Source organism: Diorhabda sublineata, chromosome 2 (genome assembly GCF_026230105.1).
Source record: "Diorhabda sublineata isolate icDioSubl1.1 chromosome 2, icDioSubl1.1, whole genome shotgun sequence".
Classification (NCBI taxonomy): Eukaryota; Metazoa; Arthropoda; class Insecta; order Coleoptera; family Chrysomelidae; genus Diorhabda; species Diorhabda sublineata.
Genome location: NC_079475.1, coordinates 26,297,067 through 26,441,245, shown reverse-complemented (window position 1 = coordinate 26,441,245; position 144,179 = coordinate 26,297,067). Strand labels below are relative to the sequence as shown.

Below are 144,179 nucleotides of genomic sequence, written 5' to 3'. Positions count from 1 at the left end.
TCAGCATCTTGAGGAAAATCTTCGTATGATATAAACTTTTGTTCGCAAAAGGCAAATGATGCCTAGAATGAAATTATTTTAAAATTCCCTACTTAGTTCCTAATTTATATGAATTTTTATCGTCATCTCTTGACAAAACAACGCAAATCAAATTTTTTTGGATCCGTTTACCATGTGCACTACATTACTAGCGCATGCGATTTCGTATTTTGTATGTTCACATTTACCATGCTCATTGTGGCATTGTGAATTCAATGTACCGGGTGTCCCAATAAGAATGGTTCTCGGAAAGCTTCGGGGAAAAAAACTTATAACAAAAGTGACCTCAAGAAAAACTTGGAAATTATTTACAGAGTTGTAGGTCCACCGCTAGAGGGTGTAATTAAATACCAAAAATTATAAAATGAATAATTTACAAATTTTGCCTGATTAAGATGCATTTAAATTATGATTATCGTATTCTTCAAGAAATTCAGCGTATATTTGATTTTACAAGTTTTAGTCTATTTCAAATAAGAGGTGGGGGAAAGCGGGAACTATTATGAAAAAATGCCTATAAGTCCAATTCTGCTTTACGTATCTATGCAAACTTAGTCTTTTTGAAGAGAGCTCCCTTCTACCGATGTAAGATTTATAATTTCGAAACAACCTAATGAGTAACATATACGCTAGAGGGCGCTATTTATTTCTTTAAATCTAGCTATCCTTGAAAAATGGAATGGAAACATGCAGTTTTAATTAGGTAATATAAAAGAAGACCAAATTAGCAACAGAATAGTGAAAACCGCATGTCGATATCTTTTCGTATTACGAGATATCTTAAGAAATGTTTAAATTTTAAGCATTTTCCTTCAAACATAAATCACTCCGGTTTAACTGAACGGATTTTAACATATTTTGACTCCTCAAAATTGTCTTCCCTTGTTCTATTAATAATAGTTCCAATTGACGATCTAAATGTTCAAATTGTCGCCCATCATTTTTGATACAAGCGTGTATACTTTGAAGAGTAGATTGAACAGCAGTCTCAATTTCTGCTCTCGAAATATTTTGAATGGCGTTTCGTATTCTCTTGATCATGTTATCTCTAGTAGTGGGTCTAATTGCAAAGTCTTCAATCCGGCCCCAGGGATAGAAATCTAAGACGGTTAAGGCTAGTGAACTGGTTGGCCAAAAAAGTAGGCCCCCACGTCCTATCAACCTATCAGGGTAAGCATTATCTAAAAATTCTCTAACTTGTCTGAAGAAATGCGCATGACACCCATCGTGCTGAAATAACATAACCTACGAGTTGCTAGTGATATATCTTCTAGAAGAAGTGGTAATTCATCCCTTATAAAATTTAGGTAGCGTTCGCCGTTAATTGCGTGGTCAAAAATAAAAGGTCCTATAATCGGACCATCTACAATACCACACCATACATTCACCGACCATCGCCCCTGATACTGAATTTCTTCCATCCAGCGTGGATTATTCTATGACCAATAGTGCACATTATGCCGGTTAACCGTACCAACACTACTAAATGTAGCTCCGTCTGACCACAAAATACGTGAAAGTAATTGAGGGTCGTCATATACCAAATGTAGTAACCAGTTGCAATAATCCAACCTTCCGTCGTAATCACGATCAACCAAGAGTTGTATTTCTCATACATTCAAAGTAAACTTTTAAGTCAATTTTATATCCAATTTAATGCACACAAATCACAATGATACGTAAATGAACAAATTACTAGGTTTATTAATTTGACACAACGCATATCTTTTTGTTTTTTTCATGGATTGTATTTATATATTCCCATTTTAACTTCCATAACGCAGTTTCTCGGTGACAGCATAAGTAATATTGATATAATAATTGGAACTATTATTAATAGAACAAGGAAAAACAATTTTGAGGAGTCAAAAAATGTTAAAATCCGTTCATTCAAACCGGAGTAATTTATATTTAAAGGAAAATGCTTAGAATTTACACATTTCTTAAGATATCTCGTAATACGAAAAATATATCGACATGTGGTTTTCGCTATTTTTTTGGTAATTTGGTCTACTTTATATTCCTCAATTAAAACTGCATGTTTCCGTTCAATTTTTTTCAAGGATAGCTAGATTTAAAAAAATAAATAAATAACGCCCTCTAGCGTATACGTTACTCATTATGTTGCTTCGTAATTATCACTCTCACATTGGTAGAAAGGAGCTCTCTTCGAAAAGACTAAGTTTGCATATATAGGTTAAGTAGAAGAGGACTTACAGGCGTTTTTTCATAATAAAGTCCGCTTCCCTCCACCTCTTATTTGAAGAGAGAGGCTAAAACTTGTAAAATCAAATATACGTTGAATTTCTTGAAGAATCATAGTTTAAATTCATCTTAATTAGGCAAAATTTGTAAATTATTTATTTTATAATTTTTGGTATTCAATTACACCCTCTAGCCGTGGACCTACATTTCTGTAAATAATTTCCAGGTTTTTATCGAGGTCACTTTTGTTATAAATGTTTTTTCTCGAATCTGTACTATAAACGGTTCCTGAGATATGGCCGAGAGCCATTCTTAATGGGACACCTGGTACATAGCAAATATGTGAATTCAAATATCGATACCGTTTACAGAAGAACTCAGCGCTTCAATGGTTTCTATATAAACTTGTTTGACTGTCAGAAATTGAGAGTACTAAGCTATTTATATTCATCTTTTCTACTCACTTTATCTATGTGCAGCTTCTGCACCCGCAATCTATTTTCCTAACTAAAAAATTATTATGATTCACCTGAGCCACATGTAGTAATACTAGATACTAATTCCTCAACATTACTTACATTTTACAAATGAAAAGTTTCATTGGCGAAAGCGTAGTGGATTTCTCAAGAGATTTTGTTTCTCAATAAATGATGAAGGCTACTGTTAAATTTCTAGTAAATTCAACCAAAGTCAGTATTAATTCCTTACAATAGCTTGTTTGTCATTGAATGATTCTCACTCCTTTTTGCTATGGTAGTATAAATGTCAATTTAAAACAGATAAATACCCAAAAGTCTTTAATAGAAAGAAGGGTTTACTGATACCTGGTTTAGGTAGTTTAGGTAGATCAATCACCTCGTCATAAATACAAGTGAACAAATTTTAGGTACCATAAATACTGATATGTTGATGAATTTTGAGGAGTGATTTTGAACTTACATAATAGTAAATTTTGAAAAGGTTTTTATTTCTGATAAAAGTTCGAATCCGAACAAACTCGGAGCGACACGATATATGGTTTTACAGAGTTTTAATCACTTGACAAAATGAATATAAAATACAAGTGAATCGGAATATGTGAAGTAAGCATATATCTAATACTCAAATAAGGACAGTTGGTATGAGAAAAAACGTCCCTACGTTACGGTGCCGACAACATTCACTTTCTCTCTCGTTCGATACACTTTATCTATACTGCGCATTCTTGAGAATGCGCAGTATAGAGCTGGAACCTGGGAGGATAGAAAAATCTATGCCATTCTGTCTTCCTTAGTCGGAACAGCATCCACTGTCCATATAGGAGTATTACGTGAGTCGACATGAGTACACTGCTAGTCACAAGCAGCGTTATCAACCACTCAGAACAAAAAAACCGCAATTTCCGCAGACAAATACTAGAAAAATAATCGTAAAGTCGAGATTATTCAACAAATATATCCCGATTCATTTTGATAAACCTTTTCTTTCATACATTTCTTTCATAGCTCTAATTTTGATAATAATCTAGTGTATTGCAAATATTTTCTCCGATAATCACACCGAAATGAGGGGAAACATCATCGTATTGAAACCATAGTGTTTTGGTGGATATATCTAGATTCAATTGGTTGGGTAACATAACAGCAAGTTAATTTAAGTCTAAAATGTCTATGTAGCTATCTATGTAACTGTCAAAATTGTCGTCATAAAACTTTTTTCTCAAGTTTTCACATCTCAAAAATATGTAGCAGCTATATATCAAATTATTCGTAGTTTCTTTGAAATGTATAAAACAGAACCATGAATTTTATGTATATGAAACATTTCTAAAAGCTCTCTTTTCTTATGCATGTTTTTTTATATTTCGTTGTTCGTTGATGCAGTTTTATTTTTTTTTATCGTATTAATGAAGTTTTAGTATAGTTTCTAGATATTGGGATATCCGCCCTATGTAGACAGCGTCACAATCAATACATAGTACTTGATGATATTGATAGAATGATGATAGGATGATATTGATTGAAATAGTTCGATAAATGTTGGGAAAGTCCTTGTACATATGGTAAGGAAAAATGTTTTATGTTTTGATGTTTAGTTTCTGTTTTGTTTCTTAATTGATTATAGTGTCTATTTATCCTTTTCTCGTAGTATTTATTATTTTCACCGGAGAATTATTTTTTCCAATCCATTTTTTGCCTTTTGAATAAAGAGGCATCTAAATGCAGGATCTGATAGTTGGATAGATCTATTAGCCTAACTTATTATCAATGATCTTTTTTTTTGTTTGTTTGTTTGTTTGAAAATGTATTTATTTTGTTATATGTGGTTTCTTTATTTACAAATATTCCTATTACCATTGTGAAAAATATATTATTGAAAAAATGAGACAAAATTAAAGAATATACAGAAATACCTCAAAACGAATTTATAAAAGCTACATAACCCACACTTACAACAACATTTCAAATATAAAAATGAAATATACAAACAAATTGATGGTTGTCTTATGGAGGCTTCCATTTCAAGTGTTAAAGCACAATTGGTAATTGAAGATCTTGAGGAAATTGTCCTAAGCAAACTTGATAGAAATATTTTATTCTTTTTCCGATATGTAGGTGATTGCATTACTGGAGTAACAAAGAATCAAATTGAAAATATAAATGAAAAATTCATCAAAACATAAAACATTTTTCCTTACCATATGTAAGAAGTAATATTATATATCATGTGCCTTGTACTAATTGTGACGCTATCTACATAGGGCAGTCATCTCAGTGTATAGAAAATAGACTAAGAGGTCATCAATACGATAAAAAAATAGAACAGCATTAACGAACCATGAAATATCAAAAAAACATGAGTTTAATTATAAAGATTCCAAAATTTTTGAAACCGAATCTAATACACAAAAAAGAGAATTTTTAGAAACGGTTCACATTCATGAAAAATGTATAAATCTATTTAATCTATTTATTACTGCTATATATTTGAGATGTAAGAAATGAGAAAAATTAATTTTTCTTATTTGCACAAAGTTCTAGTTTGATTTTATTTTTATTTTGATATTCATAACAAAGGTGATCTATAAATCAATAAAAATAAGCAAATTGTCAGTGTCAATATAATATTTTTATAAAGACAAAGAAAATTCGAAACGTCAATTTTTATCTTTCTTTGAAAAAATTATCAAAAAAAACTAATTTTGAAACAGAAGGGACCTAATATCAAGAATATATCGAAACATCGAGAATTGTGAAGAAGTTTTTGCCAGCTATATTATGAGTAGTTTTTTATTGGGAACACGGCAAGGAAACACCAAATGGGACTAAGTTCAATATATTTTCCGAGCTTTCGAATACTTAAATATTCATCGTCTGGAAAATAATTAAGTTTGCCGGTAATTTTTGATACTATTAAAGCTTGTAAAAATTTTTAAACTCATATAATTCAAAATTGAATATTCAAATTATATATATATATATATATATATATATATATATATATATATATATATATATATATACATAAATTGGTGGTAATATCATATTATTAAAATTTTCTTTGATTTTAAATGAGTCTTTTATATAATAATCATTGTGACATTTTCCTACCTGTCAACCGATATAAAAGTTGCGTCTCATAACGGCATCATATATTTACAAAATTGTTAACAAGGCTATTCGTGTGAAGTATTCCACTAGATATATCTATGCAGCTATGAATCGATTTTTAGTGAAATTTTTGTTACGTAATTCAATTTTAAACGATTGTTCTAGGATATTCTTCATATCAAATTCTCTTCTATTGTCGACTCTTTATCTTTATTGCATTGATCGATTTTTAATAACAATATTTGCTGCTTTTCTTTGCAGATCTATTGACTTGATTTTTGTTGAAATACGCTAGATATTGTGGCAACCCCTTCCTCAGTCTCTTTTCTTCACTATCTTTTCTTGTACAAACGGTGACACTGTAGTATTCAAAAACTAAAAATATTAGGTATGCTTCATCTAGAATTATCAACTGTATAAATTTTTTTGGTGCCTTTGAGCTTGGTCTATGTGGACGTGATAGTGCCTGCTTCCCGTGTGTCAGGCACATATCAAAATTGGCGATGAAAATTTTTGTCCATAATTAATAAACAAGTGATATTTCTCAAATGGTTATATTTAGGTAGTATAACCCAATTTTTTACGCAATTTTAGGTGAAAATAAATTTTAATACTTATGTAGATTATAAATAGATTTCAGTACAATACATTCTACTATAGATGTTGGTATTCTTGTTAATTGAGGCATTGCTTTAACTGCGGTAGTTATGTTCAACCTTTTTCAAAGTTTTATAAACATTTTACATAAACAATTTTTGCACAATTTTGCATCAGGCAGTTTTCATACAAAGTTGAAAGTCGAGAAGAACCGTACAAAATCAAATACAAAGTAACCTAACCTAACCATTTAAAACAAAATATAAAAATAACTGCAGTAGTTGTATAGGATTCACCACTTTCACAAAAGAATCTTGTTTCAAGAAAAAATTAGATTAGATTAGATTGAGAATTTCTACAAATGGACTTTTTTGCAAGAAAACTTATTGATTATAAACTGACATCATTATTTAAGTTTAACAAAATGATTATATTCACTGTTTTTCTGGACGGCAATTGAAAGGTCCGATTCTGCGTTCCACTCTCTAGTTTCCACCGCTATGGTCATTGACAGGTGAGGATCCTCCTACTGATTGATTGCCAAAGGGCACTACTGTCGACAGATTGGAGCTCTCCGATACACTTCCCGATGACCTACGGTTGAAGAGTTCTTTTCGGTAGATTATATTATTTGTTAAAAAAAAACTTACGAAGTTCGTACATGTTAAATTGTTAAACATTTTTGATAATTTACCCTTATATGAAGTTACTAGTGTGATAAGATAATACGGAGAATAGATTTTTATTGCTACAATCTATTTGAACTTGTACTATAGTCGATTTAGTGAGATCCTGTTTGCAGATACGGTCGTGCATAAGACATGTGAAATATGACTATGACTATGATTCTAAAGTTATCAAAGCTTAGATTATTTTTTTCATTAATAATATTTCTCGACTACTATCAATTATCAACTTTTGTCAAATATGAGAAATAGAACCATTCTTTATGCCTCAACAGTCATTTTAGCTACAACATTGTTTAGTTTAGATAGATTATCATTTCTTTTTATTCTAATTGTAATACGTAGTGACATTTTATAAAATACAATTACATCCTTTTCGGGATAGAAGTGTCATGTTTTCAACCATAGGCGAATACAATCAAAATATCCAGTGCTTTTAGGATTCTTAAGTACAAATACAATCCATATTATAATATTCAAAAAATTTTCAAATAGATGAATTGTAAGGAGAGGTCTGTGCATTTGGCCAGATACCCAGATCTGACTTTGACAGATTTTTTATTCTTGCAAGTGAAAAATATTGTATATAGTACCCTATCAACTAATTCAGAATCAGAGACAACAAGAGATTCAAATTAGGAATGTATTTGTTGCAGTTAATCTGACATTTTAAATGATGTTAGACTATCATTTGAGCTTAAAATTACACTCTGTATCACAATGATGTTAACTCGTGCAACTGTTGTAATTAATTTTCAGTTATTCATTCAACTGTTTTGCATTCATTAAATTTACTTTTTTCTTTGTCATCTCGAAGAAGTTAAATGAAATTCGGGACTTATTACACTAGTTATCTTGATTAATTAGGAATTGAAGTATACCTAATGTCCAACTTAATGTAACTATAATGAGAAAAATACATCATTTCTTGGTTAATTATTTACAACATCAAAATGGTTGAAGATAGGTATAAGCAACCTTTATGAACTATGATAGAAAACTGATAAAGCTATTCAGTGTATCATCAGTGTATATTCAGAAAATATACAGTAAAAACAAATATCACGCATATAAGTTCACGTTAATACAACTCTTTAATACGTACTACACTTGCCTAAATGAAATGGATTCGTCGGGATTAAACTTTTATGCCAACACTTCATTTCCTCAAAATCTGACACAGGATATAACACGCATATACATATAGCATTCGCAATATGTAAAGAATATACAGTATGTCTAATTTTTGTATGTGTTACCGGCCAAACACAATTTCAGGACAGACTTTTGCCTAGGCTATGGGTGATAGGATTAACTAATACACCCTAGTCCAAACTAATTTGTCCTAACCCTATAGGATAAACCAGCTCAACCTAGGCCAAACTAGTTGCTTCTATTTTAATAAGCATACTTCGGAATAAATTAATACGTCCTAGACTAATTTAGCAGAGTAGAAAGTAATTGAGCAAACATGACAAAACTTGTACATGGGGAAGTTAGATTTGTAGTTTTAAATGCATTTTACAGTTTTCTTCTTTTTCAATATGGATGAATCTATGTTAAGTCGACAAGCAGATGAAAACAATGGGGAGAAAAGTTTTTGACAGCATTTTACAAAGTAAAAGTAAAAATTCTTCTTATTATAATGTATTATTATCAGAGCAATATTAGGAATTTATTGAACTAGGTGAAGATTCAGAAAAATCTGAAAAAATGATACCATTACAACAAAGGATATTGAGAAGATTGGCTGGGTTAAGAATCGGGGACGTGAAAAAACTGATTGCATGTAGTGTAGGTAATATAATATATTAACTTCCATCCGATGACCTTTATGATGTGATTAACTCATGTGGCTGTCGGCCTCTCGTAACAGGATGTTAGCTGAAACATAAAAAAAAAGGCTAATATCACAAGAAATGATAAGCTTGTACTTATCTATGTGTAGTATCTGGTAATTTTATTTATTATGGTTTACCAATACCAGTTACGCTTTAAAATCTAAGAAAGCGAGAGCCCTACCGTTGTCAGCTTGACAAAGGTAGGGAATTTGTCAATAATGTCTTGAGTGAACTTACGAGCCTTTCACCAGAATTCAAAATTGTGCACAAAAACCCAGGCACAGTCAAAGCCGGGGCTCTATTGAACGTGCCAATCAAGATATTGAGAATATGATAGGTTCTTGGATGAAGGATTACGTTACACCTACCATTCAGAGATAAAACAATCGCCATGCAAGGCATTATGATCTTAGAATCATCATTAGAAAAATTTCAGGTTTTATTTTCTCTTACTTAATTACTTATCTATTTTTCTGGACCATTGATGATATTCTAAAGTAGCTAATATGTTTCTATTTCCGTTCTTTTTTTAAATCAGAATTAAAAATTTGCAAACAAAATTCTTTATAGGTAGCAGATGTAAATCAAGGTTCCACAATATCGTTGAGGACTTCAGGTATTAAAGATTCATTTGTGCCACCAAAGCACACCATGTAAAAATGAATAACTATCTTAAAAAGGAGATATGATTATTGATTTTATTAAAAAAGCATTCATTATTTGTTATAGTATGGTTGTTGGTATTACCAAATATCCTTACATTTCAAATATGTAGCAGTAATCAATTAAATTATTTGTAGTTTCATTGGAATTTACAAAATAGAGCTATAAATACTAATAAATACTAATTATTATTTAGGTCTCTTTTATCATTTATAGCTTTTTCGTTCTTATGAATGTATACCATTTCTAAAAATTCTCCTTTTCGTGTATTAGATTCCGTTTCGAGAATTTTCTAATCCTTATAAATGAATTTATGTTTTTTTTTGTTTTTTCACGGTTGGTTAATGCAGTTCTATTCACAAATAGTCGCCTATAGCATTAGAAAATTAGAAAATGATTTGAAATTTTGAAAAACATATCATATTTCACAAAAATTTGATGTAAAATGTTGAGAAAGAGCTGAATCACTCTTTAATAAATGCAAAGAAAAAAATATTGAGAAAATTGATATCTTAATATTAAAAAATTTAATAAATTTAAATTAATATCGCTATTGTCCAACATCTTTTCAATCCTTTTAACGCAATAATAAGAAATGTGTAGTAATTTTGAGTGATTTTTAATGAGTAAAAAATTAAAAATAAAAACATTGCAATAAAACCAAATTTCCTTAAAAATGAAACATGCATTCTAAACAATAATGTGCCTTTGTTTAAAACGTTAGTAGCGTGTATTTCCGCCTCTGGATATAATTATTGCTAACATTCTCCTGGGTATGCTTTCAATTAGGTGCTGTATTACTTCTTGAGGTATGTTCTCCCATTCCTTTGCTCAAGCTCATTTAAATTTTGAAAAGATGGATTTAAACGACGAATGCGGCGTTTTACAATTTCCTAGACATGCTCGATAGGATTCATATCTGGACTTCTTGGTAGCCAGTCCATGGTATGAATTCCTACTTTGTTTAGGTAATTCGGAACATCTGCCGCAACGTGTGGTCTAGCATTATCATGTATTAAACGAAAATAATTACCAATAAATAGCCCAAACGGAACGACGTGATTTTCAAGAATGTCAGTTATGTATCTTGCTGCGTTAAGGACAGGTCTAGGAAGAGACACTAATTCTGTGCGGGCATCTAAACAAATTCCTCCCCAAAACATGATAGACCCTCCTTGGAACGGCTCACTGGGAATGATACAAGACTGCGCAAATCTTTCTCCTCGCCGTCTTCGAATTTAATTACGTCCATTTGGACGTTTTAGACTGATTCTTGTCTCATCAATTAATAAAAATTGACACAAATTTTCTAAATTCCAATCTAAATGTTGCCTTGCAAATCTTAATCTAGCAACACGATGCTGCCTGGTTAGCAAAGGCACCTGGAGAGCTCTGCTGTATAGACCAGCATTCTGAAGGTATCGTCTTATTGATCTATCAGAGATATTTACATTTCAGACTTCTCGTAAAAAGCTGTTGAGCTCGACACTTGTCATTGACCAATTACTTAATGAGTTTAATTACAAAAAACGGCCATTTCGAGGAAACTGAAGGTCGTCCTAGAATGTGAACCGGTCTCTCGAAATCTTTGCATCAATCTGCCAATTGTTGTGTGGTGTGCGCCAAACAGATTTGCCACTACACGATAACTTTGTCCCTGTGTAACTAATTCGGCTATTCTTTCAGCTTCGCGTTCACTTAACTGCCTAACTATATTAGTTTTTCGTTTAACACACCTTGATTGCTGTCCACAAGTTGGTACAACAAGATTGGAAGAAACATTAAAATATGCATAAAATAAAAATTTTAAAAAACCACAATAACAGTTCTTTGCTTGTGAGTTTTTCATCTGTCTTTCGAAAATTATTAAAAAAAAACATTTTTGAACGAAAGAGACCTGAAATCAAGAACTTTTAGAAACATAAACATATCAAAAGTTCTAAGATATAAGAAATTAAGTATATATAGTATAAATACTATATTTTAATAAAGACTTAAAGAAAAGTTGAAATGTCATTCTTTATCTATCTTTTAAAAATTATTATTTTTAATTTTAAAACAAAAGAGACCTAAAATCAAGAACATTTAGATACATTTATATATCAAAAGGTCAAGGAAATGATAAATTGTATATAAATGAACAAAAGAACAGGTTCATAGCTTGTTGAGCCGAGTTTGAATTTTGAAAATTCTCGACGTTTCGGCTCCCACTTTGGAGCCATTATCAAGAGAAGGGAGGGGATAGGGTGGTTATTCGTTCATTAGTAAAAAGTGATACGATTCTGTGGTTACAATCTGCCTACTCCTTGGAATTTCATCGAGGGAATGAAAAGCTGAAACAAAAATATAAAATGTTAAAAATAGAAAATAATATGCTTACCATCAAGAACACCATCAACCTATCACATTCACTGCTGGTCTTGAGTTAACTTGGGAGCTAGTCGCCCGGACCTTGTAATTATTAAGGACCTTTTGGCGGTCTTCGGGAAGTGGGAAGTATATTATTGGCGGGAGGGGTAATAAATGTTTGTAGATCGGCCTCTCGGGGGGTTTTAGAGGTCATGTTGTTGTTGGCTGGAGTAGTATTGGAGTGAAGTGGATGAAGAAGGTATTTCCAATTTGCCGGCAATATCTGGCTATCGTACCTTGTGTTCAGACCGTATGGACGTTGATTCCTTCCTGCTCCATCTGAACGGCGTACATCCTTGTATACAGTTCACGATGGAGGTGGAGGGGAAGTCATCTCTGCCGTTCCTTGACGTCACAATTAGAAAACTTTTTCCACACGGTTTCGGTCACTATTTGTTGATTACCAAATGAATATTCCTAGTATATACCGAAATTCAATTAGAAAATAAATTCTTCCTGGTACATATCTGTGTGAGAGTGAGAAAATAAATCCATTCATGAATATCTATAGTAAGTACATAAATGTACAGCGAATGATAGATGGCGCTAGCTACGATGAGCTACTATGGTATGAGAAAAACAAAATGCAACCTTAGCAAATTTCTTTACAACAGGAATTAACTGAAGTTGATTTTGAAAAAAGACTAGCATTTTTTAGGTGGGCTTTACGAAAAGATAATAACCAGACTTTTTTGCCTATGTTCCATTTGGAGATGGGGCCACGTTTAATAAAAATCAACTAATTCATATCACCTAGTTATGTAACAAAGTCAAACTTGATGGTCGTTGAATGTATGAGGAGGTATTGCTGGTGAATATGTAGTAGGACCCTATTTTTTAAGAAACATTTAAACGGCAAGATGTATTTAGACTTTTTACTAAACTAATTACATATTTTATTGGAAGTAGTCCCACTTCGTACACATCAAACGTTGTGATTTTTGCATGATGGTGCTTCTGCTCACACTAATAAATTAATGGTGAACCTTTCCTGGAAGGTGGATCGGAAGAAATGGTCCAATATAGTGTCCACTAAGGTCTCCAGTTTCAATAAAATTGAGAATAAAGTATACTAAAATACCACCAACAACAAGAGATGTTATGATGAATAGAATACAGAATGAGTTTCGGATTGCTTCTATAGAAATGTTCTTTAATGTGAGTAACTCTTCCAATTATCACTTTCAAGCATACATTGATGTCTTTCGATGTTATTTCGAACACCTTGTGTGATAATCAAGACGTATACTGTGGTAAATAGGATATTTTCTCTTTCGTTCTTGTAATTTATTTTTACTATACTCGTTTTGTTTTTGTATTTGCAATTCAGCCTCACGTGGCAGTATATGGTAATACAATTATGAAAATAAAAGGCCATTCCGGTTGTTTCTACATAAATTATTTTTAAGAAATATTATTTATACAATTTTACTTTACATGACCTTTTTCTTTATGTTTTTGCCTTGACTTCTGCAGTGCTATAATAGTTGTATTTCTAGGTAAGAAAGTATTTTACAAAAAACCACTGATTTTGTTTTTGTTATATTTACGAAGTGTGATACATATTTTGTTGTAAGTGTGACAATCCAAAGTTTTCTTAAAAATGTTTATAGTTCTTTCTTTAAGCATCTACAGAAAACTTTCTAGCCTTGGCTCTAGCAAATGATGAAAGAATGTCTTTAAAGTCCAATTTTTTGGCAACCTCTATAGATATAATAGCCAAGGCATTTAACCTTTCCTGACTCATAGTGGAGCGAAGGTAAGTTTTAATAAGTTTTAGTTTGCTAAAACTTCGCTTAGCACTCGCCACAGTCAAGGGGATGGTCAGCATGATACGTAGAGCAATCCACAAATTAGTAAATAGGTCCTTTTGGTCATGTGATTTTATACTTTTTAATACCTTGATAGGAGACAAAACGAGACTACTCGATTTTTCTTTTTCATGGTTCACTATACTTTTAACATGAATAATTTCATTGTATAAGTCTTCTCCAATTGTAGCCAATAAAACTTTCTTCCATGCCTATATTGCATCATATTCTTCAGTGACATATCATATTGTCACGGATATTTGATCTTTGTGGCTTATATCTGGTGTGCTGTCCAAAATTACAGAAAAGTACTTAGATTTAATAATTATTTTTATTATAGCTTGCTTTACTTCGGACCCCAAAAGACAAATAAGATCATTTTGAATGTTATTTCCCAAAAGAGTCCACCATCAAATTGCTCAAACAACTCGATTAATCCTAAGTAATTGCCGTTATTCTTTGTGAACAACTTTGAGGATGAACCTCGAAAAGCGATATTATGTTCTGCGAAATACAAGGTTATAACTACAAGGCGTTTGAAAACCTCCTCCCATCTTTGGGTCTCACGCAAAATTTGTTCAATTAACTCTTGATTAATGGAAACATTTTTTTAGTCGTAGCTCTGCTTCAAGCCAGAAAGTTATATATTTAAAATGTTCAGGTGAAGTTTCAAGTAAACCTAATCGTTCAGAAAGGTGTTTCCAGTCATTAAAACCTGACTTTTACCCAAGTTGTGATTTTGAGTTAGGCTCAAAAAGTCGGCAACAAAAACAGCAGACTGAGTTGAAGCCTTCAGAATATACTAGCCATTTACGTTTAACTTTTTCTCCATTTTCTGCGTAGTGAAACTGGTAATCGTTAGAAAAATGTCTCTTTTGGGCATTTTTTGGATAATTATTTTCAGCCTTTAATGGCAAGGGACCTTTTAAAACTAGTTCATCTTTTTGGATTTTGTTTATAAATTCCGGTCAAGAGGATGGGTCTGAATTGATTTGGTCAACAGTTGTTTTAGGAGAAGAAATTGGTGTAATGTTTTGTCAGCTTCACTCACATTAATCTCATCAATAGGATTTGATTCTGGAATTGATGGTTGTTCATCAGTTCTACTCACGTTCATCACAAATGAAGAACTAGGAATGAAATATGATGTCTGCTTTGGCACTTTTTTAAGCAGCGCTCCTCGTAGCCTCCTCGTCCCTAGCTATCTTACGTCTTTGCGCCCCTGACAGCTTTTTAGACATTGTACTGTACAGCACTAATAACTGAATAATCAGCGGTAAATTACTTCACTATGGGTATTGTAACCCACACTGCTGAAAATTACCATAATGTGTCACTGTAAGAATCAGAAAAGAAATTATAATTCGAAAAAGACGAAAAAACAAGTCGAAAGACAACTGCAACAGGCACACACGATTAGAAATGGCGATTCCCATTAGTGTAGTGTGTGACGTATGTGTGTGTAGAGACGCGCGTGTGCGATGTCTTATGCGTAGTCGGCAGTGCGCAACTCTAGATCATGAGTGGACGGACACGAGTCCAATAATTTTCCCAGGGGAGTTAGCTTAAGAGTTCGGTTTGATACCTATTACTTGCGGAATAGGTCGGCACGACATAAAACATATTGTAGGTGAAGCATGTATTATAATGGCGACTCGCTTACTGCGTCGGGACGGAAATTATTCAGATACTTCCAAATTTTGCAATCAAACACCGGTATTTTTCTGCCCAGCTATATGCATATTATATTTTGATTTTGAATAATATTTTATACATAAACGAAGAAATAAAACAACATTGTAAGAAAAGTTAGTTAGCGGACACAAGAATATTTCCGCAGAATATATTTGTGCACCCACGATAAACAGGATTGCAGGACGTATTTCCTTTACACAGTGCCACTGCCGCGCCCCCCCCCCCCTTACCGCCCCGGTCACCCACGGGGCGGCCCTGGCAGGCCTCAACATCCTGGTATACAATGTAACTAATACAGCCCGATAGAATGGTAAAACAAAACATGTGTGGATGCCGCTGTAGCTTGGCAGGTGAAACTCAATCGGCGCTGGTGACGTAGCAGGCGATGGGCGTGTTGCAAAAATCAATAAGGGGGGGGGGTGAAAATATTACATTTTCAAAAATCTATATCTGCACTCATGATTGCTAGATACGTGCGGTAAATTGCAAAATTTATGATGCAGCTTACCCAATAATTCAAAAACATAGACCCGATATCGTTTTCAGACCTATTTAAAGTGAAAGGAAATAATAAATCTGTCAATTAGAACGTCAAGGCTATTTCCAAATATCCAAATCTTCACAACAAATTTACAGAATTTCAAATATGAAAAAGTAGTATTAGAAACCTAAATACAATTTGAACTTCATACGCAACACAGTTAAAATTTGACGATACCATTTATAGCCACAGTTAACGAGTTTTTTATATAAGTATATAGATTTTTTTAAATGTCGAAATCAAAAAAGGTTTTGTGCAGCAAAATTAATCTCAATTATTGAATCGAAAGTATCTGTATCTATTATCATCATGACGTTCCCAATTTGTAACTACTTCTTTAATACTTTGTCATAAATGCTAGCGTACTTAGTGAGTTTCGAACGAATTCAGTATTGAAATTTACACAATTACTTGTTAATAAATTCGGAATGGGATTCGCTAAAATAGGAAATGAATGGTTAATAACAGGTATATCATTATAATATCAAACAGTTAAACTGGGAATTCATTCCGACATTCTGCAGGTTTTTGATACATTATAAGACAACGTTGGAGACACTAGCGATTTTTGTTAATTTCAATTCGGCGAATCCTCAATAAATGGCAATGGAGACGTAGACAATGGTAAATACTGAGGCACTGAGAATTTCACAGAAAATATTCAGAAAATATTAGCGCTACTGAAACACATTACTTTTCAAAATTGATATGCCCAAATAATAGGAAGCGTTCAGTAAATGTTTAAGTCGTTCCAAAAACGTTTATATATGAAAACATTCCGCCAATACTATCCAGATATTTATCAAATGAGATACCATGCGATTATTGGAATTTAAAGAGAAGAAGGAAGAGATATAAGGGTAAATCTTTATGATTCATCTTCATGACGAATAAGTATAGGAGTATTGTACCGTTATTCTGAACTGAAGTTGCTTTCTCTTCCTCTCAGTCATTCCATATTATGCACAATGCTCAACACTACAAAGTAAGAATTTACCATCGAAGCCAACAGAAACATCAACTGTGCTATTCTACATTTTCTCTACATGGATAACATCAAGCTATACCCAGTAAATGACCGTCAAATCATTCAACTTCTCGATATAATCAATCAACTCTCCACTTATAAACATATGAAGTTTGGCGTGTCTAGGTGCAAGTCTTTACATCGAGAAAGGCTTTGTCATAATGTTGTAAATCTGTAAAACTTTCACAAGCAAGGAATGAGGTATACTGTCAAAAGCGGATTTCGTCTTTCAGCCACACCTGTATCTGATTTTGATGTAATGGTCCTTTTTATTTTTATTGCAATTTATCTGTGTATTGGTTTGTAGCTCATTTTCTCTGATTTTATTGTCTGTTTTATTTGTTGCCTTATTATTTTCTGTTCTATCAGCTCGTCTTCTTCGTGTTCAGTCAAATTCCTGTTATTTGACGAATCTTCCTTTAACGATATTGTAATTTTTTGGTTTGGGAAAACTTATATCTACTTGGTTTTATTTTATGATGTCAGTGTTATATCGGATCACAATGGATTTTACTTGACCTACAGTCTGAGAGGACGATAGTCAGACATAGTAATTGTGAGTGTTGTTGCAGTGGCGGTGTAAACGGTGTGCTCAGTATGTATTAATTGACTTTTCTTTGTACCTTTTATCCTAACACTTCTTATTTTAGTTGTTCGACTATCTTAGCATGTTCTTTGGCATTTTGTATTGCGTACTTCTAGTACTAGTCTAATACTTTTTTTGCTTCATTATTTTCTGACTGAATGTAGTCTATTCTAATTCTTTTAGAATTGATAGGCCTTTTCTGTGATCACCTATTAGGACCTAAGCCTTTTTATTTAGGGTGGATCTTGGTTTTGATTGCTTATCAGTTCCGTTGTTTATAGGGTATTACTATATCTTCTATTGTAGGTAGTAAGTTGTTTATATTTGTCTGGTGGCTAATTTATAGTTATTCTTTCTTAAGGGGTTTTATCTTCTTTTGTACTGATCAGTATTTCGTTAACCATGGCTGTTATTTCATTGATTTCGAATGTATTATCGATTCCGTGTACTGTATGTGCTTATTCCTCTGTGGAATCTTGGAATGTTTCTTTGTTTTCTTTGTTGGTTATTCTTGTCGTCGTCTCCAAAGATTCATATGTTTCTTGTTCACTGCATTCGTCATATTTCCGGTTTAGAACTGTTTTTGCTTATTTTATTATTTTCTTTAGTGCATTTAAGCTCAACTTACTGTTGTTCAGGATAAAGTACCTCGAGGTGGCCGCTTCCTTAATCCAGGGCGATGATTTCTATACTTTTGTCATATTTAATCTCATCTGGTAGAACTAGCTTCTCCAATATTTTTCTTCTGTTTGTCCAAGAGCCAGGTCATTTCAATGTCTTTTTATGTAGCTAACTGCTTCGATTTTCAATTGTAGGTATTTCTCTTGAGTGTTTTAAAGACATTAGAAGAAGGTTCTGAATAGACAATTCCCATTTCCGCTGATCGCCTGGTATATGGAATCTATTAGATGCAGTTGTGAGTAGGTATTGAGTACTGTGTGGATGTTGAGAAGGTTTAGCTAAATGAATCAGTTAAAACTGAATCAATACAGAAGTTGTTTTTGTTACAAAAAAAAAAGATTTAAAAAAGCCCTAATGCGTGCTGCTTGACTAAGCAGATCAACTGTGGCTGGCTGCGACTAAAAGGCGATTACAGTCCAGTTGATACTTTTGTATGGTGTAGAGGTGTGGGCCAATGCCTTAAAAATACAAATGTATCTAAAAAAACTAGCAGAGATGTTATCGGAATCAGATATAATAGTGATTGCAGGAATTAATCCGGTGAAACTTGTTTTGCAGAAGAACCAAATACTTGTAAAAAGCAGAGGTGGTAAAAGCGATTGATACCACTCGTGCAGCATTTGATAGAAATGGACCATAGCAAAGTTGGGTATTCACTTAGACAATTTTTGTTTCGAAATAAGTATTTTTCACGCTACTTGCACATGATGGTAGAAGAGATTTTCCAGATTACCAGTATCCACTCCTGGGAGCTGTAACACCTTGAAGTTGGTGGAGTGGCTCAATAACAACTTTCTCTCTTCTTGCGCCGTCTTGACGGACTGGTGGAAAGGAGTGAAGCTAAGAAACAGCTCAAAAATCCAAAGGATTAAGTGTTGTACGCTGATGCAATGACAATTTGTTGTCCTCCCGGCGTACGACACTCCCGAGGATTGAAGAGGGTGGTTTAGTGGGTGAGAGTCCCACACAAACTCACAGCATTTGCACCCGCCCGCTGTGAGGAAGGCATTAGCTTCCACCCTACTTCTGGGCAAAAAAAAAGATTACCAGTATAAACATTAAGTGTAGGATTAAGCTCTGCACACGTCTGTGAACAATAGATGGTGGACAGACAGAGAATTGGAGATTGTCAGCAGATACTATCGTGGTGTCGATATTAAAGAAAAGAACTCCTAAAATTTGGTTTCTCAATACATTCAAGGAGTTCTACACACCAAAATGGGTCACCCAGAACGAAGAGCGATTTAAGCGATCGAAATGAGCAGTTAGCCCGAAAAGTCAAAGAGAAATTGATAGCATAATTATACCACTGGTGATATAATACCTACCAAAACTAGAAGAATGATATTGTGAAGCCAAAATCCTCCAGATTCTCACAGTATATTGGCAAAAATACTTACTCTTCCGAAATAATCATTTTATTCCATTATGAAGCCATTCTCTGTATAATTTTAGACGAGTCGACACTGTGTGAGAAGTTAACTATGGGGGGTGCCTTCATTTCAAATGTATCAATTATCAGACAACATGCCGTATTCCATGATATGAAGTGACTTATTTATGCGAAAGATAGTCTAATTAGAGACGACATAGATGATTAGTGGAATACTGGTGACGACTATCGCACCGTCGATCACGAAAAACAAATTACGGTAATAGCTCGTTGTCTCTCTGTGAATACAGGAAAGTATTCAGGAAAAAATAGGTACTTTTGGAAACCATGTTTTTAATGTAAAAAAGCAATGATGTGCATACACTTATTTTACTTTATATAAAAATGTTGATGTTCATTCGTCGAAAGGTTATATGAACAGAGAGAGCTTTGAGAACCAAGAGTAAATAAATGGTGAAACATAACATACGTAGTGCAGGGTAGGAAATATTGGCCGCACATAGTAAATAGAGTGCGTTTGCTGCTTTTATCCGTTTTATAATAGTAGAACTCGAACGACCACTCAGCCAATTTGTTTTGACAAATGTCTCAAATTGAGGTTTGCGCTGACTAAATGAGATTTAACACCAACAAAAAACAGAAACAGAATGGAGGCTGCTTATGGTGATTTATGTCCATCAATTTCAACAATCAGAAACTCTCTAAATTGTTTCACTGGGGACGGGAATCATTGGATGATGACCTACATGCAGTAGATCCTGTAACGATTACTACTTCAGGAAACATTAAATTGATGCATTGATTTCTTACCTAGGGGTAATTACCTCGCGGAGGCGAACTTGTATTTCGGAGGGATAACAATCAGATGGTTGTTATCTCAAACGCCGATTTTAAAATGAGCGCTGACTAGTGCGCAAAGTGTACCTACGCGCTGCCATCGCCATCACCGCTCATGCGAGTAAGCGCCCCCTCTTCTCGCCGCCCGTTAACATCTAGGCAACGTGCGCATTTTTATTGTATCATTGAATTAGTGAAGTGATTTCATTTGTTTGCTTGTTTTATGCACGGTAGCCACTTAAATAATGCACTTCAATTTTATAATTTATTTTTCTGGTAAATATTTCTTTGTTATTGTGGATTTTGATGTGATAACATGAAATAAGTTTATTGTTAGGAACTTAGAAAATACAGTCGTGAGTGTGTTATGTTATGATAGGAACAATAGTATTGCAAACAAGTATGAATAAACTGAAATAAATTAGTTTTTTATTATTTCTTTTAAATATACATAAAAAAAATGTATTTGCACGTTTTTATTAGCGTGTATTTATTTTGTCATAATGTTTTACGATTGTTTTGGATGACATGGGCATTTCTACAATAGGGATTTACCAAGCTAGTTGACGGGAATCTAGAAAAGCCTCAGTGTGTTCTAGGTAGTAAAGTTCTCTCTGCAGCCACCATGAAACCAAGCAAATTGAAAGAACATCTTGCAAAAGTTCATAACGTAACAAAGGATATAGATTTTTTTAAAAGTAAAGAGCGTGCTCTGATAACTTCACTGGTGGACTCTTTGGAAACGAATCATATCTTCAAGCTTCCTATAAAATTTCTTCTCGCATTGCCGTGAACAAAAAACATTATACCATAGGAAAGGATCTCATCAAGCCTTGCTTATGTGATGCAGTCTCCCTTGAAATTGACAAGCAACATGTGTCTAAGATAAAGTAGATTTCAGTCGTCAATAGGCGTATTGCAGAGATGAGTAGTGACATTTTAGAAACTGTAATTTCTGAAATTGTTGCTGTTTACACATTACATAAAAAACGATAATGTAAAAGAGGAATACTTGTTCTGTAGTCAGATGTATTCTTAACTTTGAAACATTCTATTGTAGAAAAAAGAATTGATTGGTCAAAGCTGGTTGGTATCTGCACAGCAATGATCATACAAGTTACTCCTTAAGTTTTGTCATATCATTGCTTGATACATCGCTACGCTTTAGCTGCCAAACGCTTGCTATTGATTTATTGAAGACGTTAAATTATATTGTGAAAATTGTAAATAATATCTAATTCTAGACTGTTTAAAGGTGTTTTGCAATGAAATTGTCGCTAAATTCAAATCCCTCTTGTATCATACAGAGATTCTCTGGCCGACAAGGGGAAAAGTGTTAAACAGAGTTTTTGACCTTCGCGAAGAAATAAGATTATTTTTGAAAAATCGAAGATCTAAGTTTTACTGAAAAATTAGAGATAAAATATTTGTTCAAATACTGCCGTATCTTGCTGATTTTTTCTGTGCAATCAATAGCCTCAATATATCGTTACAGGGAAATATGACCAATATTTGATTATAGCAAGACAAAGTAGCAAGCTTTGTTCGCAAATTGGAACGATACGAACGTAGAATTCAGGTCGGCGACATAACTATGCTATCACCAGTTTGTTTGGAAAACGATAAAGCTGACAAGATTACATTTCAAGATTCCGTGGTACAGCATTTGTCAACTGTAACACTGCAACAATATTTCACGAACATGGATAACCGTCAGTCCAAATCTTTGGTATTGAGACCATTTTTGACTAATGATAATAATATTTTCAAGGATAAAGATGTGTCAGCTAAAGTAGAATTTCTTGGACTACTTGAGGGTTGCACTTTATTAGTCGAATTCCAAAATTATGTACATTTTGGAAAAAAGGAGGTGCTGACCATCCTATCAGACAGACAAAGCTTTGAAAATATTTGTACCTTTTGCTACTATTTACAGGTGATAGATGAGCTTCTCAGCTTTGGTGATACTAAAAGAAAAGGCCAGAAATCGTCTTAATGTGGACCACGATTTGAGATGCGCATCAAGTGAGACTAGGTTTGGTCTCACTTTACCAAACTTGTAAATGATAAGCTGTATCAATCCTCTCACTAAAATTAATAAACTTATTTTATGTTTTCTAAGTTTATGTCCTAGTTTATGTCTATAATTCAGAGTAAAAATGTTTAAAATTTTTATGTGCAATTGTTTTTCACGTGCAATTGTTTTTATGTGTATTAAAGCCTGCCTACGTATTTGTATATTGTTTGGTTTCAATGTTGGGAGCAAGGGTAAAATCAGTGACCCTAGTTAGGTCTTAAAGGTAACAGGTTGAGTACCACTGAATTAGTGGAAAAAATTGAAAGACTCGGAAATGACCGGCACTTAAAAATAGAAGAAACGGCAACACAGACATTTCCAGAACAAGTGTTCGAAGGATCCTACATGAGCATTTAACTATGTTAGTGCATACATTAGTGCAATGGAGTGGCATTGGAAACGAGAGTCGTGCCAAAAAAAAGATGACGGAAAGCAGCAGATTTTGAGACTTCGGCATACTATTCCATATATATATATATATGGAATATAAAAAATATTAAAAAGCCTTATATTCTACAAAAAAAAGTTACTCATCTTTGATTTGTGTAAGTCAATCGGTTATCCAGTTATTTCCTTCTAAAATGTTCAATAAATTTTAATTTTTCCATAAAAAAGTTTTATTATTCCTTAAATATGTAACAATAACAAATTTGTAAACAAAAATAAAAAACTTCAAAGTAAATGCTCAAAACGCCCACTATTCAATGGCGCCACTCAGTGTTCGTTGGAAAATGTTTAACTACAAGTACAAAGAGAGACGCTCTTTAACGTTGTTTTTAGTTTGGGTCTCAAGCTTGAACGAGGGTTGTTAAACTCTCTGACGAGACGTAATGATGCCGAAACTAGTCAGTAGTTACAGCATTTTCTTGCAATTCCAATGTTAGGCTCTAGATCAAATTATTAGTATGTAGTGGAACTTTTAAATCTCTGAGCATATGCTTATAGAATTGTGTTTGTATTATACTTTGGTGTAGCTTATTTGGATTTCTCCAAATATTGTAGCTTCTCAGCTACTTAAAAAGTTGATGGAGAGGTGGAAAATAAATAAATGGATATTGTGGAACACGTTCACACTATTCCTACTATTTCTAGCTCTAAAATACTTGGATGCAGCTTTTAAAGCTCAACTCAATATCAATTGGATGGGAGTTTCGGTTTTGAACTTAATCGAAAAAAGAGAAATAGTTGGATGGATTCCCAAATGTTTGAATGTTGACCAAAAGCGTGCAAGGATAGAAGCATAGCGTTCGAATTGTGCTCGATTTGAAAAGCAACAATCGATGGAATTGCGACACTCTGGTTCTCCAAGACCTCCAAGAAGATTCGTGTCCAAAAATCTACTGGAAAAGTTCTTGCTTCAGTTTTTTGGGATTGCCATGGAGTAATCATGATTGATTTTTTGGATAAGGGTAGAATAATAACTAGAATTTACTTTTCGATATTACTGACCATTCTACGGGAAAAAATTGAAGAGAAAAGATGCGGAAAGCTACTCAAAGGTGTTTTGTTTTTGCAGAACAACGCCCCTGTACACAACTCATATTGCCCAAAAAATTCGTGATTTAGGAATTGAATTACTAGAACACCCCCCTTATTCATCAGATGTGGTTGTGTCCGACTATCATCTCTTTCCTCAACTGGAAAAAAGTTTGAAACGTCGTAAAGTTTCTTCCAACGAGGAGGTAATAAAAGCTGTGGAGGTCGGGTTTACAGAGCAAGAAGAAACATTTTTTGAAAGTTCTAGAGACATTGAGGGTTCGCTGTAACAAATGTATCCAATTAAGAGGAGAATAGGTTGAGTATTATAATATTTTGACATTGAAATTTTGTTTGGTTCTTTAGTAGGCTAAGAATTTTTCAATATATCCTCGTATATGTAAGATCATTTATCTATTACTATCATATAATCTATAGATTTCTAAGAAAATATTGACAGGTAAAGATAGTTCTTACATTCGTCATTTCAATAATATTGATTATTATTCATTACGATCATTTTATTCAATCGTCACGTCTAAAACCACGCTATAGATAAACAAAGTGGTATGTTCCTAAAACTGAAAGATTCTAAACTTTACACATGTCTTCCATTTCGTCGATTATCGGCGGCGGCATTTTGTGTGAGCGGTGATGATGACTTACACCTATGAAAAAAGCAGGAGGATGGAAATCAACTGCAGTTATCGATGTAGTAATTATCAGTTTAGAGAATGAATAATCAACTGAACTATTTCTCAATTAACTTATTGATTATTTATTCGATTCGTTATTAATTCAAACTTAATGTGATGTAGTAATCATGGTAATAGCTTTCAGTAAGAGCAGTATTTGGAGGGTTATATATACAATCACTCTTCAGAGATAATGATGGAGAAATTCTGTTGAATAAATATGATTTATTTTGAATTCAAAATAGTATCTAAAAGTTATAAAATAATTTCTTCTTTTGTTTAGTATTCTCTTCGTTTAGCTTATTTTTTTGTCAATCAATCTATCAATTGTAATACTATTTCTCACTATATTAATTCTTCCACAATTGATTTGTAGACTCCTCACATTGACTATTCGGCATACGAGGGCTATTAAGAAATTAGGAAGGCATGTTTTTTCCATTAATCAAATTTAAAATATGCCCTTCAATAGCAAAAATAGCTAAATCATATGATAATTTATCGGTGTGTTTATAGGTACCTATTAAGAATAGTGAATGAATGTTCCATGCAGCAGACTGTAACATGCCATTTGGCTTGTTACGTTTTTCTTCAAACATTTTTGAATTTTAATTTAACTTTCGAGTTTTTGAAAAAATTAATTTGTTATCGACCTCACACTCCATTCGAGAAATGCAATATAACTTCGAAATTGATTTGAATTCTTCCTCTACCTGTATACACAAATGAAAATAAATTTTAATAAATCTGTGGTGATTTTATTCTATATATTTATATTTAAGGTTACAAAACTGGCGCCCAGTTGAACGTATTGTTTACTGATTACTTGGGTGGTGTGTCTGATCAGCAGAAAAAAATGCAAAATTTGCTTTGTTGTGGGTAGAGCAACTATATTTTTCACAGGTTCTAGGTCATTTTTTTTTGTTTGAAATTAATTTAGTTATTTCATTTTATTTTCTGTTTCCGACAAATTGTTGACTTATCAGTAGGTATTTATGTATTTTCGTATTTTCTTCCTTTCGTCGTAAAAATTTATCGATTTAGGAAATATTCGCCGATACTTTTAATAAATTGTTCTGCTCTTAAAACTGATATTTTTTATATACCGGGTTCTTCAAAATTTGTGCTTCTGTCTCAAATTTTTCAAATTGAATTTTTCTATAAATGTCAAGTTTCAAGTTTTTTTTTTAAATATTATATAAGATGCAAGCCAATCATATAATTAAGAGCGAGACGGCTGTAAGTAATGTTCACGCCAAACATAAGAGTACCACAAGTACAGGTACAAAAGAAGTTACACAATATGGAGTATAATAGTAAGGATTCATTGAATGAGCACTTTGCTGAATATCTCAGTTATTAGCTTCGATCACAGACTCATAGTACCAGAGTGCTGTTACGGATATTGATCTACTATTCTCACAATCATAGTGTAATATCACACTGGATTTGGTGAAAAGTAAACTATTTGCAGACACGGAGATGTAAAGCAGTAAGTGACAACTACGAAAGTAATAGAAGTGTATTTTTAGGCCAGATAAAATTTGGAAAGGAGTTTTAAGTGTTATAATGGTGGCATTAGAGGCCACAAAAATTCAGATTGCCACAAGAGTAAGGAATACACAAAAGCAAATGTGGCCGAAGAAAATAATGAAGTTGCTTGTATTATTCGCCTGTCAAGTGAAAAAATAGAAACGACAGAACACAATTTGCTTTCATTTGTAGTAGATTCAGGTTGCACAAATCACCTTGTCATAGAGGAAGTTGAGAAGCTTTTAGCAAGAGAGAAGCGGAATACTCAATGAAAATGTTGATAAAGGGGGAATTTGTGAAAGTATGCAATGAAGGAACTTTGCACTTTGAAACAGAAAGTGAAATCAAAGTTAAGCTAGAAAATGTGTTAGCTTGCAAAAGTTTGACATACAACCCATTATCTTTAAAAAAAGTGGAATTAAAGGCTATGAAAAGGTCAGATTAATATAAAAAGAGACAGACTGTAAAATGGTAACTGGAAAATTGGAAGGGAATTTATATGTATTAAATTTGATAATTTTTAGAAATTCTAAAGCAACTTTGATATCTATAAACAAAGATCTGTGGCACAGAAAAATAGGACATTCTTCGAAGTACCCACCTTCAAAAGTATGTGAAGTATGTCAGAAATCCATTCAAAAATCTGCCTGAAAAGAGAAAAGTGAGAAAACTGTTAGAATGTGAATCAAATAATATATGTGGCCCGATCAACCCAGTCACACACAATGGAAATAGGTATTTTATCTCTTTTATAGACAACACATATACAGAAAGAGAAGTAGAAGCAGTGCTAATGAAAATGTAGAAAAATAATGGTAAAGCAGAAAACATGAGATAGAATGATAATAAACAAAAACCAAGAAGGCAAGTTAACCTACTTTCTAGATTTAGAGACTATGATATGAACATGCATTATGATGAAGAGCTGATAGCTACTTTTTTGCTGATGATATTGAAATTAAAACACCACAGACATATCCTGAAACAATTTGTCTTGGAGATGGCTAGAATGAGGAAATTCAGAGAAAGCTTGGTGTGTTAAATAAGAATAAGACCTGGAAGTCATTGAAAGACCAGAACATGCTAAGATTATTGATTCAAAATGGATCTTTAGTTATCAACGTTATCAACAAGGATAGTGTGATAGTTATAATGTGTATTCGCCAGTGGCGCCTATGCCATCAATTCATGTGCTTCTATCTTTATGTGTTGAAGAAAACTTGTATATCAATCGATTAAATGTCAAGTGTGCATTTCAAAATGGAGATTTTCCAGAACCAGTATATTTAAAGATTCGAAAAGGCGTTGAGGTGTACTATGAATGTTAGTACATGTTGTAAATTGAAAAAGGAATTGTACGTTCTTCGGGGCTCCTATCTAAAACCACACATTTACTTGATTTAGACTTCTGATCCATGCTTATATTTGAATAATGATAGGCTCTCAATAGTACATGTAGATGACATAAAATTTTTTATGAATTTCAAGTTGAATTATTTTAAGCAGAAGTTAATGTCAAAAATCGATATGAGAGATTTGTCCCCTAGAAATCAAGATTTTTGGGTTTGGAAATAGGAAAAAAACATTATTTTAAAGTCAAAAGGATATAATTCGCAAAATTTTAGTTAAATTTAACATGCAAGAATGTAAAATATCTCAAGTGCTAATACAACTAAAATTAAATTTGAAAAACTGAACCCACTAATATAAAATTACCCTATAGAAGATGGGTAGGATCAATCATATTAGATACAAATAATTCAATAGGTTCATTACTAAGTTTCAACATAATCTTCTATCAAATATAAGATACGTTTAAGACCAGCCTGTCAACATTTTAAAAGTAAACATGATACGTGTCGATTGCAGTATAGCATCAGGATACTATTCAAATGGGCGCCCAGTACACACTATTCACTATTCACTCCTACAGCTATAAATTAGTTAAAACACAATATTCTGTATTACCCTGTAATCTTCAAAACTATCAATAACATAACAATGAAAATGATTCATCAAGGTGGGCAAATTGTGAATTTTAGAGAGGAAATTACAGTTACTCTACATATGAGAAAAGTTGCAATGGTGCTAAGATTGCATCCATATAAAAAAAAGTATGGAAAATTTGATAAAAATAGTGTAGATGTTATTTCTTCTGAAACACGGGTGCTCATCACACCAGAAAACAGGAGCTTCTTGGAATCACTTGGGTTCAAATTAGATTTCCAATACAGGGCATAGATGCTTTCACTTTACTTTCCTGTAGTTACTTATACATTGAGGATAAATCAAAATTTATAAATAATGCAATAGCTTTTTTGTTTCTTAAACTACGTTATGAATTGAATAGTGTTCGTTCGAGATGTGGGATTAGTTTCTACAATGAAAAATTATTTACCACTCAAAGAAAACGATTCTCTTCTATTCCAAAATGCATGGTGGTTCCCAAAAACTTAAAGTAAATTAACGGGTTATTTCGTACGTATCTATACCATTGCGATTACTTTCCGGATTTTTGGAAGATTTTGGAAAATTTATAATTAATATTAAACAGTTGATTCTAATTCGAGCAGGAGATGATAGATGCCGTAACAAGTACATATGAGACGGAGAAACCTAAAGTTACGATAAATAAAATTCATTGGTGTGTACTACACGGTGCCCCAAACATCAAACAAGAATTACGCTTGCATAAAATTATGCAATCTAATAAAGACCTCCCAATAAAATTTAAATCATGGCAGTTATTAAAATATCTAGCATCAGACCACCACACTTGGGCTGTTAAAACCAGTGGTAAAATAAAAACCCCCAGACAAATTATCGTAGGTTTTTTGATCGCTGCAATTTAAAAGCCATCATTAAATTCTGATAGATCTGATAGATCCTTACAATGATATTTTACTAATAATCGTTTAGCAACACTGTACGAAATGTATGGCAACTATCAAACATCATATTATAAACTTTGTATGAACCAATCGATTATAAATAAACAATTATTTTGTAAAAACTTTTTATTGAAAAAAAATACAACATAACAATATTTTCATAAATAAAAAACACATTTGAAATAACGCATTTACAAAAGGGTATTAAGTGGTGAAAACATTATGCTTCCAATATTCCTATTTTGAGGATTTCTTCTATCTCTTCTAACTACTGGTGCTGCACTAATTTTTTAATATAAATGGCTTTTACTTCTCCTTCGTCGTAGACAATTTCGGTATTTGCCGTTTACCATTAACATTTTCTCAAATTGATGTTCGAGATTGTTACCATCATCCCAGGGTTTACAATGGTGGCTTTCCATTAACCAAGTAGCTTGTTTATTAAGATCTGGAGAAATAAGTCTTAAAGAAAACGGCGGCTTGAAACTGTAGTGATTTATTCTAATTCATCGTAGGTAGCTAATTGTTTTGGACTAAATTTATTACCATCAAGTTTGAAGCACTGAATATCTGTAATGAGTTCTATATTTTAAAAAGTTCTAGTTTTTTTTGAACTTTAATCTTCTTCTCGAAATAATCAATATCAGCTTTCAGAGACTTCAAGTTAACAATATATTGCGTCAACCTTTGTAAATAATTATCAAGCATCATATAATGAAATGAAATAATCTTGGTTTAATTTATAGTTTTATAACAAATTCGAACTTGCGTATTACATCTGTTTAATGATTTTTGTCAAAAGATTATAAGAAAACTCTTTTTCATGCAATATGAGACAATATGCAGAAACGTCAGCTGAAGTGGGAGTACTCGTTTCAAATTCTCTCTTTAAGCAATATTCAATACAATAATATATAATATATAAATATATAATAGATATACATAAGATTCCAAAAATTTATTATGTTATTATAGCAAATTTCACATCTAAAAAGATATCTAACACCAATACGACTTCTTTCTGATCTTCAAGAGAGTATGGAGATAACTTCGGGATTTTTCAGGGCATTTCCATACTCAAACAAAACCAATTTATTGAAGAGGTAAGTGAAGTGAAGTCTTAATCCACGCATAAGCACCTTCTCTCAACCTCCTCTGGTATGTTTCCCTGTAAATACCTTCTCTTTTCATTGCAATGTTTATTATAAATAAATTATGATATAAACTTCTTGTAGATGTATGCTCATTCTTGCGAACAACGAGTACTAACTCAAAAAATACACTTTAAACCAGTTTAAATCTTATCTTTTAAACACTGTTTCAATCGAAATTCCTACACGCACAATTGCATCGGTAACACTATGGTTTACTATGTATGTATGTATGTAAACAATACAATGTGAATAATTTGAAGAAATACCCAATATTTGCTTATTTTTTTTTTGTTGGAATGGTCCACACCAGATAGCATTGAGAAATTATAGGATTTATCATATTTCAAATGATTATTTTGGTTATCCATAGATTGTAAGTGAGAAGATGGCTTTCAAAAATATTGAAATTACCAACATTTCTGTTGTCACAGGCACATTGTTGTCTAACCATCTTCAAATCTAGTATCTATTATGTACAGCTTTGATTTGTGTCGGTTTTTATCATTCAAACCACCAAGTTCCTTCTTTGGGTGGGAAAAACGTTATATACGGAGAAGTGATAATGACAAAACTCATATATAATGAAATTATGTGAAAAAACAGGTTTTACCCAGTTTTATTGGCCAATGTACCATCTGAATGCATGCGATATCGAATTTGGTTAAATATGAAGAAAAAACCATTCTCTTAACGAATTGATGGTTGATAAATATTGAAAAAACTTTTTCAGATTGTAGAATATGGAATACTAATTTTGATAAAAACTTCCAAGAAGATATTTGTGATTCAAAATTAGTTAATCACCCTGTATAAAACAAAAGCAAATAGTTTTTTGAGTTTCTCAAGTGAATACTTCCGTTTTTTCTTCAAAGTAAGTAATTAGTAACTGGGTTTTGATATAAAAAAGATAAAATTGTACCTACAATATTTCATTATTGAGGTCTCTTGTACGTTAATATGAAGACTGAGAAAGTTATTATCCCAAAAGCTAACGGTGGCTACTCTGGGATTCTCATTTTAAAAAAGAAATTGTTCGGATTAGTTATTCTGACACTGATATTTCCGATTTGGGGAAACCAGACTCCAAACTTATCAAGCAGTTATCCGTATCACCTGCACCTCATCACAAAATTTTGAAAGCGCATCATTCAACGCCGTCTGGGGGTTGTCTGCGGGGCATCTTCCTGATGTCAATCAAAGCTCTTCAGCACTATCTGTGGAGCGTGATATTTGTGGGGAGGAAATAATAAATGAAGCTAAGCGTCTCATATTGAAGATTCACGCTAACAAACCCCGAAAACAACCCACTGCTGAGGATATACACCAATCTTTGGATAAGGTTATTGGAGCAGAAAGACGACAAAGCAAGCGTGAACCGCCTACAATTGTTGGGGAAACGAAAGGATTGCACAGCATGATTAGTTCTCCCCAACAATTGGTTCCAATGCCTGCAAACAACCCATTTCTCTCTCTTCTTCAGATTTTATCGGGCCATATTCACTTCATGCTGTGGGTGGTAGGCCACTCACACAAGTGGAGCAGTATGAGTCAGAGCTTTTTTCTATTGGCGGACTATCAATCTTCAGCTTATCTGAGCAAATGATGGCCTCCAGAGAAAAAACTTCTGTCATACAAAAGCAGATAAGCGGGTCAATTCAGAATCACATCAATCTGTAGGATAGGTTGGTTTCAGTTTGTAAACAAGTAAAAGATTTTGCGTGCAGTAGTTGAGAAAATGTTTAAGAAACATGCAATTAAATAGTGCCAAAGAGCGGCTGGTTCAAATAGGTAAAACAATTTTCAAAATCTATGAATATCGCTGACATGCATTTTCTTGTTTTAATTATTCAAAAAAGGTACAGGATGTTAAAAAAGGATCACTAATATTCGAGTAGATTCGAATTACGTTACTAAACTTCGAGAAGGCGTTTTTATAAAACGAATTATACGTTGAGAAACATTTATTCAATACATTGACAAAACAGAATCTGCCACTATTACAAGTTTACAATATTTATATGTTTTACAAAGTGCCTCGTCGGCGTTATGCAATAAAGCTCAATAAACATTGTTCATTAACGTAACTCATCCGCACTAATAGAGAACTATGGGGGTGGACCAGAGTTCGGCATGAGAGGAAAATTTTTCAAAACGTCTTCTTCACTTGCTGTTTCCCGTTCGAGTTGATTCTTCTTTCTTCTTATTTCAATTATTAGGTAGATAACGCAGGCTGTAACTATAAGATATAATAAAATTAAATAAAAACTTATACTTAACGAACGTAACGAATTTATATTCTCAACTGACGTTTTATCTTCTTGAATAGCACTCATGAATGACATTGTTCATTTCGTTAAGATCGATTGATTCCAAATACACAAGTCTGCACACTATCTGAGGTAAAATTTTTTATATGAATATTCAATTTCGGGAAATCAATGTTTTTATATTTAGGCTCTCTAGATTCGAAAGTTTTTAGATCAAAATTCTCTATTATGATGACACATTCGTTATCAAGTTCGATTAGATAACTACCTTTCACAGGAAAGTTTGTTACAGTTTCATTTTACTAAAACACTATACGGGATAATCATAATCTAATGGTCAGTTTCCAATTTCTGAGTTTTGACTTCACTAATGGTCGGCGGGATTTCTCGGCAATTATAGGTATATTGAGAATATTTCAGTAGTTGGACTTCGCAAGGAGAGTTACTTGATATTGCTCTTGTTTGTAATCCGCGGCAGAGGATTATTGAATTATTTCTCAACATTTAAAGTTCGTAGAAGCATAGTTTTGCTCATTTAAAAGGAAAAATTTTGATTGAGGTAATATGAGTTTAAAATTCGAGTTTGATGGTTTGGGTATGCGATAAAGATGAAGAAAGAATCAAGAAATTCTACAATCGGTACTTCTAATATAAAAATAATACTATTATATCAACTATAACTTTTAACTCTGATAATTTTTTCATATAATAAAATATTATTCAACGATGTTTCGAAAGGAAACTTGTTTTTATCAATATTTTTCTTAACTGATATTAACTCTGAAAGTATTTCATTTGAATTTGCTATAGAATTGTGGAAATTATTAATTTTTGCGAAGTTTATAATATTTTGGAATTATTTTCAAATGATTTAATAGATAATTCGAGTAATGCAATGTCATATGTAAGCAATTATTTGTTTATATTTTGATTATTAGATAAGGCTTTGATAACTTCGTCATATCGTACTGCATCTTCTTGATCTAAATTACCTGTTAAAAATTTTATTGCTGAGCCAATTCCGTCAAAAAGAGATTCTATTTGTAAAGTGATTTTATTTTCTATCACTTGAATTATATGATAGGAGTTATAAAAGTATTCTGTAAAGTTAAATATGCTAGGATTATTTGGAAGAGATTCGTTTAGTGGTCGGTTTTATTTGTAATGACGTATACATGTATGAAAGTCCAAAAGTCTGTTTGTATGTGTGTTGTGCCTAGTTGTAAGGATAGGAGGCCAGGATTATTGTTTAGGTTATGGAATTTGGGGGCATCTAATCTTTCTTCGGTGGTCCAAAAGATGAAACTGAAATGAGTTTTTTTGTTCAATTATGTGAACAATTTCTTTATGTGCATTAAGTTTTTTTTTTAAGTTTAAGTGATTTTCCAGAAACTTTAACAATTTCTGTCAAGTAACTAAGTAATTTCGAAAGGACCTAGAAAACGTTTATCCTTTTTATTTCGTTTCTTGGGATTATGCTTGTATACAATTTGACCAATTTTGATTTCACTATTCGAGTCACCTTCGTTTTTGTAAAATGTTGTTGTTGTTTTCTTTCAGTTTTTCTTGTACGTCTTTATGAAGATGTTGTAATTTTGTTCGATGATTATCTACATAGTCATCATAGAAAGTTTGAGGTTTGGGTTTCTAGAATCTGTATGACCAAAGGTAAGTTCAAAAGGGGTGAAGCTTGTAGAACTGTGTATAGAATTATAGTAACCTACTATTGCTTAATCTATCAAATCATCTTCGTCGGGATAAAGTTTTCGTAGTATTTTAAGATGTTCAATCAAGGTTGAATGAACTCCTTTGGCTATAGAGTTGGATTCATGATAACTAGTTGTGGGGGAATTTATTTTAATTTGGATTTAATGTGATTAGTAATCTTTTTTTCATATTTTTACAATAGTAATTTACTTTTAATTTTTCGAAGGTTTCTTCAATTCCTCTGCGTGTGCTTTTGCTTTCGTGGTAATTTCTTAATAAAAGGATATGTTCTTCTTTATCTGATACAGTATTAACTAATTTAGTGCATTTGGTTAAGTTGACGAGAAATGTTCTAGATAAACTCTATTAAAATCATTATACAAGTTGTCTTTATTGAAATAAACATAGAATGTACTGCTAAGATCTATGTTTTCCACTAAAAAATTCGAATATAAAACGTTAGTTGTCATTATATGAAATTTTAACTTCTTTAATTTTGTGATTTTCGTATGTATCTAGTTTTTGATATAGATTTGGATAAACTAAAATTTGGTGAACTTTGTTATTAATAATTTCGTTTAATATAGGAATTCTTTGATTAATAGTTTCAAAAACTAAATGAATAGTTGAGGAATTGAATTTAGGGGTGAAAGTTTTTGTCCAGTCAGGTTCAGGTGTATTGAGTTCGTCTCGTAAATTTGTATGTATATTAGTGGTATTATTAGGAGACTACAATTGTACGTCTGAGGTAATATTTATTTTTGATTGATTTTACTGATCGGTAGAATTGTTTTCTTGTTCTAAAGAGTACGCTCGTAAGAATTCTATAATTTCGTCATTTGCGTCACCAATGTTATTAATAATTGAATCGGTTTTTGAACCGTTAATTGTCAGATACAACATTTGAAGATCCACGTTTGTAAAATACTTTATAGTCTTATTCTTCTAATTTCAAACGCCATCTCACTAATTTTGAGTTGGGTTCTTTTAAATTTAAAAGCCAGGTTAGGGGTTTATATGTGAAACTGTCGTCCATACAAATAGGGTCGGAAGTCTTTGCAAACCCATACGATTGCAATTAATTCCTTTTCTATCGTAGAGTAATTGATTTCTGAATTGTTCAGAGTTCGCGAACCATAAGCTATATATTTGTCATTTGGAACGGTACCTTGTGATAATAGTGCTCCAAGGGAATAGTTACTACTCTCGACTATTGAAATAATCAGATGGGAAAAGTTTGTTAGAATTTTTTACAATTTTAAAAATAGTTCATGATTTTCTTATCATGAATTACTCGCATTTCTATTTTCAAGCACTTCGTCATGGGTTTGGTCAGTTTGGCAAAATTGGGTATGAAAAGGCGGTAATATCCAAGTCCAAGGAAACTTTTGATTTCGGTTTGGATTTTTGGGATAAATCGGGAAGTTTTTGATTATATAAATTTTTTCGGGATCAGGTTTTCGGAGGTAATTATATGACCTAAGTATACTATAGATTTTTTAAGGAATTCAGATTTGTCAAGTTGTATCTTTAAGTTAAATTTTCTCAGTCTGTCAAATACTTGTATGTGTTCTTGAAGAGAAGTAGTGTAAATGAAGATATCGTCAAGGTAAACAATACAGGTTTCGTCAGTAAGTCCTCGTAATATATTGTCCATTACACTTTGAAATGTGAATGGGCCATTCTTGAGTTCAAAAGGCATTCAATTGAAAGTGACCTTGTGGGGTGCTAAAGGCAGTTTTGGGTAGGTTCGATTTGATGGAAGCCACTAGCTAAATCCAAGAATGTGGAATAGTTGGCTCTTCCTAGTCTGTCCAGGATCTTTTATAATTGGATAATGATTTTAATTTTTTTTCGTTTAGTTTGCGGTTATCTATTACCAGTCTCCATTTTTTTGTCGAAAGCATCTGATCGTTTTGGGACGATCCAAATAGGTGCAGAAAACGGTGAAATAGATTTTTCTATTATACCTTTTTTCAACATTCTACCCATTTGTCTTTTCACTTCCTCTCGATGAATTTCTGGGAACCGATAAGATTTAGTGTATATTGGACTTTGGACTATCGTCGGTTAACTATTATAGTATGTTTCATTTCGTTAGTAAGTTTTAAAGGATTCCCTTTACAATAAAAAATGTCTTTATATTAGTAACAAAGTTATCTTCATGCTTCCTTTTCTTCTCTATTGCAACGATCTAGCCTCATATTTTTTAAATTTTCTTTCAATTTATTATCATCGGAATCACCTAAGTTTATTGCTGATTCACCTTCCACTTTCTCTAAAAAACTTAATGCAACTAAATTCAAGGGTTCAACGTTAATAGGTTCATTAATATCCAGCTTGACGGGGTTCTCAATTGAATTTATTATTGTGGTTATCGCGAAATTATTAACTACTAATGCTTTTGGTGTTTCAAGACCATTACCTAACTTTTCGAAATCTAATATTCCAATGCCATTTTTATAATTAATTGGTAATTTTACAAATTCTTGAGTACGATCTGGTATTATTAAAAAATAAGTTTTTATATTTTTATCAGCAACTCTATCAAAATTAGAGGAATAATTATATTGGGAGTAATACTTTGCTTTTACTAAAGTTAACACTGGCATTTAATTTTACAAGTAAATCGATGCCTATAATTCCATAAAATTTTTTACTAAACTTAAAAAGCTAGAATTTGTGAGACTCTTGTAAATTAAAAATATTGAACAATGTATTGTCCGCTACCTCATCGTGATAAGTAATATTATGAGCAGTTGGAAAAGAAAGTTGTAATTTTGGTTTGAAAAATGGATGACGTATATATCTCGGTGGGTATGATGCTGAAGCATGAGTTATCAAATTAGGTGGAAATATTGGATGGGGTGATTGAAATGATTGTACATTTGTGGAATAATTATTGAAATTTTGCGTTCTAGTAGGTGTAACTCTTGAACTAGGTTTGAATGACACGTTACTTAATTTTTGAGTAGAGAACAAGAATTTTTTTTCTTCTACAACTAAGCTCATAGCCTTTTCTAGACTGTCAGGTGATCGTAAACGTATGTTAGTTTGTATAGGTAAAGGTAAGCCACGAACAAAAGCTAAACTATCGTAGTTATTATATTCATTCTTAAATGGTTTTAGGTTAAAAAGATCTTGTACTAAACAATCAATGTCTTTTACGTCTCCAAAACTTAAATTTAAGACTTGTTTGACATCGTCCCATGTTTTTAATTCTGAGTACGAACCAATTAATATTGGAGCTCTACGTGTTCATTTACCCATAATAGCTCTAAGTAAAAATGTGTTTAACGCATTATCTGAGTAACTAGCAAACGCAGAAATAAAACTTTCACAATTACTAGACTAGTCTAGACATAATCTAAGTAGTTGTTATTTTGTACCTGATGTGGTTTTATTTAAACCCATATTTTCCAAACTAACTTCACTTGAACTATTTTCAAAATTATTATCTTCGCTGGGTAATAATATACTTATATTTTCTACTTTAAATTCGCTCATCAAAATATATTAACTATTTCCATATATTCACACAACTACTAATTATTCAATGTGGAAAAAGGAAAGTTAGAACTGAAGTTAGCATATTCTAAGGTTCCTAAAGGTTGGAACGATGTGGTCTTCGTTTTCTAGCTCTTCTGAAGTTCTTCACTGGGTCATCCACTGGAACCGCTGGAATCGCTCGATGTTCACCCTAATTATCTGCAGTTCTTCGGTATGCACTCGAATTCAGTTTCCGAACACAAATTCGAATATTCCGGTTAATCAATGAAACGAAAAATTTTCCTTTCGATATGTTATATTTCAGAAATATCCTATTGACTGCGCCAATTACGTTACTGAACTTCGAGAAGGCGTTTTTAAAAAACGAAATACACGATGAGAAGCGTTAATTCAATACATTGAAAAAACAGAATTTACCACTATCACAAGTTTACAATATTTATGTTTCATAAAGTGCCTCGTCGGCTTTAGGCAATAAAGCTTAATAAACAATGTTCATTAACGTAACTAGCGCATTTTTTTAAGTGTCTGTTTTACTTTTTTTTACCGATTTCCGATTTCTTGAATTTGTCAAGTGATTATTTTTAACGAGCACAAAGTTTTACTTATAGTATTCCTCAGTAGCTGCAACTTTTTTGACTCGAGTGTACAGTTATTGGCTGTTTAGATGGGAGTTGAAGTATTTTGACGCAGCAGTTTAATAATGCTAAGGAGTAGCTAGTTAATATAGGTAGAACAGATTTTGAAATTTATAAATACAGTATTGCTGGCATGCATTTTGTTGTTTTAAATATTCAAAAAGTGGAGAGGATAAGAAAAGTTTACTGATATTAATGCTGATTTTTTGTGTTACTTTTTCACTCATTTATTACTGTTTTTATCACTGATTTCTTGTATTTGGCAAGTAATAATTTTTTACTAATACAATTTTTTTGCTATAGTATACTTTTTCCTATTCAGTCCAGATAAAGGAGAATGGGCCTGCCTGAGGATGATTGCAACATTCTTGCAGAAAAATAAATGCCGCTGAGGAAGCTTGCGAAAACTACTTAGATAGAGAATATGATAAGTACACTTTTATAAATAGTTTGGATAAATTTCTGATGGAAAGTTTCTTACATAAGTTAATAGATCACTTACTACCTTCTATTGTCCTTCGGTTAACATACCCCAATTGCTATGAAGACGTAAGTGGAAATAAGGCAATGAAGAGAAATAATAAATTAATTGAAGAATGTATTTTGTTGTGTTGTATTTGATGAAGAATTGTTACTATAAAGTCATTCTTCTAATTTGTCTTCTCTATCCAATCTTCGATTTGGTGGGGTATTATCGGTTTTGTATTGTGGGAGGTATCTTTGATTTTATATGTTGGTTTCTAACAGCTGAAAATGTTTAGCAATTATATTCGCTTTAATTACACCAGTGGCAGTCCTAGGAGAAGGATGTGTGTTTACGTTTCGTACTTTGTCTCTGTCTGGATTGATTGTTTGTTTTGTTTTGATTTGACTTTTTTTTAATTTTGTTTCAGTCGGACATCTTAAAGACTAGTTTTCGATATTATATGTGTCGTTTTACTAAACTTGACCATGTGTAGTTACCAGTGATATTTGTTTACTTTTCAGATTAACTTAACAATTTTATTCTGCTTTCATTGACATTCAATCAGGAGTATTGAATTTACCTTAATCTAGCTGTGTTTAAGTGTGATTCGTGTCACGTGACTGGACAAGACCATAACAAAGGTGCTGTATCATCAAAAGTACCCTCACTCTAAAATATCTTCACGATAAACGGTCACAGCTAGAAAAATCTCAGATTCCTCTAGAAAATGTCGAAACTCTAGATTTCTGCTTAAAAAAGAAAAGAAAATTGACGATATACTCAGTCTCCACAACACAAAGTATGAAAATTAACAACAATCCCCATTTCAATTGGTTAGGGAAATGGAATAAGACTTTTACAATTTAGAAACTACTTTTATGGACAATCATGATGGATCTGCTCAAGTCCAGTTTTACGACTCACCAATTGAAGTGTTATCAAAAGAAATAGCTGATCTGAGGCAGAGTAAAATACAATTGTTCTTTTATCTCCAAAAATTACATCAACCCTACCTCATATAAACCCTACAAAGAAGAATTGGAATTTCGTGGTAGTGTCCAACACTCCACCTCTATATAAAGCAAATCAGCTTGTTCACTACGTGAAATAAAAACTAAGAACTAGTAAACTTATACGATGCAGAAAAATAGGGACAAGAAAAATAATACAGTTCAATGATGCAATACCTTAGAAAGTATTCAAATATTCTATCGTCTACCAAAAGTCTGTCACAAACTATTGATCCCACTGGAGTCAGTATGTGTCCTGGTCAAGAATGTCTTGAGTCAATTTTTGATTCATTTTGTATGATCATGCACATAACGGCACCAACCAGAATAACTAAGACCAGTTCTGGTACTATAGACTATGTCGTGTCATCGTATGATTTCGAATCTATCGACTGTCTTTAATTCAGGTCCTTCCAATCAAGGAGCAGTGTTAACAAAATTTACTTCATCAGGCGTATTAAAAATAAGCAAAATAAACCCTGGTCCACTAAAGGTTTGTGTATATCTGCAAAGAACATGCGATCTTTAACTTATCTAAGGAAATCTTACCTAAGGAAATTCTCGGATAGTGTCTTATTCAAAAATTACGTGAAACTATACTATCATAAGACAATATAAGCTGTCAAAGATATTTAATATAATAGGAAATTCGTCAAGTCTCCTAATGATTCTGAAGAAACATGGTCTATTGTGAATAATCTGATGATGAATGATGAATGGCATCTACATCGAGCATAATCTCTACTTCGCCTGATAATCTTAATAATTGCATTGTAAATATAGCCAAAAATGTATCAAATTCTATCACTCCTTCTCCTGATCCGCTTTCATATCTCCCTGATGCTTATGCTAACTTACAGAGTTTCTTCTGAGGATTTTATCATTTCTGTTTAAATATAAAATACTCATCAATCAATTTGGGTTCATAAGTAACTAGTACCTAGTACTAGGCCCTATTCTGTTTATGAACAACATCGCCTATCTAAACATCAGTAGTAAAATGTCTTTTTGTAGACGATACTAGTTTCTTTTGGAGCAACCCTGATTTCATGGCACTTCATAGGACCATATCTAGTGAACTAATCACCCTCAAATCATGGTGCGATTCTAATCTTCTCTGTCTCAACGTTTCTAAAATTGAATTGTTATATGTTGCTGTCTTATCTACAAAATTAATGTCGTCATGTTGCAGAGACTTCCTTAAAACATTTAATATTCTGACTCTTCCTTCCTTATTCATCTTTGAATCCGTTTGCCTAATTCGTAAGCACGCTTCTCCCGTTTCATAATGTTCGTTGCTCGGCTATCCTCTTAGGAACGCGGAGCACGACCTTGACGTACCTCTTCTACGATCAGAATTGGTTGAGGGCTCAATATTTTACAATTCAAAAAAACTGCACAATCAATTGCCAATTAAAATCAAATTGATATCATTTTTTCCTGCATTTCGCAATAATTTGAAGATATGTTTCCTGGAAAGTGCCTTCTACTTTGAAAACGACTTCTATTCTAATAATAATATTTAATTCCAGGCATGTTGCATTCTGATTTAATTTTGCTATTACCTATAATTTCAATAATTTTAATCATTGTGGTTTCCTTCTGTATATTGGAATTTTATTGTATTTGTATCTTTATTTAGTTATTTTTACGTTTTTTTGAATTCTACAAACTTTTCTCTATAAATTGTCACAATTTTTTGACAATAAAGCATCTCTCTCTCTCTCTCTCTCTCTCTCTCTCTGTCAATACTTTTACGCAACAAGCCACCATCTCAATTGTGGCATTTAGAAAGTGTATTATCTGAAGAAACTATTGATCGAAAACTAACTCGATGTTATAGACACTGGCTGGTCTCAGCGGAATATTTAACACTATCCTCCACCAATGAGTGATTTTTTTATGTGTATATTGAATCTTTTTGAATTCAACCCTTAAAGCGAGCGGGTGATTACGATCATTTTTAAAAGAAAAAAATTTTCCACTTCTAACAGAGAAGATTCGCAGCGATTTGTCTTGTTGTACCTTGTAGTAACATATCGACGGGTTTGATTTGTTGGAAAAACTATGTGACTTGCCCACACACATTCGTCTAAATGAAGCAATTTTGTGGAAATTGCTATCGAATTGATAATTATTTTTTTACTAACTATGTGACGAAACCTACGGACTTAGTTGCTTTGTGCAAGTAGAAGCTGGATAGCTTATAGAACCTTAGAAAACACTCCTATACACATAAAAATAGTTCAATTTTTTCAGGGGTACAAACTTGCAAACTTTAAGTATAACTCTAAAGGAATATTTATAATATTATTAGTACAAGTACATCGAATCTGAAATTAGCAACTTATCTAATCTTTTTCGAAAGATAGAACTCATCTGTCTTAACTTTGGACTAATTTTCAATAAGAGCAATGAATCATAATAATAATGGTACAACTATTATTCCACTCAAATTAGACTTTTTGCACAGAATTTTCCCTCACAGCAACTAGACCAGTCAATTCCGATATATTTTGGTCGTCTGAAACCGAATTCAAGTTACCGCAGGCTCGATAATGGAGGAGGGGGAGAGATATTGACATATATATACTAAAAATCGATGTTTTTGCACTTATTTCCCTATTTTGTGAGAAGAATATGCGTCTCAGCGAAAACATAACCCAGACAAATTGTAGATTATCAATTTTTCTCCAGCTATGTCATTCAGCATTTTATGGTACGTTAAGCTGCTAGATTTCTCGCAATTTCTGGAAAACTATGCTTTTCCAGTGAAAATAGTAAATGACAAAGCTGTACCATACAAAATTCCCGACAACTCTTCTCGGAAATTTTTTTCTAAATATGCATATTTTTGCCGCTAGAGGGCCTGAAAAATCCTGTGAATGGGTATTGGAGTTTCTTCCGACCCCTTGGCAAATAAATTACGATTACGTATAGTACAGAATTCCTAACAACTTTGTCCGGAACGTTCTTTGATTAGAGGTCTCGCAAAATTTTCAAAACCTAGTTTTTCGAGAATGTTATCTGACAGGTAGAGTGTATTTGATGGGTTTAGGAGCTATGGAGAAAGCATAGATGAAAATATAACGGGGAGATAACATTGGAATACCAATATTATATGTGAACGTACTTTCAGAAACTCCTTCGCCATTTTTCTTTAAAATTGAATATTTCTCAATAAACATCAACTTTAAATTTGACACCTGTAATAGCAACTGTATTATTACAAATGCAACCAAACTTAGTCTTCTATTCCACTAAATAACAAACCCGTTTTCGAACCACAATGTGTATTTCCATAAGGAACCTCAATGTCACGAACCTGCCAGCTGTCTTCTGCTTGATAATGCAGTTGCTGGTTACCGGTATACAGGGTGCGCAGAAACAAGTCCCAGAAGCCTCTATATACAATGTTGCATACATAGCCGATTACAGGATCTTTCCAGTCCCTCCAACGGTGAAACTAAGCAGAATTGAAAAAAATGTTTTTGACAAAAGTTGTGCGGAATTTTGCGCTCCAAGAGACTGCAAATAAATTTTTTTCTCTAGGACGTATAGTTTTTTCGAAAAATTAAAAAATTGATTTTTAAAAAATTTTCGCGCCCCCCAGCGGCGAAAATATGCGAAAATTTCTTGCCACTATTTTCCCTGGAAAAGCATAGTTTTCCAGAAAATGCAAGAAATGAACTAAATGGTCGAATTTAAATTAGAAGATCTAAAATGTGTGCCAGATTTCGCTGACAGTGTCCGAATAATTTGAATAGCAATTGTGTGTTTGTAAATCATTAATTGATAAATTATACAAAATATATGCACCAAGTTGTTTCCAAAATGTATATTTATTGAATTGTTTGATATCTGAATTAGAGGAAAATGCACAATTAATACACAACAGATAAAATGCCTCTTCTTAGAATAACGAAACTTTAGTAATGATGAGACAGCATACAAAATGACCATAAGCATAGACCATAGCAATTCTATAATAGAGTTTTGGAGAGAATTTATCGTTTTTATAGCTATATAAACGTTCAATATATGAAAAATGAGTCTTGGAAACAAATTTATACGGTAATCTTGCTTTAACAAAATTTTCATCGGAACTATTAGATGCATAAAAATAAAAAATTTGGTTGAAGACTCCGATACGCGTGAAAATTTACTTATAGAACCATCGATTAATTAATCAATGATGAAGAAATTTCGAAAAAAAAATTAATGTTCATAACTCAACGAATAAACGGTTATGAATGTTTTGAGCATATTAAGACGGTATTTATCACAGTCACAATAGACCTGGAATTATCAATTCGGCATTTCAAATGATATTGGGCATTCGATGACTTTTCCAAAACTTCCAATGATGTATAATGAGAAATCTGATGTATTTTAAACATTAACGAATTTAGAATTATATAGAATATATATATATATATATATATATATATATATATATATATATATATACTGCGTTTTTTCAGAAGAATTTTTAATGAAAACAATATTTTCCTGATAAACAAAATATTTTTTATCTCAATATAAGAAAGATTTACCTTTTTCAAACCATTCTAAAACTAATCTTTCGAAAATTCCACAAAACACGCGTTTGCTTTGGCAATCACCTCTTCATTTCTCTGAAACCGCTTCTCACCAATCCATTTTCCAAGTTAGAGAATAGAAAGTAATTGGAGTATGGAGGGTAGAAAACTGTCTCTGGGTGTGAAAACTGTCCATACTATTGCGAAACTGTAAGATGGAGCTACTGTTTTAAAATTCGAAAGTTTGTAGCAAAGCGCCAACAGAATAGTACTAAATTAAAAAGCATCTCTCACAAATTTAAGTAATAAAATTGTTTTTCAACGATAGAGATCATTGCCGCCATGGAACAAAATTATTTTGATCAACAAATTCTTGGTCGCATATTCCTGCAATGAAGTTTATTGTTTTATTTCAGGATATAATTGGGACCCAAGTTTTATCTACAGCTTATTCACATGCAACCTTTTATGCAAAAACTGTGTATCCGTTCTGTGAAAATATTTCTTTATTCAGATTTATTGGTAATTTTGACGGCAACCACTAATGGCACCCTTACATCACTTTTTGAAGCGAAGTATCCCTTTCAGAGCACTCCATGGGATTAAAGCAATTCGGGATAATATTTATCCAGCTGTTCCCTTTTAATTGTTTGACCAAATGAAATATAGTCTTCAATTAAGATATTAATTCTTATTCTCCATATAAACTGAACCGACTGTTTGAATCGTTTAAAACAATCGAAGGTCTACGGCCATACTCGGCCCAAAGACTTTACAGCTCGTAAAGTATCATAACTCTGGATAAACAAGGCTTACAAAGATAATACAGAGAGAAATTATCATTCTTCAATACAATCAAATACCTTCAATGTTTTTTGTGAAGTGGGGATATTGGCACAATTGGACGAGTATAAACGCCGTCACTGTTATCGCGCCTGGAATTACCTCCCAAATATGGTCTCAAGGTCAGTTTAATTAAGGTCTCTTAGCTAAAACTCAAACTAAATTACCTACAGACAGTTTTTTTCCATTTAGTACGAAGTTGCAGTAAACATTTTGCTGACCAACGTTTCCAGAAATTCTGATTTTTCGAATATTGTGCCCAGAAAGTCAATCTATTAATAGTAGCTTCACTAACATCCTAGTCAAGATACGCAGCCATCGTAGTCTTGAGTCTAACATGAAAATTCAGAACCATGGGACCACAGAAGTAGATTAGCTGGGTTAAACTTACTCTTGATGTGGCGCCAAGAAGAATCACTACTATTCTCTTTTATGATGAGAGCCCGACTAGATACAATCGGAGAAAAATCACTAGCTCTATGTTTAACCCAACTAAGTGCAACAAGGGCCTCAGTCCAAAGATGGACTGGTTCAATGGATTCAAAACCAAAATTAGGAGAGGAAATCTTTGATTATAGTAGAGATAGGAGAGCCGTAGCACGAATCTCTAATTTAGTTTAATCTTGAGAGAACTTCAAGGATAAAATTCTAGAAGACATTGTGTTATCTGTGTAAACGACTACTAAAAATACAAAAGCGCCATAAACGACTTGGCTCACATCACAAAAACCATGGGGTGACACGCTGAAATTTGGCTTATTGTCTTATTACTAAAAGTCGAGAAATAGAAAGCTGTCATAACTCAGGAAGGATGGTGACGGAATTTTTCCATTTTTAGAATATTATTATTAGAAGTAAAAGAATCCCAGTCTATCTAGGATTGTCAAAGAGATGGCATAATAATTTTTTCTAACTACTATCAAGGAGTTTTATAGACCTAAACGATAAACGAACTAGCGATAATAGAATGTATAATTCTTTTTGTCAAACATGGTATATGGGGCCAAGGAGATGATCTAATTTGAAGTACATCAGTGGTATTATTCCATATAATTCCAAGAATTTTACAGGCTGCATTCTCTATATTCAGATCTAGTTTAACATCTTGAGTGAGGGAATGAGCTTTAACAAATTCCACTTATGTAAAGTGAGTCCGTGTTGGTTGAGAAGAGTGTTTATCTAACATAAAGAGTTTCTTATTGACTATATTCAGATGTCCATATAAGTATGTGAGAGAATTGCGGTTGTAGGGAGAGAGAGTGAAGTGGAGTCCTTCAACACTCTGGTGGCGAGAAAAGAAGTACTATATTGGGCAAAAAAAGTCGCGGAAGTAGTATACATCTATACTAAACTAAAAGACTGTCACCCTAAAGTTCCTTTTGCGAGTGGTGCTAAGTGGGATTTATTTCTTTCATACAGTACATCATAATAAAATCAAACAAATTATCTTAGATTATCATTTCAAGGTAACATCGTTAATTGAAAAACTAGTATCAGTGTGAGAGGAAAATCAAAAACTACACGATGTTTAGAAGAGACTAAAGAATCTGCTCTGTGGGGAACGATAGTTCATTCGATAAATTGCAAAATAAAGACAATTGTACCACTCTAGCGTGGTCAAGAGAGGGAGACAATGAAACAAAACTTGTCTATAAGTTTACAAAAGTTAAGTACTTTTTAAAATTTGTTTTCTAAGCAACTAAACCAGGTTTTTTCTATTGAGAAAGAGTGTCCTCACTTTTTGTTAGGATTTGCTATAATAGACATATCTACTTGATATCTGCCACTAAGTGAAATTCTAGTAGTTTCAAGAAATTTATTCTCAGCTGGATCATTGTTGTTTTATTGAACTTAAGAGTTAGGAATCTCTTCGATTTCCCAAAATTTCTCCATTAATTCATTAATGCAAGTATCAAAAAAGGTTCCATTATGTACAGTCTAAAAGGATAAACCCAAATTTTCTCTAGAAACAAAGGTTCCATTATGTACAGTCAAAAAGAAGAAAGCGAAATTTTCTGTAGAAAATTTGTCAATGCAATTTCCAGTGGCAAGACCTGCTATTACATAGCCTAAATAGGTATTGACAAAGGTGGGAAGGTGAGCTTCCTTTAATGACTTTGTTTTTCAAAATACTGAAGTAAAAAGCTGCGCCAATAACTATTTGGATATCTCCGGGTTGGTAAAACATTGGATCCGCTAACTCTAGCTTAACATGCTGGAAAATTTTAATTAGCTAAGAAATATGGACAATTGGTGTAGTTGACTAGTTATGTTGGCAATAACTGAACAGCTAATGTTTGAATATTACCAAAGATCTAAAAGATAAGTTCATAAATTTATTGCTAACACTGGATGTGTTATTACCTAAACCAAAAATGCTGATAAGGGATATTTAAACTATTTGCTAATTTCCACATGGAACATTAACCAACGTGGTAACAACCATTTCGTTGGTACAACTAATGACCGATAACAAAATTTACTGGTAGTAGAGCTAGAGGTAGTACTACTTGAAACATGGGTATTTGCAGAGGGTCCAGACGATGTATTTACATGGGGGGTGGACCCTGAATCTCCACTCAAATTTGGGTTACGCTGAGGATTATTTTCATTGAAGCGATTAAGATTAAGATTGCTTGAAACCAATCTAAGGATCACAGAAATTCAGATGCAGCAAGGATTGGTGAGGTTTAGATTAACTAAGACATCTATGTAAAGATTTTCAGTCGGATCAAGTGCTATGAGCAAAGACAATTAAGGCACAATTTATTAGACATTACGATTTGATATTGATCGACCGGAGACAGTTTAAAAAATTTACTACATTTACATAAAGAATGAGAATTTCCAGAACACCAAATGCAGCTTACATTTTTTAATTTTAAATCCACTATTGGCAACCATATCTTATTGCTTGCTGAAATAATTCTGAATTATCTAAAACTGTATATCGTTTCTTATAAAAGTCAAAAAAGTCCGTATATTTGGTAAATGATCAAGATCTCTTTCGAAAGCACGCATGGTATTAAAGTCTAATTTTTGTTCCAAACAAAGAGAATCAAAAGTTTCCTCAGTTTAATATTTTTTATCAAAACAATATTTTTTTGTCGAGATGCAAAAGTCGTTTAGAATTGCAGTGTTGCTCTTAACTAAAGTATTCTGATTTACAATATTTGCGAAAAAATTGCTTTATGCTTGCTATATGCTTTCTTAAGTATTTTGTAAGAATTGAAGAGCGACCTGTAAATTTTGATTAGTAACACTAAAACTATCTATCAGTTCTGATGGTTACACCTTTAATAGGCTTTTCAAATAAAAAAGTTTTTTGCTACCTAATTGTAACTTAGAATTGTTCAAAACTAAAGCTGAAAATGAATCAAAGAACGAAGACCAGTCAGAAATGTCTCCAGATAGAGGTTTAATACCGATTTTGGGAAGAAATACACCCAAGTTATCCGCGGATAATGCTGATTTATTAACTTCGTCCAATAAAAACTTAGCTGTACAGATTACAAATCTGTCTATTACACTATCTTCAGCAAAGAATAGGACAAATTACCATCAACATCTACTTCAGTTTAACCTATTATTCCAGACAGCAACATCCGATATTTTTGATAGTGACTGGATAAAGCTGAAATTCTAATGGAGAACGAGAAAGCTATTTAAGAAAAAGAAATCGTGGATGAGCAATTTGATGAATGGTTACAGAAGAGGACTATAAGATCTAGCTGATTTGATTATGCCTTATGCAAGTCAAATTGTGCTAGTTTTCAAGAAAGCCAGTCGAACAAGATTGTGTTGTGATTATCGAAATTTTAACAAAAATATGATGAAAGATAGACTCCCCCTACCGCTGATATAGGACATTCTTGATAAGCTACAAAACGCAAAATATTTTAGTACAATAGACTTGGGAAATAAATTGTCTCATATTAAGTTGAAGAAGATAGCAGCCTGAATGCTTGAAGTGCCCTTTGGACTATGTAATATCCCGACAGTATTTAAGTATTTTAAGGATGAACTGATAATACTTAGTAAAGATGATAACTAAAGAATTGAAATGTTGAAGATGGTTACAAGCTGCAAACAACTATGGACTTAAAATAGAACTCAAAAAGTATTGATTATAATAAAAGCGTGTCTAATTCCTAGTTTAAATCATAGAGGATGATACTATTCAATCAGGTGAAATTCTGGATGTACAAAAATTTCCAGAACCCAAAACTCATACGCGAATTCAATAATTTCTTGGACTTACAGGTTACAGGTTACATTTAGGGAAATTATTCCATCTCACGCATTAATCGCAAAACCGTTAAGTGATTTATTAAAGAAAAAACAATTATTGTATTTTGGTGATAGAGTGATAGGCTTTTATAAGTCGTTAAGAAATTACTAACCGAAGAACCAGTCTTGACTATTTATAAGCCAGGTAGAGGCTTGTCTGTCAGCAGAAATCTGAAGTTAATAACAAATAACATGTATAATACATTTGACATTGACATAAACATTGAATCATCATTTTCAAACGTAATTTCATAATTTCATTAAAACAAGATAAATGTTCTGTAAATGATAGACAAGATATAAAAAACCTCAGCCAAATTTACCATAATTTGATCAATTAGTTTATTTCAATCTGGTATACTTTCAATCTATACCTGGTATAATATCGTTTTATTCAAATATCGAGATAAATACACTGATGCTAATACTATGGTTATATATATATATATATATATATATATATATATATATATATATATATATATATATATATATATATATATATATATATATGAATAATGTGAATAATGCTCAAACTTACCGCACTAACCTGGAATTCTCTGTTATTCTATTTCTTCATGAAGTAAGATGTTATCCTTGATTATTATGGTACTTTCACCTCTCACTGCATTGTCAGGATAGTTAGTAGGATTAATCTTATAATTCCTAAATTCAATTGATTGATAAGTAACTTGGTAGTAAAGTTCAATTCCTTGAAGTATTATTCATTTTTATTCACAGTAGTCAACTTATCCACTAAGTGGGCTCCCATTCGGAAAATACCACTTTTTTTTGGGATCAGAGCTTCTCCACTTGTGCGCGGACCTCGACTCTTTCCACTGTGTATCAGTGGCTGAAGCCGAATCATTGAAGAAGCTGGCAGCTTCTCAATCACCTTTACAGCAAGAAAAGCTCCCGGTTGAAATTAATCAAGGAGGATAGCAAAATGAAGAACAGTCACATGAAACCGTCCTTGCCAAAAAATTTTTTTAAGAGAAAGAGTACTTAATTAGATGCTTCTCTACATTGCATCCAAATATACAAAAACAATTAATGAAAACTTACCAAAAGATTCTGTTATCGGATGGCAAAGAGAGTCAAGGCCCATACTATTGCAGAAATCCTCATAAAATCATGTGTTAGCGATCACTTCTTGTTTGTTAGACGAATAGATAGTGGAACTTATATTTTCAGTGCCACTATCAAATAATACTGTCCATAGACGAGTAGTTGGCACGACAAATGGTGTGTAAGAATCACCAATTTCTTCCATATTAAACAATAATTAATTATCTCTCAAAATCGATAAATTTACCAACATTGCGGGATTAGCGATTTTTTATCTTTCTTCATTATACATACTCATGATGTTTCTCCACACACATCCTTTGGGTCCGAAAAAATGCCTATATCCTTTAAAAAAGTTTTATATGCATCCAACTTATTAATTACATAAACTTACGGCCGTCAAGAATTCTCACAATACTGTAAGAAAATATGGAAAGCCTTCATCATTCTCTGCTTTTCCAAACAGAAGTAAGGTGGTTCTCACGTGATTATTGTACTCGACGTTTTGAAGTGCTAAAAACTCAACTTCAAAGGTTCAGTTACATTAATAGATACCAAGCTAAAATAAGCGTGTTAGAAGGAAGAAGCAATCGTGCCTGAATTACGACAATTGTGTGCAACGGGGGAAATATTTATAAAGGTTTGCGATAATGAATATAGTGACGATCTAAGCAATAGGTTCGATCTTCAGGTAGGATTGTAATTCAAAGTGAAGACACTTATTGAAAACATTGATTTATAATTACTATCCAACTATTTAAAAAGTACTCCATTTATATTTTCAAAGTTTTTCTGTTTTCTTGTAGAATAAGAACCTTTTAATAGATTCTGTATACAAAATCCCATAGGATGTAATTTAAAAGTTAATGCTATTTAGTATGCACAAATTATACCTTCCAACACAACGGCGGATTGAAATTGAGTTTCCAAAGTATTTTGGAAACTGGATTTGCTAATGATAAAATGATTTTATCGTAGTATTGAAGTTTCTTGCAAACTTGAAAGTTATTTTGTATTTTAAAACAATTCAATTGGAATATATACTAAGAACATTGAATGAATTTGGTTGATTAGTTTGAAATGTTTGAAGAAAAATTAAAGTGGACTGTATAAATTTTATTAACAAACTCCATTACAGAACAAATGATTTTCATGAAATTTTTTATTGAAATTTCCATTTCCTTATTAATTGAATTAAATTGTCTTTAGTAGTGAATGGTTTATCCTTCCAAGCATCATAAAAGTAGAGATCATGGAAATTATCTAGGGGGTGTGGTAAATTATCCAGTCCCCTACCGATTGTATCCCATGCCATGTTCATTGAGCGACATAGCAGACAATGCAAACTTATTTCAAAAAACGTATTGTCACTCTAACTGTAGGTACAAGGGGGTCCATTATTCTGTACTTAAAGATATAGAAGCGCAACTGACTTTAGCACATTGAAAACGCAACCAGCTACGCTTATATATTGTGCTATGGTGATCTGCTACCAAACAGATCGTCGTTCCGGAAGAAAAGTAACGTGATGAATGAAAAACTTCAATTCTACAGGAGAGCAAAGAAATGTTTGGGAGATTTATAAAATGTATAAATGAAAAGGGTATGAGTGACAAAAAATAATGGAATATTGAGAGCATGTCCTAGGTTAAATTTAAATTAAAGCAGGAATAGAGCTTTTGACAATTCAATTTAAAACGACTACACAAAAAAAATCAATGTCAAAAAAAAATAAATAGTTACAGAAATGTTTCCGTAAAATCCATATTCAAGCGGTGAGTCAATTATTGTTATCTTGGGTTTGACCAATTACGAGGTAGGTAGCTCCAACACCTTCTCCCAAACTCAAGACTCCGATAGATTTCCTATTAGCTGAGAGCACAAGAGCAGGAAGACTCTTCGTGAACATATCGGCAAAGTGATGATGACTTGAAATGTGTTCCAGCTTGATTTGCTCATTCATGACTTTTTCCCGTATGAAGTAGAAGCGCACCTATGTGCTTAATCCGACGATGAAACTCTGAGACTATACTAACAGCATATGATAAGTCTGGACGAGTAGTCATAGATAAAGCAGGCTTCCCACAGCTTGTATATAGGGTACACTATTCTCCAAAGGTGGTACATTCTTGTCACGAGTCCATTTTTCAATTAATTTCTCTACAGGAATTGGATCTATCATCAAATCGAGCAAAAGCGCTGAAGGTTTGCTCAACATCCACACTCTCCTCCTGGGTGTACCCTTTGGCAGCCAAACGGACTTTATAACTGTCGACATCGTTATTCGCTTTGCGTTTGCCTTTCAGCACCCATCGATTACCTACAACCTTCTGTCCTGCGGGTAGGTTAACGAGATCCCAAGTATCATTTTCTGCCAAATGAATTCAGCTCTTACTGCATGGCTTGTTCCCACTCATCTAACTCAAGCACTTCTTTCTCTCTCAAGCACATAATTATTGGCAAGATATGAGGACAACCGCCTGATGTGATCACTCCTGCGAAGCTGAAGTGACTGTTCGACTGGTAATGTACCCCCGTCATTTCCTGCTTCAACCTGATCAACCCCGAAACATAAATTCTGGGTCCAACTGAAGAATTTTCTTCGGAGGATCCGGCAGGCACATTGGATTCCTGGTAGAGCACGTCTTCTACTATGGGCTCGACATCGGAAGACTTATGTCAAGGGAGTTCCTCTTTCAAAAATAACATCACGAGATATTATGATCGAATCTTTCTCAAAGTTCCACAAACGATAACCGTTGTGATCACCAGTGTAGCCCACAAACAGGCATGTTATACTTTTCTTTTCCATTTTCCGTCTCTTCTCCTTAGGCACATGCGCGAAGAATTCAGTTTCAAAAATCTTGAAATAGTCGATATAGAAGGTGGGCATTACATCAAAATTTCAACGGGAGACTTGCTCGTCCAGTCGGTCCAATCCTGTTCAAAACAAAAGCAGTTTGATTGGCAAATTTTTTAAATTAATTATATACCGCGAGGCTTCAATGAGCAAGGGGTTTTCTGGTTCCAACACCCCATTTTGCTAAAGGGTATATGGACTGGTTGTTGGCATGCTTATTCCATTTTAATTCATCAGCTTTCGAACACTGGCATGATTGAACTCAACACATTCATCAGAAAAAAACTTCTTATACAAAATTACGAGCATTTTTTGCCTCATTGGGGCCTCAATGTAGCCAAGCAAGCAGCCACCTCGGACTTCTGCTTAAGGAAAAATACCCAGAGGAATCATCCTTCAAGCAAAGAAAGTAACGAGACCCCCAGTTGAGTCATCCTGAAAGAGCCAACATATATCCGCATGAATCCATTCACTGCATTTCTTGGGCCTGTCCTGACGGTCATGAAATATGTCATGGTTATGCTTCCCATAGACATAGCCTTCGCATAAATCCTCATAATCAAGCAAACCTAGTCCAGTCCGCTTGACAACTGACTTCACATACCGCTTATTTTGATGGAAAAGACGTTCACGCTGTTAAGAGTCCCCTATTTAAAAATTAAGAAATTAATGTCTTTTGTTTTTTTGTTTAATAAACGGTTTCATATTGAATTATTTGACATTGATGTAAAACTAGAAAAAATAAAAACTGATAATTGATTTCAAATGGAAGTATTTGTCTAAAAGTTTAATTAATTAAGAAACGACTATTTATTAATAATTTTTAATCTAATCAAAACATTAGTAGCGACAGTGACAAGACTTATTTAAGTGTGATAAGGATTGAAAATTTGGTTATGAAAAAATGACGAACGTACTATTAGACAAATTAAAAAGGAGCAGAAAAGCAGCACGATCAGCGTTTTCGGTGTTCAACGAAGAAATAAATCAAGAGGAATTTATTTTTGAAGTCAAGTCGCTTTTCAAATATTAGAGGCTAGATCTTTTGAGCTCTATGCATTGAATATGAAATGAAACTATGGTAGAATTAGCGGCTAAAAACGATGATCATGAGAAAATAATGGAAGATGAAGATACAAGTAAATATTCACGTGCAAAAATTAATGTTATTAAATATATATATATATATATATATATATATATATATATATATTATAAACCACAAAATCAACCGGAAGGAACAACGACAACAAATTTTCCAAAATGCTCCGACCACTGATAATGATTCTAAAAGAAAATTTAAGTTACCAAAAATTGAATTAAAGAAATTCGATGGTGATTTAAAAGCCTGCTTGCAGTTTTGGAGTCAATTTAAATACATTCATGATGATAAGAGTATAACTAAAGAAGATAAGTTCCAGTATTTGACTCAAGCAATTATTCCGAATTCAAGAGCAGCTGATTTAGTAAACAGTTACCCACCAACAATTGATAATTATGATGAAGTTATTGATAGTTTAAAAAGTCGTTTCGATAAACATTGGAGTTCAAGATGTGGAAAAGCGAACAGATGACACTTTATGATAAATGGAACATTGTTAAAGAAAAGATTTGTTGTTTCAATTGTTTGATACCAGGTCACAAAACACAAGCTTGTAAAATCAACTCAAAATGTCAAAGGTGCGGGAAGAAAACAACCAAAAAAGATTCAAGTACGTAGAATAAATAAACCAACTTAGCTAATTTGTGATTAATACCAGAAGTTTGTCTTCAAACTGTCCGGGTAATATTAAAAAATGGAGATGAAAAACGCATATATTTCAAAACGAGTAGCGGAAGAAATGAAGTATCAATCACATTGTAAGAATCAAGTTGTCATTTACTGTTTGGTGTAACCAAAACAAAACCACAAAACCATAAAGGTTATTTAATTGAAAGCTTAAATAATCAGTATGCTTGCAATTTTATGGCGTTTGATCAAGATATAATTTTTCATGGGATTGCTAGTATTAATAATGGACCATGGGCTCAAGAATTATCAAGTAATAATATTAAATTAATTGATGTGAGTCAAACTTCTAATCCTATTGATGTTTTGATTGGTGCAGATGTGCTTGGAAAATTAATGACTGGAAGATTACATAACTTAGAACGTAGCAATTTAAACAAGGCTTGGTTGGAATATGATGGGCAAGACGTCTACTTAAAATTATTATAAAAATGATGCAGCATTAATTGTAACATCGATGTATGTACAAGAAGCTGATATTTCAAATTTATGGAATTTGGATGTTATAGGAATCACTGATTCTATTGAAACAAAATAAAATTACATGAACAAGAAATTCGTGAAAGAACTATAATTATTAATAATGATAAAAGATATGAAGTATGTCTTCCATGGAAAGAAAATCATCCCCAACTTGAATCAAATAAAGAAATAGCTCAAAGAAGATTACAAATTACGACAGATAAATTGAAGAAACAAGGACTTTATGAAAATGAAATGGTTAGATGAAGGTATCATTAAAAGAGTTCCAGTTGATGAAGAAAGCTCTTGGGGCCATTATCTTCCTCATCGACATATGTTGAAAATTAATAGTACAACAAGATTGAGACCAGTATTTGATACATGAGCAAAATCTAAAAATAGAATATCTTTAAATCAATGTTTAGGAACAGATCCTAATTTAATAGAATTAATTCCTTCTAGCTTTTACGTTTCAGAGAGATAGAAATAGGAGTAATATCCGATATTGAAAAAGCATTCTTACAGATCAGCGTTACTCTAAAAGTTCGGAATGTCCTACGTTTTTTTGTGGTGGAAGAATGATGTTATTGAAGTTTTACTACATTCACGAGTAGTATTTGGAGTAACTAGTATTCCGTTTATACTAGCTACTACTATTAAATTACATTTGGTGTTATTATCAAAAGAGGAGAAGTGCAAGAACATGTTGACATCGATAATCAAATCAAGAGCATCAACGTAATTAATAGCAGGAGGTGGTTTCAACTTAGGAGGGTGAAATTATACTCTTAACGAAGAGCCTCATCCGTTAATATCGGTTCTAGGTCTTATATGGGACAAGAAAAACGATATTTTAATGTTAAGATTCTCAAATTTATCTAAAAAAATTTAAAAAAAAATAACAAAGAGAGTTATTTTATCAATCAGTCATAAAATATTTGATCCAATCGGTTTTGCTTGTCCAGTATTATTGTTACCCAAGTTATTGTTGTAGAAAATTAATATTTAAAAATAAGATATTGAAGTTTCTCAAGAAATTAAAGAAGATTTTGAAAATTGGTATCAATTAAAATTATTGGAAGAAGTGAAGATTCCACGTTGAGTTTCTAGTATTCATAAAACAGAGACAGCCTTCATTTCATGTTTTCGTCGATGCTAGTCAAGTATCTTATGCGGCAGTGATTTAAATAAGAACACAGACTGAAACAGATACGAAAATACAACTGATTGCTGCTAAACCACGAATATCTCCAAGTAAAAAGATGACTATTCCACGTTTAGAGCGTCTTGCAGCAACTATTGCTCAAGACTGATGAAATCTGTGCTTGAAACTATGATTTATGACCAACAAGAGATTATGATACAACGACAGTATTAACATGGATACAACAAGAAAGACAGTGGGCTACTTTTGTTTGGAATCATGTTCAAGAAATTTGTAAAATAACAAATATTAAATGTTGGAGATATGTACCAGGAGTTTTGAATCCTGCTGATCTTCCTTCTAGAGGGTGGACAACTAGTCATTTGATTGAGTCAAAATGGTGGGAGGGACCAGATTGGCTTTATAACTTTGAAGAATGGCCTGTTAGCGAATATTATATTAATAATGAAGAAATAAATAGTGAATTGAAGAAATCAGCAACTAAAAATGAATCTGTAGATGATGTTAATTTTAATAATATTTCTAAAGCTGCCACAATGAAGGAAAGCGATGTAAATAAGGTAGATAATGATGAATGGCATTTTAATTATTTTACATAATACAGTAAAATCGTGAGAATGTTTGGTTGAATAAAAATATTCATTTATAACGCTCAAGTCAATATTAAATCAAGAAATCAAGGAGAACTCTTTCTGTTAAAGAATTTTATAATGCTGATAAAATCGTACTATGACTTGTTCACAAGGAATGTGTTTCTTGAAATCAAGATCCTTGATTCAAAGATTTTAGACCGCATGTAGACGAGAGTGGGTTATTAAGAGCAAAGACACTAATATCTAATCGAGATGATAAGTCTGATTTTCTTGAACCAATAATATTAAATCCAAATCATTCTGTTGTTTTGAGTCTAATAAAACATTCATGAAAAACTACAACATGCAGGTGTACAAACAGTGTTAAATAAAATCAGAGAAAAATGCTGGGAGAAAATTTGTTAGGACAGTAATGAATAAATGTATTATTTGTAAAAGATACAAAACTTCTCATGTTGATACCGAACCTACAGCTTTACCAAGAAACAGAGTGAATGATACAGTACCTTTTGAAATATCGGGTGTTGATTTTGCTGGTCCAGTTAATTTGAAAGAAAATCAGAAGAGTTGGATATGTTTATTCACTTGTGCTGTTTATCGGGCTGGGCATTTGGAACTAGTAACCTCTAATCTACAGATGCTTTCCTAGAGGGGTTAAGATGTTTTATTTCACGCAAAAATGGGCCTACTTTAATTTATAGTGATAATGGTATAAATTTTACTACTACAAAGAATTGTTTACTCAAAATTAATTGGGATAAATTGATAGAGTACAATTCAGTTGAAAAGATAAAATGGTTCTTTAATCCTCCATCAGCTGCATGGTGGGGTGGTTGGTGGGAAAGATTGGTACGTGTAATGAAAGAATTACTTCGTAAAGTACTCAAGCGATTAAGTTTGACTTATGAAGAGATGTGTACTACTCTATGTGATTGTGAAGCGATAATTAAATCGAGACCAATAACCTACCATTCAGATGATATTAATGAACCAAACCGTTATCCCCAGCTATGTTCTTAATGGAAGCAAAAGGAACAGAAGTGCCTGATTTGGATTGTATTGAAACAATGGAATTTTAAAAGAGTCGAGTTGAATATCTTTGTCAATTATCACGAAGACAAACACAAGCAAATCATAAATCCAAGGTACAACTAAGTGATATTGTTCTCGTTGGTAATGATAATTAGAAACTTTTAGAGTTTCTAAAGTTATTGAAATAATACCTGGAAAAGACTCAGAAACACGAATTGTTAGATTGAAGACTGCGAATGGAGAACTTATTCGGCCAGTGCAATGAATTTATCAATTGTATGTACAGTCGCCAAATGAACAGATGGTCCTTCAGAGAAATGTTGAAAAAGGAGTTAAATTGACTAAAGTAAAGAAAATAATATTGCCAGAAAAAGATCAAGACAAAGAAAATAATTCATTTAAAGAAGGGGTAATAACAACAAGATACAGAAGACAAATAAAAGCACCTAAGAGATTTGGAGTAGATGATTAATTTTGTTAAAAAAGAGAAATTATTTTCTTTGTGCTTGTTTGTATTAAAATATAAATTTTTTGAGTTAAAAATTAACACAAAGGTGGGAGGATGTTAAAGAGTTATTTAAAAATTAAGAAAATAATGTCTTTTGTTTTTTTGTTTAAAAAACAGTTTCAGTTTATTGAATTATTTGACATTGATGTAAGACTTCAAAAAAAAATAAAAACTGATAATTTAATTCAAATAGCACTCGTATAACAACGCGATCTGAGTACGTTCACCATTAAAAATGTCAAACTTCATGATGGCAGTGTCAGATTTGACATATTCACGTTCAAACTTCTATGAAAATTTTTCTCTATTGAAAAATAACAAATTACAATTTGTAATTGTAGACTAAAATAAACTATGTAAATGATTAGATGATAAAAGCGATTGAATTATTGCGAGATCTATCACTTTTCTCTACAAATATTTCTCATCACAAACTTCGATTCTGTACTAATTAATGCTACGAACAAGTTCGTAAAATTAGGCCCTGTCCAGCCACTATGGATTTTTAAAAATTCGGCGAATTCGTGCGGCGCTTTTAGGGTGGCTTCTTTCACATTTTTTTTAAATGGAACTCGTTTGATGTTTATTTACTTATAATTTTTTCAGTAGCAGGCGGTTTATTTAAAGTATTTCTCCTAAATAATTTTTAGGAAAGGCTATTTATAAATTTTGTCTATTTAGAATTTGATAGTAAGTTATAGCCTGTTTGTTTAGAATAACAAGACATTTCGTCACCGTCCCATTCACACATCATCTAAATATCGAATTGATGAGGTCAACGTTTTTATACACCTGAAGAAGCGGTAGATGCTTCCAAATCACATATTTTGGAGGTACACGATTGCTACATATGATATCCAACAAATTTTGCTACATATTTCCAGTAGGTACTACATTAAACCGTCACATTATTCACTTGGAAAATAATCCTCATAGGATCGATCAGGTTCAACATTAGAGTCGATGGTTGGTAAATATATGTTGTTGTACATTTTAAACAGATAATTGCCCCTTATTTTAGCAATTTGTAGGTCCATCTTGTTGTAGAAAATCGTTATTGTGCTATTTTGACATGATTGCATGACATCACTTTGACATTCAATCAGGGCCGATCTTAAGTAGGGGTATGCGGGACAGTATAAAATCTCGTAAGCAGACAATGAACATAAATTGATAAGTATAAGAGCTGAACATAATTTCATATGATAGAAAATTATTTACATGTGTATAATGAAGGTTATTATTCACGAGGAGAAGTTTACCGAGCGAATAATAACTCATTATACACGAATAGATTACTATACTTTATCCTCGACTACTAAATAGTTTTTTTGTTGAAAAATCTTGTTACATTATTAGAAACACTATTAATTTAATTTAACAAATATTTCATACAATATATTATTCTTCATTTTCATAATAATAAACTCAAAAATTTATGTATTAATTACAAATATTAGGTATCTAATTTACAGGATGGTATTGATTTATAGTTATCAATAATCTCTTTTGCCAATCCAAAATTCATGTATTTAATGATGCAACTCCAGCAGCTCCTCTTCTGGTAGTGTTGAATAAAATCACTTTTTTCTACATTCTTTTTTATTCGGATTTCAAATAAAATTTGAGATAAAATATTAAAACACTGAGAAATAAGAACGTACAATACTGTTATTAACAATACATTCAAATTGCAGGATTCAGGTTCGAATCTGCTCTAGGAAAATTTACTTCTACAATTATCTTATGTGTATAGACCTAAATTAAAAATATTTTATGGTGTTTTACATGATAATATTATTAAAGCTAATTTTTTCCGGAAAGACTATAGTATAGCTAAGTCAAGAAAGTATATGACAGCAGAAATATATTATTTATTAATCGGTAATTAAGGTCGAGCATGCAGACAAGTACATTATACAAAAGTCGAGGGTAAAAATATTTATTGCCCCTCTACTTCCAATACCTACTCTTGACATGAAGTGAAATATTAACGTGATAATTTTAATTGTTTTAATCATATTTTCTGCAAGATTAGTTATATTTATAAGGTAATTTTTATTATATCTGATTTACTTGCACTACAACTTATTTTCACAATCAAAAGTATTTTATTATCAAGATAAAAAGTTTTGTTCAATTTTAGAAATAGTAGATTTAATTTGAGACTCGATAAACAGGTAAACAATAAATAGTACTGTACTACTACTCTTTAGTTTACTTTTAATGTTATTTCAGAAGGTAAAATTATTATTTAAAGAGCAATGAAGTTACTCTAAATAATAGATTAAATATACATGTCAGTTTTTTTTCAATGATTCGAAGAAATTAAAGACGAACTATTTGAGGTACATACGATTCTGATATTCATAACATAAATCTCCAGTCAGAAGTCAAGGATATTAAAAAACATAATCACTATCTTCTCTGATCGATCTCCTGATCAAATTTCGGGAGGGGGGCATGGTTAACTTCATTATAACACTTGAAATCGAGCCAAAATTCAAGGAGATTTGACAAAGGAACAAAAGAAATCTAAGTGATTTTGAGAAGGAAGGAAGGGAGTTATGATGTGCGCTCGAATTAAGATTCTACTACCGAAAAAAGGTTTTGATAGAATACTTCTACCCAATTTTCGATACGATGATTTCAAGAGTGAGTGAAAAGTTCACCCAATTTCAAACTTTCACAGAACTTTTTGGAATTCTGTTCAAGCACAAAGATATGAATGGAATTAACAAAAATAAACTATAAGTATAAACTGTAAGCAGCTGGAAGAGTAATTAAAATCAAGTATGACGAAGAAACGTTCAATGACATTAGTGGTTGTGAATATATTACACTGAAATAAAACTTTTAAAGAAATGGTGTCAACTGATATCAAAGAGACAATTCAAGTCCTGTAGTATTTGAACGCCATTAAAACCCATTTTTCAACTTTAAAATTGTGTGTGAAATTTTACTGTTTCCATCACCGTGGTAAGTACTGAAAGGAACTTTCCTAAGCTAAAGTAATAGTAAGGTTTTTTTATTTCTATCAGTGGGGTGAATTTATAAACACTGTCTTTTATTCCCCTAATTTATACATTAACACTAGACTCAACTAACTTATATAATGTTTCACTTATCACTAATGACTTTTTAATTATAAACTAAAATAAAATCCGCTAATCAAACTCGTTTATATACCCAAAACAAATTTCTAAGAAATTCTAGAAAATAAACAATCAAATAAACAAAAAGACATAAGACGCATAAATTTCCACCCACTTTGTGAAATGATCTATCACGATTAGGATGTATTTACCACCACTTTCTGTCGTCGGAAATGTCGGGCATCTAACAAAGTGTTTGGAAAGGTTAATCGAAGTGTCCTCTGTATATCATGGTCACACAGGCCATAAATGAATGCCTGTGTGTCCAAACATTCCATCATATTCTCTGGTGCTGATGGATAAGCGAATCGGAGAAGTCAGGCAATATCTACCTCGTAGTCTTAAAGAGTTTTGTCACGCTTTTGCGTTCAGTTCTCAGCTGCGATTAGTATAGGTGTTCTAGATATTTGTGACCATATTGCATGTTTCTTAGAGAGGTATTGTCTGGAGTACATCTAAGGCATCTTCTCGCAGTGCAATGGTCAAGTTCATTGCTTTTTCGTTATCCGACCAATTATTCAATCTAGCGGCTGCCTTAAAATATTTAACGTAATTGGTCCAAGACGTGTTACCGTCAAACGGAGTGGCCTTTACTTGGCGAAAACTGCTATTGTCTTCGATCTTGAGTAATGCTTGTGTATTGCAGGATTTCATTTGTTTCTTTTCTTCTATATATCTTCTGTTGTCGAATTTGCAATATTTCTTTCTTTCATTGTAACTCCTTGATTTTCTCGTCAATTTTATTCCTCATCCTTCTATTCATACTTAGTCGAAATCTCATTCTTCATGGTCGAAATCTTGTCATCCATATTGACAGTAATATCGTTTCTCGAAGTCGAAATGTCTTTCTTCATGGTCAAAATCTTCTCGTCGATTTTGGCTGAAATATCATTGTAAAAGCCGAAATGCCGTCCGAAATAAGTTTCTTAATCGAATCCGTCACTTACCAGTCATTCTACTAGTTCACTTTTTTACCGGATGTTTCCAACTTGTGATTCTCCAGTTCGACTTTCACTTCCGTTACTATCAGGTCAGCAAGTCTTTTAGCCATGTTTATGTGATTATTTATTTACAATACGCCACATCTGACACCAATGTATTGTTTTTCTTATTTATTTATACTATCTGTATCGGTGGGGTGAATTTATAAACACTGTCTCTTACTCACTTAACCTATATACTCACTTAATTTATCTAAACACTAACACTAGACTTAACTAACTTTGTGCATCTTTAATATTAGTATTTCCACTTAAAAATAAGTATTACTATAAAGTTAGAAAAAATTGGAATGATCGCGACTTTAACTTGGGAACTCCCGCATGTGAACCTTGTATTCTAGCCACTACGCTACGAAGACCTTCATAATAATTTTCTTTACGCACTGCAGAAAAACAGTATCGCTATCCTAGCAGCAAGTGAAAATATCCTATTATTTTTGTCGAGAGCAATAGAATCTTCCACGTGCTTCGAGCCTAGACTAGAACCTTCCTTAACCATATGAAACGAGTGCGTCTGCGCGACGTGAGTCAGTTGAGTCGAATAATCAAAGCGATACAGTTGGAGAAGGATTTTAATTGTACTGCGAAGTAGTGATTGTGAAGGAATTGTGCATTTGTTTGTGCCGTGGATTTTAATTGTACTGCGAAGTAGTGATTGTGAAGGAATTGTGCATTTGTTTGTGCCGTGCATATACAATATCCATAATTTTTGTGTCGAGTTCCATAATTGTTACGTTCTGGCATAATGTCACAAAAACGTAAAGTTGATAGTGAGTGCAGAGTTTTTCAGTCTAAATTGGGAATTGTATATTTTTTCGTAGAATGGAAAGGTAAGCTGTGTTTGATTTGTAATCGAACAGATGCTGTGAGGAATTTAATTTAGAGACACTATGATACGAATCTTAAGTCAACATTCGATTGTTACACTGAAAAAATAAGAATCGACACATTGTCATCTTTAAAATCTAAACTTCAAGGTCAACAATCTATGTTTACTAAAGCTAATACAGAGAGCGAAGATGCTCTAAAATCAAGTTTTATTATTGCATTAGAAATAGCAAAAAGATTAAAACTTTCCACTGATGGTGATTTTATTAAAGACTGTATGTTAAAAGCTGCCGATGTTTCATTTCAATAATAATAATTTCAATAATTCAAAATATTTTGCTGTCAAGAAATTCTGTTACTTCAAGAATAAATGATTTATCTCAAAATTTGGTTCTTCAACTGAAGGAGAAAATTAAGGAATTTACAAACTTTTCACTGGCTGTTGACGAGAGCACTGGTATTGTTGATACAGCTCAACTTGCTGTTTTTATACGAGACTTCAACAGTAACTTTGAAATAACTGAAGAACTATTAAAGTTCATTCCATTGACAGCTACTACAACAGAAAATGATATTTATTCTGCAAATGAGCATTTGATAGCAGAATATGAACTCGACTGGAATACACTTAGCAGAACAACTACGGATGGCGCTCCTGCCATAGCTGGCATAGCTGTAACTAAATTAAAACATAAAACATCAGGGAATTTTGTGGGATTTCGCTGTAAAATTAAACAAGAATTATTTGCATCCAAAAATTTAAAATTGGACCATGTCATGCAACCTATAATTAAAATTGTAAATTTTATAAGGAGCAGAGGACTAGATCACCGACAGTTCAGGCAATTTTTACAAGATTTGAACGAAAAGTTTTGTCCCTTATTTCACCGAAGTTCGTGTCTCAATCGAGGAGTGGTTCTAGAAAGATTTTTGCATTAAGTGACCTCATTCAATCTTTCACGTTAAAAAAGGCAAACCAATTGATTATAACAATGGCTGGTGGATTGATTGTCCCTTTTTGGTATATATGAATAAACACTTGACTGATCTGAATATAAAGTTACAGGATGAAAATCTGATTGTCACTCAAATGTATTCATATATTCAAGCCTCTGAAACAAAGTTGAGATTGTGGGCAAATCAGGTAAATAATCAAACTTTGGACCATTTCCCTCATAAAATGATTAGGCACAGTGAACCAAAAAAAAATGGATGAATATTCTCAACTTCTGAAAAATTTAATTACGGTTTTCAACAATGATTCAATCGGACAGTATTGTGAAAGAAAAATTTAATGAGATTAACGCTTTTACATTTTATACACAATATTTCAATAGTTGGGATAATTACTCGGAATTAAAAAAGCATGCAGCACACATGTTTGGTAGCACCTATTTATGTGAGCAGATGTTTTCCTTCATGGAAATAAATAAGAACAAACATCGCACAAGACTTACAATAAACAGCTCCACTAAATTCTTAAGAGCTTGTCAAAAACAAGAGAAGTTAGGTATCTGAATCCTCGAGTTCAACATAATTACCTACTATATAAAGTATAGTATACTATATTATATACTTATATAACTTAATAAATAAAATGTTATAATAATTCAGTTCATTTTTTTTATTTTCAATCTGGCCCGCCTACGAATTCAAACTTTTATATATGGCCCTCTGCAAAATGGAGTTTGACACCTCTGGCTTAAAGTATGTTTCTTTAGGCACTCGTGTCTAAAATACGTACTTTACGCACGGTAATATAAATTTTTAAATGTGTAATGGTAATAAGACTTTTCGCATAAATATACAAACGAGTAGTTCTTGAAATGTAGCGACAAAATAACTATCCCCTAAATTTATGTCGTTCCTTCAACATTAAGTTCGGATTCCGTGTATCAATACTTCGTGATTAGACAGCTCCAAGCAAAGCAAAATTACGTTGAATTGACCGTTAATTTGTATATTGCGAAGAGCAGAACTTTATCTTTTATTTATTTATTTACACTACCCTACAGCACAGAGCCAATTGAAAGGTAAGAAAGACATAAATAAGAGTTAACAATAGAACAATTAAAGTTTTAAAGTAGAGATAAACAATGGTACATTAAGATAAAATGTAAATAATATACAATATCCATGATAACACTGCCAAATACGAATAATGAGAAAATTATAAACGGTAAAAATTTTCATTTTTATGTTAGAAATAGTGCTGCAAAAAATATCCAGAGAGTTCTGCATATGACAGTGATATTGATTCATTCGATATAATGGAGAAAATTTGAGAACATTCAATTCTTAAAATACCTAGCAATTCTGGATACTCAATTTTATTCGTCATAATTTTGTCAAGGAATATCAAGGAAGAGCATATACATCTAGTCGCTGGATCGTTTAATTTAAAGCGTTGAAACAGTGTGTTTTGAGGTATTCCTTGTGGTGTGAATATTATTTATTTTTCTGATATTAGTTTGGTAGATTTGGGTCCCATATAAGAGAAACATATGCCAGTTTTGAAAAAACGAATGTATTAAAAAGTAAAAAGTCGGTTTCAACTTCGGTAAACTACCTAGAGTTTCACAGTACAAAACCGAAGTTTCTATTTTCTAAATGCTACCAGATGTAGCACAAATGTCTTTGAATTATGTAGACGTTTTAAACACATTACTAAATATACGATAATTGAAATGAAGAGGGTTAAGTTTTTTAGTGTAAGATAAGGTATTACGATTTGAAATGTTGAGAGGAAGAGCATTTTTATCATCATAAATACAATCACAAATTGTATTTATATCAGATTGAAGTAAGTGGCAGTCATCAATGTTCGATATGGAATGATAAAGCTTCAGATCATCTGTATGAACGTTAGAATTCAAGCCTAAGACAATGTCGTTTATAAACATTGAAAATAATAGTGGGCCCTGAGGAACTACAAAAGATGCGTTAATTTCTATGGAGTTAAAACCATGGTAAGTAACTATACGTTTTCTATCCGTGAGGTATGACATAGAAAAGCTAGTAATTGAATTAGTTAAACTAATGTTAGTCTGAAGAAAGACATGATCCAAGTGATCAAAACCTTTGGGAAATCTGTACAGATAAAAACCACGCTGTTTATTACATATAGATAGGTTCACATGCTGGAAAACAAATTTGTAAAGTAGAGTTTCAAATACCTTAGAAAAGTTAAAAATAATTGCAATGGGTCAATAGTTCTCAATAACAGCCTTATTATCTGTTTTAAAAATGGAACAAATTCGTCCAACTTTCCATATCACCGGAAATCTACAACATTTTAACGAAAGATTAAGGAGGTAACACAAAAGTTTTGCAAGAACAGAGGCACATTCATAAAATTAATATGGTTAGAATTAGGTGTAGGTAATATATCCTGACTGAAAATAATCAGCAAAAGCTATTACAATGTTATCTGGTGGGTTATGAGTTTCGTTTTTATAGAAAATGCTATTAGGTATGCTGGAAGTTTTCCCATTGGTATTTAAATAGGATCAAAACTTCCTAGGATCACTTGTTAGATGTTGTTCTACATGTCTCATGTATAGTTATAACGACTTCGACGTATATCTCTTTTAATGTGGCTCGTAGATTACTTATCAGTCATCATTATTATTGGTACTCTTAAATTTTTGTAACAAACGATGTTACAGCTTAAGGTTGCGAATAATGTTATTAAACCATAAAGACTGTTAAAAAAGTCGCAGCTCTATCAACGTTATTTTCAACTAATAATTAGTTCCAATCTATGAAATATGAGCATACTACATGATTCATATTTGACAGACCCTTGAAAATACAATTAAATAAATTAAATAAAATTGAGTCTGATAGCAAACTACCTTCTTGCATAGCCTTCATGTAGAAAATAACATCCAGATATAACTTTGCTTGAAAGATGTTATTATTATTTTTTTAAACGACAGATGTTTACTACATCAATAATAGAATTATATACTTTTTTCCAAATAATATTTTAAAAAATAATATATTAAAGTGTTTCTATGGCCATTGCATCACCATTTTTGTCGGACTCATGACCTCATCACCACTGCCAGGATACTGATGTATAATGCGAATAACAGCACTTTATCTACTTGACATATGTCAGCTGATTGTTCAAAACTAAATAATAACCTATAAAGTGGTTCTTATTTTGTATAGGTGATGAATTCATGAAAATCAAATTAAAATTAACTTTGTTTGCCCTCTAGCATTAGATCGTCTTCATATGGTGCCTAATGACTTAACTTTATAATGAATTTTCAGTATGCCACGAGAGGCAAGGTGAATATTTCTCAGTTCCTTGAAAAATCTCCGTTGAATGCTTTTATACATTATTCAGACAATAGGTATGTAAAACTCAGTTATAATACTAAATGTATTATTTTAGTAAACGCAATAATTGGGAGAAAGAAAGAAGAGAACGTTTCAATAGAACCTTTGATGAACTAGCTAAAATATTGCCCTCTTATAACCCTTCAGTGACTATTAATCGTATTAACATATTGAAAGAAGCAATAACTACTATATCTGAATTTAAAAAAGAAATCGGAAAACTTTCCGAATCACCAGGAGAAGTAGCGACATTTAAAGGTAATGATCATATATAGATGACAAATATGATAATAGTTATGTATTTTAGACACATTAATAAAAAAACTACAAGACAGAATTAAAAAGTTAATCATTCGAAATGAACAACTTGTTAAATTATTCCAAGAAGCTGGTATTAAACTTCCTAGAGCAAAAACTAAAATTAACAGTAAGTACTTGTTTTCAATATTATACCAGAAACATAATGAAACAGATTAATAAATGAAAAGTCCCATCTTTTAATGTAACATGTATTGGTTAAAGTTGATTTAAAATTAATTGTTAAGATACCTGGTTAATAAGTAGATGAGCCCCTGAAGCAAGTTTCAAGATTTCTTAGGAAGGTATTGGTGAATTAAGTGATATAACTAAGAGATTGAAAAAATTGATCTACCATCCAAAAATGTTAAAAAAATATTATCAAATGGTACAAACATGGTTCAAAAAGCTGGGGCTGACACCAAATACCCAAAATGAAGAGGCCAATAGTCTTGCTTTAAAAAAGCTCAACCACCTTTCTCTGACCGAGAACCTTTCTGTAGTTTATAAAAAAGCACCTACAAGAAAGAGTTTCAGAAAATGGAAAAATTGAAAATAGAATATTTCTGGCTGATTCCTTCAACACTGTGAGATCCCAGAATATCTAGATGTTAGGTATTCTTACAGGATAAACATGAGACTAGTTCTAGTAGCAAATGATGACACATCCTAAATACTGGAACACGTGTGAAGTTATCCATGAAAATATCCTTAAAAATAAACTAAAATTTTGCAAAAAAAATGTTAATAGATGAGTCATAAAAATTCAAAACTCGTGTTTTTGTACATATTGCATGATTCTGAACAATAGACACAAAAAATAAAAAGAAATTGTATTACTATTATTAGGTTTATCTAATTAGAAAACAAGTGACTCAGAATTGTAATGATCATTCGTTTTGCCCCCAAATTTTCTTAAATTACTGCAAAAAACACTTAATAAGGAACCTATCAACAGGAAATTGTGATGTTAGTATATTTTGTGATGACAAAAAAATTTGTGAGATTACATTACCAATAGTTGAAGAAACTTTGAAAAAATGGGAGCTTTAATTTCAAAACGAACAATACACGTCATCATACAAAAGTAAACTTTATGAATTTTTTTGCATCATAAAAAATACTTACAATTTCTATAATAGTTAAATACGTATTTTTATTTTTTGAGTCTTTGGTTCAGAATTATGAAATATGTAGGCTATTATTTTATCCTCATAGATCTCCTCTATTATCATCTTATTGCAAAAGTTTAGTTTATTTTATAAAAAAATATTCGTGGAAGAAATCTGTGGATAACTTCACATAATTAATACTAGAGTGTAATCAAACACTGAAACTGAAAGATGAGCTGTATTTGGTCCCACAAACAGGGCAAATTGGGGGCACCGAAAAGGTCACAATGTAACTATACCCCAAATATTTAATGTAATCCAACTATATTTTTGTTTTAGAAGAGAATAAACCTTCAACAAAAATAAAAAAACAAAAAGCTGCTAAAACCCAAGGAAATAAACATCTAAAATCTAATAATGGTACAAGAAAACCTCCACAATCAAAGAAATTTACAAAGAAAATATTTACTACTAATGTTTTATTTCCACGACTGCAAACTATTCCAATCTATAATCGGCAGTTTGTTTTGGTACCAAGCCAACCAGTGGTCAATAACACTCAGATAGCCACTGTTTTAACAGGTTTGTAATCTACTTAAATGTTAGCAAGAGCTCTTCACGAATATACAAATAATAGCCGCATATTTTGTTCCATAAATTTTGTTGCTTATTCACTATTTTTAGGATCACCAAAGAAGTCAAAGTCAAAAAAATTAGAAAGTGCAATGAAGGATCCTGAAATTAAACCACCACCATCGACATTAAGATCAGGAACTTTCATATTAGCCAATGGTAACATAATTTCAGTAGTTTCTCAATCACAAGTAGTTGTCCCTCCTTTACAACCACTAAAACCACAAACTATGATAAACCCACCAATACAATCAATAAAAATTCCACCCAGTATGAACCTATCCATAAATCCTCAACCTGCTATCAATTTAGCATTAAAAATAAAACCTGTAACTGCAACCAACACCCCTAAAATTAAATCTAAGGACTGCTTAACAAAAACAACTCAAATTAACAAAGTGCCCATTCCTGCTCTTACTTCAAAATATGGAAATTGTCTAATGCTTTTGAAAAATCAAAACAACAAAAAGAATGAAATTAATAAAAGCAATACTGTTAAAAGGAAACTAGAAAACACAGTTAATAAAACAACTAAGAAAAGAAAAATTGGTGAAAAAACATCTAAAAGTAATAATGAAAACATGGGATCCAAAGACGCATGTACGGAGCATAAAGATATATTAGTAGATTCTTTTGAGACTGTTGGGGAAAGTACAAATCTAGTCAAAAAAACTGATTTTTCACAAAATGTTTTAGGAAAAACAAATGAAAATATGTCAAAAATAAACAATAATCAAGATATAATTAAAACAACTACTTCTGCATCAGCTGTATCAAAAATTCAAACAGAAAAAGAAACAACGGAGATGTCAAATATGGAAATAATCACCCCTGTGTCAACTGCTTGTACAATAGGTACCCCCAGTGAAGATTTGAATATTGTTCATTCTGACCTATCCAATGATATTTTTGCTTCATTACAAGTGCCCCCTGGTTCCCAAAATATTGAGTCAACTTCCCCTACAGCTGCATTTCTCCTTACTTTTCCTCTGGTATCTTCCATTAAAGTTAATGAAGTTATTGATGATAATTGTGATAGTCAAAAGGATACACCTAGTTTACTGCAGATTGAAAGTATCGATACATCCAAACCATCTCAGAATGATTCTTTACTCAATTTAGATAATTTCACTTTTTTTAATTCAAAAGAAATTTACACTAATTCGAAAAATGAAGATGGGTCAAACAGGGAAATCACTGAATTGAATCAGTTTGAGGAAATGGAAAATTTACAGAAAAATAAAGCTGAACAAAGACTTGAATTATACAAAGAAAAATCTATTGATTTTGTTGAAGATGAGCAAAATAATCTGATTGTTCAAAGCTCCGATGTACTTACTTATGATGTTAACCAAAGGGGAGACAAAAGTATGAAAAATCAACCTGAAAATGTAACTAATGATGAGGTGCGATATAATTGTTTAAAAAATGATCAACAGACTTTAATAGAAAAAAATTCAATGATTTCAAATAGTTTCTCTTCTTCTGTTGAAATTTTAGAAAACAGAGAAAACAATGAACAGCATAAATTAAATAATATTCCTCCTAATTCCGGGAAAAATTTAAAAATCTCACCAACTGAACAGCAAAATGTGAACATTGTTTCATCTACTTCTAAATTATCTCTAGAAACAAATTTAAAACATGGAAGTAATAAATATAATAAAATATATAACTGTAATGGGAATGATCTTCCTTCAAACAATTCTGAAAATCAAGATAAAAATATAAATTCTAATGCTTCTAATAATTTACTTAACGACTTTTTTCCGAATATTAAATCATCTGAAAACAACAAAAATTCTGGGAAACATATTGATCCATCCAAAACTTATTGTTATCAAACACAACTCTTGTCCAACAGTCAACAATGTATAAGTAGTTACAATTCGAGCTCAAATAAAGCTTCTGATGAAATGTCTGAGAAACAAAAGTCTATTCCAGAAATAACTTATCAGCCTTTCTTGTCAAATGATATTAATGCTTCTTTGATTTCTGTAAAACTATCAGAAACATCTGCTAAAAATTCAAATGAAACTGAAGAACCGGGTATTAAAAGAAATTACTACAGCAACTCAAATTCTGAAGAAATTTCTGAAAAGTTTGAAGAATCAGGTAATAAAGAATCACATCAGTACAATCCAAATCAATCAAAATTGAATTACGAATCTAGCCCAGCAAAAATGCCACATACTTCAAGAATAGATTTAGAAAAATCTGATATTAACAAAACTTACTGTAAGACAACGAATTTTTCATCTAACTCCACAAGTACATTGAAAAAACCTCTTGAAAATTTAAAAGAACCAGAAACTTCAAAGTATCAATATAATATAAAACAGTTTGACCAAAACTTTAATTCGTTTTCAAAAGTTTCAAAACCTTTGGGGAGTAGTTTAGAAAGACATGACAAAAACAAAAACTACTTCCTTAACACAACTAATCTGTCTTCTATTGAACCAGAAAAATCTGATAAAAATTTAGGAGTTGATAAACCATGCAGATACAATCCAAAACAAATTGAACTCAATTTGATCGATTTTGGACCTAATTTGGAAAAAGTTCCAGTAAAATCTAATATCAACAGAACCTACTACAATACAACCAATTTCGCTCCAAATTCCACGATTATAATGGAAAAACCTCTTGAACATTCAGAAAAACCAGAAACTTCAAATATGTATCAATATAATATAAAACAGTTTGAACAAAACCTCAATTCTTTTACAAAAGTTCCTGAATCTTCTGAAAATAAATTAGAAAAATCTCACAAAAACAAATCCTACTTTTACAACATTTTACCTCCGGATATTCCAGAAAAATCCAGTACAAATTCAGATGTATCTGATAAGTCATGTCATTATACCACTAAACAAATTGAACACAACTTGAATAACTTTGGACCTAGTTTGGAAGAAATTCCAACAGTTTCAGAAAAAACTGATTCCAATAAAATGTACTCATATCATACTACCAATTTTCCTTCGAATTCCACGGAGTTTGAACAAAACTTTAATTCTTTTGCAAAAGATCCAGAATCATTGGGGAATAATTCAGAAAAACCTGACAAAAACAAAACCTGTTCGATTATATCAGAAAAATCTGATAAAAATTCCGAAGATTCTGATAAAATATGCCAGTATAGCTCTAAAGAAATTGAAAACAACTTGAACAATTTTGCACCTAATTTGGAAAAGATACCAACAGTTTCACAAAACACTGACAATAAAAAAACTTATTGTTATAACGCGAGTGATTTTTCTATGAACACAGAAATACCAAAAAAACCTAATCAAATTTCAGAAGAATCTGATGCTACAAAATCATACCAGTATAACCCAAAACATTTTACAGTTAATTTAAACTCCAATCTAGTAAAAATTCCAAATGCTCTAAAAGAAAAGTTAGATAAATGTGATATCAAAACCCATTATCAAACAACTAACTATTCTTCAAATTCCAGAAAAACTCCAGAAAAATCTGCTGAAATTATAGGAAATTCCGGAGCTGCAAAAACAGTCGAATTTGAACTCAACACAAACTCTTTTGGACCTGAATCTGCAAAAATATCAGAATCCTCATCACTAATTTTAGATCAAGAAATCAAAGAAAACAAAAAATATTATTACAGTACACATACTTATTCAACTTTTAGGAAAACGCAAGAAAAGTTAGCTTTAGTTTCAGAGAAAGCTGGCGATACAAAAATATGTCCAGATAATCCAAAGGAACATGTAAACTCTTGTGTGACGAATCAGGTGAAAAATCCAGAAAGTTTGGGGCAAAATTTAGGACCTTACTACTACGACACATCTAAATTTTCTTCTAACCCAGGAAAGTCCGATAAAATTTTAGAAGAATCTAACGCTCCAAAAGTGTGTAATCACAGAGAGTGTGAAATAAATTCAAATACACTTGGACATAATATAGTAAAAGTTGGAGAAACCTCGGGGAAAAGTTTCAAGAAATCTGAAACAAACGAAACGTACTATTTTAACACAAGTAATAATTTCTCCAATTTAGGAAAAAATACAGAAAAAACAGCCTCAAGTTCAAACGAATCTGATGCTGTGAAAACTTTTCAGTATAACAGAAAACAGTTTGAAGTAAACATACAAACTTTTGCACCAACTACAGTAAAAATTTCAGAAACTTTGAGACAAAATTCAAAAAACTCTGAAACAAACAAATCTCATTACTACAACTCAAATGATTTTTCTCTAAATTCAGTAAAAATGTCGGAAAAACCAACTGGAAAGTTAGAGGAAACTAACGTGGTAAAAGCATGCCAATATAATCCAAAACATTTTGACATTAACCCACAATCTTCTGCCCTCAATTCATTGAAAATATCTGAAGCTTCAAGACAAAATTTAGAAAAGTCTGTGACAAATACTTACTATTACAATACATCTAATTTTTCTTCAAATTCAACGATAATGCCGGAAAAAAGTGCTGGAAATTTGGAAGAATCTGTCATTTCAAAATCCTGCCAATATAATCCAAAACAATTTGAACCTAACTTAAATAGTTTTGGACCAAATTTGGCAAAACTTCTAGAAGCTTCAGAACAAAATCTGGAAAAATCTGAGATAAACAAAACTTATTACTACAACAATGCTATTGTTCCTTCAAATTCTGGAAAAGTTACTAAACAATCAAATGAATTGATGAAGACATATCAATATAATCCTTTCGAAGTTGTGCAAACATCAAGAGAAATCCCTTTAAATGAGACATATAATAAATTGAATATTTCTCACAAAGAAAAACAGAGTAAAGTAGTAGATCATAGTAAAATATTAGAAGGTTGTCCCAAATCAGTTGAAGAAAAGTCTTGTTATTTTTCGTCCAATTCCTACGAAAACAAACATTATGCAAATCCATTTTACAGTAACTGTAACTACGGTTATTCGGAGAACAATTTTAACCAAAATTACTACAAAACTGATAACAAACCAAGCTACTCGTTAAACTACGAAAACTATCAAGAATATAGAAGAATTGATGGATCATTCACAAGAGAGAAAAGAAATAGTACTTCCTCTAAAGAAAAACAAGTACAACAAAATAAGCCTATCAATTGGATGACAACTGAACAGAAATCTCATACATCAGACTGTTTTTTACCTACATTTACCAACCAATCTTATTCTTTTACGTCATGCATCACTACAGATACCAATGACAACTTCGCTGATGGAAAGAAAACTGTAGAAACAAACGACAAGAGATTTACTTGGTCCCCTTCGAAATTACCAAACTTTCTGGATGTTACTCACAATTTCGTAACACCGACTTTACCGACTTTAGTAGGAGACTTGGCGCTCGGAAACTCGTTGCCTTTAACTGATTCTAAATATCCAAAAGAAGTAAAAAGAAAACCCTACGAGAATCAAGCAAATTTTCTATCAGTTAGCCAACTCGTTAACCAAAATAAAAGCGAAAGTACACCAGCTAGAACGGTTTCTCGAAGACCGAGTGGGAGTAAAAACAAAAACCCTGCTCCAAATAAAAAACGGTTTGAAAAGAACATCGATAAAATCTCTAAAAATGTTAATAACTATAACGATGTTTTTTATGACCAGAAAAATAGACAGTCTACGAAAAATATATCAAGCAACTACTCAGCTGAAGCTCTAATTGGTAATCAGGGTACACAGGAAGAAAAGAAATTTGCTCAAAGTAATATCAAAACTTGCACGAATTTTTCGGCAGAAAATATTACTTACTTTACTGTCGCTGAAGATAATTACATAAATCAAAATCATACTTATACACATAATTCCTTCCAAAATAATAATTGTTGCTCCAACAGTTTCATATACACAACACCCTCTATTACCTCTAGTTACTTAACCAACACTTTCGAGAATGGTCCAGATTATTCGACGGAGAATATAATGAACTATTGCGGCACAAAAGATACAACGAATTGCGGAAATAAAAACTACCGTATTATAAATAAAGACGATAAAAATATCAATTATAATCACTTTAAGAAAAATAAGAAGATCAACCAGTGCAGTAACACTGGTTTAGGAAATTTCGAGTACCCTCTGCTATCATTACAAGGTTCTACTAATTCTCCTATACTTCCCGATGACTTCCAGTCTCATTCAACGTTCCTACCTCCGACAACTCCTTACAGTTCTAAGAATTCATTGTACCAAAAACAGGGGAACGAGTTTAATTCTACTGCTATACTGCCTCTACCAGGAATCACTCGAAGTAACACACAACATCCAGAAGTTTCTCCATCTTTGAATCCTGTAGGAACTAGTTTAACTAATTTCAATTTAAGTACAATATTTCCGGAAATTAATAAGGTGAGTTGAAATAGAAGTGTTTATTTTCATCAAATGTTTCAGTATAACAGTAGAGGGCAGGTACAACCCTCCATAGCCACATTGTTATGTTTTATAAATTTAACACGAAAATTTTATTTTTCATTATTTATTTTAATATTTCTGATTTGGTTTGTGTTCATTCCGACTCTTTTGTTGGAAAACAATAAATAATTTATAATTTTTATTATTCTAATCATTTACAACTATACTAAATTATGTAATGGTTATTATTGTTGTAAAGACATGGAGACTTGAGCTTAAAGTGGTATACTTGGTTTATCAAACAATCGTCAAATTCATGATCGCATACACATCGCTTATTTGGGGGTTGAAAACTAAACAAATAACAGCCCAGAAAGAATTGAACAATATTCAAAGGTTGATCTGCCTGGGTATAATAGGGGCAATGAGAACCTGCCCCACCCTTGCCTTAGAGGCACTGCTGAACCTGCCTCCTCTTTACATTATAATGAAAAAAGGGACATTTAACAACGCCCGCAAGCTAGTCCAGACAGAAAAATTAAAACCAAGAAATCAAACAGGTCACCTAAAAATTCCAGAATCGATAAAGCTAGAAAGCAGTGACAAACCAATAGACCAAATGCGTAATGGATATAGGCATCCCATTCGAAGTGCTTATCGATGACCTCTAATCATGGGTCAATAAAAATCTACCGAGAGCTAGAAATGTATCTCTCTTATATATAATGGTTCGGAACTAGCGCAAGGAACTGGATTAGTCATTTGTGAAACCAAAATACCATTAGGAAAATCACTCACCATTTTTCAGGTGCAATATCCAAATGTGCTTAGGAGTGTTTGAATAAAGCACATTCACATTTTTTCATATAACCAAAAGGCCTTGAAGGTCCTGAAGGCTATTGAGTGCACGTCCAAATTAGCGTGGTAGTGTGAACAAATTCTGAAAGCACTAAAAGAAACAAAGTAACCCTAATGTGGCTAACCAGTCTATACCAGACAATAAGGAAGCCTACAGCTTTGCCAAAAAAGGGGCAACGCCTCATATACGCCACATAGATAATGTACCAAACCGATGGCTAAAGAATCAGATGGGGAAACACTCCAGACCTAAAGCATAGTAGAGGACGACAACTGAAGATTCTGCGAGCAAGCCATGGAAACAGTAGAGCATCTACTCTGCTAATGTCCTGCTCATATTATCCAAAGGCTAAAATACCTCGAAGAAGTAGTATCAACATATTGGAAAGTACAAACACCCCAGAAAGTTACCTGTTTTGTTGTATGAGTGCAGAGTGGATGAAAATAATTGTATTTCATTGAGAAACTCGCATTTCTTTTATGTAAGGCGCCAATAGGTTTATCCATATTCATTCTTTTATTTAAATTAGCATTACTTCTTCATACTATTGATATCGATATAAAAATACCTATGGTATAAAGTATAGTAGTATAGTATAGTATAGTATAAAGTCTTTGTTCCAAACTTATGCAGGAATTACAAGGATTTCTACGATCCGCAAGTAATTATCATCAATGACAGTTGTTACTTTGAGTTTTCTAGCTCTTCGTATTTCGAAACCAGTTCCAGTTTCTGGAACTGATTAAAACTTATACATTTTTCATTAGGCAAAGTTACGTAATAACTACCCTCTATTCGAGTGGTATGCGGTAGAAATGTCATGAAATTAATTAATGTATAATAATAACTCATAAACTATGAAATTTGCAGTAGCAAACGGTTTTACAGATTTTTAAAAAAAGAAGGTTCTTAATTGACACCTTCAAAGTGCTGTGTCTCCCTTAGTATTCAATGGAAAGAAAAATGTTTATTATAAATTATATTCTATCGTAATATCAGCTATCAGCAGTCAATGTAAATAATCCGGAAAAAGCTAAATTTGAATTTACTTCAAACTTCACACAGGAATTTATTCTTTTTCTCTTAGGAAACAATTTCGAATGTACATAATAGCAGTAGTAGTAATAAGGATAAAAACAGTTCAAATTACTTAGAGAGTAATGTAAAAAGTTTCTGGAACCGTTGATAGTACTTATACTGAACACTATATATACCACCACGGTAACAACGCATACACAAAGTATCTGATACGCACTTCGGGAACCATGTTATCATTCTCAGAAATGCCGGTCAAACATTATAATCGTACTGGGTTCGAAGTACGGTCACAAAATAACTCAATGAGTCTAAGTGTTATACTTTGGTACAAAGTGAGCGTTGAGCGAATCATCTTGACATGCGTAATTCGTATATTTTTTATCGTTTATAGAGGTTATGGCACCTGTTCATAGTTGGATTAGTTAGTGGTCAAAAACCGTTGTGCACATAGGCCTTCTAACACTTCAAGCTGTCAAAGACTAATGTCCTTTGTATAGTTAATCAGGTACTATGGTTTGAACCATTTAACGTCACTAGGCAAATTGTAACGCCTTCCCAATTGTTTGAATTTTGAACTTGGGAGTACCGGGCACTCACCGACGAAATGGTTTGAAGCTTCTGCATTCTCCAAGTAATAGCGGCATTACAGATCATCCTTGATGCTTATAATATGGAGAGGGTATCTTAGAAAAGTAGCCAATCTCCATTCAAATTTCGCGCCTATTTAAGTAGAACAGTTGATTGGTAAAGGAAGCAGAAGGTCTATCTATATGTGCTGTGGTCTTTCCATTCACACCCGCAGAGTTGTCTTGTAGTAGACTACCGAGAGATGTAATACTTAGAGCAAAAATGGTTTCTGGGCCCATTGGTGGCTTTGATGATTAGGAAACTAGGCTTATTGTTGTCTGAGTGAATTGGCACCAAAATGAGCTGAACCTTGAAGCCATCACCCACCTGTTTTTGTAGGTCTACCTTTTCGCACTGCAGCATAAAATTGGAGAACGCTGTTATCTGAGTTGATTGAGATTCCATCGCAGCGAATACTTCGGCATGGAAGACGATAGCATGTTGCCCAATCAAGAAATAATCATTTATCTTGATTATGCTTCTAGGGGTATCCTCCACAGAAGCCTGCTACGGCAAAGTCATTCATCCCTGAGCAATCTTTGTACCATATATCTTATTTAGTTTTGCCACCCGTTGACTGTTCTTTGCCATTAAGTCATTAAGTTGGTTTCTCCCTAGGCTTTATCCCGTCGTCTAACTAACATGTCAGAGTACGCACTCCATTTCGTCCATATATTATTAACATCATCTTGATGTAATGGTGGTAAACAATCTCTTCAATATGTAATTGTAACTGTAAAATTGATGCCAAAAATCTTCAAAGTACCAATTATCAAATGCTCAATTACATGTAGCGTTTGAAAATAGAAAAAAATACATTCCAATGAAACCAAATCATTTCATTAACAGTTCTAAATTTGTTTCAGGCGCCTTACAACGATTCTAAATATGGCTTTACAGGATAAAAGTTCTACAAATGTGATATATTAATGTATATAATGAATTTACATTGTAAATATTATGTACTTGTTTAAAAATAAATTATTTAGATACTTATGCATTGAAGTAATGTATTCACCTTTATGCTTTATCCAAGAATAATCAAGAATATAGTATACCAAGTTAACTCTCGAAGGATCTTATTTATAGAGTAGTTACAACAGTCATGCAATCAGACTTCCCTGTATACAGAATAAATATAACATATGAGTTGGACCAACAGTTGACACTGACATTGCTAGTTGAAAAATTAAAACAATCTTTTGTGAATTTTATGCCCAAAAATTGATTTTTTTGAAAATAAAAAGTTAAAAATGATATCCTATGAGTTTTTTCCATACATGTAATATTTCTACAGGGTATTTCTATATTCGACCGACAACGCTCTACCACAGAGAAATCACAATAAATGATTCATTTTGATATAGGAATACGAACCCTTACGGGGCCTAGTTGCTGAGATATGGGGTGTTCAAAATTTTAAATCAAAATAAAAAATTTGCCATAAATGAAGAACGCCTTCAAATATTTTGTTCAAATTTGGCGACCAATATGCTCCTTGATAAAGTAATATTTTGACATGAACAAACTTTGGAAAAAGTTAACCAGTGGCGCGCTGCCAGGGTAAGTTGTCACTATTATCCCCCTATTTTTTACGCCACTGGAGCAAATTATTATTTAATTCTATTTTAAATTACCTGATTATTTTTAGTTAAGAAACTAATAACCTTTTGGAGCTAAAAAGAACGGTGTTGTAGAAATTTGCCTCTGGACAAAAGTATGCAGGTAATTATTACTACTTAATATATCTAAAGCATAAATATTCGGTTAATGTGTGGGTGGGTATGGCTGGAGACTGATTAATCGGGCCGCACATTTTACCAAATGAATGAAATGAAGAAATTTATACGCGCTTTCTAGAAAAAATATTGGAGAATGTACCGTTAAATATAAGACAACACATGTGGTTTCGATTTTTTTATATGAGACTAAATCTTTAGTCCATAGTGAACGAAACACATCTCTCGGTCGAACCGCCAGAGGTTATAATTAAATACCAACAATTATAAAATGAATAACTTACAAATTTTGCCTAATTAAGATGCATTTAAACTATGATTATCGTACTCTTCAAGGAATTCAACGTATATTTGATTTTACAAGTTCTAGTCTCTCTTCAAATAAGACGTGGGGGTAAGCGGGAACTTTATTAAGAAAAAAACGCCTAAAGTCCAGTTCTACTTAACCTATCTATGCAAACTTAGTCTTTTCGAAGAGAGCTCCTTTCTACCAATGTAAGAGATAATTTCGAAACAACCTAATGAGTAACGTATACGGTAGAGGGCGCTATTTATTTATTTTTTCAAGTCTAGCCCTCCTTGAAAAATGCTGAATGGAAACATGCAGTTTTAATTAAGGAATATAAAAGTAGACCAAATTAGCAATAGAATAGCGAAAACCGCATGTCGATACCTTTTCGGATTACAAGATATCCTAAGAAATGTGTAAATTTTAAGCATTTTCCTTTAAACATAAATTACTCCGGGTTGACTGAATGGATTTTAACATTTTTTGACTCCTCATTCTTTGTTCTATTATTAATAGTTCCAATTATTATGTCAATATTACTTATGCTGTCACTGGGAAACTGCGTTATGGAAGTTAAAATATAAAAACATGTAATGGGTCATGAAAAAAGCAAAACAAAAAGATATGACTTGTGTCAAATTAATAAACGTAGTAATTTGTTCATTTACGTGTCATTGCAATTTGTGTGCATTAAATTCGATATAAAAGTCTTGAAAGTTATATCTAAGATGTTTCGTACAAACGAAGAAGCATTTGATATGTTAGGCATTTACTTTGAATGTATGAGAAATGCAACTATTGCGGCTAGGGTATATGCCATACAATCTCCCCAAAGACGTCATCCCGGTAGCAGAGTTTTTCGTCGACTCATACACCGTTTAAGAACGACTGATTTCTTTTAGATTTCATCCATATCATATAGTACTGCGCATCAACAATTGGTTGATCGTGATTACGACGGAAGGTTGGATTATTGCAACTGGTTACTACATATGGTATATGGAGTGTACACTCCATAATATGGTATATGAGACCCTCAATTACTGTCACGTATTTTGTGGTCAGACGAAGCTAATGTATGGTGTGGTATTGTAGATGGTCCGATTATTGGACCTTCTATTTTTGACAACGCAATTAACGGGGAACGCTACCTTAATTTTATAAGGGATGAATTACCACTTTTTCTAGAAGATATATCACTAGCAACTCATAGGTCTATGTTGTTTCAGCACGTTTTTTTTAAAAATTATCAAAAAAAAACTAATTTTAAAACAGAAGAGACGAAGAGACCTAAAATAAAGAACATTTATATACATTAATTATATATATTATATATATATATATATATATATATATATATAATCAGTTATCAACAAATTGTGAATAAACAATTATTATTGCACTGGAAATTAATGATACATTTACGATGAGAGTAAAATTAACATGAGAGAAAAATTAGAATAACACTTATAATAACTGTATAACGAGTAAGAGACCGGCTTCGTTCTCATGCTAACTCCGTGATGTTTGCTGGTTGTGAGGTAATAACGGTAGACACCTGATCTATTGATATTTCATCAGTTATCAACCGGCGAAAGAGAAAGATCAAAATAAAACTTAATCAAAGAAAATTGAAATTATAAATTCTGAATAAGAATTTATGGTACTATAATTATTATTTTCGATTGCAACCTTGCAATCCTATTGTGGATCTATGCAAAAAATGAAGGAAAAAATGGATTAAAGTTTATAATTAATAAATGAAAATGGGACTTGAACGTATAAGTGTAAAAATTAAAGAGTTTTATGTATTTTTGAATGTTGCATCATAAAACAATGAAAGCAAAAAATTTCATCTAAAAAATGAAAATGACACGACAATTTTTATATATAACAAATATGTCTGATATGATGCATAAAAGAAGTGGGATTACTTAGTTCATATTTTTTTGTCAGATAACGCATCATCCCTCTTCTACCTACTGATTGACGGTTGCTTTTGTGGCTAATCAACATTAATATTATCACTATCACTATTATTATCATCATTAAGTTTTTTATCCATTTTTGTTTCAAAGTTTATTATTAATATATATTAATATTGCAGTACTACAGGTGCAAAAGCGAATAATTCTGTACAATAAATTATAAACCCTACTAGTACATAAACGAAGACCAAAAGGTGAATAGGACAACTAAATGAGACTTGCATGTTTCAATTAGAGGCACAGTTTATGTAAACAATGACCAGCACATTATCATCAAGTGCACAGTCGTTTCATGAGCTATGATTTTATTGTGACCAAGTAAGACCAATTCAGTTATTAATATTCTTTAAAAGAAGATAATCTTTATCTTAAGTTCTGCTTTCCATAGTTCTGTTTCATTTAACTTTAATATTTTACTGTATGCATCCATAAAATTTGGAGGCATATTTCAAGAGTTTCATGTCACAGTGGTTGAGAATCACTGGCTTAGACAACTTTACAAATAGAAAAATTCTCTTTTATATTATATTAATTTACATGACATAAGCAAGTTATTTGGGAAGGCATATTTTCTTATATAATTGTATAAGGTGGAGATAACATAATTCTAGCAACTTCACTCTCATGCTTCCTCCCGAAGAGAGGTTCGTTCATATAAATCATGTTAACCTCTGCCGTTGTTATCCAAGTGACAACAATGGGTTTTTGTAATGATTACAGATAGAACAATAATCTTTTATTAAGATTCAAAAAAAGTGAGTGTCAATAATAAACAATACTTTATAAACCTGTTTACACCTGGCAACCCTAACATAGCAACTGACTGAGAGCTGGCAACCCTAACATAGCAACTGACTAAGAGCTGGCAACCATTTTAATTTGTGACATCATTTTATTTCAAATAATTCCATAAAATTGATTAAAAACATATAATTGCAAGTTACATTAGTGAAATAATTATGCTTCAATTAATTACAAGCAATTGCTTTTAATTTTTTTATAGGCAATCTATCACTAATCCATTATGTAGTTGACATTGATTTAAAAAAGTTTCATCAAAAAAACAGATACCCACAGAATCAAGCAGTGGGATCCTGTACTATGAGCTGTGGAAATAAAACCAATAGATTGTTCTATATATATTTACAATACTATGTCCATTTTTTATAATCAATTCTTAGTACCAAATTCACGATTTTTCCAAGATTCCTTCAATGCTCTGATCTTTTCCCTTTTCTGTTCTCTGGTATTACTTTTTTTTTCTTGAATTGATTTTAATTGGCTTTCAATACTATGTTCTTTATTAATAAAATTGTCTACTTTGCTTTGTAAAAGTGAATGTGCTATTTCTCTATTTTTATACAACTCTCGAGTTTCCTGGCATTTAACAACAATCCCTAAAACAACAAAATTATCATGAGTGTTTTTCTATCTCTAACAATATTCTCGGATTACAGCTAACATAGTCATATGAAAATATAAAAAGTGATTTTACCTGTTGGAAGATGTTTTAAAACAACACAATTAGCCGTTTTGTTAATTTTTTGTCCTCCGGGACCACTACCTCTAACATGCATTTCTTCTATATCCTTATCAAGTAGTTGAGGAACTTTTGAATAGTCTAAAGTATGAACAAATCTTGGAAGTAACAACTGGGAAGAATTTCGAAGAAAATATCGACGTAATATCATCGTATTGCTCTTTTTGATAACAGTGTAACGCCTTTCTGTAATAATGAATGAAATATTACAACAAATAAGTATTATAAACATACATCTACCCACCTTATAGTTGTAAGTAATATCGTGTTCCTCTAAAAGATTTTTATTTTTCTTAAATTCGTTCTTTATACGATATCGAAAAAATGTTTTATCAGTAAATTGAAGTTCTGTTCCGTATCGCAATAAATCTTTATATAATTTGAGAACTTGACTTTGTGTAATTTTACTCATTTCAGAAATACTCTTTAAAAATACAGAAGTCCAACATCAGATTTCTTCTTCTCTTCGCTAGTTTAGGTTAATCAACCAGGGAAAATGTACAAAACACATTTGTAAGAGATGAGAAATATGTTTTATAACAATTATTCAGTATTTTTATTCGATTTTTTATGTGAATATTATCATTTATAAATTTGGATATAAAGTTAAAATTAGTTGAAAGTACAATAACTCAATGTCGGCTGCACTGTCATGCTAAAACCTTAAGATCTGAACTGACTGAACCTGTAAATAACATATTTATATGTCAAAAATGAAGATGGCCGATGGATCCACAATCGTGCGAAGAAATAGACCTGGTACAAAAGCAAAGGTAAAAACTAACATTTGATAACTAGACTTTGAGCTTGCTAGATATTTATAAAATATTAATTTTCTTTTATCTACATTAATTTGTTGTAGGATTTCAGTCATTGGCCAGATGAACCTTTTGAGGAAATGGACAGCACCCTTGCAGTGCAACAGTACATTCAACAACTTATACGTCGTGATCCCAATAATATTGATTTGATATTGAAAATGCCCGATTCGCAAGACGAAGGAGTTTGGAAATATGAACATTTGAGGTAATATTTATTCCCTTATTTATCATATGTATTCAGTTTACCCTAATTGCAGGCAGTTCTGTATGGAACTGAACGGATTAGCTGTAAGACTTCAAGGAGAATGTCACCCAGAAACATGTACACAAATGACAGCAACTGAACAGTGGATTTTTTTATGTGCTGCACATAAAACTCCTAAAGAATGTCCGGCCATTGATTACACAAGGCATACACTTGATGGTGCTGCTTGTTTATTGAACAGCAATAAATATTTTCCTAGTCGGTAAGGTTTTTTCACTTTTATTTTGATATTGTTTAATTATTATTTTTCTAGTGTTAGTATTAAAGAATCGTCTGTAGCAAAACTTGGATCAGTATGTAGGAGAGTTTATCGAATATTTTCTCATGCCTACTTCCACCATAGGTCTATATTTGATGAATTTGAAACTGAAACATGTTTATGCAAAAGATTTACGCAATTTGTAACAAAATACAACTTGATGTCCAAGGATAATCTTATTGTACCTATTTTGGAAGAAGAAAACACACTTGGTGAATCTGAAGCATAGATGTATCTCGAATGTCAATATTTCTAATACTCGATTACATAAAAAATAAAAACTAATAAACATACAGTGGATAGAACGATTGTAAGTTTTATGAAACAAAATAGGTTTGAAAACTGTCAGAGTAAAGTCAACTAAATTGTTTGAATTTCCTTGGGAATTAGTTGCTAAAGAAATGGTGCTTGGACTGATCTCTCAGAAGCAATATTGACCCACTTACACTGATTTTGATTGATCCACTAATTTTTCATGTATTTATTCTCAAAACTTTGTTAATGGAAGTTAATATTTATGGAAAATTGTTTGATTTGGAATCTACAAAAAACAGGCTGTCACTATTTAGGTCTTATAGTTGTTTCAAAATAACAAAAACTTTCTAATGAAATTATGAAGAAAGCTTAAATCATCAAACTTAAAGAAAATTATGCAGTATTTGCTTGTACAGTTGAACTCTGCTACTTTTGTCTAGTTATGAGGTTTGTGAATTAAGCCAACGTCACGATGGTTCATGTAATTAAGCATTTTGGACTTTTAGCTTATCTATTGCCTTGAAATTTGTTAATATTTGAATAGGTCTAAAAATGATGAAAAAATGTGAGCCATAAACTGACTGAATTAGCATTACCTTGGAAATATTCCTCCTAACTTGAACTTACTGATGTTTTGAATCAGATCTGTTTGAAGAAAGAATTTGGTAAAAAATCTGAATGTCCCTATTAATTTGGAAACCCATTAAACATAAAAGACATAATATTTTAATATTTTTATTACTCCTAGGTACTAGATGTTTTTTATAAACATATTGATAAACTTTGATATAGTCATTGAAGTAAAGAAAATTTGTATTAGGTACTAATCAGTGTATAAAAGATGTGTGTTTACACTATTTATGTTGTGCTAATAACAAAGTAAATTCTTCTTCAATTACCTGATTTTACTCATTTTTCCTTATTTTACTCTTAAAATGAATGAATAGATTATGTTGAAGCTCAATGAATTTCTCTAATAAATTTAAAAATATATAGCAAGTCACAATATGCCTGATAAACTCATTATCTTTCATGAACTTGTCCACACTTATTGACTTGCCGAGTTTTTCATCTTGTAAGAACTTATGTACACTTATTGATTTATTGAAATTTTTAAAGTGCAACAGTAATACCTGTCACTAAACTTTTAATCTTTTTTATAACAAAATCAATTTGGATTCCATAGGATTTATATTTTTCCGTGGACAGCAATTTGATATGGTGTATTTACAAAATTTTTGCTATGTTAATGTCGAGCATTAATGACGATTGTAAAGAATTGGTCCAAACAGCAATATTATTTGAGAACTATCTAGTAATAAATTACCAAGCAAAATTCGATAGAATTTACTGACTTTCAACTACTAGTTTGTCAGACATTAAAATATCGCATCAAACTTTGACAAGATCATCCATTGTTACTTTCATACACAGTATTTATGTACAGACATACTTTTTTTTAGATAAAAATGAATTTTTACTATAGGTATTTTACGAAATATAAATATACTTTCCACAAAAGTAGGATACAGTACTTTTGTTATTAAATGTAGTACTTTTTGATCATTTTATTTAAGTAGAAAAATCTTATTTTCACAGATAGGTGAACAAATAGTTGAATTCCAAAGATAAAAAACTTTCTCAAATGGTTTTTAAAAAAATAGTTGCTGTGTTTGTTTTGCTCTCAATATTTATCCTCCAATTAGATATTTATGTATCCAAGAAGGGTTAGTAAAAAAATCCAAAAAAATTATATTCCACTTGGAAGTAGATTGACAGAATCGGTATTTAAGCTGTGAAAAGTCTAGAATAAATGATAAAAAAATTATAGGTTGTTATCTTTGTCCATAATTTTTCAAAATAATTATTATCACATTATTTTCATTTCTGAATACACTTTGTTTCATTTGATAAAGTACAAGTGGAGTCAAAGTTTATTTTCATAAACAATCATTTGATTTTTTTGAAAATTCGGAGGGAGGCATTGGGTCTGAATGAAGATTAGTAGGAGATATAGATTGTGGTGAATCGAGGCTGCTGTCATTCGAACGGGGACTTTTTCGCTAGTTTTTGATAAGGAAATTAGAGAATGAAAATGAGAAAGGGTGTCCTCCGAGGATACTACAGGAATAACTGATTAGTAGTGGCAGTAGGGTCATTTGGGAAAGGAATCTTGAGGGATGGAAGTGTTGGGGCATGAATCAGCAGTGTGCCCAGCCTGTTTGCACAGAAAGCATTCAAGTTTGTCGGTAGAAATGAATATTCTGTGTGTTGTATTTTCATGACTAATGACAGTCGAAGTTTGAAGAGAAAAATCATTATTGGTTGGTAATACTTAAGTTACTCGGCGAAAGCTGAGCACATGTGCGTATTCATCATCAGATAGGCCACATTTGACGTATGATAGGAGAGGTGAGTGATAACCCTAGGTAAGTGCTTTCTCGATGAATGAGGGAAAGGGGAATAGATGAAGAAACATTAGAAATGAGTATTCTTTTTGTTGGAGATATAAGCCGACCGATAGGGATTAAATTGGAATTAACTAGGATGCTTTGGTTGGTTTTTAGAAGTTCGTCGACTTGAGTCGTCGATGATAAATAAATGCATTTGCGTCCGAGTGATATTCTGGATACGAAAATGACATTTTTAGGAGAGACGATGCTACCTATTGATTTAATGTAGTCAAATAGTACAGTGTTGGGGATAGAAGGCATAATGATGGCCTGATCTCGTGAGGGCACAGAAGGCGATGGAGATTTTGCTGAGGTAGCTGTAGCATATGATAAAGGTGGAGAGTGAATATTTGGATTGGTTTTTAGTAGTGAGGGAAGGCTAGACATATTGCTGTGATTTTGGTTGCCAAAATCACAGTCAATAGTTGAAAAAAATAAGAGAAACGGATCGAATATATAAATAAATCTCGGCTAAAGTATCTTTACCAAATTTTATGATAAAAACGCTGCCTCAAAATTTATGGTATCATATTTTAATTATAACAAAAAGCGAAGAATTTATTATTGTTGGGATTTAACTTAACGATCTGAACCTGACGAGGTTTACAGAAAGAATGAAAAAAAAAGCATTTCAAAATACCAAATTATCTTGTATATCACACACACCATCCCGATAATACAGCACATGGAGGCATAGCTATATGGATAAAATATACAAACATTACGAACTTATAAACTACCAACAAAATCACCTCCAAGCTACCTCTATAAAAGTAACAACCTTGCCATATGAACTCACAATATCTGCAGTTTATTGCCCACCTCGACATAACATAAAACAAAATGATCTCAGCACCTTAGGAGACAAGTTCATAGCAGCAACTGCAAACACACCATGTGGGGATCTAGACTGTAGACAACTAAAGGAAGGGAACTATACAGAACCATAAAAGCTAACCGATACTCATTTATCTCGACAGATATTCCGACGTACTGGCCAACTGATACACACAAAATTCCGGACTTTTTGGATTTCTTTGTTACAAACGGAATAACTTACACAGGCAGCCTACATGACATACTTGCCTATTATTGCAACCGTTGGAGTGTCAATTATAATTAGAACACCATCACAAAGATTGCACAACTTTAAAATAGACTGAGAAGCATACTGTAACAAAATTAATGAAACGGTGGATTTGAAGATAGGCTTGGGGAACCAGCAGATATCGAAAGAGCAACAGAACTATTAACTCACAACTTCAGCTAGCAGCCCAAACACGAAACAGAAAAAAGGAAACAAAAATGAAATAAAGAGACTAATAGCAGAAAAGAGTCAGGGTCGGGCAAGATGGCAAAGGAACCACACAATGAAATAAAATTACTAAACCCGAAAATGCACCGGGCTGTGACCTAATAATCACCAAAATACTGAAAGAATGACCACAAAAAGGAGTAGTCATGTTAACATACATTTACAATGCAATTATATGACTCTGATACTGGTCAAAATTATATAAAGTTGCACAAATCATATTGATTGGTAAACCAAACAAATACCTAACTAACGTTCTATAAGCCTTCTACTTACAATGTCCAAACTCCTTGAAAATTTACTCCTAGATAGAATAATTGAAGACCTTCCTCCATGAGAATGGATCCTCTGCCATCAATGTGGATTCTGACAAAAACACATTCGAGAGTGACCAGCTCACGCAGAAAATAAACCAAGCCCTGGAAAACAAAGAATACTGCTCTGCTGTTTTCCCTTGATATCGGACAGGCTTTTGTCAGAGTGTGGCATCAAGGGCTGCTACACAAAATTAAAAGAACTCTCCAACTACTACCCACTACTGAAATCTTACCTAACTAACAGAACTTACTATACCAGCTTACTATACTATAGCAGCAGGGGTGCCACAGGGTAGCGTATTAGGACCGATATTTTACATACTGTATCATCCGATATATCAGAGTCATCCTTTTTACTGATCAAGAACAAAAAATAGCAAAAAATGCCCGAGCTCACCTTAACCTTACGATATATCACTTTGAAATTAGCAACGTCATCTTTTTACTAAATACATTGTTTACACAATCACCACACCAACATTCACAATTGCACTCTCTGAGTTTAACTTCAGTCTATGAAGACGATAACTTTGTTATCCAAACGTGCGTAAGACGGAGCAATTTTAAGTTTGTGTGTTGGTGTAGAGGTAGTGTAAACAGTGTGTTCGTATAAGTATCACCGATGGTTCTAGAAATTCCAACTTAAACGTAATTTTTCGCTGAAATTATAAATTTTCTCTGTTGCCTGTAGCAACAAATATTAATGAATTTTTTAAGTTTTATTCAAATCTCCTATTACATTCTGTTTTATATAAACAATAAGTGGATTAATGCACGCGATATTATTAAATATTTTATCAGTTTTTTAGAAGAATAAAATGTGATAAAAAAATCGAACTAACAACAATAGAGGAATGTTCCTTAGTGGTTTTGGATGAAATAGAACAAGATTTAATATATGAAACTTATAATTAAATAATATATTTAAAATATCTACATTCAAAATTAAACATAAATTTTTTCCTTTTTCATACATTATTTATTTCACCAACCAATTTTGTGGCCCTCGTACGAATAAAATTGTCCATTGTGGTCTTCGTTGAGCGTTTTCAGTAATTGTATGATTCGTTTGGAACAAATATCTACATCTAAAGGAGCATTTGGACCCCCCATGGTTGTTTTAACCCATCCGGGGTGAACCGAAGTCACTAAAATTCCATCGGGTTTTAGGTCAATGCTTAAAGAAGTGGTGATCATGTTTAAGGCAGCCTGAAAAACCGAAACTATAGACGTAGTGCATTAGAATCTCGTTAATTCGGTCTAATAAAGATTCCAAGTAGTCCTGATTAAATGAAATAATCGTAATACAGTGCCCTATTGCGAATAGGGACTTGATAGTTTAATATATATTTCGTTTGATGTAAAAAATTATTAATTAATTTGTTGTTGATGAAGTTGTCATAAACAAAAGAACGGAGTGGAAAGAACAAGGGCAGATACCTTAGCTCCGCCTCTGGCCGACTTACAATTTTTGAGTATAATTTCCATTATTAACATATATTCCCATCAATGTTCTTCTAATACGTCTCGTAAAAAGATGGTTTAACCAATTGTCAACCCTTGAGTTACCGCACCTTTGACTTCATTATCGTTAGCCCGAAAAGGTTTTTCAAGTTTTGGAAACAGCCGATAATCACTGGGGTCCAAATCTGGATAATACAGCAGATGCTCAACTAATTTGAAGCCTGCTTGAGCTATACAGCCTAATGTACTTATGTAAATAAAATTTAATTGGTCCTTTTGAGGTTGTAAATCGCGCTGTTTCCACTTCTAACTCTGCATTGTTACTAATCTTTTGTTTTTTCTGGTATTTCGAGACGTTATTACGCCAGCGCGATGCGTCTTGACATACCCTGGTCATTGATGTATGGTAGCACTACCTTCCCACAGTTTAGCAGGGGTCCGGGCCGTAATTTTGAGACGATCTTCCGGAGTCCCTATAATTGAATTGGTCTTGACTAAGATCCGAAAAGGAGAATAATTATAACACTGTCAAATATTTAATGCAAATAATAAGATAATTTTTATAGTCCTTCAAGTAAGAATAGATTATCTATACACATCATGCAAATAATTTTTTATGAGGGACCACTATCCTTTTTAATATTCTCATGTGTGGTAGCGGATTTGTATTATGTATTATATCTTCCTCTGTACATCGTTTACCACATTTAAACTTCGACACCACCATTTCACTACGATTATGAATTCCCCTTATGTATCCATCAAATTTTGTGAATTTACGTTGGTTCAATGGTTTTATACGTATGTATAAGTATTTAATTACAGCACGTTCCTCGAAACGGCTTCTACCACTTCAACAAATCCATATTTGTTAGTTTCGTTCATGAGGATATATAGGCGGGGAGCCGGTAACACTGAAAGTCCCGTCATAGCGGAATCAAAAAATTTTTATTTAAATAAATAGAACGTAAGTATAGGAATAGATTAAGCTCGGTATGCGTGGATTCCTATTGCCAATGTGAAAAAAAAATTATTAAAAAAATAGAAAAATGTTTTACCGCCTTCGCGGATATTAATTTTTTTTTTGTATTCGACAGTAAATTTTATTGGCTTTTAGAAAAAAATCACGCAAACCACTTTTTCTTGCCGGAATGGTCTGGCATACCCACTTGAAGTGTGTGATGAGGGCTAAAATTTCTCCACCATGCCGGAAACCTTGTTTTTTATTTTATTCATTTTTATGTAATTTTTAAAAATAGCTTGGAGGATTATACATGTTATCACGAAGAAGATGATACGAGAATTTTCTTCCACTTGAAAAAATGTTTACCTCACCAAAAAATTCTCATCACATCTGTAGATACTGACGTGTTAATCATTTGTCTCGGAAATATTCACAAATTCGAAAATAAAAAAATATGGATAAAAAATAAATTGGGTGAAGAAATTAATTATATAAGTTGTACAGATCTTGCAAGATAATTAAAAAAATATGTTTGATCATTTGACGGATCCGGAAGACATCAATGACGAAGAGAAAACAGATCTTATCCAAAGATTTACTAACGAAATGTATAATATAGACAAAAATAATGTTGATAGTGCAAGATTTGAATTATTTTTAAAATTTTTTGCAAACACCAGTGACAAAGAAGAATTTTACAAAGGTCTTATAAATTTCAATTCTAGCAATATTCCTCCATGCTGGAATACTCTGTCACAAAAAGTTTTACGCACCATATTTATAAATGCAATGTGGCAAAATGCCACTGAGCCAATTTGTATTTTATTTGAACCAACAGAATGTGGATGGCAACTGAATTAAGAAAATAAGTTGGAACCATTGTGGTATAAAGGCCCAGCAGCACCTTCAAAAGTTGAAGAAATTTTTAGTAGCCAATTAAATGAAGAAGAAAGTGAAGAATCAGAAAATGAAAACCGTTACGATATAGATGAAATTGATTTCGATGATTATAAATAAATATTCTAAGTTTAAGAATAAACTCCTGTCAATTTTTTCAATATTATTTTATTGTTTCAATTTTATAAAATAAAAATTCTCCTATTATTCCTTAAATCATATTAATCCTCATATTCTTTTAAACCTAAGCAGAGAAAAAGACATCTTATTCGACAAAAAGCATTTACTCCAAAATAAATATATTGAACATCGTACATTTTGGAATAGATGCTAATATAGTTTATGCACTTCAAGATGGTATGCGGGATTTTTCCGGCAGTTTTTGAGCGCGCATAACAAGCTATTTTTAAAAATTACATAAAAATGAATAAAATAAAAAACAAGGTTTTCGGCATGGTGGAGAAATTTTAGCCCTCATCACACACTTCAAGTGGGTATGCCAGACCCTTCCGGCAAGAAAAAGTGGTTTGCGTGATTTTTTTTCTAAAAGCCAATAAAATTTACTGTCGAATACAAAAAAAAAATTAATATCCGCGATGGCGGTAAAACATTTTTCTATTTTTTTAATAATTTTTTTTTCACATTGTTTCGGCAATAGGAATCCACGCATACCGAGCTTAATCTATTCCTATACTTACGTTCTATTTATTTAAATAAAAATTTTTTGATTCCGCTATGACGGGACTTTCAGTGTTACCGGCTCCTGGACTAATATATACCTAATAGACTATGTATAATGTGACGTGTGATAAATAATTGTTTTGGTTTAAAAATAGACCAGGAGCGGAGTAAAAAGATCAGCCTCGTTAATTGTTTATGTTTCTGTTACTGACATGAAATTTTAAATGACTGTATGGATTAAGTGAAGTCAGTATTGATGAGATTTGTCGAAGGTAAGGTATGAAAAACAACTGGAAAGACAAACCCTTGCTATAGGTTTCATCTTTCATATATTCCCCTGGTCGACAAAAAAAATGTTTTTGTAGTAACACAAAAATGAATAGCATATTGTAATAAAGTGGACCTATACAAGTACGAAATTATGAAAAAAATAATTGTAACACGTCAGGTTTTTAATTTACATTTATAGAACCATATTCATTGGTGAAATATTTAATATTTATTAAAAAAATAATTTCACGTTTTTTAAATCATATATATTGACAATATTTATAGTTTACATCTAATAAACATGTCTCACATCTATTAAAAACAAAAACTTAAAAAAAATCACTTTAAATATCAATTAGTTCTACTTTTCTCTTTCCCCAACAGCAATCACCCATCATGGCCGAATCCCATAGTCCTTGATACCGAATTTCCATTGTTCTAATATTTTGGTGGAACCTTTCACCCTGCTCATCACTGATAGCTCCTAAATTTTCGAGAATAAATGTCAGATAGGAATGGAGGAAATGAATTTTCAATGACATTCAAGTACCAAGGGATTTGTAAGCATCTAGTTCATCAACTAGCTGTTGGTAGTTTGGATACATATTGTTGCCAAAAATCCCCTCACTACACTAACAAATCCCTTCCATGCTCTAAGTACCTGTCTGGTGAGCTTTACTGCAACACTGTCATCGTCCAGCAATTTTCTTATTTGTCGGCCAATAAAATACCTTCCTTCAAGTTGGCATTACTCAACTAGGGAAAGACTTCTCTAATGTATGTGAATCCATCACCCTCTTTATCCATAACCTTTACAAACTTTTTTATCAATCCAAGTTTAATGTGAATGACATTTTTGGGATCTACAAGGGGTATAAACTTATCATTTTGAGATCCCGATTGAAACTCACTTCTTGCTTGCCAATTTTTTTCAGTGTTGATCTACTGCCCGACTGTCCCATAGACAAAGAAAACAGCAATGTTTCGTAAACCCTCCCTCCCATTAAAATTCCAATCACCTTCAGATCCCCACATATCTGCCACTTATACTTGTAGTTAATTTTGTCTAAAAGCAAGCGAGTATTTTCTTTCTTCCATTTCCACAGAATGAGCAGCTGGTATAGACTTTTTAAAATTTCCATTCTTTAATAAAATAAAGTGTATTTAGACTAGTCAATAAATAGGCGCCACTTACTGGGATTATGCTAATATCAAGTTCCTTCATTAGACCATCAATATCCGTACACGCAAACAACGAATTTTCCATACTGTAGAATGCAGAAAATGTAGCATTTCTTTTTCTAAAGATCTAATTTTTGTCTTTTTGACTAACAAGTTCCATTCCTTAAGACGGGAAGCAAGAAGTTCAGACTGTTGTATTGATAACCGGAAACTTTGAACAATCAAATGTGGCTCTCTGGAACTGGTACTTGGAGTAAAAATAGGATCGTTGCATTGTTCTTCGCAGCTTCCTGATGATACATTGTCTCCAGTATCGTCTAAAACCAGATTTAGCGGATATAGAGGGGCAATCGGTACTGGTAAATCTTCGTTATGGGGAACAGATCACATGGAAGCAAATTTGGATACTCGATCTTGTGCTTTCCTTTCTTAGAACCCTCAGTCTTCGTTGGACAAAAATATCAGTCATCAAAATGGTTAGTAGGCTCCCGCCATATCATCGGATTTGCAAAAGGCATGCTTTTTTTCTTCCCATTCATCTACTGCACCAATGACGCGCTACAACTAACATAGCACGCGTGGGGGGCTCACTGCTTGTCTTACTCTCCAATTAAAGTACCAAAATATTTGAAATGGGCTTTTCTCACATTTTCGGAAAATGGCCTGGTTTGCGATTTCACCATAAATTCTCCACAAATATTTGCCAGGAGAAGTTTTGCAACTGCGGCGTATTTGACTCGAAATTTTCCCTCACAGTATTCAACAGTTGAGTTGTCTTGTCGGCCATGATATTTAGTAATTCAGTTGTTTCCTTGAAATTAACTTTGTTTTCTAACACGCTATGAGTTTCACCTTTATGTTTGATAGTAATATTTTAAACAACTTTAAAGGCTTATCAAGAACCGACAACAATACAATAATTTGAAAAATTTTTTGAGAAAAAAAATTGGTAAACAAAAAGTCTTTTGTTTATAATTTATAAGTAGCAATTGTCAATAATAAGGAAGTGAAATGATGTTAATAAATTCTGGATTGTCCAAGAAAATTTTCATCAAAAAATTCAACCTAAATTTCAATTTACAAGCTTTCTGGAAAACCCGATAAAAAATTAGGAAAATTTAAAAAAGTGAAATATATATTAAGAATTAGTCCGTAATGATAAATCAACAGAAGAATGGCATAAATGGAATAAATATAATATTTTTTCTTTTCGAAATCGGCAGTAAAGTGGAACATTAATGTCGATTGGTCGGTAGAAATCGGCAGTGAAATCGCTTTTCAGTACCGATAACGATCATTACGAATAATTCAAACTGTTCTATTGGCATTAATATAAATAAATGAAAAGAAATAGGATTTGCATGCCGATTTTTGGAAAATAATCATGTTCTTCAGCTCTGTAACTAAACGCGCAAGTATTTTTAATCCGGGCGATTTAGCGGCACTAAAATCTTTTTTTGTCATTCGGCGAAACGCCTCGGCAACTTATGTCCAGCCTCGTAACAAAAAGTATGACTTTACTTCCTTTATTTATAAATAACTATTCAACAGAATATAAGAACTAGACGTGGAATAAACAAAAATAAGTTTTCGAACGTGACTCTTTGATTGGAACAAAAATAATAATTTGGTAAAAAGAGTTAAACTCAGTCACACAACTCGCAAAATAGTCCGGGAGATAGCGTTGCAAACGAAAAAGTCATAGTATACTGATATTAATATCGATATTTGGTCTCGTACTGCTGGGTCCAACCGTCAGATGCTTAACTATCGAAGGGTGCTAAAGTGTTGAAAAAACTATTAGTAAGCCAGCTGAAACTTTTTTATAAATAGTTGGCTTCATACTGAGATGAAAAAAATCGTCAGATGCGTCGTACAGAGGGTATTATGTCTCAGCTGTTCCAACGAACTTGTGAAAAAAATGTATGGAAAAATCATAGTATGTTGGATGAAATTCAATTACGTGATTGTTTAAGTATGGAAAATTACGGAAACAAAAATCTGCTGCGTCTATAGTAGTGGAAAGCTGTGAAGATAAAGATAAGAGTATTTTTTCTTGTTTTATTTTATATAAATTACCGAAATGCTTAATATAAAATGGTGTATGAAAAGTGAATCGAGAAAAAGTGAGAACTTGAAATTGATATTAAAAAAAAAATATTTTATGTGATAATTTTGTCGCAGCTATCCCGTATTGCTGTCGAAATCGGTGTAAATGTATGTATGTATGTATATATAAATGTAAAATCGTTCTGTTCATTCAGTACGATGCTCTTCGATAAGATCTGTCAATGCCAAAATTAAGCTATCAGAAATATATACGTTCAAGTGTCACCAACAAAAATTTTTTGAAATATCCTCGCTGCAAGTCAAAGGAACGTGCAGTAAGTGCTAGCGTAGCTTCGATTTGCAGGATTGGAAAATTAAACCCCATATTTCCGCTAAATACTGCAGTCATTATCGACTACCGTCGGTAAATTGAACAAATGCCCATCAAATCTAGTGTTCAACTTCAACTGGGAGCAAACATAGGAGTTTTTGCTGCTGAACGTGCTAAACCAACCAAAACTGTGCAATGAAACACACTTGGTGATATGAAAACTATTTGTTTCAACAGATATGCCCTTTGTGTTCAGACGAATATATTTCCTACACGATATGGTTTCATTAAGTAATGTCTTGCTCACACGCACATACGATTGCTATACTTACTAAGTTTATGTTATTTGTGTTATCTTGAAAATACTGAACTGAATTTTTACTCCATATATATAATACCACATACATTAACTGTTAGCCGGTATGAAGTTCGGCGCGTCAGCTATTTCTAAGAAATAAAACAACATAGAAAATATAAAGTAAGAACTGAAAAATGACAGCAGGTGCAGATGTTCTTACAACCAATGAATTTTTGTACGACCCCTATGTCATCTTAGAAAATTATACTTAAAAATTTTGTTTTATAAATTTCAGTTTCAAGATATTTACCTTAGAGCATCTGTACGGATACAGACCACCTTGGTTATTCATTGATATAGATCCTAAATACGAACTCATGTTAACCACAACTGATCTCTCGATTCCTAGTGGTTTATCCTTATTTATAGTTGCAGCTCTCTTTAGTATTGGAAGGAGCGCCTACAACATATATACTAAGTAATGGTATTTCAAGAGTTGGAATTACATGCATTTGAAAAAATACTGAAATAGCTTTAAAACAAAATGAATAAACATTGAAAACTATTTTTAAATGTCCTGTAACTGTAACATGTAAATAATAGCAATGACTTATAATAATGTTCCAATTTAAAGAAAACAAATTCAGTTTAGAATATGCACGCACCGTCTAAAATTCAATTTGCATGACGTATAGACGATCTTTGAGATTCGGGCTTTGGCATGCGATGGGTATGAGAGTATGTAGACACGAATTTCCGCAACTTGTGTACTGTGTATGCTTATTTAAAAATCTACAACGGTGCTAGTACAAATTTATTTGTGAAAATGAGTACTATCTAAATTTGACAGCTGAAATGTAATACGTACAAAGCGGATCTCGCAAAGAAGAAAGTGTGGCGTAAACAAATTTCGTTGGATACGTGCGTCAAAGTGTGAGTTTGATATCTTAGAGTTTATACTGAAAACACTATTTACACCAACACTTACGATTACACTTTCTGACGTGCGTTTCGATAACCATGTTATCGTCTTCAGCGACTGAACTAAAATCTAATGACTTGTTTTATATTAAATTTTCCCGACAATAAATCTCCCGCGAAAATTAATTCCAACGAGAAAACCTCCTTGGCGGAAATCTTCACATTCATTCCTTGACTTCTAAACTATAGAGTGGACTGTAAGGAATTTGTCCTTATTTAAGCTACTCTCACATCTAGCAATTTCAATGCTCTCAAATGCATCCAACAATTTATTATTGGATACATTTTTTAACAATTTCACATTATTAATATTTATGTCATGATTGATTAACTTATTTACAATTATTTTATCATAACCGTTGAGGACAGCTATATCCTCAATAAATTATTCTATCTCTCGATGGTAAGTGGAAAGTGAAGACACTGATGCACCAGGAAATGGAGACTGGCCATCTTATGCTGGATACAATGAAAGGAATCAGCCGGGATGTACCTGATGGTAGCGGTGTTTTTCCTAAATACATCAAATTCTAACCTTCAACATTCTTCTTCTAACATTCAAATTTCTAATATGATGGTTGTGACGTTAAATCGTTTTTTATCTTGGTTATGCGAATTTTCAGGAATTTGTTTCATATTAATAAGAGACTCAAAATCTGCGGTAAAATTTCTTATTGTACTGATTGGATTACTTGAACCATGAATATTGGTAATCAAATTTGTCAGTTGATCATAATTTGATATTAGCTCATCTCTATGCATGTGAATAATAATTTTACGCTGATTCCAACATTTCCATTGTTTTGTCCAGTCCAATTTTCTTGGATTTTCCACATTAAGCTCTTTGGGTGTTTTAAAAGTTGTTTCTCCTTCAGTAAGTTTATCTTGGGGGGCTTTTAATTCCGTTGATTTTGGTCTGTTTCAGTTTAGTTGTTGGTGGATTGCAGTTGGAGTGTAGGAGGAATTATTTAACTTACACTGCGGGTGTAAAAGTGGTAGTGTTAGCTTGGACTTGAAGGGCAGAACCAGAGTGGTTAGTGCTGCTTATATTAGATTGGGAGTTAATTTGACTGGAAAGATAATTGTATGCAGTGCGACCTGTTTTTTTGCATTTAAAGCAACCCTGACCATCCAATTTGAGAAAAATCCGATAACTGGTTGTTTCGAATTGAATAAGGACATTGTCTGGAACAATAACGTTATTAGCTGTGTTAATATAAATGCTGTAGGCAGGGTCATTAGCACCAATTCTTAGGAATGTTATATTCGACATTAGTTTTGTTCCAATATTTTCTAAAGCTGCTTGTATAATTTCGTTAGGAATTGAAAGGTGAAATTTTAAATTATAAGTCTTTCTGCTGGTGTGATCAATCTACGTGCTTTGATTTGTTGGCCGTTAATAGTTAGTTCTCCTCCATGGTCTTCCATGCTACCTATATACTAAAATCTTAACCAACTGAATTTTTCCATTTATATCCTGTTATCCAAAACCAAAAAATATTTATTACTTCACAACCCTACTTGGCCAAGACTCTAGAAGAATTCCTTATAATTAAAGAAGAATGTGCAATTTTGGAAGAAAAATATTATTGTAAACAAACATCTAAGACGGGGTAATTATATATTCCTCGTTTTTAATGAAACCAGATGTTTCACTAATAATTAATAAAGTTCTGTTTATCATATTTAACGTTTCAATTCATTCAAATCATTGGTCTGTAAAGTTTCTAAATCGTCATGATTTTAGGCCTTTTCTGATGTTGCTTCTATTGAATGGTTACATACTCTCGTCTTTACGACTACTCTAACTTAATGAGATTCCCTCCTATATCTAACGGTGGATGATGCAATCCCCATATTTATCAAATCTGCTAAAACATAAAGGTTCTACGTCTCAAAAATATGTAGCAGCTATCAGTCGAATTATTTGCAGTGGTATTAAAATTTAGAGAATAGAGCTATAAATTTTACTTAAATTATTTAGGTCTTTTTTTGTCATTCATAGCTTTCTCGTTCCTATTAACGTGAACCATTTCTAGAAATTCTCTTTTTCGTGTATTAGATTTTGATTTTTGATATGACTTATACTAATATCATATTGAAATAATTGTTGGGAAAGACCTTCCACATATTGTAAGAAAAAATATTTTATATTTTGATGATTAGTTTCTTTATTAATGGTGATATATGTTTATCCTATTCTTGAATATTTTGTTTATCATTTTTTCCAGATAATTATTTTCTTCCAATGCAGGTTTTGCTTTTTGAATAGCTAAGCATCTAAATTAAGGATTTGATAGTTGGATAGATCTATCAGCCAAACTTATTATCACTGATCTTTTTTGTCACAAAGGTTAACACGAATTGGAGTTCATATATCTTGAGGACCAAGTTGGTTTTGTGTACCATTCTGATCTTATGTTATTTTATAAGAAAATAGATTTTATTATTTTGTTTCGATTGTGAATTAATGTTTTATGATAAGATTTGAATTTTTTATTTATATTTTCAATTTGATTCTTCGGTACGACAGTAATGCAATAGTCAACATAATGTAAAAAGAATGTAAAAAGAATAGATCTTCTTCAAGATCTTCCATTACTAATTTTGCTATGAACCGTGATATAGAAGCTCCCATATTATATATTTTTCTTTTTCATTTTCATATTTGAAATAGTTGTAAGTGTGAGTTCTATAGCTTTTATACCTGAAATTGTTTTGAGATTTTTCTGTATATTCTTTAATTTTGTCCCATTGAGTGTCAATATCATATTTTGATAAAGATTTAAAGAAAAGTCGAAGCGTCAAAATTTATCTTTCTTTTGAGAACTATCAAAAAAAAACTAATTTTGAAACAGAAGAGACCTAAAATCAAGAACATTTAGAAATAATTAATTAAGATATTTGGCAAGATAAAAATTGACGTTTCGACTTATTTGACTGAATTTAATTCCGACACTATTTTTTGACACTTGAAAAATATTTCTAACAAAAATTTTATTCCATATTTTATAAAATTTATCAATTATTTTTAATCATTTTTCAATTCAATTTTTTTGATAATGCTTGCGAAACGTGAAGATAACATATATATATATATATATATATATATATATATATATATATATATATATATATATATATGTATTACACACCTTTGTCAACATCAATGGTCCTACGGCGTTAATTGAAAAAGTCTCCATCATTTGTTCAGCCTTGACAAAATTAATTCTCGTGGATTTTGGTGAATATCCAGCATTGTTAAACAGCACGTTCAGTCCATCTTCTTTCACAATGGCTTCTATATCTTTGGCAAAATTATCGAAAGTTTCTGGTTTGTCAACTTCTACAATCAAAATAAAAAGAGGATCATATATAGAGGGAAAGGAATTTCGAGAGTTCCTTAAAAATTATGTTAAACGTAGACAAACAATTAAAGAAACCGAGAAAAAGCTACGTAAGTATTGTCCTAAAAGTGGCTTCGTCCGTTGTTCAATGAAATATTTAATTATCATATACGAGGATATATTGGAAAACAGCCTACTATAAAAGCAAACAAAATTTTAATGTCAAAATATTTTATTACTCAACGTATTCTTCTTTTAATTGAATACATTTATTGCAGCGAACCTGCAACGTCTCTAACCCTTCAAAAAAAATGTGAATAAGGGGAGTGTTCTAGTAATTCAAACCCTAAATCACGAATTTTTTGCATGGCAACATGAGATTTGTGTGCAGGGACATTGTCCTGCAAAACAAAACACCTTTGGATAGCTTTTCGCGTCTTTTCTGTTTAATTTTTTGTCGTAGAGTGGTCAGTAATGTCAAATAGTAATCTCCAGTTATTGTTCTACCTTACCCAAAAAATCAATTATGATTACTCCGCATAAGCTGATTGACCTAAGAAAGTGACTTTTGTGAAATTATTATAGTTTTTCTATAGATTTAACAATTTATTGCATTATATACAAAAAAAATAAAATATAATACTACAAAATTTTAAATATAATATACATATAAAATAATATAAAAATATTATAAAAAAATACAATAAAAGATATTTTTTTATTAACTAAGTTAGTGACTTATTTGGCTTTGTTTTTTGTTTGACAATAATTGTATATTTGGATCAAGCTTCCTAACACACAGCTTTAATTGATCCTCTAAATGTGCATCTGTAGTTTGCGTTCTTAAATATGTTTTTATTTTTGACATGACAGAAAATGTTGTCTCGCAACAGTAGTTACTTCCGAAGCAGGAAAGTAAACGGCGAGCATGTTCTCGAAGGCATGGATATTCAACAGCATTTTTCCAGATTTCTATGGGATCCTTTTTAACGTTACTTCCCCGAAATCAATTAACTCCATTTGTAGTTCTGCAGGAGCCTCGGATATATCTATTAAATGTGGTTCAAATGCCAGTTTCATAGCAGTTCGTCAAAATCAGAAAATCTATTAGTATACTCTTCTATTAAACAATCCAAGACACCTACATATTCATAGAATATTTTATTTTCACAGTTCTGCTCATTTAACATTTTAGCTAGTTCCGGGAAGTGTGGTGCAGATATTTCCGATCGACAAAGCAATGTTTTGAAAAATGATAATTTTTTTCTAAACGCTTGGATTTTTTGCCACATTTCATAAATATACCTCGTTTCACCTTGCAGGCAAATATTTAAATTGTTTTGTTTTGTCATATATACTTCATCTGATAGATCACATTGTTCTTGATAAAGTTTAAAATTTGTCGTCACAAAGACAAAACTTTTATCAAAACCTGACCTGTTGATAGCCAGCGAACCTTGCAGTAGTATGGTAGGTCAACACTATACGTTTCCTCATCTAAAGAGAGCATCAGCCGAAATTCACGATTGTATTTACGCGAATATAGTTGACAATGGGAATGGTTCTATCCAGAGTGTCTTGCAAAATTGTAGATTTTGCGCAAAGATTTTGATGATGCAAAATGCAGTGAAATGATATCAATTTTTTCAAGTTTAAGTTTTCCTTTTTCAACAAAGCAACGAATCCTTCTTTTTTGCCTCTCATGGAAGGTGCGCCATCGGTGCAGACACTTACTAAATTACTGACATTCAATATCGGCTCCGCGAGTTCTTCCAGTTAGTGTACCCAACGCAAGTAGTTCTTCATAACATTGTAAATATTCAGTTATAGCACGAATAAAATATAAAACTTGTGCCAAATCTGTTTTATCAGTGCTTTCATCTGAAGCAATTGAAAAATAAACATCCCCATTTTGTATAATTGTATGAAGTTGCTCTGTTACATTTTGCGCTAATTCGTGCTGTCGATCTGTTACAGTTCTTCTTGAAAGAGGTAATTGTTTGTATTTGTCGACATTTCTTGGATCTAACATACTCACTGCTTTAACAATACATTCTTTAATTATTTCAATGTCACTAAATGGTTTGCCCCTTTTTCCAAGTATATGTGCTATTTTATACGTAACAGCAGCTGCAGCGGAATTTTGATTTACAAAGGCACTAAAAGATGCCTGCTGATGATGCTTCTCATTTTTCAACTTTTGATGTGCAACTGTTCGTGATTCACCTTCTAAAGAGAAATATTTATGTTCTTTACGAGTCAAGTAATGTTTATTTGCATTCGCTTTTTTTAAAGTATTTAAAACTGAATTCAGCAGTAAAGAAAAAATCTAACTCCCATTCTACATTAAATGTTCGGTTTTCATCACCTAATTTTCTTCTCTTACTATTTGACATGATGGATAAAAAAACGAATATCGAATAATATATTTAACAAAGTGTATACATTTTAGAAATACAATAAAACCGTGTAACTGTTATAAGCACGCACTGTTAACTACAGTTTGCTGAGAAAAGCATAATTGATTTCTGGAATTCTAAAATCTCCGAATAAATAATTTTTCACTTACCTGAAAATTCCATAATTTCTGAATTCCCAATATTCCTTCTAAATAAAAAAAGAAAAAAGATAAAACACACACACACAGATAAGCCGGCTTTTTTTTCGTTTAGTTCATTTTTATTGCAGTTTGGGGGCGCTGAAAACTGTTTAAAAAATTAACATTGAGTGTCCAAGTCTGGAACGGATGGTCTGTGGGCCAGAGCCTCGCTCATGCGTGCTAGGATCAGTTTCAGACTAGTATTCTGACGTCATATTACAATATGACTGTCTGGCGGGATTTTTCGCGCAACTGGCGTTGATGTACAATAGTTGTTTGAAACGAACTCTACCATTTTGTACTAGGTGGCAAAGGGCCGCACAAGAACCTCGCGGAGGCCGCAGGTTCCCCACCTATGGTCTAGACTAACTAGATATCAATACATCCTCGTATGTGCAAAGTTTCTACATTCAAATAACCCAGCTAATGTTATACTAATATAGGTACTCATTTTCTTATTTTTTTTTAATTTTTGACATTATGTATTATTCTTAACCCATGTATCCTTGTGATAAATCTTCAAATAAAATTACAAAATTTATTCATTGAAATTACTAATCAAATGTTCTATTACCGCTTAGTAAATTTTTTAGAATGTTTTGTGATTTTCTCAAACTTTTTGAATTATTTTGTTCAGTAAATTTACTAAATTTTTTGCTTTGAAACTTTCTACACATTTTTGGTAAAATTACTATTTTACATTGCAAACACATCCACTACTACTAAAAATTCCATAATTGAAGTCTAGACGCCTATAACTAAGCCTTTTATTTTGATACACCTAAATGTTTCTTTTGGTTAAGAATTGAAAATAATGTAGTGGATGATGCATTTGGTACGGGATAATTTTTTCCATGGAATAGGTCGCGATGATGATGGCAAATTTGGATTTTATTATTTTATGAATTAATAGATGCATGTTATGTTCAACAAGATATACGACCAGAGAAAAGTACCAGAGGAATGGAAAGTAAGCATAACGATCCCCGTCTTTAAAAAAGGGGAAAAGAAAGATCCAAATAATTATAGAGGGATCAGCCTCCTAAGCACGACTTCAAAATTACTAACAAAAATTATTGCAGAAGAAATCTCAAGTAGCGGCATGAGCGAAGAACAACAGGGATTTAGAAAAAATAGATCAACCATAGACGCTATATTCATCTTAAGACAGATTGCCGAAAAGGCCATGGAGTACAATAAAACCGCGTTTATGTGCTTCATAGACTTAATAAAAGCATTTGACAGAGTGAGATTACATGACGTCATTGAGCTACTAAAAAAACGAGGCGTAAACCAAAGGACAATAGACATCATTCGGGACATAAACAACGGAAATAGCACATATGTAAGAGTAAACAACGAACTCTCCAGTAAAATGCCAGTATCAACAGGGATCAGACAAGGAGATAGTCTCAGCCCAATACTCTTCAACATTATAATGGACGAAATCATAAAAGAAGTCAAAACGGCAAGCAGAGGATACAGAATGGGAAAACATGAGTTTAAGATAGTTTGCTACGGTGATGACGCGGTTGTGATATCTGAAGATGAGGATAATCTGCAAAAACTGCTACACAGATTTGAAACAGTTGCAGGAGAATTCAATATGATCATATCGAAACAAAAGACACAATCCTTGACAATAGCGAGAGAAGCAAGAAGATGCAAACTGGCAATTTATAATAAAAGTGTAGACAAGGTTATGTCTTTTAAATATTTAGGAGTTAACATCATGAGCAATAGGAACTTGAAACAAGAAGTCAAAACGCAAACAACAGCAGCATCTAGGATATCAGGATTCCTTCGAACCGTGATATGGAGGAATAAATTTTTAAGTATCAAAAGCAAAACACGAATATATAAAAATTGTGTCAGACCAGTAATGAAATACGCCATAGAAACGAGGGCGGATACTGCAACTACTAAGCGGATTCTTAGAACAACCGAGATGAAGACATTACGTTCAATCACAGGGAAAACACTAAGAGACAGAATAAGGAGCAATGAAATCAGAAGAATGTGTGATGTTCCGGATATAGTGAGATGGGCCAGAACTAGAAGAAGAGCATGGAGAGATCATGTTAATAGAATGAACAACGATCGACTGGCGAAAATCGCAAAGGAAGAGAGACCCAATACAAGTAGACCGCCTGGAAGACCACCAAAGCGCTGGTATGAGAGCTGGTCCTCGCAGTCACAACTTAGGCTGCCTCTTTGAAAACACAAGACACAGTCTTAAAATAAGAAGAAGAAGAAGAAGAAGTCGCGGCATTAAGAACTGCAGCAGGCATTTCATTTTGTTTACCTTTCAACCACTTCCAAAGTCCCATGTAACAAGAAATTCAACACATTTGAGGTGTTCACGACTTTTCAATATATCAAACAGTAAATCTAAGATACCTAGGAGCAGTGAGTTACTCCTCATGTTTTCCATTATTTTGTTAAATAGAAAAATACTGTTCTGGTTGTCAAACTCTTATTGAATTGTATAAATTTTGGCAGTTTCATATGAACTTCTAACCCCCATTTTATACCATAAGGGGTTGAATTTTTCAAAATCTTTTCTTAGCGAGTACTTACGTTATTCAAGGTGTGCATTTCATGTTTCTTTCTTCAGTTTTTAGTATTCCTGAAATAAAAATGATGGATTCGTCGATTCTCTACCTACACCGTCAGCGATACCGGTGTTGCTATATAGTAGAATTGTAAGCTCAAATAATAAATTAACCGTTTTTTAAATTGAAATAGGTGGACTTTCATACAGAACTATATATATCCCCCTTTCACCTCATAAGATGGTGAAATTGTCAAAAATTCTGTTCATTATTCTTTAAACTTTAGAATAAGTACAAAACTGGAAGATCTTAACCTCAGAATTAACTTTAATTTAAATTTCCATCCTCTATTTAACTTAGGGGTGTAAAATTCTAGTGGACATTATAGTGGGAATCTTTTGAGATGTCACTAAACTAGAAGAATTAGAGTTGGTTATACTACTTTTTCAAAACCACAATCCTTGAGTAGTAAGCTGTGACTGCAGTTGAGTCGTTGCTATTACATCTTATGATACCAATATTACATCTTCTATGATATGTGACGCGCATTTGGTGAAGAAAGTCTTTCAGGACTGTGTTTTGCTGATATAAAAGAGGACGGATATCACTTGGTGATAAGGCACGAGTTCCTCAATTACTGTTAGAAACATAGAGAGTGGTTAGACGTATGTTCGAACAAACTCGAGAAGCACCTATCAAGTGACCAATTGATATTGTTGGCTTATTTTAGCTGCATAAAACATTTATGTGTATAATTTATGTTTTAATAACTTTTTTAAGTTCTTAGAAACATCCTAAAAGAATTTTAAACGATTTTTTATGATAATGTTTGGTGTTATAGTTTATTCTATTTATCCTGAATAGTTAAAATTCGATAACCCCGTAATAAAAGTTGTCATTTTTCTTGTGCAATGTTTCATAAATACAACTAGCTTAACAATTTGCAAAAAAAATGTACAATTACACAATTATTATTACTTGATTATGTAACTCCACAAATGTACATACGGCCAATTTAAGATTTATTTAATCAAGTTTATTTTTAGGAAAAAGAAAACATGTAAATATTCAACATTATATTTTAACCACCAGTACTCGAAGTAAACACATGTTTTCTCAACAATGATTTGCTCAATAAGCATTTAACAAATCCGCACAACATAATAATCAAACAATATGTTTTTCATTTTAGGAACTTCAAAGAATTGAAACACGGAGATCACAAAGAAATAGAGAGGTAGATTATGCATGTCGAAGGTAAAAACAAATTACTCAATGGAAATGAGAATAAATATTAAAATATATAATGAATAAAGTCATAAAGAATGTATTTGTCATCATAATTTTTGTACACGATTTTGTTTCCATTATTTTACGATATTTATATCTGTACTCCTCAAAAATGAAATATAAGAGTTGCAAGCAGTAGTTACATACTTATATGGGGAATGCCCTTCTCGGTTTATTCTTGATGCAAAAAGCAAGTAGGAATAAGTCTCTTAAGATGACAATTAATAGAATATATTTGGGACATCATGACAATGAATTGAGCAGTGAGGGTTCTTCAAATTAGATTAGGAAAATCATTCAATACGGAAAATTTTATGATAAATAAGTACTACTACAATGCATAAACCAAGATTGTGTCTGAAGAAGAAAAACCTAGATTACTTTGTACGTGGCATATTATTAAGAATTGGAATATACAGAGGAGGTACGTGAACACATAAAATAATAAAAAAAAATAAATGAAGACAATGATGAGATGCATATTAAAGGAGACGAATATCAACAAATTTATGGAACTGAAGGAAACTAAGTAAAAATGTATTAAAATATTTACCTACCTCTCGGAGATGATAATTATAATACATTTTTTTAGTTGTTAGTCAAATAAGTGAAAATGTCATTAGCTTTATTTCAAAGAATAAAAATAATATAAGTTTGTGAGTTTGTGTAGCGCAGTTTAGTTCAGTTTATAATAAATACTTGTAGTGAACAGACCGAAATAGAAGTAATCGAGGAATTTTAATAAATTATTTAAGTTAGTTAAGTGATAGTGATGATTGAATTATATTTATTAGTTAAGTTCAGTTTTTAAATAAATTAAGAACGTAAGAGATGGTGTTCCTTGATTCAACCCACGAATAGAAATCGTATAAATAAGTGACAAAAACATTACATTGGTAACAGATGTGTGGTATTGTAAATAAATAGTGACAAACATGGCCAAGACACTAAGTGACCTGAAAGTGACGGAAATGAAGGCAGAACTGGAGAATTACGAGCTGGAAACGTCCGGTAAAAAGAGCGAATTAGTAGAGAGGCTCAAAGTAGTACTGGTAAGTGACGGAGTAAGGGTCGGCTACGAGGAGGCAGCACCGAGCAAGGATCGTTCCAAACACCCTCACATATTGATAGCTTCTCTTCAATGTAGCGATGAGAGTATATATGTGGATAGAGAAGTGAATGGGAAAAATATACACTGCTGGTAGACACTGGAGCAACTAAAACTGTGCTCGTGAAGAAAAAGTATGAAAAAATGAGATTCTGCGTTCCGAATCAAGAAGCTACAACTGTTACGGAAGTATTGGTGAAATAATTTATCAGCTGATACCATATCAGCTGCCCTTGGATGTTCACAGCGATCAAGGAAGAAATTTCCAGAGCCATGTGTTCCAGGAAATCTGTGACCGGCTAAGAATAAAGAATACCAGGACGACCACATTACACCCACAATCAGATGAAATGGTCTCGAGAATGAACAGGACCATTGGCAGATATATGCCGAAAGTAGTTTCCAGCCACCAGAAATATTGGGATCGGTATCTGTCCCAAAAGGGGAAGGTCCACTTAATCAAGAAAGGGATCAATAATGTTATTGCATAAGCAAGATACTCAATGGCAAACCGAAAGTAGTCCACCAAAATCGACTAGCGCTGTTTGAAGGAGACCACGACCTATAGGAAGGAATTAACAAGTTGCTAGAAAAGCCCGACCCTGCCTTCGAAGAATTTATAGATGCGTAAAGAGGTGCTAGCAAAGCTAGATGTGGAGTCACTACAGTCACTCTGCTAGAAAATTATTCGATGGCCTACAACATCCCTGTCAATATCAAGAACGAACAACGACAGTTTTTCGGAAGAAATTTGGTCAAGAAACTTAAGGAGTAGATCCCTTACCCTGGCAAGACGCTGATAATCAAAGACGATTCGCGGTGCATCTTTCACCTGGCAATCAAAAATGAATTTCAAGATCAATCAACCTAGCGCGATGTGTGGAATTGCCTCAAAGCCACCGCGACCATGTGCTGGAAGCTAACGCGAATAAAAATAAAAAATAATATATAAAAAAAACCCAAATAATTTAAGTAAAATTGATAGCTCTATTTTTTGAATTCTAATAAAACTACAAATTAATTTTTGTTACTAGAACAAAATTCTAGTTTGAGTTTATTCTCATTTTGATATTCATGATGAAGGTGATCTATGGATCGGTATATATACGCGGGTTGTCGGTGTCAGTGTCATATTTTGATAAAGACTTAAAGAAAAGTCGAAACGTCAATTTTATCTATCTTTCAAAAATTATTAAAAAAATTAAGTTTGAAACAGAAGAGACCTAAAATCAAGAAGATTTAGAAACATAAACATATCAAAAAGTCTAAGAAATAATAAATTGAAGAAATGGTGGTGTAAACAGTGTATTCAATAAGAACACGGTTAGTTTTACAAATGTGCTTCGATTAATCAACCAGTTGATAGAACTGTCATTTGGTTAGATTAAACCAAAAGTAACTATATTTTCCCCTAGAATTGCAATTTGTGTGCAATAAAAGATGCACCAAACCGAGACAATTCTGATTGTGAGATTTTGGATGAATCAATCAGCTAAATTTTATTTGCGAATGATGTGAAGATTATGTTATAATCTAAACAAACTCAGACCGACTCATAGTTTCACTGAGTTTTAATTTCTTGAGAAAACGAATTTAACATACAAGAGAATAGGAATATGGACAGAAAGAAGCACGGGGCCGCCAATCACTCAGAACGAAAAACTGCAGTTTTCGCAGAAAAAATAGTCGTTATTGTAAGAAACAACCTCGGGAATAAAGGCTTACATAAACTACTGACATATACCCGACAGTGATATAAAATAATAATATAAAATATCAGAATGAAGATAACTATAAATAAACGTAACAATAAATATACGACTTTCATCCCCGGTCTTTTTTTTTCACTCAGCTTTAAATGGGTACGAAGGAGGTCCTTTTTCACGTTGGGGTCGTTGTGAGGGAGAAGACAGTTCTAAATGACTGAGAGCAAAGTGAACGTCGGTCCGCAGAAGGACCGACGGACTCTATGATCTGCCTGGGACTGATGGTCGACTGGAGAATTAGGCACTGATGACTGATGTCGTGTTGAAACAGTAGCCTCATTACCATTCGGATGAATGTCCTATATTTATTATTACATTTATTTGTAGTTACCTACACTCTGATACCTTGGGCGTAAATTCAGTATTTTTATGGGGACAAGTTTTAAAATATGGCAATAACATGTTATAATAAAATAAAACATCTACATATCATTCTTTCAAATCAATAAGCAGCATCGAAAAAATGTGTTACATTAACTAATGAAAATATCACGACGTTGATTGTGACAATATAATCTACATATAAAAATATTCTTGGCTAATCATACAAAGTGATGTTGAAGAAATTGGGATGATACTACTTAAATAAAATGGAGTCGCCTTTCTCGGCGTGAACTAAATTCATTAATAACCTTTAGAATGTCAATGTCATTGTTTCTTAATATGGCTAAAAGAGCAAGAGAGGACAATTTTTCTTGTCCGATGGTGTTTCGGCGTTTTTAAGTGACAAAAATTTCTCATAAGAAGCTGAGTTCATGGGTACCGGGAAAAACAGTCTAAAAAGTTCGAAAGAATTAGGGAAAGTACATTTAAAATGCTTCTCTACTAAAACAGATCGTCGTTCTTGAATGTTTTTGATTTTGAACTCTTCAATTTTATGGAAGCACAAGAGTTCAGACAATATGCGATCATTGTCCAATTTGTAATACTCACATAAAGTGAACACTCTGCTTGTTTATTTCATTAGCATCTAACACTTTACTCAACATATTCAAAACGTTTAAGTTGTTCTCTTCAATATCAATGACTGGGAATGAGATTGTACATTTATAATAGTCTTAAACCGTCTCAAAGGGAAACATTCTTCCACCACTCAATTTTGCTGGAAGTTTTCGTCTTCTCGGCAGTTCAGCTTCTTTAAAACCACATTTCGCAGCATTCACCTTGCAGTGATTGTAAAGTTTAGATAAAAACTTTTCTGATCTGAACGACTGCAATACTTCAACCATAACTACTTCATAAGTCACTGCTGGACTGAAGCGTCTTTGATAAAATGTACCATTGCATAAGAACTCTTCTCGGTAGAAGTAAATCAAAAACAAAGTTAAAATCCTCTATGCTTTTCAATACAGCATTCGCAGGACCTTCGACATCATGGTCGGTTGATGAAATCTCCTCTAAAGCTGTCGAAGCTAAGTTACTTCTAAATTATCTAGCAAACCATGCACAGCTTCTATGCGGCAAGCCCATCTTGTGTCGATCAATGATTTCAAAGTTACCGCTTCACCACGAAAATTTTAGAAATTCGACTTCTTAATGAAGTGTTATATACTTTGCAAAACAAAAAAAGTGTTCCACTTTTTTTATTTCAGTTTAACGTGCCTCGAGAGCACTGGTCATTGGCACACAAAATCATATGTTAAATACAGGACTATATAATCTATTATAATGCATAAATTAAATTATATTTTCTTATACAGATGGGTGGCTTTAAGAAACTCCACGATTTTCCTTATTTCCGTCGAGCAGTTAAGTGTCTCCTTGAGGTTGGTTTTCATATCAAACTGTTGATATGCGGTAGAATATTCTCTGCAGTCGGCGAGTTTGTACTTAACAGTCACAGGAACTTGACAAGGTCGGCAGACAGGACGACTTTCTTACGACATCAAATAGCCATGGGTAAGTTTCGTATGGTTGATGCGAAGCCTTCTTATTGTCACAGCTTCTCTCCTATTCAAAAAGTTTAGAGAAATGTGAGAAGTAGATGGGTGGATGTGATGTAGTGCTGTAGTAGTACTCTTGCTCCATGTATCGCGCCAAGATTTTTTTATGAGGTGTTTGAAGTTAATCTTCAGATCGTTGGCCAGCTGAACTGGGATTTCAGGATAATTCTTTGTGGCTTCTTTGGCATGGCGATCGCCACATTCGTTTCCAGCAATTCCAGTGTGCGATGGAAGCCAGATGAGAGAGACTGTTATATCAAGAGCAATGAGAATTTGATAGATGTCATGAATGTTTTGGACTATTGGATGGTCGGTAAATATGATTGTGATTGACTGTATGGATGGAAGAGAGTCAGTACATATGGCGATATGTTTATGGGGAGAAGAAATATATTTGAAAGCTTGAAGGATACTGTATAGTTCAGCAGTGTAAACACTACACGTCGAGGGTAAGCGGAAAGAACTTATCGAGTTCGTGGTTTGTAGTGACTGCGCAACCCACACCGGATTTAGCTTTGGAGGCATCCGTATAGAGAATTAGGTCAAAGGATTTTTTATGCAGAATTTCCAAGAATGCTTTCTCTACAAGAACGCTAGGGGATTCGTGTTTATTGTAGATGGTTAGTGAGGTATCTACTATGAGAATATTTTTTATCCAAGGGGGAGAAGAAGGCAAAGAAAGTGGAAAGGTCAACGAGAGGTTGGTATTTTGGAGGTGCGAGCAATTGAGGGATTGAATTTACAGTTGTTCGTGAGTTGATAGGTACGGAAGTGGTGGTAAGTAGCGAATGGAGAGGATTAGAAGGATTGGGAGATACTTTAGCATTATATGACAGAAGAAAAGATTGTCGTCTTAAAGATAGTGGTGGCTCATTAGCTTCAACATTGACACTAGCGGCGGGGCTTGAGCGAAAGGCACCAAGACAAAGGCGAAGAGCGGTGTTGTGTACAGAGTTCAATAAGTCAGTTTTAGACTTGGAAGCGGACATATAGATAAAACAACAAGCTTTGAGCGTATGAGAGTTCTGTAAACTCTTCGCAGTATAGTTTCGTTGGAGCACCATTGAAGGTGGCTAAGGGTTTTAATTATGTTCAGCCTCAGTTCAACCTAGTTGAGTTAAGAAACACAAGTCACACCAAGGATTTTGCACTGATTCACAATACGTAGAGGGGAGTTATCAAAGAAAATTTGAGATGAGTGAATAGATGTTCTTCGAGAGAATTTTATTAGCATGGATTTGTTTCGGGAAAATGATAATCCTAGGTAGGGGGATCTCTTTTGTATTAGATTTATTGCGTTTTGGAGTAGTTGGCATGTAGAGGGGACGTATTTACCATAGCAATAAATGATTAGGTCATCAGCGTATTGGACATATTTTACGGGAGATGGGAAGTTGTCACGTAGCTCATTCATTGTGAGGATAAATAAAGTAGAGCTTAATACTGAACCTTGAGGGATGCCAGTATTTTGTGGATGAGTAAGGGAGAGCTTACCGTTTGCGGAAACCTTGAAAATTCTATCAGTTAGGAAATTATGGATGAATGATAATATGTTATCATGTAGATTGTATTGAGTAAGTTTATTCAGTATTGCACTTCTGGATATAGAGTCAAAAGCGCCTTCAATGTTGAGAATAGTTGCAATGACGTCCTGATGACCCGATTGTGCGTCGGGAATAAGTTTGTATTTTTCAAAGAACCATTGGAGTCTTCTATTGATTATTTTTTCGAGGAGTTTACAAGTAGTGCAACTGGGTGAGATTGGACTGAAAGACTTAGAGATGATGTGGATTTACCTGCTTTTTTAATTTGAATGATTATAGAGTTGCGTCATGCATCACGGAACTGGTGACTATTCCAAATAATGTTATAGATGTCAAGGAGCTTGGAGAGGGATGAGTCGGATAGTTTTTTGAAAAATATATACAGAACATCAAAATTTTAATTCCACTATTTCTTCACAAATAATCGTAATTTTAACAAAAAAAAACTTTTTTCAAATTATTGGAGGGGAGGAGGGGCAACCGCCCCCCGGAAATACGCCAATATCTGATATCTTATATTATTATTTTATGTCACCGTCAGGTATATATCTTATATCAGTAGTTTAGTTTTCAGTTTATTGATTTGTAATAAGCAACGCTAGAAATAAGGGCTTTAATAAACTGAACACTAAACTACGGACGTGATATACAATAATAATACAGTGATATAAAATAGTAATTTGTATCAGAATAAAGATAACTACAAATAAATGTAACAATAAATATAGGACAGTTATCATGTCAAGCAGTCTATAGGAAACTGTAGCATTATGGCATATGGGAGACAATTATAAAACCCATAGAGAAACAGTTACTTTTGAAAATATGTGTGGAAAATGAGACAACGAATTTCAAAAGATACTATTTAGTATAAAATCAAATCCAATTACATGAAAGAACAGTAAATAGAGAAATAATGATGATCAACCTTTTTTTCTAATAGAAAATGGAACATATTACGATAGCTGTCAATAAAGAGTAAATAGAAAACAAACGTTGAGTGTTCACAACAATCACTATAATTTTCGAATTATTTCACGATAAACTTTGTTAATAAGTGGAATTTTGTTATCTATTGACCCCCTCTTTATTACAAACAAAGATAAAAAAAAACAAACAAAAAATAACGCCATACAAAACATAACAGATTTAAATACTATATAAAAAATTTACACAAATTATAAAACTAATGCTTAACCTATTTTCCAAATACAAAAACATTCATTTCTCTTAATTTATCAACACTATTATGAAATGAAAGCTTTATTCATTCTCCACCTGCAGCTTTGTGTTTAAATTTACTTGTTAAAAAATTAGTTGATTATGTATAACTTTTATTTAAAACATATTAGTTGAATCATTGTCACTGTTCTATTTGCTATTATATATGCGATTCTTAGGACACTCTGTATACATACAAAAAAGTAGTAGAGGAGAAATGGTGGAATAACATACTTACCTAATTGAAGTACATGTACGTTTTTATTAGCATCTGCTATCTCTTGGAGTTCCTGTAACAAGATAGATTTATTCCACCCAAGCATTTGATATTCCTCTCGCTTATGTTTTTAAAAGTGTGCATATAGTTTTTATTAAGTCGTAAATTCAGAATTTTTTTGCAATACTTATAGATAAAATTCCTAAACAAACATTATCACTTATAATAATTTCAAAAATTTTCACTAGTCATTATTTTTAGGATTAACTTTTCATGAAGTTTCTGAAATTGCTATATTGAGTAGGCTATTTGAAGGTTTTTGGAATTACATGACTTGTAGAAAACAATACAATAAAAAGAATCTAATCAATTTATCTCCCTGGAAGGGGTATGATATAAATTTATGAGCGTTAGAAGATCATTCAAATCCTTCAAATAAAAACCGAACTTCGCGCTGGCGCGTTGGAAATAACCTTGTAGGTGTGTTGTAGCTTAGGTTATTATTTAACAAAAGAAAAAACGTGCGCGTATATAGTTCCGGTATTACGATTTGCAGCATTTATTGTGTATTTTACAAAATCTTAGAATATGCCACCAGTCGGTAAGTTAATAAATATTAATACATACTTTTGCATTCTGCAAATTCCTACATGTAACCATTACATATTTTGGGGATATTTTATCTTTCACTAAATATTTCACAAGTCCTAGGCCTATGCCTCGGTTGCAACCTGTTATAACTATAGACTTCATTAAATTAATATTTCGTAGTTATTTCCACTATTTAGAAGTTTAGTATCTTCCACATAGATAAACTAAATTCAAGGCCGATAGTTGAGATCATACAGTTGGGTAGAAATTGATCCAATGGCGGCAGTTTTTTGTTTTCGTCGTGTCATATTTAAAGAAGTAGTTAAATTGCGCATAAGTGACACCTTGAATGGATATCAAAAAGTTCAATCGGTTATTATTAGGCAATTTAGTACATCAAAAACTAAAAGTAAGTAAAATTAATCAGCCCTTAAATTAATAATGACTTGCTGTTTTTCCAATGACGTAACTACATAACCTTAATTTATTTTTATTTTTTAAATCAAATTTAATAAATTCCCTGGAAAGCCACCAAAATATCAGTAAACAATCAGTTTCAATTTCTTAATTTTACTTTTAGTTATTAAAAGCGAGGGTATATTAAAGCATATCTAATTTACATATGACACTGACAACTTAACCTATAATTGAAAGAATCTAAAGTAACAATTGATTTCTTGACATATTTTGAAAATTCTTAGTGTAAATATGAAATTATAATTCTAATGGTGTATGGAATCAAATATCTTGATACACTTTTTCTTGGGAATTTCTGAAAAATTTTATAATGGTATTGGTATGAAAGCTGAATCAGATCATGGTACCAGTATCAATAAATTATTTAATTCAGGTGAGTACTATTGGATGTTATAATACGTATGTTATATGATCCTGCCAAAAACCCTATAGCAAATGATTACTACTAATTGTCTTTTCCTGTACAAATGAATAAATAGAACATTATAAGACATGTAGCCTACCATGTAAACTTTCCTTGAAGTGAGTACATTTTGTAGCACAGTGATTGTTATATATTACATTTCTATCCTATTCGGATGTCTAGATCATGGATATGTTTAGGTCTGGTTGGACTATACATTTTAAATAACCCCATAAAAAGGAGTCCAATAATACAATTATTTTATTTTGCTCCTTGCCATTAGAATTTTACATTTTTTATATCTCAACTTAAAATACAAAAATTACAAATTATAAATTTACAATAACAAAATTAAAACAGCATAAGATAAGAGCACCAGTGGTAGACACTTTAGTCAGGATATTTCTTGAGAAAAAAAAAACAATATTCATTTTTAATGCAGGGCTATCAAGTAGTGAGTACTTAGTAAACTGACATAATTAGAAGTTCAAAATCTTTTCATTTCTTTGGATATACTTACATTTTTTAGGATTTTTAATAAAAATTATTATGCAAAAACTTCCAGTTAGATTTTGGCTAATACGCTGGGATGAATTTAGTTACCTGTGGGCATAACTTTTGTAAGTAAGTAAGTATTAAGTTTAATGTGCTAAGATCGCATGTTCTAAATAGACATTCCGTTCTTCCTCTTTTTTTCAATCATAGATATGGAAAGGTTCTATCTAGATATAGAAAGGTACAGCGTTGTACTATTGTGCTTAAACTTAAAAACCATATTGTGCTATCCAAATTTCTGACAAATTCGACATCTTTTAGACTAAATTTGTATTTTTCAGAAAATCCAGGTACAGATAATACCAGTCCATATGTTGATTTTTGCGGTCTTTGTAATATCATCCAAGTTTGATTTTCAGTTTTGTTGGTTAGCATGTTTTTTGAATAAAATGTATGCTAGAATATCAATGATATTGGTATTATTTGGATTTATTATTTACTCATAGAATCCATTTTTGTGATTGCAATTATTTTCATCATTTATAAGGATGATATATTTGATTTTGCTTCGGTGTTAATTCTCTGCATTCCCTTTTTATTTTTCTTACTGTAGATTGACATACACATTCATGAATAGGGTGCTAACACCTTTCCTTGAGTACCATTCCTATCACCAACACAGGTCATCATTAAAGTTTCAAATTCTCTCATATTCATCAAAAATATTTTAGAAAAACAGTCTGTTAAATAAAATATATTACCAATAAGGATGTTCACCTACAAAATTGGTGTTCGGCATATGATTTTTATACTTATAAATAAATGAGCCACCAAAGATTGGCCAGGAAAAGTGATTATAGGGTTAGGTTAGATTACCAAGAAGAATGTTCACCTACATAATTGGTGTTTGGTTTATGATTTTTATACTTATAAATGAGCCACCAAAGAATGGTCAGGAAAAGTGGTTATAGGATAAACTAGGAAAAAGCAAAGATACCAAGATGACAATGGATTGAGCAGATAGAGAAAAGATGATTAAATATATGGAAAATTTTGGAGAAAATCGGGGTATTTGCGTGAGGGACGAGCAAGTCAAAATTGATGGAGGAAGACTCAAAAGACAAAGGTGAGATCAGAAGAAAAAGAAGAAGAAAGATTATGTTTTCAATTTCGTTTTTTGGAACAGCAGTAAGCGATCCTCTATTTAATAGGAAAAGAATATTTCAATTGACTATATTTGTAACAATTTATTTATTCATTATTTGATAATGGATCAATACTGGAAAATGCACAGGGAATTTATTGCCAGAACCATCTTTTTCGTAGAATTAAGATTGTTTAATTATTTTGATGTATAAATTCATGTTGAATGTAATCCGAGTGAATCTATAAACTTGCTATGATCTGATTTACGTGTACTTCTACTAATTTGCAATGAAGTTCCAAATAGCTGGATCTATTTTAAGCCCTCTTATCCATTAAATCATCTTCATACTCTGTCTACTTGATAATAATTGGATATAGACTATCTAATCAAATTTTCATTGCATTAGAGACAAATTACATAAAATGAGTTGAATTTAATTTCATATTTTCACGTTTTCTAAAAATAAATGAAAAATTAGAGATAGACTATTAGATTAAAACACGTTAGTGTACAAAAACTCGATATTATTTATCAATAAATAAGTTAATTATCGACTGACGTTGTCATGTCATGCAAAATGTCAATTATCAAAGATTGGAAAATACAAATTTAAAGATGGAACCTGATCACATAGGTAGGTTTAGAATTTTTTTATATTATAAAGCAAGATCAGTTTAATGGTCTTATGTGAGAATTTGAATTTTAAAATAATAAAATAACTTTGAACCATTGAAATAAATGTCCCTAAAAGTTTATATCCTTATCAAATAATTTCATTCCGCTTGATTAAGAAGCAAAAATAGTTTTGAGAAAATACTTTTTATCTACGATTTTATCACAATTACGTCATTTAAAGTAGTTTTTTCCTTGACACTTTCCTACTAAGCTAATTATTGAGATTAACCTACAAATTAACCTTGAGATCCGAATCGCCCGACGCCTCAAAAATGAAATTCGTCTTAGGATTTAAGGCATTATTTAAGAGGGAAGATAAAAAACGTTTAATTGGAGAATTGTACTGAACGACTTTTTGAACTTATGTGATTTTATATGAAAATCGGTCTTGTTTTATTAGTAAACAATGTACGAGGATTAGATAAAAATACATAAAATTTTGTGGAAGTAAAAAGATGCTTTATAAATTAACTTTATGAGTAACATTAGTAGGTCAATCAAATACTTAATGTGGAGCAATTATTAACATTTCATTAATTCTTGTCTAATGTTTGCAGTAAAAGAAATCTAAAACAATAACATAATTTTGTTATATAATGTTATAATATAGTATTTAGTAGAGTATCTTGATAGTTCTACAGTACAAGTTGCAATAGTTATTAATATTTAGGTTTTTACTAAATTGAAATAATTTTTCTGGGACAGTTGGGCCGGACCCCATAACTGAAAACATTATTCCAGGTGGCAGGTGGGATGATGATGTTTGTGCATTCTACTATGAACAGTTATTTATTTTATAGTTGATTTGCAGTTACAGTTTTTACATTCAGATTCTGCTTGAGTATCCCATTTTCTCATATATATTGACAAGATAACTAAAACGAATAACCTTTTAACTGCCTTATAAAAATATATTTGATAACTTTGTGGCGCAGCTAAATTCAAACACTATGAACCATACTAAAAGCCTGTGAGAGAGTAAGTAAATATTAGAATAAGTATACAGAGGATTATAAAGACAAACAAATATTAATGCCATTTGAAAATGAAAAGTGACTTAATGGAACACTCATCATTTTTATAATACTGGTATTCGAAACAAGAAGTTTCACAACAATCAACACTACCAAATTTGGCTTCAGATCAATAATTTAAAATAATCTATAATAGAACACAAAAGTATGTCATTGTACCTCACTAATAGCTGCCTTGATATGGTTTGCATAGATTTGAAAATTAGTTGCGTAATTATTTTGTGATTACATCAAATTATAAATTTAATTATCACATATTATTAAGTATATCAATTATAATTTTTTTTATAATTGTCCTTGGCCTATTTAGGTACAAATAATGGACGATAAATTCATATTTAATCCTTGAGGCCTGGTCCAATGCAAAACGGCATTATTTTAAGAGCAACAAAATATAAGTTTATCAATAAAAAAAGTATTCTTGTGGGAATTATACAGCAAATTTATCCATATCCATGTCACTTCACTTTAATATTTCTTTCTCAACATGGTATAACACTCATTTTAATAATTATATTTTTCATTTCAGACCAAAATACAGATTATGATCTCATCGTTATCGGTGGAGGCTCTGGTGGTTTATCAGCTGCAAAAGAAGCATCCTCTTTGGGAGCCAAAGTAGCCGTTTTGGATTTTGTTACTCCCAGTCCGCAGGGTACAAAATGGGGTTTGGGAGGTACTTGCGTCAATGTCGGTTGTATCCCAAAGAAATTGATGCACCAAGCTGCGTTGCTAGGTGAAGCTATACATGTGAGTTTGGTTTTCGTCAATTTTATTTAACAAAGAATATTTTACAACCAATTTAAAAATTTTAGTAGCAATATGATAAAAAATAGTAGTCTTAAGTTGTAATATTTCATGAGTGCTTTAGCTAGACATGTAGAGCTCGATAATTATACATCTATACTTTTGAAAATAACCCTGGTTATTAAAAACAGGAAACATTGGATAGCTAAAAAAATGTACTATACTTAACCCTAAAAAAATTATTGGAAAATTAAACAACAAAGTAAATCAGTGGGTACTAAATAATGAACAAAAAAAATACATCATTCGTCTTTAACATGTAAGATGTTCTGCGCGAAATGCTCGGCTACAATGGCTACAATGAAGTGACATAATTATAATTATCCATTGGCAAATTAAAAAAGTAGTTCGTTATAGTACTAGATACTTATGTTGATCAACTGGTCCTAGAATTCCGATTATATCGCTAATTATTTATTTTTAATAATTGTTGCAAAGTTGGAATTGCTCATGAAGTTAGATCACATAAATGGTTCTGTGAATGGTTTTTTCCCTACTGACACTGTTTACACCAACAGTCACAATTACACTGTTTAACACACGTTTAGATAACCAAGTTATCATCTTGATCATAAACTGGTTATCAAAACGTGCGTCAGACAGTGTAGTTGCGAGTGTTGGTGTAGTGGTAGTGTAAACAGTGCGTTCATTATGAATATCACAAACGGTTCCAAAGATTAGTAATTTTTCCTGTAAATTATGACAGAAAACAATCCACAAATTTATACAAACCAAGTTGAATATTCTGGTAACCTTTTTGGTTTCCTTAAACAACTTCTTTTTTCACAAATTTGATCAAATCCATCTTCGCCCATGGTTGTATCATGAAAGGTAAGGTTTAGCATCAAACATATACTTTGTTTTGGCATCCCAACACATAACATTGTTTATCCTGTATTTAGAGGGCTTATTTGATATGTATATTCTGAATAGGTAACCCTTTAAAAACGTAATAACTTCATCAATCATTATTTTCTGTTTGCCCGCTCTCAACACGTGCTGACTTGATATCTCTGCTTATCAAATGATTATCCTTGGGTGCTCCCAAAAAAAGTAACTTTTCCAAAAAGTGCAATAATCATTTTGGGCGCTTGCAGTTTTGTAATTTCAAGACCTATTTTGTATATCTGTATTCGTACGGATAAGAATTGATCCATTAAATAAACAGAGCAAAGCATCCAACTGTGATAGTGCTTAATGTACTGCTCCGAAGTTTCCATGCGTTAAATATACGATATTTTTAATTCCAATTCGTTTATTAATTTTCTTAGTATTCTATTTCGGTCTATTCCTATCTCTTAGCCCAGGTTCTAATTAGTTCTATTATTTTATTTAGGTTCTCAATAATTTTATTTAAACTGTCAAAAAAATCTTAATTGATTGTGCTGTGAGAGGATATAATACAAGCAAAGTTGGATATATCCAACTTAACTTTTTTGAAATCTACAGTGACTCACAGCAGTAGAACAAATCAATTCTCACAAATTTCATTTAGATAAGGTCTCTTTCAGAGTGTTAAAAAGAAATATAAAGTCTATTTATCTAATAAAAATAGTAAACCAAAAAAAAATTATCGGCATATAAACAACCCGGGCGAAATGCGACGCGGCATCATTATTATATTCCAAATTAGTGGCACCACAACATACCACAAGTAAAAAGCCGCGTGTGAGAGGCGAGTGCCCCATTGCTGCAACAGGCCCTAGATCAGGTGTAGCACAGGGACTGCATCCGGCATTGTATTATCAAACTGCAGTGAGATTGTTTATTTTTGTCTGTTGCATAATTTTCTTAAACATGTCTGACACGGATATAACTGATGAAGTTATTGACATTAGCTATACTCCGCTTAAGAAAAGAGCTAAAAAGCTTTATTTTAACGTTAGCGAAAACAAATTATTGTGAATATATAAAAAAATGAAAAGCAAGAAAATGATGTTAAGACTGTTGATGACGTTATTTTCAAAACGGCAAGTATCAGGAGAGTATCCATCATAAAAAATTAACAATTAAATTGATGATTCGACAGGAGCACCATCAAAAGAATTCTTACAAAATGAGTTACCTACAGTGGATAGAGTTCTGAAAGTAATTAACGAAGATAAGAACTTGCCGGATTTTAAAAGATCAACATTTTATAATTTATTAAAAGAACTACTTTCCACGGGATTGAAAAACCCATCAGGTAATGTTCCAAAAAAATATTTTACTAAGAAGTTCATTTTTAATGACATCTAGCACTATATCCTTTCTTCTTATTTGATCGAAGGCTATCTCCAAAACTATAAAACATAAATGAATTTCCTCATCATCATTATTTCTCACTTGATTGTATACTTCTAAATATCAAGTTATTAGAACTTCTTCCATTTTTAAAGCCATTTGTGAGTTCTCTAAAGTTTCATTCAATTAAAAGTTTGTTGTTTTAAAAGATTTTTTTATTATCTCTTTCGAAAATTGGTTTTCTTAACCTCTACCGAAGCTTGAAGAGAATTGTGTTGTCGTATTAGACAATGTTTCGTATCACACGAGGAAATTTGAGAAAATTCGAACAATGGCAATTTTAATGAAACGATGGTTAAGGCAGAGGTTTTAGAAATAGTCACAGAGCATAAAAATAAGTATAACGCAAACATTATTGAACTGGCAAAAAAAATAAAACCATTTTACGATTACTCAATCCCATTGAGTTGATCTGGACAAATATGAAACAATATTTTGCAGCAGAATATAAAACATTTAAATTTTCTGATGTTCAAAATATTTTTCCCGAAACTATTCAGAAAATTATACCTGATAAGTAGGAAAAGTGTATTGAACATGTCCAGGAAAAGATTGTAACCAAAATGTGGAATATAGACATTGTCATTGATGCGCAAGCTCAACAACATCTGATTTTTAAATAAATGTGTCCCATATTTTAGCCGTTCACTTTGTATCTATTCTAAACTTCACGTTTACATTGTATATTTTGGTAATAATAATTATGCATAATTATTTATAATTTATATTATTATTTCTAATATTATTTATAATTATTTCTTAAGTACGGTCCAGTTACATGATCGGCTTTGACGATTTCAACTCTGATTATGTGCACTATGCGTGAATATGTTTTGGTTTACTATTTAATTTTTTGATAAATAGACTTTAATATATTTTCTTATGTTGTAGATATTTATTCAAATAGATAAACTATTAATTATTGTTATAACATTAATGAGAGGAATATATTTGATGGATTGACAGAAAATCATCAATATTTGGTTTGAGTTTGTTAAGGAATAACCGGAAATCTCTCCTTTTTTTGTTAATAAGGTCGTAATGGCATTAAAACATATTTTGGCAGGATATGACGGCACCAGAAGCTTTTGCACAATTCCCACAGTCCACGATATTTTTCGGGTATTTCTATCTGCAGCTAAAATTTTTTATACCCTCTTTTAAATATCACCTTCAAATACTCATTAGTGCTAAGCTAATATAACATTCTTGTCTTCCGTTTTACAAATAGATTTATGATCCATGGTAGTATTTCCATCGACAGAATATCTTCAAATCTGATTTTAAAATCACAGTGCCGGCAATCAAATATGGAACTCATATTTTCATCAAGGCATTCTACATGCGAAAAGTTTATAGATTGAAAATTCGCGCTCATTAATATTTCCCTTATAAATTTTAATTTACCAAGAAAAGCTGAAATTACACTTTTACTTATTACAATATAAAATTTATATTTTAATAAATAATGTATTTTTATTGTTTGCATGTAGTAGGTACAAAACTGAACATACACACTTTCATAAAATAATATACAGTGCTTTTCAGATAAAAGTATCCACCTTTAATAACTTTTTTAATACTGGTATTTAGAAAAAATCCAGAAACACGTCAATTTATGTTGGAAGGGGCAAGCATTATGGATTATTTAAACTTACTGGAAAAGCCACCCCCTCACCCCTAGCAGCATCCCCTTTATTTTTTTAAATTACTTTTCATATTTTTTATGTAAAATTTGGATACTCCTCTTTGAGCTGATTTCAAAAATGTATAATACTTGTAGGTTAAAGTGGTTAGTTTATGAGATAAACAATTTTTCTTTTAAGAGCACAAATTTTACTTATTATTTACTTTCACCTTATTTGCCTGTACTAAAATGGGTTGTACAATAGTTCAAACTGTTTAATCTTTTTAACTGTGCTATTTATTCTACTTAAAAAATCCAAACAATAAAAAACTCTACTTTTTATTAAAGTTGACATTGTCAACTAGAATTTGTAGTCACTATTGATAGTGTAATTTGATACATTATTTATTTTGTTTCTCTGAAATGGTTTACTCTTTGCAAGAAAGAATTGAAATTGTAGGTTTATACTACCAAAATAATAATTGTGCAAGAGCTGCTGCTAGAATATTTAACGAATTACATGACGGAAGACATGCAACTCATAAGTACGTAATTCAACTGATGGAGAAATTTACCACAACAGGGTCTGTTTGCAATAAAGTGCATAAGCGAGAGGGACTCGTAAATAACGAAGCAATCCAAGTGGCAATTTTAGGGCAAGTCAGCTTAGAGGCTCAACAACCCCAATCGTTGTCAACAATAAGTAGAGCGATCGGTGTTTCATCTTCTACAGTTTTCCGAGTTCTACATAAATTCAAGTACCACCCATACAAAGTTAAGTTGGTGCACGAGTTGAATGAAGATGATTTTGATCGTCGTCTAGAGTTTTGCGAATCAATGACGCAAATTATCAATACCAATCCACAATTGTTAAACAATATTTGCTTTTCTGATGAATGCTCATGCTCATTAAATGGCTTAGTAAGTAGGCATAATTGTAGATATTGGGCTGAAAGTGATCCACATATTATGCTTGAATTCCATACACAACATCCCCAAAAGTTAAACGTTTGGTGTGGTATCCTAGGTGACCACATTGTCGGACCTTTCTTCATCAACGGAAATTTAAATGGTGAATCATATCTTGAGTTACTTAGGGAAGGGGTTGACCTACGTATTACAACAATAATAGAAAATGATGATAACCTTTCCGAAGATTTACTGGTATTTCAACAAGACGGAGCTCCCCCACACTATGCTATGCCTGTCCGACAATTTTTAAACATTCCCCGCTCGTTGGATAGGTAGAAGGGGGCAGATGATGGAGTGGCCACCTAGGTCACCGGATTTAACACCCCTAGACTTCTTTTTATGGGGGTATTTAAAAACAAAAGTTTATGCTACCCAACCAGAATCTCTGGATGATTTACGAGAGAGGATAGAAAATGAATGTCGACAATTAAATCCAGCCGTATTAAGCAATGTCAGAGAGGCATTTCAAAATAGATTATACCATTGTATGGAAGTGAATGGTACTCATTTTGAACACTTATTGTAACTTCATAATAAATAGCACAGTTAAAAAGATTAAAGAGTTTGAACTGTTGTACAACCCATTTTAGTACAGGCAAATAAGGTGAAAGTAAATAATAAGTAAAATTTGTGCTCTTAAAAGAAAAATTGTTTATCTCATAAACTAACCACTTTAACCTACAAGTATTATACATTTTTGAAATCAGCTCAAAGAGGAGTATCCAAATTTTACATAAAAAATATGAAAAGTAATTTAAAAAAATAAAGGGGATGCTGCTAGGGGTGAGGGGGTGGCTTTTCCAGTAAGTTTAAATAAGCCATAATGCTTGCCCCTTCCAACATAAATTGACGTATTTTTGGATTTTTTCTAAATACCAGTATTACAAAAGTTATTAAAGGTGGATACTTTTATCTGAAAAGCACTATATAATGAATGTACCTGTATCATATAGCAGCTTGATTTTTATTTAAATAAATTAAAATAAAATAAATTGAAAAATAGATAATATATAAAATAAAACTATATGCATATAACAAATAGGCAGGTAAGTACTTACTTTTTTCGATACTGGCAATCACTAATATCGATTCACTTTACTTTTCTTTTCGAAAATCTGGAAACAAATTCCGTCACTGGCCAACACTAACTTCGGTAACAAATTAGTAGCGTTTATCCTTGTTATGCGTATTTATATTGGTGAAGAATAAGTTCATGCAAGATTGCAAGCACATACATCACAAGTCGTATAATTTGCACGTATGAACAATCGTTGCGGGGACGACGACGGCCGGCACGGCAACAGCAAGTCTCGACGCGTTATACTGAATATGAAATATGCAAGTTTTTACAAGTAACTGTCGTTGAGCTTCTTAAAATGTTCTTTTTCTGCCTCTATTGATAAGAGAAGTCAAGCCAACGTTTTAGTTTTTAAGGGCTCATGGTTCTACATCATGTTTCGGTCTACATCGGTCTCTTCCACATATTTAGGACGCTTTTTATTTGCCTCCATTTCGCTAGCATATTTTAGACCATTAATTTTTATTTGCTGGTGTTTTTTTTACACTCAGGATCAATTTGTTTAGAATCAGTACTTTCTGCTTCAGATTTATATGATGAGACGGATCAGGAAAAATGTTTTTTAAATTTCTGAACTGCTGTTTTGATCATCTTCATCATCTGAAGAGCGTAGAGGTATAGCCAATTCTAGTTCTTTTTGTATCCATGCAACAGTCTTTGCCTTATTGTTAAAAATTCCCCTAAATTTAAGTTCGAGAAATGGAGCAATGCAAAAAATACAAATTTTAATTTTACGAATCGCTATTTATTACTATTATACACACGGCACTAGTTTCAACAGTCTGCAGAAATATTCGCCTAATTGATTAACGAGGCTAAAAAGAAAGCAAAATTCTCGGTATAATGCATAGTCGCGAAATCATATTTTTCCAATTTCCATTTATACATTTTTTGAATTGTTAGTGCTCTAGGCCAAGATTCTGAGCTATGGAGAGTTTGTGTTTTAGCCTTTACAATATTTTCCAGCAGCTTTCTATATTCTAGTAAAAATTTTCATCAATAGAAAAGCCAATGGTAACATTAAAATATCATCCCTTTTTACAGTTAATACATATTTTGTTGTCATATAAATTTGGATGATATACTTTTGAGCAACAGTGTAGTAATTTTCATTCGGTTCTTTAGAGAACTTGCGTTACTAGTTTCTCACATTTATGACTTTCGTAATAAAATTGCAAGTAATTGCTATTAAGGAATGCTTATATAAATGTATATTATTATAATTTGCGATCCTATGAAAAATGAGTCATAGATTTAATGTGTAGTTCGTAATATCTGGCAGTAGGTAAAACAAGTTTTAACGATATTTTTTTTTCGTTTCAACATCCGATAGATAGTTTTAAATATTTTATTTCTTGTCCATTCAATCTGTTCAACGATTTTTCCAATATTTTATGTCTTTCAGTATATCTAAAATCTAAATAATTCATTATTAATAAGTAGCATATAGTTATTCCATAAAGCCAACACTGATCATAAACATCTGTATTTTGCATTACCAGGGAAGTGCAATTAATTCGTAGTCTTTTTAATTTCCCGTCTTTTAAGATAGTGCTCCTGTCAACAGGTATTTGTAATTTGACTTTTGTCAAAATTTCCAGAAGGTGCTTCATTTAGTTTGAGTAATGGTTTTTCCATAAACAATAAAAAACTAAGCTTATTAAATAGGTACTATGTAAAATATAGTTTTAATCTTTATTTCAATTTATTCAAATTATTATTCATTGAACTTAAGTTATTTGTGACATGTTTTTTCAGAAATAATATTTTAATTCGATGATTAATCGTTTGAAAATTCTCATTTTTTATGAACAGCTCATCGCTTTTGTTTTGCTATTTATCTCTTTCGATTCTACATTCTACTTCTAAAATTACAGAAAAGCATACGATGGCTGCTACTTAAGATTTGAGATATGGCAATACTTTTGTGAATATGTCAAATCTGACAATGCCATTATAAAGTGTAACTTTTTTAATGGTTAACTTACTTATAACGTGTTGTCGTCATACCAGTGATATTTGAGTTATTCACAGATACTTAAAACATTCATCTTGGTCAAAACATTAAATTCAATCGCCAACATTTTTAGGCAATGATTTTCCATGACTTTCAACATGGACTAAACCAATAGTAGTATGCCGATCAACTCGCTTCGACTATTAGTGATGAAGCACCATTTCTAGTCACCGTGTTTCGCTGGTTTTCCAAATTCCGTGACGATCGTCTTGAATCGTCTATTGTGCCAGAAAGAATCGATGCTGCGTGTAAACTGATATTGCAAGATAGTCATGTGACATATCGTGAGATTGAGGCATACTTCGATATTAGTTCCACTTGCATACATTCAAAAAGATTTGTTCTTGTTGTATACCGCATAATTTGACAATCGCTCAAAAAAACTCTTGTTGACTGGCGCAAAAAATGCTCAAAAAATTCAATCGCGGTGCTGCGAAAGATGTCTATAAGATCGTGACCGGCGACGAATCATGGATCTATGCATATAAATTCGAAACTAACCAACAATGGACTTTATGGGATTTTCAATACGAGTCAAATCCAACAAAAGTTGTTTGCGCACGAAGCACTTCGAAGCAAATGGTCGCCTGTTTTTTCGGAATAATTGGACGTGTTAACACAGTTCCATTAGAGCAACGTAGAACGGTCAATTCTGAATGGTACACCAGCCAGAACATCGAATTGATGGGTCATCCTCCTGACAGTCTTTGTTTGGAACCCAGTTATTTCTTCTTATTCTCGCAGATCAAACATATATATTGCGAGGCCAACGTTTTTCTACACATGAAGAAGAGGTTGACGCGTTCAAATCACATATTTTGGGAATGGAAAAATGCTTCGACAATTAATTCGAACGTGTATTGATCTAAATGAAGAATATTTTGAAAAACAATAAAGCCACATCCAATTATACATAGCAAACCTCGTATGTGGTACTCAAATAGCGGTATCTAATAGAACAATAAAGTTTATTATGGTTTATCCTAACGTTCCATTAAAACTGATAAATTAGAATTAAGTTGCTCAGCGATTTTACATAGATATATGGGTTTTTAAAAATATTTCACAATATTTTATACACATGTTGGAGGTGGATAATCTGCAGTAAGCTTCATTTACACAAATATTATTTTTTTATGTACAGGATGCACAGACATATGGATGGCAATTACCACAACCAGAAAAGATTTCTCATAGTTGGGAACGATTAAAAGACGCTGTTCAAGGGCACATCAAGTCGGTTAACTGGGTCACCAGGGTAGAACTAAGAGATAAGTAAGTATTTTGAAATGTTTTCATTCTATAGATTGTTTTCCTTAAACAATTATTGTCAAATGATTTTCTAAATCTTCTTGATCATATGAGATTTCAACTTGGTCCTTCAACATACCCCAAGAATTTTACAAAAATTGAGATTTACAACTTTCTTATCTCGATGATAATTGCGTTTATAATCAATTCAATTTTCTCGAATATTCTCGTAGGTTTTTTAAACGCAGAACGTCCAGAACAGGGTTTTTCAACCTTACTATTATCAAAAAACGGCAAAAATGTTCACACTATTTACCAGACAATTAGCTAATTCATAAAAATAAATTATGAGAAAGAAAACCAATTTGAATAGGAATTTATTCTTCAGATTTTATGTAAAATGTACTACTGAAAAAATTAAATGAAAATTGGAGATATTTTGAAAATAAATGATTATTACCTTTCTATGTCTTTCTACCGATCATTCTTAATGGTGGTCATAACATAAAATATAGTTTCACACAAATAGGTTCAATAAAAATCCAATAATATCTTTAACATATCTGTATGGTGATTTGGATATATCATTATATTATTTATACAGGACGTAAGTCACATCATACATAAACTCACATATATATCTAAGATTATATTATCATTGGATAGAGACATAGCTTTCTTTTTGTCAGCAGCTAATAGTCCTAACACTACACAACAGTTTCTATCAAACAAGGTTGCATAAGTTATTCAGAAATTTTCTGACGTGTAAACTGTTGCTGCAGTCCTGCTTCCTATTGGATTATTATGGATTAAAGGCAAATAGGTGCTTACAGAGAAAAAGAGATATAGCCTTGTTACATTATATATTGTTCATTGGATAACATATATATCATATTTTCTGGGGTTCCTGACCACTACTAATGTTAAAAGTAGTACAGAAAAATTATTTTTCATCCTGAAAGTGGTTTTAATCATTTTTCTTTGTAGGCAAGTAGAATATATAAATGGCTTAGGATCTTTTATAGATGCAAATACAGTAAAAGCAGTAACAAAAAAAGGAGAAAGAACGATTACTGGCAAATATATTTTAATAGCTGTAGGCGGAAGACCGCGTTATCCAAACATTCCGGGTGCCGTAGAATATGGCATAAGCAGTGACGACATATTCAGTTTGGAAAAACCTCCAGGAAAAACATTAATTGTAGGAGCTGGATGTATCCTTATCTTAAACTTTAATGCCGCTAATCAAGATCCGTGTATAATTTATTTGATAATAATTTACAGGTTATTTTCGTGAATTTCCTTAAATCATAATTCAGATATCGGTTTGGAATGTGCTGGATTTTTAAATGGTCTAGGTTATGATGCGACTGTGATGGTAAGGTCAGTCCTTCTCAGAGGATTCGATCAACAAATGGCTAATGTGATTCACAATGAAATGAAAGAAAAGGGCGTGAAATTTTTACACAAGTGAGTATATTTCAAGTGATTCTTCTAACTTTATTTTGAACTTAAACAAAAACATTTAACTTGAAAATAGATAAAATAAGTCACTTATGAATACATGTAGAAGGCAATCAATCATTTTAAATTGAACTGACTTGTTTGGCTTTGACTGTTTGGCTTCGAGGAGTGGTTAATTAGTAAAAAATAAATTCCAAAATATGGAATGTGAAGTATGGAAAGCTGCTGTCCATGTTTTCTTTAGCAGTTTTCTGTAGTTCGCGTATACTCTTCAGCTATTTGACACATCTCAATTTGACACATATCAATAATAATGATACATACATAAAAAGCAAGGTTTTTCTTTACTTTACGTTTTATCATTACTGGAAATTGTATTAGTGGACTTACTAAAAAGTAAGTGGGTATGATATACATTTACCTAAAAAAATTAAACCTTGCTTATGGCTTATAGTAGTCTTTTAGAACTTGTAGAAGACTGTCCAATTGAATTAGCATCTTGCTTTAACATTCTTGTCTAAATCCTTCTTGGAATTAAAAGTGATCAAAATATATTTTGAATGATATTTGACAGTATTTAGAAGATTTTAAGGAAATGCTGAATTTTTTTTAAGGGGAAAACATTTTTTCAACAAATAATCCAACCCCATATTTTGAAATAATAACTATACCATGTGTTGCGCCTTATTAGATGTAGTATTCAGACATAATAATAGTCAAAGATTATTTTTTATAATTACCCTTTTTTTAATTACAGTTCAAAGTATTTAAAAATGACGAAAACTGTGGCGCTTAAATGGTTTGGCTTGCAACTTACGAAATAAAATTTGTCCCTTAATAGGTTAAACACAATTTTTTAGTTCACTTACTAGTTATAATAATTACTGACACAATTATAATTAACAAACTTTATTATTATAACTATTAATGGAACTCTTGTATTAGTGTTTGGAAGTCACTTAAATCAGTTCTGATTTGTCTCAGTTACATGCCAACGGCCCTGACCCGTTCCCCTTCAATTTCCTCCAGACTGAAGAAACGTTGTTTTCGTTCCAAAAATCGACGATTACGACTATGATTTTGGCTATTGTTAGGGTAAAAGTTATAGGGCTTGGTCGTAAACTTGAAAAAACGATTTTATAATTTAAAATTCTCTTATAATTAACTTTGTTTCTAATTCTATAATGATTTATATATGCTCTTTTACTTATCCAAACCAACTTCACAAAACAATTTAAATAATTAATCATGACATCAGAAACTTTGAAAGGAGAACACACGCGTGGGCAGTAGGTAAAAGGAAATTATCCAAGATATTGTGAAAATAAACAGAAACTTATTTATTTGTAATTTTCTTGCAAATAACTCTGAGTGTCATAGATTTAACCTAGTATAAGAGTCGTTGGAAATGCCAATGCATCATCCACTTTTCCATACACTTGTTGTAAGGCACTGGGATGGCCTTAAGAGAATATCGCTTTCAATGGCGCTTTCCCCGAAGCGGATTGTTGAAGGAAAATTCATGAAGAACCTAATTTCGCGAATAGGGTGGGTGATCGTTTAACCTTCTAAAACGAATTCATGGTGAATCACACCATGGTATTAGATTAATTACATCACATTGGTTTCCGATTGCCGTTGATGTTATTTTTTCCGTTTGGGCCAAATTGTAGAACACCATTTACTAAATTGTTGCTCCGATGTCATATTCATAAACCCACGTCTTGTCACCAGTAATGATGCGTTTTCTGAATCTAGGGTCCTCAGTTACATTGTTAATAATCATTTTTGCGACTCCTAGTCGCCGTTGTTTTTGCAAAAGATTCATGTCATTGGCTATCGACTTCACGACTTTCACTGAATGCTAGTGCCACTCAAATACTTGCTTTTGTGATAAAGTAGACTCTCCAAAAGACTTCTACAAAATTTTCAATGATAGAGTAGCGGTTATTCCATTGAGAACACAAAATTTCCAACAAACTCATTGTTCACCTTTTTTTTCCTAGTCTAATCGCCAGATAAACTTTTCGCATCATAGACAATCAGCTAACATAAACTAATTATTGATTATGGCTTCCAAACTTTTTGTTTGCAATTCAATTATCATACAAAGATGAATTGATATATATATATATATATATATATATATATATATATATATATATATATATATATATATATATATATATATATATGGGGTGATTCATTAATTCATTAAGAATGTCCAATCTCTGAACTGTAGATGCTAGACCTCAAAATATGATGATTCTGCTCAATATGCCTTATGCAAATATTGCTAGTTTCCGAGATACGGGGTGTTCAAAGTTTAAATTTTGATTTTCGCAATAATTTTTTGTTTTCACAATTTCTCGTTGAAAATTGAAAATTTTACGTTTTTTGGCATGAGGAATCACAATTTGTATTCTAATTTGACATTGTTAATAGAGGGCGCTAGTTACACTTGTTTGTGTTGATTAAATCAAAGTAAACTTTATTTGGCCTAAACTTACAACTAAAATAATAAAAAGATATTAAAAAGCGTTGAATTCTACAAAAAAAGTTACTGTTCTTTGATTCGTGTAACTGAATCGGTTATCGAGTTACTTGCTTCTAAAAAGTTCAATAAATTTCAATTTTTTCATAAAAAAATTTTATTACTCCTCAAATATGTAACAATAACAAATTTGTAAACAAAAATAAAAAACTTTCGTAAAGATCTCCTAATATCAAAATCACATTCGTGAATTAAGCCGTGGTTTGATTTTTCGTTTTCTTTTCAAGTAGGCTTGTGTCGCTATTAGACAGTTTGTGTAGAGTTTAATTTTTCGTTTTTTTTTTTTAAGTAGGCTTGTGTCACTTTTAGACAGTTTGTGTAGAAGCAAAAATTGGATAATAATAAGAATAAGTGATACCATTTATTAACAATTTAGTAATTAACAAGTGTAATAGTTATTTATCAAATAATGCCTAGGCATAACGATTTTTCCAATAATGAGATGCGCGATATGATTTGTGGTTTGCTCAGTCAAATTATAGTGGTCCAGCTGCGGCTCCAAGATATTCACAATTATATCCAAATTGAAGGCAACCCAATTACAAACTGTATCGAAATCTTTACAACCGCTTAGGTGAAACGGGGTCTTTACGCCCTAAAACTGAGCACGGTGCTACAAAAAAAATCACTGCCGATGAAGAAGATGAAATTTTAATTTGTGTTACGGAGAATCCAGATATCAGTACTCGCCGATTAAGTCTGCAAGATTTACCTAAGCGTCTACAATTTGCCCATTTTTTGCAAGATAAACAAAATGTTAACCCAGATTTTCTGGATACAATTCTCTCTACTGATGTAGCAACATTTACCAGACAAGGAATATTTAATTATAAAAATAATCATTTGTGGGATTCTGAAAATCCACATGCTATGAGTGAAACACATTTTCAGCACGAGTTTATGATTAACATTTGGTGTTGTGTAATATGTGGGTATTTAATAGGTCCTTTTGAACTGCCAACCAATTTAAATGGACCTATTTATGTAGATTTTCTTCAAGAACATTTACACGATTTACCTCTCGCTTTAAGACAAAATATGTGGTTTTTGCACGACGGAGCACCACCGCATTATTCTTTACAAGTTCGTCAATACTTAAACGAATAGTTTCCACATCGATGGATTGGTCGTGGAAGTGAGTTTGCTTGGCCACCAAGAGGCCCTGTTTTAAATCCTTTGGATTTTTCAATTTGGTCGCAAATGAAGGTATTAGTTTACAAAGAAAAAATTACTTCTCTTCCACAACTGCGACGGAAAATAGAAGAAGCCGCGGATGTAATTAAAAATAATAGACAAGGATTATTTGATATTAAGAGATCTTTACGAAAGCGGATCATAAAGTGTATTGAAGTAAATGGTGGGCATTTTGAGCATTTGCTTTGAAGTTTTTCATTTTTGTTTACAAATTCGTTATTGTTAGATATTTAAGGAATAATAAAATTTTTTTATGAAAAAATTAAAATTTATTGAACTTTTTAGAAGCAAATAACTCGATAACCAATTGAGTTACAATAATCAAAGAAGAATAACTTTTTTTGTAGAATTAAACACTACTTAATATATTTTTATTATTTTAGTTGTAAGTTTAGTCCAAAAAAAGTTTACTTTGATTTAATTAACACAAACAAGTGTAATTAGCGCCCTCTATTAGCAATGTTAAATTAGAGTGCAAATTATGATTCCTTATGCCAAAAAACGTAATATTGTCAATTTTCAAAGAGAAATTGTGAAAACATAAAAAATTATTGCGAAAAGCAAAGTTTAAATTTAAATTTTGAACACCCCGTATCGCGGAAACTAGCAATATTGTTTGCATAAGGCATGTTGAGCAGAATCATCATATTTTGAGGTCTAGAATCTACAGTTCAGAGATTGGACATTCTTAATGAATCACCCTGTATAATGATTAAAAAATTACGTATTTTTTTTAAGATGTAATCCAAAAGAAGTTACTAAAGGTGCAGGCGACAAACTTAATGTAACATGGATCAATGACAAAGGAGAACAGTTTTCAGACACTTTTGATACCGTTTTATTCGCTATCGGCAGAAAGGCATTGACTAAGGAGTTACAATTGGAGAAGGTGGGAGTTAAAGTGGCCGGTGATGGAGAGAAGATCGATGCTGTCAACGAACAAACTAACGTTGCAAATATTTTCGCAGTTGGAGATGTTCTATACGTAAGTATAAACAGTATTCTTTTTGGCATTTAATCTAAGTTGTATATGTTTATAATTTTTAGAAAAAACCTGAACTCACGCCAGTAGCTATTTTAGCTGGTCGTTTATTAGCTCGACGACTATTTTCTGATAGTAATCAAATGATGGATTATGACAACATCGCCACTACAGTTTTCAGTCCTCTGGAATACGGTTGCGTCGGTCTTAGTGAAGAAAAGGCGATCGGAAAGTATGGAGAAGACAACATTGAAGTTTATCATGGTTATTATAAACCGACCGAATTTTTCATTCCGCAAAGAAGTATCGCTAACTGTTATTTGAAAGTGGTTGCGCTCAGGGAGATGCCTCAAAAGGTATTGGGGCTGCATTTTATTGGACCCAATGCTGGGGAAATTATCCAAGGATTTGCTGCTGCTATCAAGTAAGTTGGTGACATGTGCAAGTAAGGCTATCTCCCTTATTTATTACGCGTTTTTTAACAATAGTTACCCTCTGCAAATTGTGAAATGGTGATTTTTATGTTTTTTTCTTCAAGTTTCCCCTCATATTTGCCGTATAAGTTTTAGAGACTATAGATTCGCGTGAGTAGTAGGGCATATCATACCTACACTTTTTGAATGTTTTTTTGAGTTTATTTTGAACAAACTTGACAGGTTTTTGTTTTATATGTTGTTTTTCCTACAATTCCAAAAATTATTGTCATTTCAACCAATTCACAACAGAATCTTGTCAAATCCTAAATCAAAATCTCCTACGTGAATCACTTATCCATTGATGTTAACTGGATAAAAATTCTTTTTTGGATACATGAAACACTAAGTTAGTTCTTGGTGGGATGGATACAGGTCACCAAAAATCACATTTTTATATTTCTTTTCATTCTGAAGACTCTGTTTATGACCACTACACCTACACTAACAATTAAACTGAGAATTGATTTTTAACTAGAAAAACTATTGTTGAGGCAAATTATATGTTGGAAAATTATTATGGTCATTGAATAGTATGTGGAGCTTAAACATGGCTGTACAAGCACATATGATTCTCAATGATTATGACATCTAAAAGAGCTGGTTACATGCATATTTAAGTATGAAAAAGCTTTCCAAATATGTTAAGCACTTCCTCACAATGAAACAAAAATAACAACGGATGAAATGCACTGTAGTCGATATAAACGATGGTTAAATAGAATGATTTGAAGCTCAGATTGCTTCTAAATATTCTTTCTTATAACATATCAGATCTGACCTAAGAAATTAGGCTGATTTTAGGCATCAAATAAATGCTCCAGAAAAGAAATATCAATTAAATCAACTCAAGAAATGAGGAAGTAATTGCTAAAACTAAAACCAAAGAAAACAAATAATAAAACAAAATTTATCAAAAAATAATTTCAATAATTATCTTCATATATCAACTAATTCACAGAAAAATCTTGACAAACTATATACAAAAACCTTGCTCATGTATTGGTGGGTGTGGAAATCCCTTCTGTAGTTTTTTAGTTTTCCTCAACCATACGCATTTCTTTAATATGTAGATAGGATGTAGTAATACAAAATATGATTGGGCCAATGTTTTTCTATTCCTCAGCTTAACGTTCATTTTACTTAAAAGTTCATTTAATTGCGCATTTTTATGATTGGACATTGGTTAATGTTTTCAATAAGATTGCGTAGTAAGGAAACTTGATGTTGATTCTATTAGTTTAAATTTTTAAAATAAAGTGTTATTGATGTTAAAATCGCTACATATTACACAACAAATTGGATAGGTTATTCAGATACTTATGTTATTTTTATTAGCTTGTATTTTTCTGTTATAGAGATAAATAGCTATTACTCTTCTTTAACTTGTTTTTTGTCTATACGAGGGTTTGAGATATGCTAACACTGATGTGCCAAATCTGACATTGCCATCTGAAGTTTGACATGGTGAACTTACTCAGAACGTGTTGTCATACTCTTGCTATTTGAGTTGTTTACAAATACTTGAAACATTCATCTTGGTCAAAAAATGGAATTAAATCGCGAACATTTTCGTGCGATGCTTTTCTATGACTTTTGACGTGGATTAAACCAATAGCAGTGTGCCGATCAACTCGATTCGACTTTCCATTATGAGGCACCATCCCTAGCCACCATGTTTTGCTGCTTTTCCGATCTAGGCCTATGATGTAAACTATCGACCATATTTTGATGCGATTATCATGAATAGTTAAGCAAGAGTGGGAGTTTGATATGTGGTTTTAACAGGATTTTTTGTAAATTGGTTGAAATATGAATATAATTATTGGAATTACTAGAAAAATTACATGGTATAAAGTTTCGCCGCGTCGGTCTTAAAAATTTTTATATAGACTTCATATAATAAGGTACAATGGAATATTACTTATATTACAAAAAAATTCGGGATAGATTATGCCTTTCTACGATGGATAGCGTACTATACCCATTATGCTAAAAAAATATTCACATTCGAAACTATCATAATCTTTATCATTTCAAATACATTAGATCGTTGAAACATTTAAAGCACATTATCATCTTCTATACCATATAAATGAGTATTTTGGTGTTATTGCAAAAATTCAACGCAGGCAAAAATATTCTATCTCTTCTGAAGAAAATATTTCTGTATATATATGTGAACAGGCAGAAGTTATCAATGTTTTATTTAATAGTTTGTTTTTATATTCATAATATCCTTATATCATATAACAGATTGACATACATGCAGTATAAAGACATAATATTCCATAAATCCATTACAACAGACATTACTTTAAAAACAGTCCCCGTTATTTTTTTTTGGAATATAAATAAAAAAATATGTGGGCAATCTAGAAATGGTAAATTCTCATTTATATTAGATTTGAATTATAAGCAATTACACACGTGAATAATATATGAATGACTTGAGAGAAATGTTCAATGAAAATGTATTAACAAATTAAAATTTTTTAATCACTCACACATTTACAATATTCTCCTATTTTCAATAACTATTCAAGATAAAATGTTATCAACATATTTGAGTTAAATTGAAGTTATCTATATTTTTATCAGTAGATCAACACTGTTAAAACGAAGTAATCGGCAAAGTGCCATTAATGAGGCCTCTATCTTATCGCCAAAGTAGAATTGAAGACGCGCTTAGAGGAACTGCTTAAAGCAGAAAGAAAAATATTAAATATGAGTGAAGATGGTAATTATGAACTAGATTCAGAAGAAAATGTCATAGTTTAATAACTTCCTGTGGAAAATACCGTGATCAGAAACGTCATTAAAGGACTTCGAGCCAGAGAACAAAATGTTTGTGATGTAATTACATTGCTTAGCATTTTGAAAAACGTTTCGACGACTGGTGAATATATGATTTGTCGTATGTCACGATCATATATCTGTCTTTTGAAGCATTGCGATTGAATTTTTTCAGTATTTCTTTGCTTCGATCGACACGAGCTTTTTTTAGAAAGTGTCATTTGTGCAATATTGAACGGGAACGAATCTTACAGCCAAATTTTAATGCAATATTAAATGTATGAAAGTGGAATTGATGCCCAAGTATGCCTCAATCTCGCGGCATATCACATTACGATCTTGCAATATCAGTTTAAGCCAAGCATCAATGTTGTCTGTCACCACATCCGATTTCGGACGACCTTCATGAAATTCATCCTGAAGCGAAGTGCGACCACGATTGAATTGAAGTTTGTGATGGTGTTTCATTGCCAAAAATCGAAGCTAGTTTTTCGGCACACTATTGTTGGTTTAATCCTCGTCGAAAGTTATAGGAAAAGGAAGAAAATAGGTTAAAATTGGAAGATTTATCAAAACAGGTTAGTCATGCAGTAGATATGAATATAAATTGAAAAATGACCTTAACTCAATAAAAAATTGTTTTCTATTCTCAACTTAATGAAAATCCGAAGAAAATAAACAAATATGGTGTAGAAAATATTTAAAAAATAAGTGTTTGAGGGGTGGTAGAAAACTATACGAAGAAAACCTAGTAAAATAAAGGCTTATCAACTGGTATGGAAAGGGAAAACGGATTTATGATGTGTTTAAGGAAGTCTAAACGTTTTCTATTTCTATAAAGAATAGAGATTATCATTATAAAATGGATACGAAACATTGTGAAAAATGGCTTTCATATATTTAAAAAAATGTAAGATCTAGAACCATCCAGTGTATAGAATAGCAACCAACCACCAAATGGAGAAATACTCAGATTGCAAAGTGGCTCATTAAGAAACATATTAAGTTTATCGAATCAATTTTGATCATCATGTTACTGAACTTAGCACCATACATATATCTAATATGTACTAGATGCAATGGCATGAGTTGAGGCATCATTTTAGTTCTTTTGTATTTGTAAGTTAAACCCAATAGAATTTGTGTGGGTTTCAATGAAAAATGAAATAGCAATGTTAATTTCAAATTAACCGTGGTAAAAATCTGTTAGATAGTTCCGTCAGCAATGTGACCTCACAGTAGTGGATTTAATGTTTCAAACCTATTGTGATAGTGGATCAAAATATGTGGAATCTTGTCAATGAAATTACCATCAAACCCATAGTTGTTATGCATCTGCTTAAGATACTACTAATAAAACTGAAGATAATATAGACGAAACACATTAAAATTAAACTAGTGTTAATTTTTTTTCTGGACATAAGTATACAAAGCAAATATTTGTCACAACCAATTCGTTCTAAAATGATAAAGACAATTTGTAATGATAACCACACGCCTATGACTCGTCGATTTTATTTCCACTCATATCCGCCAAGGTTTATGTTGAAAATATGAGTCTCTACAATTGTGGTATTTGCCTATAAAGCTAAAGTTTTTTTACTTTCCGTGCATATTTAAGTAGTTTATTACTATATTATTAAGGTTATTTTTTATGTTATTTTTGATTGTAATTAAACTTTACTGTAACGAACAATCTGAAATATTTAACAGGCAAGGTCACTCAAATTGTGATTAAATTTTGGCAATTGTTACAAAAACTTATATTTTAAAAATGGTGTATAGTTTATTTCGATATTTGTTGTGTAGAAACAATCAAAACTGAATGGCATTATAGTCCAGAACAGAAAGTAATTTATCCTCATGGGTGTGGCAATTTAAAATGAATTTTAATGCTTTTCTGCAGACTCAACTTGACAGTGAAGGATTTGATGGATACCGTGGGAATTCATCCGACTATAGCTGAAGAATTTACAAGAATAAATGTGACTAAACGTTCCGGTAAAGATCCTAACCCAGCTTCTTGCTGTAGTTAAAAAATACTCAAGAACCAATTACGAAAAATAATTAAAACTCTTTATTTTTGTACATGTACAACCTAGTTAAGGTTCATCACTGCATTATTTTCACTTGAGCTTTTTCGTGGCACATTTTGAAACACAATAAAAAGTTCTTTTAACTTGTCTTTGTCTAATTTTTAACCTGTCATATATAGATTCTCTTATTATTTATGATTTTATTTTGTGAAATCTGTTTCAAAAATGATGTTGAATATTAATAAAATACACACTATTGATATTTGTTTTATTCTTTTACTAACACGAGGCTCAGATAATAACTTTGGTGAGTTTGGAGAGTTTAATTATCAATTTTTTTATTATAATACGATAATATGCTTGTAAAGTATGACAACAATTTTATGAGCTGACGATTTTAGTTTTATAAAATTGCTCCAAGAGATTCCAAAACTTGGTAAAAGTGAAACAATTTAATATAGATA

The 144,179-nt window shown here is 32.2% G+C and overlaps 5 protein-coding genes across 7 annotated transcripts; 3 read left to right on the top strand and 2 right to left on the bottom strand.

Annotated features, from left to right (window-relative positions):
* Positions 1 to 68,290: 68,290 nt before the first annotated feature.
* Positions 68,291 to 80,407, top strand: LOC130453187 (putative uncharacterized protein DDB_G0282133). The gene is made up of 6 exons (XM_056792804.1): positions 68,291 to 68,462; positions 68,569 to 68,771; positions 68,821 to 68,940; positions 70,262 to 70,504; positions 70,607 to 76,884; positions 80,278 to 80,407. Exons 1-6 carry the CDS (start codon positions 68,446 to 68,448, stop codon positions 80,314 to 80,316), a joined length of 6,900 nt encoding a protein of 2,299 aa, XP_056648782.1. The 5' UTR covers positions 68,291 to 68,445; the 3' UTR covers positions 80,317 to 80,407.
* A 4,146-nt stretch (positions 80,408 to 84,553) lies between these two features.
* LOC130440557 (mitochondrial translation release factor in rescue) lies at positions 84,554 to 85,354 on the bottom strand. Its single transcript, XM_056773807.1, has 3 exons — positions 85,212 to 85,354; positions 84,923 to 85,153; positions 84,554 to 84,824 (listed from the first exon to the last, which is right to left on the bottom strand). Exons 2-3 carry the CDS (start codon positions 85,116 to 85,118, stop codon positions 84,598 to 84,600), a joined length of 423 nt encoding a protein of 140 aa, XP_056629785.1. The 5' UTR covers positions 85,119 to 85,153; positions 85,212 to 85,354; the 3' UTR covers positions 84,554 to 84,597.
* LOC130440556 (MOB kinase activator-like 4) lies at positions 85,350 to 88,454 on the top strand. The gene is made up of 4 exons (XM_056773806.1): positions 85,350 to 85,740; positions 85,830 to 85,993; positions 86,046 to 86,255; positions 86,307 to 88,454. Exons 1-4 carry the CDS (start codon positions 85,672 to 85,674, stop codon positions 86,539 to 86,541), a joined length of 678 nt encoding a protein of 225 aa, XP_056629784.1. The 5' UTR covers positions 85,350 to 85,671; the 3' UTR covers positions 86,542 to 88,454.
* A 3,088-nt stretch (positions 88,455 to 91,542) lies between these two features.
* On the bottom strand, positions 91,543 to 118,120 carry LOC130440555 (C-factor). Of its 2 annotated transcripts, none has more exons than XM_056773802.1 (5): positions 117,987 to 118,120; positions 117,381 to 117,432; positions 102,925 to 103,115; positions 99,099 to 99,248; positions 91,543 to 91,861 (listed from the first exon to the last, which is right to left on the bottom strand). In XM_056773802.1, exons 1-5 carry the CDS (start codon positions 118,110 to 118,112, stop codon positions 91,637 to 91,639), a joined length of 744 nt encoding a protein of 247 aa, XP_056629780.1. In that variant the 5' UTR covers positions 118,113 to 118,120; the 3' UTR covers positions 91,543 to 91,636. The 2 variants fall into 2 exon arrangements, with proteins under 2 accessions (XP_056629780.1, XP_056629781.1); XM_056773803.1 differs by lacking the exon at positions 91,543 to 91,861 and adding an exon at positions 95,282 to 95,412.
* LOC130440554 (thioredoxin reductase 1, mitochondrial) lies at positions 117,554 to 143,975 on the top strand. 2 transcript variants are annotated; one of them, XM_056773801.1, is made up of 8 exons: positions 117,554 to 117,960; positions 122,711 to 122,931; positions 132,110 to 132,240; positions 133,204 to 133,430; positions 133,536 to 133,686; positions 138,167 to 138,413; positions 138,476 to 138,834; positions 143,586 to 143,975. In XM_056773801.1, the coding sequence occupies exons 1-8, from the start codon at positions 117,948 to 117,950 to the stop codon at positions 143,713 to 143,715; spliced, it is 1,479 nt and encodes a 492-aa protein (XP_056629779.1). In that variant the 5' UTR covers positions 117,554 to 117,947; the 3' UTR covers positions 143,716 to 143,975. The 2 variants fall into 2 exon arrangements, with proteins under 2 accessions (XP_056629779.1, XP_056629778.1); XM_056773800.1 differs by lacking the exon at positions 117,554 to 117,960 and adding an exon at positions 118,198 to 118,359.
* The last annotated feature ends 204 nt before the right edge of the window (positions 143,976 to 144,179 follow it).

What these genes read in the sequence shown, in the direction of transcription:
- LOC130440556 (XM_056773806.1), top strand. Translation starts at nt 85,672, where the DNA reads ATGTCAAAAATGAAGATGGCCGATGGATCCACAATCGTGCGAAGAAAT. An exon ending in TGGAAATATGAACATTTGAG is followed by an intron (nt 85,994 to 86,045) that starts GTAATATTTATT and finishes CCCTAATTGCAG; the next exon opens with GCAGTTCTGTATGGAACTGA. An exon ending in AATAAATATTTTCCTAGTCG is followed by an intron (nt 86,256 to 86,306) that starts GTAAGGTTTTTT and finishes TTATTTTTCTAG; the next exon opens with TGTTAGTATTAAAGAATCGT.
- LOC130440555 (XM_056773802.1), bottom strand. Translation starts at nt 118,112, where the DNA reads ATGAAGTCTATAGTTATAACAGGTTGCAACCGAGGCATAGGCCTAGGA. An exon ending in CGTACATGTACTTCAATTAG is followed by an intron (nt 103,116 to 117,380) that starts GTAAGTATGTTA and finishes TTTTGATTGTAG; the next exon opens with AAGTTGACAAACCAGAAACT. An exon ending in GACCATTGATGTTGACAAAG is followed by an intron (nt 99,249 to 102,924) that starts GTGTGTAATACA and finishes TATATGTTGTAG; the next exon opens with GCGCTCCTTCCAATACTAAA.
- LOC130440557 (XM_056773807.1), bottom strand. Translation starts at nt 85,118, where the DNA reads ATGATATTACGTCGATATTTTCTTCGAAATTCTTCCCAGTTGTTACTT. An exon ending in TTTAAAACATCTTCCAACAG is followed by an intron (nt 84,825 to 84,922) that starts GTAAAATCACTT and finishes TTGTTGTTTTAG; the next exon opens with GGATTGTTGTTAAATGCCAG.
- LOC130440554 (XM_056773800.1), top strand. Translation starts at nt 118,227, where the DNA reads ATGGCGGCAGTTTTTTGTTTTCGTCGTGTCATATTTAAAGAAGTAGTT. An exon ending in TAGTACATCAAAAACTAAAA is followed by an intron (nt 118,360 to 122,710) that starts GTAAGTAAAATT and finishes TTTTCATTTCAG; the next exon opens with ACCAAAATACAGATTATGAT. An exon ending in CAGTTGGAGATGTTCTATAC is followed by an intron (nt 138,414 to 138,475) that starts GTAAGTATAAAC and finishes TATAATTTTTAG; the next exon opens with AAAAAACCTGAACTCACGCC.
- LOC130453187 (XM_056792804.1), top strand. An exon ending in AGAAGTAGCGACATTTAAAG is followed by an intron (nt 68,772 to 68,820) that starts GTAATGATCATA and finishes TATGTATTTTAG; the next exon opens with ACACATTAATAAAAAAACTA. An exon ending in AGCAAAAACTAAAATTAACA is followed by an intron (nt 68,941 to 70,261) that starts GTAAGTACTTGT and finishes TTTTTGTTTTAG; the next exon opens with AAGAGAATAAACCTTCAACA.